Source organism: Zalophus californianus, chromosome 11 (genome assembly GCF_009762305.2).
Source record: "Zalophus californianus isolate mZalCal1 chromosome 11, mZalCal1.pri.v2, whole genome shotgun sequence".
Lineage (NCBI taxonomy): Eukaryota > Metazoa > Chordata > Mammalia > Carnivora > Otariidae > Zalophus > Zalophus californianus.
In genome coordinates this window covers 61,603,991-61,748,169 of record NC_045605.1, presented here as the reverse complement: position 1 = coordinate 61,748,169, position 144,179 = coordinate 61,603,991, and the positions used below count along the sequence as shown (strand labels likewise).

The following is a 144,179-nucleotide window of genomic DNA, read 5'->3' as shown; positions in this document are numbered from 1 at the left end:
TAGTGTCTTGTCATTTTTATAATTATCTTCTACTTTGAACCCCCCCAGCATCTCAGCACTACTCTGAGCACTCTCATGGTGTATCCTAGAACTCCCCATGTTCCATCAAGTGTGGGTTACTGCCAATAGAGTGGGGTCCATCAGTGCCAGGCTCCAGTGTATGGTCTGAAACTTTTTTGTTTTGTTGGTGGAGGTGCTGTTAGGGATATTACATATTTTTGAATAATTCCTCTTTATATAGTGTTAAGTAACTTTATTTTTCCCCATATAGAGATAAATGATTGATCCTTTCCCCACGGATTTGAGATGTCAACTTTATTATATACAAATTTTCATGCACACATTGGTTGTGTTTCTGTTCCATCATTGGCTTCTGTTCCATCATTGACTTTACTTTCAGCAATCCCACATTATTTTTATTACTAGTGCTTTGTAATATGTACTATAATATTGCAGGGTGAGTTTTCTATTGAATTTGATCCAAACATTTTTAGGGTGTTTTGTATGCAGATTTTTATTAGAAAGGGAAACCCTCTTACATTGTTGATGGGAATGCAGAGTGGTGCAGCCACTCTGGAAAATGATATGGAGGTTCCTCAAAAAGTTAAAAACAGAACTACCCTATGATACAGCCATTGCACTACTAGGTATTTCCCCAAAGGATACAAAGGTTCAATAGGTGATGGGGATTAAGGAGAGCACTTGTGATGAGCACTGAGTGTTGTTTGTAAGTGTTGAATCACTAAATTGTACACCTGAAACTAATATTACACTGTATGTTCACTAGCTGGAATTTAAATAAAAACTTGAACAAGAAAAAGGAAAATTTAAAAATCTGAGCAAAACAAACAGCCCCAGACATATTTGTTACAGGGCACTGTCTTCCAAGTTTCTTGGAGTGAAGCAAACCTGTAACAATCCGTGGCCCTACAGGAAAACTGAACCAATATGAGCACATTTAAAAAACTGGGTTTATCCAGGTTGGTTTTCCTTAACATTATACTGTGAACATTCCCCATATCATTAAAATATCTTTGAAATCTCAAAGGTATATAAATATTTTATTTTTAAAATTTTTATTATGTTCAGGTAGGCAACATATAGTACATCATTAGTTCTTGATGTAGTGTTCAATGATTCATTAGTTGCATAAAACACCCAATGCTCATCACCACATGTGCCCTCCCTACTACCCATATATTTTAAAATCAGTGTCACTTTTGCCAGATTCTACTGGTTGTGAGTGAATCACTGGAACCAGCTGAGATTCAGCAGGAGGGAACTGGCCTGGACTTCTCTCTATGACAAGTGTAAAAGAATGTGTGGCCATCATTAAATCCTCTATACATGATGTTAATTTTTCTCCATGATTTTTGTTTATTACTAAAATTCCTTTATTTCTGATTTGCTCTTGTTTCTATCTCCATCCTTTTATTTTCCACTTCAACTCCCCAAAATACCACAAACATACATCAGAATCTCAGAGTCTGTTTGGGAATCCACCTAAGGCAGTAAGTGATCTGCACATAGCCTTTAGAATGGACTCTATTCCTCCAACATCACAATATCTAGGTGTTTACATTTTTTTTTTTACTAATTTGCCCCTCTCTAATACCTTTCAAGCTGCAGTCTTGCTTATTAAAAATTAATGAGCAGTCTTCATTTCTATTTCTTCAAGTATATTCCATTTCTTTAATACCCCATGTGACTCTTATTAGACCAAATTTGCATTATTACATCCTTGCATATTATCTTTTACAATTCCTCCTCCCTCTTTCTGTATCTTCTGACCATTATCTAACAGGACTAGGAAATTTTCTTGGCCTTATCCAGCTCATTAATATGCTACTCAACTGCATTTTTTCAGCTTTCACTCATCCACTGACTGCTTTATATCAACTGTTTTATTTCATTTATTTTTTATTTTTTTATTATGTTCATTTAGCCAATTATAGTACATCATTTGTTTTTGATGTAGTGTTCAACAATTCATTAGTTACATATAATACCCAGTGCTCATCACAACACGTGCCCTCCTGAACTATTTTATTTTTGAAAACAATTAATTCTTGGGGAACCTGGGTGGCTCAGTTGGTTAAACGTCCAACTATTCATTTCAGCTCAAGTCATGATCTTGGGGTCATGAGATCAAGCCCTGCAGCAGGCTGCATGCTCACATGGGAGTCTGCTTGAGATTCTCTCTTTCCCTCTGCCCCTCCAGATTCATGCTCTCTCTTTCTCTCTAAATAAAATAAATAAATAATAATAAATAAATAAATAAATAAATAAATAAATAAAATCTTTACAAAAAGAATTAGGTCTTTATTATAAGTGAATGTAGCAACTTCATATTTCTGATATCCATTATTAAGTCTCTGAAGACATTAATGCTTTGATTTATCTAATAAATACTTACATTGTGCTTACATGCTAAGCATTATTAATTTATCCTTAATTGTTATTCTTTCTAGCCCATTAATTCTGATTGTTATGATATGGTTGTTCATTTCATTGCCTTTTTTCCATAGTATTATTATTTTCTTATTTTATATCCTGTATGCATATGTCCCTGGGACAATAAGTAGCTCCTGTAGAAAATATACATGGGAGTAAGGGAAGAGAGGAAGATTAAGTTCTAGGCTGCAAATCCTCCAGGTGGGTTTTGTGATCTTCACCTCAGAGAAAGTTTATTACTATCTGGGCTTTAAAATTTCTTGTTTCCTACACCCTAGGTAAACCAGCCCCTCAAGGTAACCCTGCATTATCCCTGCTCCAGCATTACTCCTGTCCAGAAATTATTCAGTGAAATTTGTGAAATTGCATAGACCCTAGCTGGGACAAAAAAGGGTCTTCTCAGTGCTTACAAGTACCTGGCCATGACAAATCCTCTGCAGTTTTTTTCCTACTCAATAACTTCATGGTTGCTAAAGGTATTCTCAAGGGAAAGTATGGGAGAAACAAAGGAGCAACTAAAATCTCTCTCCTTCATCCAGTTTTATATATGAGTGTATGTGTGTGTGTGTGTGTGTGTGTGTGTGTGTGTGTGTATCTGTATCCGAGTATTTTTTTTTTTATTTCTTGTTTTATTTGTTTGTTAACTCGTTGATTATTTAGTAGCATGTAAAACCTCTAGGTATTTGTGTATTTTTCCATGTTTTTACTTGTGATGGTTTTCTAAGTTCATACCATTTTCACTGGAAATTGATATCATCTCAGTCTGATTAAATTTATTCAGACGTGTTTTGTGGTCTAATGTGTGATCTATCCTGGATAAAGGTGCATGAGCACTGGAAAAGAATGTGTATTCTGTTGGGTTTTTTTGGGTGGGGGTTGGAATGTTCTGTATATATCTCCTATGTCCATCTGATCCAGTGTGTCATTCAAAGACATTGTTTCCTTATTGATTTTCTGCTTGAATGATCTATCCATTGATGTAAGTGGGGTGTTAAAATCGCATACTATAATTGTATCACAATCAGTGTCTCCCTTTATGTTCATCAATATTTGCTTTATGTATTTTAGTGCTTCAGTGTTGTGTATATAGATATTTACAATTGTTATATTTTCTTGGATTGATCCCTTTCTCATTATGTAATATTCTTCTTCGTCTCTTGTTACAGTCTTTGTTTTAAAGTCTATTTTATCTGATATAAGAATTGTAACCCTGGGTTTTTCTTGGCTTCCATTTGTATGGTAAATGGTTTTCGGTCCTTTACTTTCAGTCTGCATGTGTCTTTAGGTCTGAAGTGAGTCTCTTATAGGCAGCATATAGATGGGTCTTGTTTTTTTAATCCATTCTGCCACTTTATGTCTTTTTATTGTAGTATTTAGGCCATTCACATTTAAAGTAACTATTGATAGGTTTGTACTAATTGCCGTTTTGCTCATTTTTGTTTGTTTGCTTATGTTGTTCTTCTCTGTTTTTTTTTTTGTTTTTTTTTTTATTTTGGTTTGTTTTTGTCTCCTCATGCTCTCTGCCTTTGTAATTGATGATTTTCTGTAGGGCTATATTTGGTTTTCTTTTTATTTATTTATTTTTTGCCTATTTATTAACAGGTTTTGGGTTTGTGGTCCCCGTAAGGTTCAAATAAAACATCCTAAGTATATTGCAGTCTGTATTAAGTTGATTACATGGTCAAATAGAATATGTTTCATTGTGTTTTTTTCCTTTGAATATATCAGTACTTTGAATATATTATAACCCTGTGCTGGCCTGCAACATTTCTGCTGAGAAATCAGCTGATAGTCTCATGGGATTTCTGTTGTATATAACTTTTTGTTTCTTTTTTGCTGATTTTAAAATTCTCTCTTTATCTTTATCCTTTGATATTTTAATTATTATGTGTTGTGGTGTGAACCTCCTTGGGTTCATCTTGTTTGGAGCTCTCTGTGCTTCCTGCACCTGGATCTCTATTACCTTCCCTAGCTTAGGGAAGTTTTAGCTATTTCTCCAAATAAATTTTCTGTCCCCTTTTCTCTCTTCTTATGCTGGGACCCCTATAATGTGATTGTTTATTTGGCTATTGTTGTTCAAGAGATCCATTAACCTATCCTCATTTTTTCAAATTTCTTTTTCTTTTCCTCTTCAACTTGGGTGATTTCTGTCCATTATCCTGTCTTCCAGACTGCTGATCCTTTCTTATACATCCTTTAATGTACTGTTGATTCCCTCAGTGTATTTTTCACTTCAGTTACTGTATTCTTCAGCTTGGATTTTTTTTTAATAAGTATTTCCTGTTTCTTTGTTGAAGGTCTCACTGAGTTCTTCCACTCTTCTCTCAAGACCTGTATCCATCTTTATGATCATTACTTTATACACTTTATCAGGCATACTGCTTTACTCTCTTTCAATCAGTTATTTTTCTGAGGTTTTATCTTATTCTTTCTTCTGGATCATTTTCCTCTGTGTCCCAATTTTCTTTGACTTCAATGTTTGTTTCTATGAATTAGATGGAACAGCTACTTCTCTTAAACTTGAAGGAATAGCCCTATGTATGGTCATCTTCTGTGTGGCCCATGTGTGCTTGGTTACTAGCTGGCTGGAGCTGTGGCTGTTGTGGGCTGGGAATTGGGGAGGACTCCATGCTGGGGCTGCATGGTGGGATGGCCACAGCTGAAGTGGGCATGGTTTGGGATGGTCCTAAGGCTGTCTGTTCAGAAGGAAATCAGGCAGGACAGATGAAGCCAAGTGGGTGCAGGCTGAGAGGTTCCCAGGGCCTTATGAGGAGGGCAACATGTTAGAACAGCTGAAGTGGAAGTGGGTGTAAACCAGAGCATTGAACAACTCTATTCAGAGGGGTCCCTGGCAGAGCTGCTGGGCTGCTGAGGTCTGAAGGTGGGCTATGGGATGTCAAGTCCTGGGATGTTCTATGCAGGGGGTGCCCAGGCTGGACCACTATAGCTTACGTGGGCATGAGCTGAGGAGTTTTCTGTGCAATGGGTACCAAGGCAGGATAGCTGAAGGTGGATTGGGTGGAAGCCTGTGTGTCTTGGGGCTTTCCACACTGAAGGCACTCTGGTAAGACAGCTGTAGCTAAAGCAGATGCAGTCCAGGATGTCCTGGGGTACTCAGCACAGGGACACCCTGTTGGAGTGGCTGGATCTGAATCTGGTGTGGGTGGGAGTGTCCCAGGGAACTCTGTGCAGGGGGTGTCCTGATGGGGTGGCTGGAACCAAGGCAGGCACAAGATGAATAATGGCACATATCTATCATTATAATATCATACAGAGTATTTCCATTACCCCCCAAATCCTCTGTGCCCTGCCTACATCTCTCTCCATCACTCCCCCTCCCTCATCCAGGAACCTCTGATCTTTTTATTTTCTCCATAATGTTGCCTTCTTCAGAATGTTGTATAGATGGAATTATATAGTATGTAGCCTTTTCACACTGCCTTTTTTCACTCAATAATATGCATTTAAAGTTCCTCTATGTCTTTTCATGGTTTGATAGCTCATTTATTTTTAGGCCTAAATAGTATTCCATTGGATGTATCTCAGTTTATTTATCCATTCACCTACTGAAGGACACCTTGGATGCTTGTGCATTTTGGCAATTATGAATAAAGAATCCTTGTGTAGGTTTTGTGTGGAAATACATTTTCAACTTCTTTGTGTAAAAACCAAGGAGTGCACTTGCTGGATCAAATGGTAAAAGCATGTTTTGTTTTGTAAGAAACCACAAAATCATCTTCTAAAGTCGCTGTAGCAATTTGCAATCCCACCAGTAATGAATGAGAGTTCCTGTTGCTCTACATCCTTTCCAGCATGTGCCATTGTCAGTGCTTTTGATTTTGGCCATTCTAATAAGTGTATAATTGTATCTCATTGTGGTTTTAACTTGCATTTCCCTGATGACCTATGACATAGAGCAACTTTCCATATTTTTTTTTTCATTTATGCATCTTTTTTGGTGAAGTGTATGTTCTGTGTGTTCTTTGCAAATATTTTCTTCCAGTCTATGACTTATCTTCTCATTCTCTGGACATTGATTTTCTGAGTGAAAATTTAATTTAATTTAACTTAATTATATTTTAAATATTTATTTATTTATTTATTTATTTGAGAGTGAGGGAGAAGAAAAGATCACATGAGCAGGGGTAGGGGCAGAGGGAGAGGGAGAAGGAGGAAGCAGACTCCCTGAGCATGGAGCCCAGTAACAGGGCTCCTTCTCAGGACCCTGAGGTCATGACCTGAACTGAAATCAAGAGTTGGACCCTTAGCCGACTCAGCCATCCAGGTGCCCTGGAGGTTTTAATTTTAATGAAGTACAGTTTATCAGTTCTTTCTTTCATGGATTGTGTCTTTGGTGTTGTATCTAAAAAGGCATCACCATATCCAAGGTCATCTAGGTTTTCTCCTATGTTACTTTCTAGGACTTTCATAGTTTGGCCTTTTATACTGAGATCCATGATCCATTTTGAGTTAATTTTTTTGTGAAAGGTGCAAAGACTTTGTCTTGATTTATCTATCTATTCATTTATTTATTTGCAGATGGCTGTCCAGTTATTCCAGCATTGTTTGTTGATGACCTGCCTGTGCTTTTATATTGAAAGTGAATTTCTTATTAACAGCATATAGATGAGACTTGCTTTTTTTTTCCTCCTTCCAAATCCCATATGCCTATTTGTGCTTTTTGTTTGGATTATTTAGACCAGGGTTTCTCAGCTTGTAATGACAGTTTGTTCAGATAGGTTTTGTGTGTTTGTGTGTGAGTCTGTCCTATATATTGTGGGATATTTAACAGCATTCATGGCCCCTACTTACTAGTTGTCAGTAGCACCATACACCCTGACTTATCTCTATCTCCACAGTTGTAATGAGCAAAAATGTCTCTAGACATTGCCAAATGTGTCCTGGGGACCAAAATTGCCACCCCTTCCTGAGCCACTGATTTAACCATATACATTTGCTATGTTGATGTGATTAATGCCCACTCATGGCTTCTTTTACTCTATATGACAGAGCAGTTGCAACAGACTATATGACCTTAAAAAGCTCGGCTTTTTAAAGGAAATTTCTGCTGCTGTCAGTGGTAGTTTTTCTACCACTTGCATCTTTCTCTTAGCACAGTCAACCTTCTAATATTATTCTACTCCATGTATAAAATACAAATTCATAAAAGTTTGCTTCCATTTCACCCCTTCTTATCATTCTTCCATTTTTACCATGCATTTTATTTCTACATATTTTATAAACCCTAGTACATTTTCACTATGTTTTGCTCCTCTACTTTGTCTCTGTCTATGCCTTTAATTACCAAGTACACAAATACTAGATTAGATAACACTATTTCGTCAGTCATCAGGTCACTCTACATTGTTTTCAGCATTATTTCTTTCCATTTTTTAGTTTAAAGAGTACATTTCTATGCCTTTCATCTCCACTCACCCCCACACATACACTGTGAAATCTGCTATAAAAGCCCATGTCTAGGCAGTACCTCTTTTTTAAAAATTAAAACATTCACTAAAGTCATAGAGCATTGCCAGGAAGCTCACCTTCATATATACAAAATAAAGCTCAGAACATTCAAGCAAGACTTACAATTACATAGAAAGAAAATGTAAAGAGATGTAAAATGTAAAAGAAAATATAAACAAATATTTCATTAATAAGCAGAAAGTTTGAAAACTCTCTCTGACAAAGGACAGTGGGTCCTGAGTCCTGGAATTAGATTGCTACTCTTTTCCTAGGTTCTACCAGATGCAGCAAGATCTGAACTTATATGAATTGTTTCAGCTTTTCCTCATGTGACACCTAATTTAGGCATGCTGGAATAATAAAGTAATTATTTGATTAATATTTTGGAATGCAGGGGTCTTGAGTTATTTTAGTATTATTAGTATTGAGTTATCATTTCTATTGGACTACACTGTGATAAGTTTTCTCTGGATTGTGCCTGTTTTTAATGAAGGACCTTCTGTTTTTCAGACCCAATATCTTCAGTTAATACAATTGTGTTACTTCTTTGGCTCAAACTGAAGTTCCTATTACAATATTCTGTCTAGACCTTCAAATCCTATTCTAGATTTGGGTCCTGACTTTCTGCCAAGTGGCCACCTTCTCAGAACTCTACCTTAGCTTCTCTTTGGCTATGTCCTTCTTGGATCTCTGTCTCACCCAGGCACAGACCCTTTGCACTTATAAACATGGACCTTGCCTGTCTTGCTCACTACTGCAACCCTAGCACCTTAACAAGGATTTGTCTATATTAGGTGTGAATGCATATTTTGCAGATAATGTGATGTTACCTGTAAGCCTAAAGGGTCATGACCATTCTCTGTATGTGCTCTGCATTGTTCTCTTGGCCCAATATCCAGTGTCAGTTGGGTCTGCCCTCAGATATCTGTCTCACTTTATCAGGTCATTGAAGGAAGGGTCAAAGGGTAATGTGTGAGTAAACTGAAAAGTCTTCCCAAGAAAGTCTGAGCTTTAACATTTAACATTTCCTAGATATGGCTATTTGGTTTGAAGAGACTGATTTCCTACTCATATGTTTTACTGAATAATTATAACACTTTCACTATTAAACATTCCATGTAAAATATATTTTATTAAAATAATAGAGCACAAAATAAATATTCATATGTATATGTAAATAGTGTTAAGAATAGTTTAAAGAATTACAAAGTATGATTATTATCATCTACCTTTGGAGTAACCTTTGACACTAACCCCTAGCACTAATATTCTTGCCTTATCATGAGTAAAGTCTCTATTTACATATTTACATATTTACATATTTCCTTAGGTTCTGTGACTTCCAAGGTTTATACATGGCTCTATTTCAAATCTGTTGCTGCAGGATTTGAGGGCCATGTGTTGTAAGAAGCCAAAAAAATGAGCCTTCTCTTATTTTACTCTTCTCACATTAATGCTAGGACATAAACACTCATGTAATGTAGCATGTTAGGACAAAGACATTATTATTCATCCTCTAAAACACTGCCTTCCTTTTCTTCATGTGGAAGAACATAAAGAGAAAAATCACAGCCATGAAGAAAGAATTTGGCTTTAGCTCTTTTCCAAGAAGGATACATTTTTCCTCAATTCAATTGCTCTCCTACTCATTTTTCATTTGCCTTTGAAGCCATATATCTAGTGCTGATCTGATCCATACAGCACCTACTAGCCACATGTGGCTATTAGGCACCTGAAATGTGATCGTCCTGAGTGAAATGTATCATAAATGTAAAACACACACTGGATTTTGAAGACCGAGTACACAAAAAGAATGTAAAATATGTTATTAGTACATTTTCCTATATGTATTATGTGTTGAAATTATAATGTTTTAGATATATTGGATTCAGTAAAATACATCATTAGGATCAATTTAACTTTTTATATTTTAAGGTGGCTGTTAAAACATTTAAAATTAAGTGTGTGGCTCACATTGGACAGCACTGTTTTAGAAGAGATCCTTTTTTGTATCAGTTATTATTGGGATAAAGCTGTTGTTAATCTGTACACCTGTTTAGGAAATGAACCTGTCAATACCGCTTTTTTGTGTTAATACTGTTTTGATGGGAGCCATAAGTGTGTAAAAGTTGCATATAAACACAACAATGCAAAGCTTTCAAAAATATGTGTTTTAAATATAAAGATCTTACCAGTCTATTTTGGGAGACAAGACTTGTGTCAAATTTTCTCATTCTTGGGTGGTATATGCTTTAAATCCTGATGTAGCCCTTTCTGTGAATTCCATGTTTAAGTTTTCTAACAGCTAACTGGGGAGATCTGGGTTTGTTGTACAATGTGACCGTGGTAGAGATTAGTCCTGAAGGTTTTTAGTCTCTTGATGAGTAGATGTTAATATATGATAGTGTTAAAACTGGTAGACTTTTAATATTCCCTAAGAGATTGTAGCTTAAATTTACCTTAGCATATTATATCTTCATATTTATAAGACCTTCCTATTGCTATTACGCACACTTTAAACCAAGTCATTTTTTCTTATGTTGAAATGTGTGAGAGAATGAGATTTTGGGGAATTCTTTTTGAGGTACCAAAGAAAAAGGGCATCTATGGTATGAGCCTAATTGGATCTGGACATTCTGTTTTTACTTTTGAGAAATATATTATTCCCAGTTCAAATGCTGATTATGTGCTTTTAGCTATTGCTTCTTAATTATATGAGTATATGTTTATTACTTAAATGTAGCTCACAGTGATATCCAGGAGCAGAGAAATGAAATACCAAGTTATTGTTCTTCACTGTGAGATAGAGAAGACAAAGAAAGAGACAGAGTTTTGCTGAATGAAAGCTTAATTAGTTCAAGGATGAATCAGTGAGGGGTGTAAGACCCAGATTTTGGTGAGACTATTAGTATTGGACTGTTGAGAGATTTTCCTTCCATGGTCAAACAAGGAAACACACTTATAAGCTGTTATTGAAGCACAAAATCTTATATTTAGAAAGAATCTTCTAAAACAAGTTATTCCCTCTTCTGAGGTGTAGCAGATGAGTAATATGACACACAATGAGAACACCTCATTTGTTCCCTAGAAACAACGTTTTTTGTGGTAATTGTGCAAGGCTTACAGTTCAGACATTTAACTCTGTATCTAGTGGTTTCTTATATTATCAGGTACATTACTCCCTATAAGTACCTTGTTCCATTTCTCACTCTCATATTTGTATTCCCCCCTAATCAAACTTTGGGTTCCTAACAGCAACGATATTCTATTCTTGTGTCTTAATAGCTAACAGAATTCCTAGGACACAAAGTGTGCTTAGAAATGGTCCAATTAATATGAAAACAATGTTCAGGGGTTATGTTTTCCATATTTTAGTTATTATTACTAAATCATATATTATAATCCATAAACAATCTTTAACTCATTAGCAGAGCTATGTGTGCATACCATAAACTATGGAAGCCTGGATCCAAAGATAAATGTCCAAAGCACAAACCCATTGGTGAGAACTTAGGAGTCTCTTGAATCTAGTTAAACTCATTGCTAATTGTTGCACAAATGAGAAATCTACACAAAAACCCTCTCCTCTTCTCATGCCCATTTCCTATTGTCCACCCAATTGCAGACCCAGTTACAGACCAGTAGCAACATTCCATCATTCAGGACTGAAATTTCACTGCTATTCTTTGTCTCCAATATGTTCCCTTCCATGGAAATAAGAATAAGAATGCATCATATTATACAACTTTACCCCAAAGTACCCATACTTGTATATTCACTAATGTAAATTCATAACATATTAGCAGCTATATATTTAGGAACATAAATTTCTCACTTTATAAAGAACCTACTTGAGGGAACCCCAGTATTTTGTCAAAACAGGAGAATATGTATGGGAAAAGCAAAAGAGGTTAAAGATATTGTTAAAGGAGAAATGAAAGGGAAATTATGACACTTAAGTTTATTTAGGAAGAAACAATATCCAATTTACCCATTTTGAGATTGTAACTCATAGATATGAATTTCTGCCCACTCACCCATTGTTGATTCAAAACTCATCCTATATTAGGGATGCAGAGATCCAGTTGTCCTCACTACCACCCCCTATTCAGTAATCTCTGGATTCCTTGCTTGATCTCCTGAGTTCGCACTCCATAAACAATGGGGTTGAGGGCTGCAGGGATGACATGGTGGAGAACATTGAGCAAGACTGGCACATCAGGGGAAACCTTCTTCTTCACCACATGAGTGAGCACAAAGACCAGAAGGATGGTGCTGAAGAAGAGGATAAGGATGAAATGGGAGCCACACGTGCTCAGGGCCTTGGCCACAGCACCCTCTGCCCTGAGTCTCAGCACAGCTCGAAGGATGAGGCTGTAGGAGAGGAAGATGAGGATGAGATCAGATCCTAGCAGTGTCCAGCCTCCAGCAAACTGGTAGAGGCGATTGATGGTGACATCATCACAGGAGAGCCTGGAGACAGACATATTGGCACAGATGCAGTTCTCAATGACATTTCTCCCACAGTAATTGAGTCGGGATGATAGAATGGGGATAGGCACTGTAGAAATAATATTCCTGGCCAAAATAAAAATGGCAGCCTTGGCTACAAATTGGTCAGTGATGATGGATGGGTACCTCAGTGGGTGGCAGATGGCTACATAGCGGTCATAGGCCATGACCATGAATGTGCAGGACTCCATGGCAAGGAAGCAATTCATGATGTACATCTGAAGGAAGCAGGCATAGAAGCTGATGGACTTGAGGTCAAACCAAAAGATGGCTAGGACCTTGGGAATGACAGTGAGGCAGAGCACGATGTCCAGTAGGGAGAGGATGCTGAGCAGGTAGTACATGGGCTCATGCAGAGAGGCCTCCATCCGGATGGTGATCAGAAGAATACCATTTGCCCCCATGGCCAGAAGGAAGAGGAGGCTGAGGGGCAGGGAGAAAGAAAGCTGCCAGCTGGAGGACCTGACAAAACAATTCAGGATGAAGTCTGAAACCTCAATGGAGATGTTGCCATTTGGGTGTACTGTCATCTTTTGTCATATATTTCTATAGTTTTAATGATCTGTAAAAGTAAAGTAAAAATTAGCTACTGACTCAAGACACATGAATGTAGAAGAATTTGCTTCACTTGGGTGAAACCCGTGAGTCCTAGGAGGTCATCTAGAGCCATGTGAATTTTCGTGTTCACCCTTTGTGCCATCCTGCTCAGGTATTACTATCACTAAGCAGTATAGAGGAGTGAGGTAATATGGTTCATTTATACATTTTTGATTTGTTTAAGTTCTATTTTTAAGAGAACTGTTATGTCTTTGCAGCAACTAAAGAGAAGGAGAAAATTACTTAGAAAACTACTTTGTGACAGGTGAGTCTCTAAATTTGTACTTCAAGATTTGTACTTCTAAATTTGTTTCTTCATTTTTGTATTTTGTTCTTTCATGACTACCTAGACTCACACATTACAATTTAACTATAATAACATGCAGAAATAAGTAGCAGAGTCTGGCACAAAGTAGGAACTCAGGTACATGTTCCTAGTTCTCCATGACATCACGGTTCTGAGTTTTCAGCTATAGCTGGCTTTAAAGATTAAAAATATTATACCCTGGCTTTAACATTAGTTAATTTTCATTTTGTCTAAAAAGTCATTTTAATTTGGTGGGAAGGGATCCTGCCAAATAATTGCCAATAAATCTTCATATATGTAGGATTCTTAACTCAGGGAAGTAACAACATATAAGTAGAATGTGCAAAAGCACATAGGTATGTGGGAGCCATACATGTCATTGACAAGTTGAATATTGATTATATTCATTGCAATAGTGTGAGAATGATGAAGTCTACCTTTAAAGTTCTTTCATCCCCTTTCTCTTTCCCTTTCTGTTTTCAATATAATGATCCAGCTCTCTTGTCTAGTGATTATGCTTTGCTTTTGTGGAGTGGCTCACAGAGACTGGGAGATGCTGCACATGCTGGAAGTCATGAAGATAAAAACCCATAGAAAAATAATATCCAGTCTTGAGTTGGTGACCAAGGGACCTTCTCTTGTCTTGGGCACTATGTTCATTAAACTCTTCCTTTCTTTCAACTTTTCTTGTTGGATACATTCACTTGTATATTTGAGATATAACTAATATCATCTGCTTAGCCCAGACCTTGCCACAATGACCCTCAGCATGTACAACCTCATACCCCTAAATTTGAAATACTCCCTCTAATCACCACTTTGATCACTTACATTTTGTCTTTTGATCTTGCTCATTGCATCCTCTGATCCTGCTCTGCAAAATTCTGACATTTAATTCTTACAAGTCAGAGCCCCAAATCACACCATGTCCAAGAATCTTCTCTTCTTCCATTTCAGAGTATTCTTGGGAGGAATTAGGAATTCATTGCATGGAAGGAGGGAAAATCTTGAAATGAACTTTGGAGGGTACAGCCAAATGGAAGAAATGGCAGTCCAACAAACATTGAACAACCTACTCAGCCCTAGAAGTAGAACATCTGAGACCATATATGTCCTTTTCCCCCTCCCATTTCAATCTTGGATTGCAATCAGAGCTAGGCAATGCTTCTCTGGAACCATCCAGCAAAAGATCCTAAAAGGCAAAATGATGGCAAAAGGGAAGGCCTCAGAGCACAGATTCTCACATGTGACTCCTGACCTGAGATAGGATGCAGTCTCTACTACCCCATTTTCAGACTATTTCAGCCATACTGACAGGAATGGAAGAGAGCACATACCTGGACTGAAGAGGAACATCTACCCCATGTTCTGGCTAATCTTGGTATAGCTGACTCTCAGGCACCCTCTAACCAGACTCACCTACAGAGGATGTGAGAAGGGGGCAGGCCCCACTGATATTGGAGTTCTGGCTAGTTCCTGAAATATCTGATGTAGTTATAACTCCAGAGCCTCAGGGACTTTGCCCTCTGGGAACTTCTCCATCCCTACTCCTTGGGCCTAAGATGCCCTCCTGGGACAGACAGGCAGGCAGGTGTGAGAAGGAAATGATTTTCTTTCTCCCTAAAAGTAAGGAGATCTGTTAATCCAGTCCCACATTGACTGTGTGTTTGTAGGCAGTTAGTCTCCTGGGTGTAGGCGTGTTATATCCATCTATCCATTTTCACACTCGTGTACACATGCAACTCAGTGCCTTCCAAGGGTCCAATAAGCTCACTCAGAAGTTCTGATAGGCTTCCTGCACATAATTTTTAAATAAGCCTTCCCAAACCATACTTTCAAATGGATTGATGTTAACTTATCATGGCTTTTACCATTGCATTAATATGATAATAATGCAAGAGAACCTTAAAAAAGCATTCCTATGAAAATGCAATGTGTTTTCAGAGAGCACTCTTCAAAATCACTAAAAATAGGTCAACACCCCGACATCTAATAGACTCATGAGTCTATGGCTCATGAGTTTCAGAGACAAAGAGAAAATCCTGAAAGCGGTTCGGTAAAGAGATCTCTAACCTACCAGGGTAGAAGCATTAGATTGGCAACAGACCTATCCACAGAGACCTGGCAGGCCAGAAAGGATAGGCATGATATATTCAGAACACTAAATGAGAAAAATGTGCAGCCAAGAATACTATATCCAGCTAGGCTGTCATTGAAAATAGAAGGAGAGATAAAAAACTTCCAGGACAAACAAAAACTAAAGGAATTTGCAAACATGAAACCATCCCTACAAGAAATATTGAAAGGGGTCCTCTAAGCAAAGAGAGATCCTAAAAGTAACATAGACCAGGAAGGAACACAGACAATATACAATAACAGTCACCTTACAGGCAATACAGTGGCACTAAATTCATATCTCTCAATAGTTATCCTGAATGTAAATGGGCTAAATGCCCTAATCAAAAGACACAGGCTATCAGATTGGATTAAAAAAACAAGACCCATGGATATACTGTCTGCAAGAGACTCATTTTAGGCCCAAAGACACCCCCACATTGAAAGTGAGGGGGTGGAAAACTATTTACCATGCTAATGGACACCAAAAGAAAGCTGGGGTGGCAATCCTTATATCAGACAAATTAGATTTTAAACCAAAGACTATAATAAGAGACGAGGAAGGACACTACATCATACTTAAAGTGTCTATCCAACAAGAAGATCTAACCATTGTAAATATCTATGCCCCTAACATGGGATCAGACAATTTTATAAACCAATTAATAACAAAAGCAAAGAAACACATCAACAACAATACAATAATAGTGGGGAACTTTAACAACCCCATCACTGAAATGGACAGATCATCTAAGCAAAAGATCAACAAGGAAGTAAAGACTTTAAATGACACACTGGACCAAATGGACTACACAGATATAATCAGAACATTCCATTCCCAAAGCAACAGAATACACATTCCTGTCTAGTGCCCATGGAACGTTCTCCAGAATAGATCACATCCTAGGTCACGAATCAGGTCTCAACCAGTACCAAAAGATTGGGATCATTCCCTGCATATTTTCAGACCACAGAGCTTTGAAACTAGAACTCAATCACAAGAGGAAAGTCGGAAAGAACTCAAATACATGGAGGCTAAAGAGCATCCTACTAAAGAATGAATGGGTCAACCAGGAAACTAAAGAAGAATTAAAAAATTCATGGAAACAAATGAAAATGAAAACACAACTGTTCAAAATCTTTGGGATGCAGCAAAGGCAGTCCTGAGAGGAAAGTACATAGCAATACAAGCCTTTCTCAAGAAACAAGAAAGGTCTCAAATACACAACCTAACTCTACACCTAAAGAAGCTGGAGAAAGAACAGCAAATAAAGCCTAAACCCAGCAGGAGAAGAGAAATAATAAAGATCAGAGCAGAAATCAATGAAATAGAAACCAAAAGAATAGTAGAACAGAACAATGAAACTAGGAGCTGGTTCTTTGAAAGAATTAACAAGATTGATAAACCCCTGGCCAGACTGATCAAAAAGAAAAGAGAAAGGACCCAAATAAAAAAAATCATGAATGAAAGAGGAGAGATCACAACCAACACCAAAGAAATACAAACAATTATAAGAACATATTATGAGCAACTCTATGCCAGCAAATTCGATAATCTGGAAGAAATGGGTGCATTCCTAGAGATGTATCTACTACCAAAACTGAACCAGGAAGAAATAAAAAACTTGAACAGACCTATAACCACTAAGGAAATTGAAGCAGTCATCAAAAATCTCCCAAAAAACAAGAGCCCAGGGCCAGATGGCTTCCCAGGGCAAGTCTACCAAACATTTAAAGAAGAATTAATACCTATTCTCCTGAAATTGTTCCAAAAAATTGAAATGGAAGGAAAACTTCCAAACTCATTTTATGAGGCCACCATTACCTTGATCCCCAAACGAAAGACCCCACTGAAAAGGAGAATTACAGACCAATATCCCTGATGATCATGGATGCAAATATTCTCACCAAAATACTAGCCAATATGATCCAACAGTACTTTAAAAGGATTATTCACCACGACAAAGTGGGATTTATCCCTGGGCTGCAAGGTTGGTTCAACATCCACAAATCAATCAGTGTGATACAATCCATTAATATAAGAAAGAACAAGAACCATATGATCCTCTCAATAGATGCAGAAAAAGCATTTGACAAAGTATAGCATCCTTTCTTGATCATAACTCTTCAGAGTATAGGCATAGAAGGTACATACCTCAATATCATAAAAGCCATCTATGAAAAACCTACAGCGAATATCATTCTCAATGGGGAAAAACTGAGAGCTTTCCCCCTAAGGTCAGGAACACAGCAGGGATGTCCACTATCACCACTGCGATTCAATATAGTGCTAGAAGTCCTAGCCACAGCAATCAGACAACAAAAAGAAATAAAAGCCATCTGAATCAGCAAAGAAGAAGTCAAACTCTCAGTTTTTACAGATGATATGATACTTTATGTGGAAAACCCAAAAGACTCCACCCCAAAACTGCTAGAACTCATACAGGAATTCAGTAAAGTGGCAGGATATAAAACCAATGCACAGAAATCAGTGGCATTCCTATACACCAACAACAAGGCAGAAGAAAGAGAAATTAAGGAGTTGATCCCATTTGCAATTGCACCCAAAACCATTAGAACCTAGGAATAAATCGAAGAAAGAGGCAAAGGATCTGTACTCAGAAAACTATAAAATACTCATGAAAGAAATTGAGGAAGACACAAAGAAATAGAAAAACGTTCATGCTCATAGATTGGAAGAACAAATATTGTGAAGATGTCAATGCTATCTAGAGCAATTTACACATTTAGTGCAATCCTTATCAAAATACCATCCCTTTTTTCAAAGTAAAGGAACAAATAATCCTAAAATTTGTATTGAATCAGAAAAGACCCCGAATAGGCAGAGGAATTTTGAACAAGCAAAGCAGAGCTGGTGGCTCTCAATTCCAGACTTTAAGCTCTATTACAAAGCTGTAATCATCAAGACAGTATGGTACTGGCAGAAAAACAGATACATAGATCAATGGAACAGAATAGAGAGCCCAGAAATGAACCCTGAACTCTATGGTCAACTAGTCTTTGACAAAGCAGGAAAGAATGTCCAATGGGAAAAAGACAGTCTCTTCAACAAATGGTGTTGGGAAAATTGGACAGCCACATGCAGCAGAATGAAATTGGACCATTTCCTTACACCACACACAAAAATAGACTCAAAATGGTTTGAAAGACTTTAATGTGAGACAGGAGTCCATCAAAATTCTAAAGGAGAACATAAGCAACAACTTCTTCGACCTCAGCTATAGGAACATCTTCCTAGAAACCTCGCCAAAGACAAGGGAAACAAGAGCAAAATGAACTATTGGGACTTCATCAAGATAAAAAGCTTTTGCACAGCAAAAGAAAGAGTCAACAAAACCAAAAAACAACAGACAGAATGGGAGAAGATATTTGCAAATGACATATCAGATAAAGGGCTAGTATCCAAAATCTATAAAGAACTTATCAAACTCAACACCCAAAGAACAAATAATCCAATCAAGAAATGGGCAGAAGACATGAACAGACATTTTTGTAAAGAAGACCTCCAAATGGCCAACAGACACATGAAAAAGTGTTCAACATCGCTTGGCATCAGGGAAATGCAAATCAACACCTCAATGAGATACCACCTCACACCAGTGAGAATGGCTAAAATTAACAAGTCAGGAAATGACAGATGTTGGCGGGGATGCGGAGAAAAGGGAATCCTCCTACACTATTGGTGGGAATGCAAGCTGGTGCATCCACTCTGGAAAATAGTATGGAGATTCCTCAAAAAGTTAAAAATAGAGATACCGTATGACTTAGAAATTACACTACTGGGTATTTACCCCAAAGATACAATTGTAGTGATCCGAAGGTGTACATGCACCCCGATGTTTATAGCAGCAATGTCCACTATAGCCAAACTATGGAAAGAGCCAAGATGCCCATTGACAGATGAATGGATAAAGAAGATGGTATATATATACATATATATATATATATATATATATATGTATATATATACACAATGGAATATTATGCAGCCATCAAAAGGAATGAAATCGTGCCATTTGCACAATGTGGATGGAACTGCAGGGTATTATGCTGAACGAAATAAGTCAATCAGAGAAAGACATGTATCATATGATCTCACTGATATGAGGAATTCTTAATCTCAGGAAACAAACTGAGGGTTGTTGGAGTGGTGGGGGGTGGGAGGGATGGGGTGGCTGGGTGATAGACATTGGGGAGGGTATGTGCTATGGTGAGCACTGTGAATTGTGTAAGACTGCTGAATCACAGACCTGTACCTCTGAAACAAATAATACATTATATGTTAAAGAAAAGAAGTTGGTAGGAATTGAAAAATGAAGGGGGGATAATCAGAGGGGGAGATGAACTATGGGAGACTATGGACTCTGAGAAACAAACCGAGGATTCAGAATGGAGGAGTGTGTGGGGATAAGTTAACCTGGTGATGGGTATTAAAGAGGGCATGTATTGAATGGAGCACTGGGTGTTATACGCAAACAATGAATCATGGAACACTACATCAAAAACTAATGATGTAATGTATGGTGATTAACATAACATAAAAAAAAAAGAAATAGGGTAAAGAGGCACTGAACATAGCCTAATGTTTAAACTTGTGGATACACTATGTTTTACACCTGCAATGAATGTAACATTGTGTGTCTAATATACTCAATAAAAAATTAATTTAAAAAAAGATACTGATGAAACCATAACTCTAAGAGACATCTTTAAGAAATAGAGCTAGGTGCCTTTAAGAAAAGTATTCAAAATAGTTGAGGTTCACCAAATGTAGAATGGAAGCTAATCAATAAGTCAGTTTTAGGCATATAAACATATCTAGGAATTTTTTACCTGGTAAGCAGAATTTTCTGTGATTCCTTATGGCTCAGATTCAATTATCCTAGCATGTGGAATCTATGTTCTATAAACTCATCTGCTTTGATGAGTTTCCAGGTTTTTGTGTGCTTGTTTTTTGTTTTGTTTGTTTTGTTTTGGTACTGTCTTTTCCCCCTCACTGCTAAACGAAGGGCTGAGTGGTCAAGTACTAAGAAGGATGACAGAACTGTCACAGCCAAAGAAGCAGAAGAGAGCTGGGAAGTCATGGCAGACTAAGAGAAGGAGCCCAGGAGGCAAATAATTAATATAGTTGGGATTACTGATCCTGCTCACCTGTGCCACTGGCAAGTCTCCTCTAGGAGAGTGAAGTGTGCATGAGAAGGTATGAGCCCACTGCCAGAGAAGATAAATGAAGATATTGATTTGATCCAAGGATTTTCATTTTGAATATACCAGATTTTCCAAATATAGATTATTAACACACACACACAAACACACATACACATACACACACACACACACACACACACACACACTCATACACACACCCCTTTCTACCTTTGTAGGTTTTCAAGACAAACCAAAGATCCAGGGGTTAAAAGTGATGTAGGGACAGTTCTTTCATGCATTTTTACATATGTGATAGGAAAATGACCCTCAGTATAAAATAGAGAAATAAGAAGATAGAAAACATACCCACTTTTTTTTTTTTAAGAAAAGACCTCTCCTTTCCATAAATCTCCAGTTCTGTATCCTTTGCATGACCTGATCTACTTGAATAAGCAAGAAAATAGTCAGTGCCTTCCCTGTACCTGGTCTTAATGTTAGGCATACAAATGCATTAAGCAAAAACTGGTATCCTCATTAATAGAGGAAAATTGACTTACAAATACTTATAAGACAGTATAGTTGTGGTAATAAAGATGGTCTTACAAGCAGTGGGAAAGAGACAAATACACAGGTGAACAAAACAATGTGATATGGTTGAAAAGTTGGTTTCAGACAGAAATGAAGCCTGGCTCTTATACCCATTAAAGGACCCTGAGAGCCATTTAAACTCTATGATACATATGTTCCTCATTTATGAAATCAATAAATGACATTTGACTTCAGATGTTATTGTGGGGAGAAAAAAGGGCTATGATTTCCTGAGGTCCTGTTAGGCCAAGAGACACTATGAGCTGAGAGCATCAGAGAAGGGTACATAAATGAGGCCACATTCACCTGGGAGAGGACGACCCTCTTTGTAGGCAATGGCAAGAGAAGAAACATCTATGTGGATGTTCAGCACGATTGGTAAAAAGGTGCTAGGGGCTGGTAGATCCTAAGTTCTTTGGAAGAAGCAGGCAGGAGAGCAGAGTGTCAGGAGACATGGATAAGTTGTGAAGGCATGGCCATGTGAGGTCTACCTGAGAGTAGGCATGACCATGTACACTGTAAGGAAGCACAGAGGATTTGAGACAGGGAATTGATGTGCTGTAGATGGGACACAGAGAATCACACAGAAGGGAGGGAGGCTTCCGGAGAGTCCTGAGGAGTCCAAAGGAAAAGTGATGAAGATCTGAAGGAAGGCCACACAGGCAGAGAGAAGGATGTATCGGAGGTGTGGGGAGACCTAAAAGATTTAGTGTAAGAGAGGATGAGCAGGCAGAGAGACCAGAGTCCAAAATGTCACCAAGGACCTTTTAACTGACAGACCTCCTATAACATTGATATTTTCTCCCAGGTGGTAATATACTTTCATCTCTCTTTTAGTAAATTCCTTAAGAGCTGGGACCATTCCTCCTCTCTTTCTGTATCCTCCTCAGTGAAGCTGAGGCTTCCTAATCTGAGAAATGAGGACTTGTTGGCCATCAGGGGCATGCTCCGATATTCAATATCCAGTTCCATTCATTTGTACTGGCGGACTGACATTTACAAAGGGGTGACCCTTGTTCTAAGTACTATTGAACAAACATGGTCTCTGGCAATGATATATTGACAGTCTGGAAAGATCAGATAAGCCTTGAATAAACAAAATTACAACAGAAGACCCAAGCCCAGATGAGAAAACGGATGAATCACCTTGGCTCATAGATGAATTTAGACTAGCACAGAAAGGAAGATTCTGATCCAGCCAGGCACAGGGTCTTGGTCTCCCAGCCTTGATATGAGTGGGGTCTTTGAGTCTATGGAAGTTTGGAAACCCTGAATGGACACAAAATGACTCAGCCTCATCTCTGATGAAATAACAGCATTAGGTCAGTTCTTGCCACTCAGCCTTATGCCAGATCTAAGCATTTTGGCAGGGTCAGCATGGACACCAGGCCCTATTGAAAGAGTTCCTTTTGCTTTACAGACTAAGCTCCTGGACTCCCCTCCTCTCCTCATAATCTCCTTCCACACAATCGTCCTGCTTGGTACAGCCTGAGACTCACCAGCTTCAGAAGCCTGCACTGCTGCTGTTTCTGGCTGCTGGAGAAAACACTAAACTGGCCGCTGCAAGGGCTTTGGAGGCTGGTTTTATGAACTCTGCCTCCACAATGGCCCCTCTCCCCATTGCTCACAGGAGCTGGTGCCCTTGGTAAGCACTAGGTCCCTGAGGCCCAATGGTCTATTTCCAAGAGAATATACTGTAAAAGGCTTGACTGTCAATAAAATAAGGGCAGTAGAGGTCAAAGGCTCTTGGGAAGTCTAAATAAAGAAATCCTGGGAAAAGAAGGGTAAGGAAACTGTGTGATGAGAATCTTCTCCCAGAAAATTTATACAGATGCACCTTAGGGGAAGAACTGACTAAACTCTTCTCAGCCCTATAACTCTGTGGAAGAGGTGACAGAGGAACACCCCCAGCCATCAAAGGAGCATAGACTTCAGGGGAGCATGGACCATGGGCAACTGGGGGCCAGGGAGCACTTTCCCTGTGAGCCCCACTCCTGCAGTGGGAGCATCAGTGGTCTGAACCCAAGCAAATCCCTGGGAGGGCCCCTGTTTACACACATGTGGTCTCATGTCCAAGATTTTACCTTCATGGCTGTTCTTGGTCTAAACTGTCACCTAAGTGTGGTTGCAGAAAGTTCAACTGCTAACAATCTTCACCTTCCACACAGCAACACCTGGCATTGTTTCCTTGGGAATAAGTGGGAACTGCCACTAGTGCAGCCACCACTCTGTATTGATGCACAGAAGGACTTCGAAAATCACCACTTCTGTGGACCTTCCCAGATGTGTCTTATGTAGGGATTCTCAAGCTAAATGTAGGATCTTTTGGGCTTTGGGCACAGAAATTTTGGAGAGAGGAGAGCAAGTGTGAGTCTGGTTCTCACAGTTTCCTACCCACACCTGCTGGTGGGGAGATATCAGGGCAGGAATATGGGTGGAATATAATCTTGTTCCCTCTATACACTAATTACTCTCCTGCCCCCACCTCAGCCTTGCTACCTGGAAGTCCTGGGCAAAGTGCCAAGTTCCTTGTCAGCATCAAATAAGTTTGATAGACACACTTAATGAAGAAAATTATTTAATGAATGAATTATTGTTCAGTGAAAGAATGTTGCTAGAGCATACGGTTTATTCTAAACAAAATGTCCTTGTTCTCAGAGTTAATTAGAAATGATTAATCTATCTTCACTGTCGGGTCAAACATCCTTATATTTGAACTCTTGTTCTACCACTGCTTGGTTGCTTCTCCTTGTACAATTTTCCCAAGTCCACAGTTTTCTCATCTGAAATATGGGGATCACGAACTTTCTGAAAGAGAGTCATTGCAAGGTTAAAATTACTTTTACTTTTTCTTTTAACAAACATTTTGACCCTGCTTTGTAGAAAACACCACACATTCAAAATATGTACATCAAAGAATGGTTTCTTCTACCTTAGAGAGGGAGACCAAAACTTTACATAAAGTTACACTAAGGATAACACTAGTAATAATAATAAATCTGCAGAGTTCTTAATGTGTCATATTATTCTTATTATCTGATATTTCATTTAACTCTCATAACAACCTAATGAGCTATATATTATTACAGGCAACAACCATAGTTAACATTTCCTGGTGAGGAATAAAAAATATACATGTTATGGGTTGAAATATGTTCCCAGAGATATGTTGAAATTCTAATACCTCAGGTACCTGTGAATGTGACCTTACTTAGAAATAAGGTCTTTGCCGATCTAAGTGAGAGTTACCACTTAACATACCGATGCGTTTCGGTTCAACCACACCTTGAGAGTAGAGCCCAAGGTTCCACTTCATAATGTGTGTATGGGAGGAGGATTATCAGACTCTGTTTTTAGTGAGTCTTAGACTTTAATTTTTATATTCTCGTGTCAGGAAATTGCCAAATTTTTGCCCCATTTCATACTGATATTTTTCAGGATTAGCAAAGTCCTCAGAGCAGAATCAGCTTTAAATCCTGGGGATTTCTCTCTGTTTTTTACCTTCTCTTAGATTTTGATTTTTCCTCCTTAACTCTTTAGTGTTCTTAAATATATGTATTTATTTTATTAGTTCAAGCAGGTTTCTTAAATTCTAAGTACATTTTATTTTATTTTTTAAAATTTTAACTTTATTAACATATAATGTATTATTTGTTTCAGGGGTACAGGTTTGTGATTCGTCAGTGTTACACAATTCACAGTGCTTACCATAGCACATACCCTCCCCAATGTCTATCACCCAGCCACCCCATCCCTCCCACCCCCCCTCCACTCCAGCAACCCTCAGTTTGTTTCCTGAGATTAAGAGTCTCTTATGGTTTGTCTCCCTCTCTGGTTTTGTCTTGTTTCATTTTTCCCTCCCTTCCCCTGTGACTCTCTGTCTTGTTTCTCAAATTCCTCATATCAGTGAGATCATATGATACTTGTCTTTCTCTGATTGACTTATTTCACTTAGCATAACACCCTCTAGTTCCATCCACATCATTGCAAATGGCAAGATTTCATATTTTTGATCACTGCATAATATTCCATTGTGTATATATATATATATATATATATATATATATATATATATATATACACACCACATCTTCTTTTTCCACTCATTTGTTGATGGACATCTAGGCTCTTTCCATAGTTTGGCTATTGTGGACATTGCTGCTATAAACATTGGGGTGCATATGCCCCTTCGGATCACTACATTTGTATTTTTGGGGTAAATACCCAGTAATGCAATTGCGGGGTCATAGGGTGGCTCCATTTTCAACCTATAGAGGTCATAGGGAACCTCTATACTGTTTTCCAGAGTGGCTACAACAGCTTCCATTCCCACCCACAGTGTAGGAGGGTTCCCCTTTATCCACATCCTCTCCAACATGTGTTGTTTCCTGACTTGTTAATTTTAGCCATTCTCATTGGTGTGAGGTGGTATCTCATTGAGGTTTTGATTTGGGTTTCCCTGATGCTGCGTGATGTTGAGCACTTTTTCATGTGTCTGTTGGCCATTTGGATGTCTTCTTTGGAGAAATGTCTGTTCATGTCTTCTACCCATTTCTTGATTGGATTATTTGTTCTTTGGGTGTTGAGTTTCATAAGTTCTTTATAGATTTTGGATACTAGCCCTTTATCTGATATGTCATTTGCAAATATCTTCTCCCATTCTGTCGGTTGTCTTTTGGTTTTCTTGACTGTTTCCTTTGCTGTGCAAAAGCTTCTTATCTTGATGAAGTCCCAATAGTTCATTTTTACCCTTGCTTCCCTTGCCTTTGGCAATGTTTCTAGGAAGAAGTTGCTGCAGCTGAGGTTGAAGAGGTTGCTGCCTCTGTTCTCCTCAAAGATTTTGATATATTCCTATCTCACATTTAGGTCTTTCATCCATTTGGAGTCTATTTTTGTGTGTGGTGTAAGGAAATGGTCCAGTTTCATTCTTCTGCATGTGGCTGTCCAATTTTCCCAACACCATTTGTTGAAGAGACTGTCTTTTTTCCATTGGACATTCTTTCCTGTGTTGCCAAAGACTAGTTGACCATAGAGTTGAGGGTCCATTTCTGGGCTCTCTATTCTGTTCCACTGATCTATGTGTCTGTTTTTGTGCCAGTACCATGTTGTCTTGATGATTGCAGCTTTGTAATAGAGCTTGAAGTCCGGAATTGTGAGCCACCAGCTTTGCTTTTCTTTTTCAACATTGCTCTGGCTATTCAGGGTCTTTTCTGCACAGAAATCAGTTGCATTTCTATACACCAACAAGACAGGAAAAAAGAGAAATTAAGGAGTCGATCCCATTTACAATTGCACCCAAAACCATAAGATACCTAGGAATAAATCTAACCAAAGAGGCAAAGAATCTGTACTCAGAAAACTATAGAATACTCATGAAAGAAACTGAGGAAGACACAAAGAAATGGAAAATTGTTCAATGCTCATAAATTGGAAGAAGAAATACTGTGAAAATGTCTATGCTACCTAGAGCAATCTACACACTTAATGCAATCCCTATCAAAATACCATCCACTTTTTTCAAAGAAATGGAACAAATAATCCTAAAATTTGTATGGAATCAAACAGGGTTTTATTAGTGACAATTTAATTGGGTAAAATTTGAATATCAGCAAGTATTTTTTACATGTTTTAACTGAATAATAAATATTATATATGTTATATATAATACATATTATATATAGTATGTATTAAACTGCTAAGTACAGATACTACACTTGATCTTAGCCAAAAGGCTGAGAAACGATATATATATAGTATTCATTATATATAATATATATATTATATATATTTCCACAACTTTCTGGTATCTATTGTTGCCGTTGAGAAGTATGTGGCTATTCTTTTTGTCTTTGGGATGTTGGAGTGTTAGTAAATGTGTATAGATTTTTTTTTTGAAAAGTTATTCTGTTTATAATTAATTCAGCTTTTTGAATCTTAAGATAATCCGGACATGATCCCTTTGAATATTCCCTCCCCTCCACCATTTTCTATATTTTTATGCAAATCCAGTTTGGTGTATATTGGGCCTTTCTTATTCAATTACCTTTATTTTTCACCTGTATTTTACATTCTATTCTCTGTCGAATTGGACTGCTTTCGGATTAAGCTCTGCAACTTCAGCTTCATTTTACCAATTTTCAACTCAGCTGTGTTAATCTTTTGTAATCTGTTATTTTTTTTTAAGTCAGTCACTGTACTTTTAAAATTTTCCATAAGGCTTAGTTTTCTTTTATTCAATTAAACCTGATAGGTTAATGCTCTCTTTTCATGTATTTTTAATTCAATTTTTTTGTTTCTTTAACTTATTTATTTATTTAAATTCAATTAGCCAACAGATAGAACATCATTAGTTTCAGATGTAGAGTTCAGTAATTCTTCAACTGCATATAACACCCAGTACCCAACACATCAGTCCCCTCCTTAATGTTCATCACCCAGTTACCCCATCCCCCTACCCACCGCCACTCCAGCAACCCTCAGTTTGTTTCCCATAGTTAAGAGTCTCTCATGGTTTGTCTTCCTCTCTGATTTCTTCCCATTCCAGTTTTCCCTTCCCTCCCCTATGATCCTCTGCATATTTCTTATATTCCTCGTATGAGTGAAACTATATGATAATTGTCTTTCTCTGATTGACTTATTTTGCTCAGCATAATACCCTCCAGTTCCATCTATGTCAATGTAAATGGTAAGATTTCCTCCTTTCTGCTGGCTGGGTAATATTCCATTATACACACACGCACACACACACACACACACATCTTTATCTATTCATGTATCGAAGGATATCTATGCTCCTTCCACAGTTTGGCTATTGTGGACATTGCTGCTATAAACATTGGGGTGCAAATATTCCTTCAGATCACTACATTTGTAGCTTTGGAGTAAATACTTAGTAGTGCAATTGCTGGGTTGTAGGGTAGTTCTATTTTTAGCTTCATGAGGAAACTCCATGCCATTTTCCAGAGTGGCTGTACCAGCTTGCATTCCCACCAAGAGTGTAAGAGGGTTCCCCTTTCTCCATGATCCTCTTAATTGATGCAGAACAAGCATTTGAGAAAATACAGCATCCTTTCTTGATTAAAATTCTCCACAGTAATAGAGGGAACATACCTCAATATCATAAAAGCCATATGCAAAAAGCCCATAGCAAATATCATTCTCAATGGGGAAAAACTGAGAGCTTTTCCCTTAAGGTCAGAAACACAACAGGGATATCCACTCTCACCACTGTTGTTCAACATAATACTGGAGGTCCTAGCCTCAGCGATGAGACAACAAAAAGAAATAAAAGGCATTCAAATTGGCAAAGAAGAAGTCAAACTCTCACTCCATAGATGACATGATACTTTATGTGGAAAATCCAAAAGACTCCACCCAAAATTGTAGAACTCATTCAAGAATTCAGCCATGCAACGGGATATAAAATCAATGCACAGAAATCAGTTGCACTTGTCTGCTCCTTCACTAAATGTATGGCTCCTCAAGATCCCTGGTACTCTGGAGATCTGTGTGTCTTAATTCTGCTCCTACTCTTGTGAGCATCCAAATTTTATGTTCTTTGTTCGTATGATCATTTAAAATGCAAACCCTTTTATTGTAAAAATTGATAAATGTTCCCATTACAGCCATAGATTCAGTATCTATTTAACTGTCTTTTTGGAGTGTTGAGTTTGGTAAGTTCTTTATAGACCTTGGATACCAGCCCTTTATCTGTAGTGTCATTTGCAAATATCTTCTCCCATTCTGTGCGTTGTCTCTTTGTTTTGTTGACTGTTTCCTTTGCTGTGCAAAAGGTTTTTATCTTGATAAAGTCCCAAAAGTTCATTTTGCTTTCGTTTCCCTTGCCTATAGAGACTTGTCTTGAAAGAAGTTGCTGTCGCCATTGTCAAAGAGGTTACTGCCTATGTTCTCCTCTAGGATTTTGATGGATTCCTATCTTACATTGAGGTCTTTCACCCATTTTGTATTTATCTTTGTGTATGGTGTAAGAGAATGGTCTAGTTTCATTTTTCTGCATGTGGTTGTCCAATATCCCCAGCACCATTTATTGAAGAGACTTTTTTCCATTGGATATTCTTTCCTACTTTGTTGAAGATTAATTAACCATAGAGTTGAGGGTCCATTTTTGGGCTCTCTATTCTGTTCCATTGATCTATATGTCTGTTTTTGTGCCAATACCATTCTATCTCGATGACTACAGCTTTGTAATATAGCTTGAAGTTAGGCAACATGATGACCCCAGCTTTGGTTTCTTTTTCAACATTCCCCTGGCAATTCAGGGTCTTTTTTGGTTCCATACAAATTTTAGGATTGTTTGTTCCAGCTCTGTGAAAAATGTCAATGGTATTTTTATAGGGATTTCTTTGAAAGTGTAAATTGCATAGACATTTTAATGATGTTTATTCTTCCAATCCATAGGCATGGAATATTTTTCCATCTTTTTGTGTCTTCCTCAATTTCTTTCATAAGTGGTCTGTAGTTTCTAGAATATAGATCCTTTACCTCTTTGGTTAGGTTTATTCCTAGGTATCTTATGAGCTATCCTATGACCCAGTGATTGTACTACTAGGTATTTACCCCAAAGATGCAGATGTAGTATAAAGAAGGGGCACTTGCACCCCAATGTTCATAGCAGCAATGTCCACAATAGCCAAACTGTGGAAGGAGCTGAGATATCCTTCAACAGATGAATGGATAAAGAAGATGTGGTACATATATACAATGGAATATTACTCAGCCATCAGAAGGATGAATACCCACCATTTGCATCGACATGGATGGAACTGGAGGGGATTATGCCAAGTGAAATAAGTCGATCAGAGAAAGGCAATTGTCATATGGTTTCACTCATATGTGGAACATAAGAAATAGTGTGGAGGACCACAGGGGAAGGGAGGGAAAACTAAATGGGTGGAAATCAGAGAGGGAGACACACCATGAGAGACTCTGGGCTCTGGGAAACAAACTGAGGGTTACAGAATGGAGGGGGGTGGGGAGATGGGGTAGCCAGATAACGGGTATTAAGGAGGGCATGTGTTGGAATGAACACTGGGTCTTATACGCAACTAATGAATCGTCAAACTCTACAACAAAAAATTATGATGTACTATATGCTGACTAACTGAACATAATAAAAAAAAAGTTTTTTCATCTCCCATTGCTTTTTGTTTACTTTCAAATGTCCTTACTTTCTTTTAAACATATGCATTTGAGAGGAGGCTTATTATATTTTACTTTGTTATTTAGCAACATGAGGATTTCTTTAGGCTACATGGTCTGCCATGAAATGGAAGTCAGAAATTTTCTTTACAGGGAGAACAAGACTAACTTATTCATGCTGTGTGTGGAATAAAACTTTAGTGTAGAATATGAGAAAATTTCATAAAAAAACAAGTGTTTGCATTCTATAACTTTGTGAGTTCTATTTGTGTAATTATCTTCTCTCCTTCTGGATCCAGCTGGACAGGTAATTAAGCTGGTTACCTGTGCTCTATCTACCTGAATTCAAAACATGTACTGAGATTATTCAAAGCAATCATTGATGTTGAATTATGTTATGTTGGTGACTCGATTTGGAGGAAAACATGAAAAGACAGATTAAAGTCCTGGTGTCATAGTTTAGAGCAGAATAACTTACCTGATCTTATGAAAAGAATAGAAGGAAGGAGAGAATGGAGGAAGGCATAGATGGGACAGAGAAAAAAAGAAGCAAAGGTAAAATAAGAAGGAAGGGAGGAAGTATGGAAAAAGAGAAAAGAGGAAGGCAGAATATAAGGAAGGAAAAAGAAAAAAGATATTGAGTGACTATAGTTAATATTTTCATATATATAATTGAGTAAAAACTCACAGTGAAATAATTGTCTTATCTTTGTGGGGCAATGAGCCTGAAAATTATATACCCAGTGCAGATGGCTGAGTAGCCTAGCCAGGACATTAAACCTGACTTTCACATTTGAAATCCAAGATGCCTTATGCTAAAAGTGAGTGTCAGAATTTCTTTCTCATGAGCCTTTGGACACATGGATTATTCCCTCACTGTGTGGGGACCAGGAAGTGTGAGGCATGGTGATCATTACAACATGGTGCAAAAAGAAAGTGAAGGTGATGATATTAACCAAAGCAGTATTTGTCCCACAACAGAAAAAAGACATGCAGAGAAGTGTGATCTTACAATCTCAGAAATATGTTCTAGCAGATAGTAGTTGGCTGGATAAACATAGTGTACAGATTTCCTTAGACTCCTCCAAAGGCCGCATCATACCTAGGAAGTCAAGGAAACTGCTCTCACCCAGCTCTGAGAAAGCATAGCACATGGACCCATAAACAGACCTCTTTTGGCTCCATTTATAGACAAATCAATATTTACTTTTTCAGGAGCAAGCGTAGGTCGAAGGAAACTCACAGCCTCTTTCTCAAACAGGACACAGTTCTTAATTCTGTTATAAACATCGAAGTGAAGGCAATAAATTCAGTGACTTTGTGGAGGAAATCCAGCAAGGTCTGTCCTTCCCTGGAATATTAACTCATCAGATACCCCACCCGCTGTGTCCTAACAGTAATGTCTCTTGACAAACCACAAGAACCCTGCACAAACTAAAGGAATGAGCAGATAATGCATTGCTCATTTAAATCCCATGTCAGACTCCTGATGTCATCCTAGCAAATGTCAAGGAGGGTTCCAGGAATATGTTTGGACAGTCCTGGACTAGGGATGGGACCTGGGTTCAAATGCTTGCATCCATCCACTGAGCTTCTAGTCCTGAGATGAAGCATACCAATGTTCCTCTCTTCATCCTTACCGCTGATGGGGGGATGACTGGAAAACATGGAAGGGTCTGAAAAGGGCCCCTTTGCTTCTCTCTTATGAGTCTAAAATAAAACCTGATGATCTACTTACTAATTACCTGGAGGAGGCAAACAGGCAGCAGGTCAGGCTGGATGGCTCACTGTCTCAGAGAGACCAGGGGAGCCACAAAATCTCTGGAGGTCTCCTACCACTTCTCACCCTTCCCACTGCACAGCTTGGAGTTCAGCTGACAATTAATGTGTATAAATGACAGAGACAAGACTAAGTTTCCTAAACTGAGTTCTTCCTCCTCCTTGACACACAGATAAATTTACATTTTCCAGGCTCACCTATAGTTAGATGGGGCTATAAGACTGAGTCTGGCCAAGGAGGTGGCACACACCTCTTCTAGACACATTTATAGCCTCCTTAATGTCCTCTACCCTCTCTCCCCACCTCCGACTAGTTGCACTTAAACCACTGAAGACATGAAGCCCTAGAAATGATGGAAATAAACAGTGGAAGGAGCTAGGTTTTTAAAAGACAGCCGTGGAGGAGAGCCTCCTATTCTACATGCATTGGATGGATATTCTCAAAAAAATAAACTCGTATGTGTTAAACCCCTAACACATTGGAATTGTTCGTTTCAAAAGCCAGCAAGTTATCCTGACTAACGCTGCAGACACTGAGAAAACTGACCACAAATCTTAGAAAGATCACACAACAAGGAAAGCTGACATGTCTACTAAATGGTAAGTCTAGGGGGAATTGTTGGTTATAGTTGAAAATAATTGTGTGTGTTTGCGATTGTTGATTCCATTGACAAGTTATTATGATAAGTAGATGAGCTTAGCAGAAAGTTGGCTGGTCTTCAAGCAGAAATTAATGATAATAGAGAAAGTCCATAAATGTGGAGTCTTGAAAAACTGTCCTACTGCTTGGGAGGTCAAAGGTTAAGAGAAAGTTTTAGATTGTCTTTGTAAAACACAGACTCACAGAAACCAGCCCTGAGAAGAGTAGATTATGTGTATAGTTGTCTTACTCAAGTCCAGTGGCCTTAGACACCATTACCTAAAAAGGAGTGGCATGGTGAACTGGAAAAGACAATAAAGAAATGAAAGAAAAAATTTTAAATTATGCTTAAGAAAATATGTGTGTGTGATTACTAGTGCATGAAACTGCCCTGATACAAATAGATCAGAAACCTGTTTTTTTTTATTTTTTTATGTTATGTTAATCACCATACATTACATCATTAGTTTTTGATGTAGTGTTCCATGATTCATTGTTTGCGTATAACACCCAGTGCTCCATTCAGTACATGCCCTCTTTAATACCCATCACCAGGCTAATGCATCCCTCCCCCCCCCCCAGAACCTTCAGTTTGTTTCTCAGAGTCCATAGTCTCTCATGGTTTGTCTCCCCCTCCGATTCCCCCCCTTCATTTTTCCCTTCCTGCTATCTTCTTCTTTATTTTTTAACATATAATGTATTGTTTGTTTCAGAGGTACAGGTCTGTGATTCAGCAGTCTTACACAATTCACAGCATTCACCATAGCACATACCCTCCCCAATGTCTATCACCCAGCCACCCCATCCCTCCCACCCCCCACCACTCCAGCAACCCCCAGTTTGTTTCCTGAGATTAAGAATTCCTCATATCAGTGAGGTCATATGATACATGTCTTTCTCTGATTGACTTATTTCGCTCAGCTTAACACCATCCAGTTCCATCCATGTCATTGCAAATGGCAAGATCTCATTTCTTTTGATGGCTGCATAATATTCCATTGTGTATATATACCACATCTTCTTTATCCATTCATCTGTCGGTGGACATCTTGGCTCTTTCAATAGTTTGGTTATTATGAACATTGCTGCTATAAACATTGGGGTGCACATACCCCTTCGGATCCCTACATTTGTATCCTTGGGGTAAATACCCAGTAGTGCAATTGCTGGATCATATGGTAGCTCTATTTTCAACTTTTTGAGGAACCTCAATACTGTTTTCAGAGTGGCTGCACCAGCTTGCATTCCCACCAAAAGTGTAGGAGGGTTCCCCTTCCTCCGCATTCCCGCCAACATCTGTCCTTTCCTGACTTGTTAATTTTAGCCATTCTGACTGGTGTGAGGTGATATCTCATTGAGGTTTTGATTTGGATTTCCTGATGCCAAGCAGTGTTGAGCACTTTTCCGTGTTTCTGTTGGCCATTTGGATGTCTTCTTTGGAGAAATGTCTGTTCATGTCTTCTACCCATTTCTTGATTGGATTATTTGTTCTTTGGGTGTTGAGTTTGATAAGTTCTTTATAGATTTTGGATACTAGCCCTTTATCTGATGTGTCATTTGCACATTCTTCTCCCATTCTGTCGGTTGCTTTTTGGTTTTGTTGACTGTTTCTTTTGCTTTGCAAAAGCTTTTTATTTTGACGATGTCCCAGTAGTTCATTTTTGCCCTTGCTGCCCTTGCCTTCAGTGGTTTCTAGGAAGACGTTGCGGTGGCTGAGGTTAAAGAGGTTGCTGCCTGTGTTCTCCTTTAGGATTTTGATGGACTCCTGTCTCACATTGAGGTCTTTCAACCATTTTGAGTATTTTTTGTGTGGTGTAAGGAAATGGTCCAGTTTCATTCTTCTGCATGTGGCTGCCCAATTTTCCCAACACCATTTGTTGAAGAGACTGTCTTTTTTCCATTGGACATTCTTTCCTGCTTTGTCAAAGATGAGTTGACCATAGAGTTGAGGGTCCATTTCTGGGCTCTCTGTTCTGTTCCATTGCCCTATGTGTCTGTTCTTGTGCCAGTACCATACTGTCTTGATGATGACAGCTTTGTAGTAGAGCTTGAAGTCCGGAATTGTGATGCCACCAGCTTTGCTTTTCTTTTTCAACATTCCTCTGGCTATTCGGGGTCTTTTCTGCTTTCATACAAATTTTAGGATTATTTGTTCCATTTCTTTGAAAAAAATGGTTGGTATTTTGATGGGGATTGCATTGAATGTATAGATTGCTCTAGGTAGCATTGACATCTTCACAATATTTGTTCTTCCAATCCATGAGCATGAACGTTTTTCCATTTCTTGGTGTCTTCCTCAATTTCTTTCATGAGCATTTTATAGTTTTCTGAGTACAGATTCTTTGCCTCTTTGGTTCAATTTATTCCTAGGTATCTTATGGTTTTGGGTGCAATTGTAAATGGGACTGACTCCTTAATTTCTCTTTCTTCTCTCTTGTTGTTGGTGTATAAGAATGCCACTGATTTCTGTGCATTGCTTTTATATCCTGCCACTTTACTGAATTCCTGTATGAGTTCTAGCAGTTTTGGGGTGGAGTCTTTTGGGTTTTCAACATAAAGTATCATATCATCTGCAAAGAGTGAGAGTTTGACTTCTTCTTTGCTGATTCGGATGCCTTTTATTTCTTTTTGTTGTCTGATTGCTGTGGCTAGGACTTCTAATACTATGTTGAATAGCAGTGGGGATAGTGGACATCCCTGCCGCGTTCCTGACCTTAGGGGGAAATCTCTCAGTTTTTCCCCATTGAGAATGATATTCGCTGTGGGTTTTTCGTAGATGGCTTTTATGATATTGAGGTATGTACCCTCTATGCCTATACTCTGAAGAGTTTTGATCAAGAAAGGATGCTATACTTTGTCAAATGCTTTTCCTGCATCTATTGAGAGGATCATATGGTTCTTGTTCTTCCTATTATTAATGGATTGTATCACATTGATTGATTTGTGGATGTTGAACCAACATTGCAGCCCAGGGATAAATCGCACTTGGTCGTGGTGAATAATCCTTTTAAAGTACTGTTGGATCGTATTGGCTGGTATTTTGGTGAGAATTTTTGCATCCATGTTCATCAAGGATTTTGATCTGTAATTCTCCTTTTTTATGGGGTCTTTGGTTTGGCGATCAAGGTAATGGTGGTCTCATAAAACGAGTTTGAAGTTTTCCTTCCATTTCTATTTTTTGGAACAGTTTCAGAAGGATAGGTATTAATTCTTCTTGAAATGTTTGGTAGACTTCCCCTGGGAAGCCATCTGGCCCTGGGCTTTTCATTGTTGGGAGATTTTTGATGACTGCCTCAATTTCCTTAGTGGTTATAGGTCTGTTCAGGTTTTCTAATTCTTCCTGGTTCAGTTTTCGTAGTTGATATATCTCTAGGAATGCACCCATTTCTTCCAGGTTATCTAATTTGCTGGCATAGAGTTGCTCATAAGATGTTCTTATAATTGTTTGTATTTCTTTGGTGTTGGTTGTGATCTCTCCTCTTTCATTCATGATTTTGTTGATTTGGGTCATTTCTCTTTTCTTTTTGATCAGTCTGGCCAGGGGTTTATCAATCTTGTTAATTCTTTCAGAGAACCAGCTCCTAGTTTCGTTGATCTGTTCTACTGTTCTTTTGGTTTCTCTTTCATTGATTTCTGCTCTGATCTTTATTATTTCTCTTCTCATGCTGGGTTTAGGCTTTATTTGCTGTTCTCTCTCCAGCTCCTTTAGGTGTAGGGTTAAGTTGTGTATTTGAGACCTTTCTTATTTGCTATATACTTTCCTCTTCGGAGTGCCTTTGCTGCATCCCAAAGGTTTTGAACAGTTGTGTTTTCATTTTCTTTTGTTTCCATGAATTTTTTAATTCTTCTTTAATTTCCTGGTTGACCCATTCATTGTTTAGTAGGATGCTCTTTAGCCTCCATATATTTGAGTTCTTTCCGACTTCCTCTTGTGATTGAGTTCTAGTTTCAAAGCATTGTGGTCTGAAAATATGCAGGGAAGGATCCCAATCTTTTGGTACTGATTGAGACCTGGTTTTTGACCTAGGATTTGATTTATTTTGGAGAATGTTCCATGGACACTAGAGAAGAATGTGTATTTTGTTGCTTTGGAGTGGAGTGTTCTGGATATATCTGTGAAGTCCATTTGGTTCAGTGTGTCATTTGAAGACTGTATATCCTTGTTGATCTTTTGCTTAGATGACCTGTCCATTTCAGTGAGAGGAGGTGTTAAAGTCCCCCACTATTAATGTATTGTTGTCGATGTGTTTCTTTCTTTTGTTATTAATTGCCTTATATAATTGGCTGCTCCCATGTTTGGGGCATAGATATTTACAATTGTTAGATCTTGTTGGATAGACCCTTTAAGTAGGATATAGTGTCCTTCCTCATCTCTTATTACAGTCTTTGGTTTAAAATCTAATTTGTCTGATATAAGGATTGCCACTCCAGCTTTCTTTTGGTGTCTGTTAGCGTGGTAAATTGTATTCCACCCCTTCGTTTCAATCTGGGGGTGTCTTTGGGTCTAAAATGAGTCTCTTGCAGACAGCATATCGATGGGTCTTGTTTTTTATCCAATCTGATAGCCTGTGTCTTTTGATTGGGGCATTTAGCCCATTTACATTCAGGGTAACTATTGAAATATATGAATTTAGTGCCATTGTATTGCCTGTAAGGTGACTGGTACTGCATGTTGTCTGTGTTCCTTTTTGGTCTATGTTGCTTTTAGGTTCTCTCTTTGCTTAGAGGAACCCTTTCAATATTTCTTGGAGGGCTGGTTTTGTGTTTACAAATTCCTTTAGTTTTTGTTTTTCCTGGAAGCTTTTTATCTCTCCTTTTATTTTCAATGACAGCCTAGCTGGATATAGTATTCTTTGCTGCATATTTTTCTCATTTATTGCTCTGAATATATCTTGCCAGTCCTTTCTGGCCTGCCAGGTCTCTATGGATAGGTCTGTTGCCAATATAATGTTTCTACCATTGTAGACCTTTTTAAATATCTTATTGCATTCCTGGGCAAATCTGCTGTCCTGTTTGTGGTCCAGATGAACATAGTCTCCATGAGCCCATGTACTACTTCCTGGCCATGTTGGACTCCATCGACCTGGGCTTGTCCACAGTCACCACCCCCAAAATGCTGGGTATCTTCTGGTTCAAATTCAGGCATATATCTTTTGAAAGCTGCCTTTCCCAGATGTTCTTCATCCACTTCTTCACTGCCATGGAGAGCATAGTGTTTGTGGCCATGGCCTTTGACTGCTACATTGCCATTTGTAAACCCTTTCAGTATACCCTGATTCTCACCAGCAAAATCATTAGCATCATTGCAGGCATTGCTATTCTGCGGAGCTGGTACATGGTGGCCCCACTAGTGGTTCTTCTCCTGAGGCTACCCTTCTGTGGCCACTATATCATCCCTCATACCTACTGTGAACACATGGGCATTGCCCGTCTGGCCTGTGCCAGCATCAAAGAGAACATTCTGTTTGGCCTTGGCAACATTTCTTTCTTATTATTTGATGTGCTCCTTATAATTCTCTCTTATGTCTGGACCCTCCATGCTGTCTTCTGCCTGCCCTCCAGGGATGCTCGACCTAAAGCTCTCAACACCTGTGGCTCCCACATGGGTGTTGTCTTAGCTTTTCTCACACCAGCATTTTTCTCTTTCTTGACACACCGATTTGGCCACAATATTCCTCAATATATCCATATTTTCTTGGCCAACCTATATGTGGTTTTTCCACCAGCCCTCGATCCTATAAACTATGGGGTCAGGACCAAGCAGATTAGGGAGTGAGTCCTGAGGGTTTTCCTCAAGACAGATAGCTAACCAGTTAGAGGTCTTGGAAAGTCTGTGTTAGATTTCATGTTTCCTGCATTGTAGAAAGTAGAGTTACTTTATGTCTAACCTAGTAGGAAGGAGGATAAATTGCAAGGAATATAAGACCAATAATATTATTTATCCAAAAACTGAAACTTTTCTTTAAGAATAATAATGAGAATGTTGGTGATGATATTGAAATTTGTATACAAATCTAATTTTACAAGTACTTCCACTTATTTTGCTGGATTCTCAAGATGGTACTGTAAAATATATAGCACTTTCTCCAATTTTAAGATGAATATATTGATGTTTAGAAAAGATAAGTGATTTATTGTGGCACCTGGGTGGCTCAGTCATTAAGCGTCTTCCTTTGGCTCAGATCATGATCCCAGGTTCCTGGGATCGAGCCCTGCATCGGGCTCCCTGCTCCACGAGAAGCCTGCTTCTCCTTCTCTCACTCCTCTTACTTGTGTTCCTTCTCTTGCTGTGTCTCTCTCTGTCAAATAAATAAATAAAATCTTAAAAAACAAAAAGATAAGTGATTTATTCAAATTCCATCATTAGTAGGAAGTAGTCATATAAGCCAAAGAGGTGTCTTCAAGTTGCAATCCTCCTATATTCCAAGGGAGTTATTAATTGAACAGAATGCAGAATAACATTGATAATATCTGAGAGATTATAAACAAGTAATGTGGCAGCTAGAATTATAAAAAAATAATAATATGTTACACTAATATAACATATCAATGTAGTCTAAATGCAGTATACAGATATCAATACACTATTTTATAAACATATATGCATATAGTGTTCACCATAACCTGACTCAGTAGTTATATCATTTTCCCCTTGTGTATAGGGAAGATGGCATAGTCATGAAATTAGAAATTAAATAAAGGAAAAAGGGAATAATGGATCCTTAAACTGGCTATGCGTTCATAAATTAATATATATTTAATTTATTGGATTATTTTTATAAATGATTTTTATGTAATATAATCATTATCTATATGTATCTATCTATATTAAATTCTGGAATGTTACATTTGTCTATTTTTGAATATTAGAATAGGCAAGGACACAATCTTTTGTCTTTAAGCACTTATTTTTTTTTTAGTTTTTTTTTTTAAAGATTTTATTTGTTCATTTGAGACAGAGATACAGAGAGAGAGACAGAGAGAGCATGAGCAGGGAGAGAGGTAGAGGGAGAGGGAGAAGCAGGCTCCCCGCTGAGCCAGGAGCCCAATGTGGGGCTTGATCCCAGGACCCTGGGATCATGACCTGAGCCGAAGGCAGACGCTTAACCGTTTGAGCCACCCAGACGCCCCTGTTTTTAAGCACTTATGTTAGGAAAGTTGGTTCTGAATTAGTTCAGAGAAATAACTAAATTTCAGAGAAATAAACTTTTTGAAAGGTGTAGTCATTAGCGGTTCTATTCACAGAAGGCTCTGAAAGATTTTGGAGGAAGACTGTTTTAAGAAGATGTTGAATAAATGCTCTTTATATCTACTTCGTGTGCCATTTATGTAGTTAAGGTAGAGAAATGGGCAGTAGACTATACTGATGGAATGCTGAGGAATATATAAAGCAAGATACTTAAATCATCTGTGAGGCAGTGATCTCCTGGAGGAATCAGTCATTATGTCAATCACTAGGTGACCAGATAAAATCAGGATGCACTATGCAGAAATATCTGTGCCTTCTATCCATAGACATTGTAAAATAGTAGAGCACTCTCTGCCCTGGAAACAGGGAAGCCACAGAGTTTTTTATTTACGAATGGGAAGTTGAGCTGACAGCTTCATTTATGTCTTTTTGCTTTTGAGTTTCCTTAAGAGGAAAGTGTGCTAAACCAGACTTGGTGCAGTTATCAAAAATTCCAAATCACAAATTTGTTACCTTAGGAGGAAGTAGGATAAACACTAATGGAGTTGGCAGAGACCAATGCTGAGGCTAGTGTGATGGAACAGGGAGACTAGAAGGCATTTCTAGATTGTTTCATCCTGTCCTGTGTCCAAATATTTTCAAGTACTAGGGTCTAGGCTCCGTTTCTGTCCTTTTCCTGTGGTAGGTTTCAGGGAGTGATGACATGGATCATCTCACTCCTTTGGCTCTAGCTGCAGTTCTAATTGTTATGTGAATCTTCTCTCCTTAGGGGTGGATCAGTGACACAGATCAGGTAGTTATTGGTGGAATTTAGGCTGGGAGATTGTGGAAGTACTTGATGGTTCCATTCTTAGAGAATATTCTCAGACCATGGTAATGTGCCTGAGTCTACTCCAAAGGAACCTATGGGGACATGGCAGTTGCAGGAGAATTTGGAGAGAGACAGAGCTCAGCCTGGTAGGGGGGAGGGTATAGAAAGAAGGAATATCAAGGAATGTTGATAGAGAAAGAGAAATAATCTGATGAAAAGTAAAATGGATAAATAAAAAGGATTTCAAGAGTGAATCGGTAGATACATATTATTTCACAATCACATTCAGAGATAAGTCCCAGAGAACCCAAATATATTTCCATTACTGTTTTTGTCTCTGCATCTTCCTCTGGTTTTGTTTTGTCTTTCTGTCTCTGAATTAGTAGCTGTAACAGTTTAAAAATATGTGTTCTGTGTATGTGTATGTGAGTGCATATGTGTGTATTTAAGTGTAAGTGTGTGCATGTGTTCATAAGAGGGAAAGAGTAGGTGGTGTTTAAATTGGTGTGGATTGAATGTATATTATGTCTCAGCCACTGAACCAGCACTTCTATACAGTGATGGATAAGATTTTTGTCTGACTTTCCTCCTCCAAAATAATTTCTAAATCCATGGGACACAGAGGGACACAACATATATTAATGGGGAAGAGGCATATAATATACATTAACCAGAATGACAAATAGAACATGTGTCAGGTTGGGTGTGGTATGCAGGGTTTATTGGGGAATTGCTGAGAAGTATTCCTGGACATTGTGAGTTCTCTGATGAAATTATAAAAAAATGTTCACTAAACATTCTAATGGTGGTAATGAGGAACAGAGAAAGTTTGGCAAAAGAGGGGTGCTCCAGGCTGAGGAAATATGAAATAACACTGAAGGTTCAAGGACTTTTCTGATGGACCAATTGATGTAAAGATAAATTCTCCCAGGTGAGTTTTTAGATGCTGACATTGGCCAAAGAATAGATACCTTTACATGAAAAGCTGAGAAGCTTGAACTGTACCTTGTAGATGATATAGACCTAATGATCCCTTTAAGCAGAGAACAGAGAGAATTGGACTTAAATTTTAGAAAATTATTTTGGCATCCTAAAGAATGGACTAGAGAGGTATTGATACTCTCAGATAGTTGAGCCTGAACTGTTTCTGTCAGTTGCAGAATTCTGACAATCTTGTTCTATGATAGAATCTCCTGACCCTAAAGAAATCCCTTAACTATTCCTTTGTTTTATCCCTTTTATGTGAGAAGATCAGGTACCTTTTACTTTGCATTTTGTGCTTTCATCAAAAACAATCATCTGTCACCTCGTTAGAGTGTCTCTACAGATGAATGTAAAGTTCTTCTTCCTTAGAACCTGACAGTAAGTCCCTTGCCCTCCCCAGAACTCAGGTGAACTGTACGGTCACCTGCACTTACTGCTGGTGTCCCTTCAGCTAAGTAATCTGAGAAACATGAGAATTAACTTCTTTCTAAACAACTAATTTAGTCTTTGAAGCTCTTGAAGGATTAACTCTCTAAAATGAAGGTTAGTATAGAATGCTGTTGGCTCTAGAGCTGCAAGGAAATTTTCAGAAGAGATACTCAGCATCAGGCACAGGTCTGGGTGTCAGAAAAAGAAAATACAAGGAATAGATCTTTTAGATCTTCAAGTAAATTTTAGAGTGCAAGAAGAGATCAGTTGTATAGAAATGGGTGGAAGAAAGGAAGCAAGAAAAGAAATATTTCTGAGATCCTAATTTTTGATAATACTTTGCATATTTAATCTCAATCCACAGATTATTTTGTATTTTAGATTTCATTAAGGTGAATTTCATATTTATTATTTTTCACCTGTTTTGTTTTAAATTTGTTATTTATTTATATATTTTTAAGTTTTTATTTAAATTCCAGTTAGTTATCGTATAGTATGATACTAGTTTCAGGTGTACACTACAGTGATTCAACACTTCCATACAACACCCCGTGCTCATCGCAAATGCCCTTCTTAGTCCCCATCACCTATTCCACCTATCCCCTGCACCTACCTCCCTTCTGGGAACCACCAGTTTGTTCTTTATAGTTAAGAATCTGTTTCTTGGTTTGACTCGCTCTCTCTCTTTTTTCCCCTTTGTTTGTTTGTTTTATTTCTTAAATTACACATATGCGTGAAATCATATGGTATTTGTCTCTCTGACATTTAGTTTAACATTATGTTCTCTAGCTCCATCCTTGTTGTTGCAAATGGCAAGATTTCATTCTTTTTTTGGGTGACTAAGATTCCATTGTATGTATATACCACCTCTTCTTTATCCACTCATTGGTTGATGGACAGTTGGGCTCTTTCCATAATATGGCTATTGTTGATAGTGCTGCTACAAACATCGGGGTGTGTGCATCCCTTTGAATTAGTATTTTTGTATTCTTTGGGTAAATACCCAGTAGTGCAATTGCTGGATTGTAGGGTATTTCTTTTTTTAACTTTTTAAAAAAGGTTTATTTATTTATTTTAGAGTGAGAGAAAGAGAGAGTGCACATGCCTAGGGGGAGGGGCAGAGGGAGAGGGAAAGAGTCTTAATATCCGACCTGGGGCTGAATCTCATGACCCTGAGATCACAACCTGAGCCCAAGCCAAGAGTTGGATGCTCAATACACTCTGCCCTCCAGGTACCCCCTATTTTTAACTTTTTGAGGAAACTCATACTGTTTTCTAGAGTGGCTGCCCCAGTTTGCATTCCCACCAACAGTGTAAGAGGGTTCCCCTTTCTCTACTCCTTGCTAACACCTGTTGTTTCTTGTGTTGTTGATTTTAGCCATTCAGTCTATTACTTTTTGCTTCGAATGTTTTGAAATTATATATATATATTTTAAAGATTTTATTTATTTATTTGAGAGAGAGAGAATGAGAAAGAGAGAGAGAGCACATGAGAGGGGGGAGAGTCAGAGGGAGAAGCAGACTCACCGCTGCGCAGGGAGCCCGATGCCCGACTCGATCCTGGGACTCCAGGATCATGACCTGAGCCGAAGGCAGTCACTTAACCAACTGAGCCACCCAGGCGCCCCTTGAAATTATATTTTGAAGTGGATAAATATTCTTGATTCTCATGTATCTTATGTCTCTTCTTTTTAAGAATTGTTACCTTGAATTCTGTTGTTTCATAACAGGTCTACTGGTACACCACCATTTATCTCATTTCATTTTTTAAGTACTTCAAAAAAATTAGCAGTGCTTTGTCATTTAAAAATGTTTTATAAAAAATTTGTCATACATACACAAAATTGAAAAAATAGGGTATCAAACAACCATATATCCATATTCAAGCGTTGTTAGTATTTTCACATGTATGTTTCACATGTGCACATGCAAACACATGCACGTGTAATTTCTGAAACATGTTAAGGTAAATTACAGATATTATGATACTGCATCCATAAATGCTTCAGTATACTTGTCTATAAAATGGATTTTTGTGATATAACCACTGTTCTATATTGTGTCTCTGTGTGCGTATGTGTCTTTGTGTATCTGTGTGAAATTGTTGAAGGCATTAGGTAGTTTTCTATGTATTATATCATATTTTTATATTTTTATTATATATGGAATCAGGAACTCTTATTTAGACTACTGAATAAGTGGTGCTCTGAGTGCAACATTGAGTCACATTAGGATATACAGAAAATTTCATTATTCCCTTATTAATGATGCTAGATTTGATTAATGATAAAGTGACAGTGTGACTTCTTTGTAAAGCTCATTTTAGCTGTACCTGTTTCTGGACATGGTTATCTGCTTCCTATAAAAGCCAAGTTTGTTTCTTAATGTGACAGCAAATTTATCTAGGGATAAAATAGGGAGAGGAAGGAGGGAGGGCTGAGGACAGAGTTTCTTATAATGCCAAACATTAACTAAAAGCACAATAAATACAGAAAATGTACAAATCACAGGTGAGCAGTTCAATAAATTTCCATAAAGTGATAAAATCCATGTAACCACAACTCATTTGAAACAGAATTTACTAGCAAACAAAAAACCCAGTATGATGTTTAATTTTATATGCCAACTTGACTGGGTCACACAGTGTTCAGATATTTGGTTAAAAATGATTTTTAGGTGTGTCTGTGAGTGCATTTCTGCATGAGATTAACATTTGAATCAGTAGACTGAGTAAAGCAGATTGCCTTCCCCACTGTGGATGGGTCTCATCCAATCTGGTGAAGGCCTGAATGAAATAAAAGATTGAGTAGGAATTCTTTTTCTTATCTGACTTTGAGTTGGGACATAGTCTTTCCTGTCTTTAGTCTTGGAATCAGATTCAGGCAGGAGTTACAGGAATTGGCTTTCTTGGTTCTCAGGGCCTTAGACTCATACTGGAACATACACTATCAGCTGTCTTGGTTCTCTGGCCCATGGAGTAGGACCAGAACTATACCATTGGCTCTCCTGGATCTCCAGCTAGCTGAATGTAGATCTTAGTGAGCCCATTCCTTATGGATGAGCCCATTCCTTACAATGTTAATCACTATCTCTATGTATGTATATATGTATGTATCTATCAATCAATCAATTGATCAATTGATCTATCATCTATCACTTATTGTTTCTGTTTCTCTGGAGAACTCAGACTAATATGCCCCTTTGCAGTCCCTACCCACCAAAAAATAACCACTATCCTAATTCCTATCACTGTCTACCAGTTTTGTCTAGTTTTAACTTTATATAAATGAAACCATTACACTATGGTCACATTTATATCTGGCTTTTAAAATTTCACCTCTTGGGGTGCCTGGTGGTGCAGTCTGTTGAGTATCTGACTCTTTGTTTTGGCTCAAGTTGTGATCTCAGGGTCGAGAGATCAAGCTCCACATTGGCCTCCACACTCAGCATAGAGTCTGCTTGAAATTCTCTCTCCCTCTCCTCCTGCTCATGCTCTCTCTCTCTCAAATAAATAAATAAATCTTTTAAAAGAATTCAACTCTAATGAGATCCATCCTGGTCATTTCATGTAGCAGTGATTTGCTTATTTCCTTTGCTGTATGTTATTGTGCGGTGTGAATATACCATACTTTATTGATCTATTCTACTGTTGACATTAAAGCTCTTTCTATTTTTGGCCTGTAGTATGCAACCTCAAAAATGGCTCCCACTGATCCCTACCTCTCACTGTAATAATAAGCCCTGTGTAATCCTCTCCCCTCAGTTGTGGGTTTTAGTGACTCCCTTCTAGCAAATCAAATGGGGCAGGGTTGATGGGATGTCACTTCCAAGTTTTGGTTTCAAAAAGACTATAGCTTTTATTTTGAGCAACTTATTTTGCTCTCTCTAGCCCACTCACTCTGAGAGGAGCTAACAATGAGCTGCTTCCTAGAGACACCCACAAGGCAAGGAAAGTACATATGGACCGATAGCTCACAAGGACCTGAGGGTTTTCAATGGTCATGTGGTTTCTTGGTAGTGCATGCCCCTCAATGAACAGTGAGATAACTGTGGCTCCCACTGCTGTATACTCTTGTGTTTTAACCCCCCATTTTTTGGCAAAATGCACATAACACAAAATTTACCATTAACCATAGTTAAGTGTACAATTTAATGTTACTAAATACATTTATGATGTTTTGCAACCAAAACCACCATCTATCTCCTTAACACTTTCCATCTTATAAAACTGAAACTCTATACCCATTAAATAATAACTCCCCACTACTCACTTGCACAGCCCTTGGCAATCGCCATTTTATTTTCTGCCTCTATGATTTGGACTACTCCAAAAATGAGCTATTGGGACTTCATCAAGATAAAAAGTTTTTGCACAGTAAATAAAAGAACCAACAAAACTAAAAGGCAACCTATGGAATGGGAGAAGATATTTGCAAATGACATAATGGATAAAGGGCTGATATCCAGGATCTATAAAGAACCTCACAAACTCAACACCCCCCCCAAAAAAATTAATCCTGTCAAGAAATGGGAAGAAGACACGAACAGACACTTCTCCAAAGAAGACATACAAATGGCTAACAGACACATGAAAAAATGCTCCACATCACTTGCCATCAGGAAGTACAAATCAAAACCACAATGAGATACTACCTTACTCCATTTATAATGGCCAAAATTAACAAGACAGGGAACAACAAATGGTGGCGAGGATGTAGAGAAAGGGGAACCCTCTTTACACTGTTGTTGGGAATGCGAGCTGGTATAGCCACTCTGGAAAACAGTATGGAGGTTCCTCAAGACATTAAAAATAGAGCTACCTTATGACCCAGGAATTGTACTACTGGGTATTTACCCCAAAGGCACAGATGTAGTGAAAAGAAGGGGCACCTGCACCCCAGTGTTCATAACAGGAATGTCCACAATAGCTAAACTATGGAAGGAGCCAAGATGTCCTTTGACAGATGAATGGATAAAGAAGATGTGGTTCATATATACAATAGAATATTACTTAGCCATCAAAAAGGAGGAAAACTACCATTTGCATCGACATGGATGGAACTGGAGGGTATTATGCTAAATTAAATAAGTCAAACAGAAAAACAATTATCATATGATTTCACTAATATGTAGAATATAAGGAATAGGGCAGGGGACCACAGGGGAAGGGAGGGAAAACTGAATGGGAAGAAATGAGAGGGAGACAAACCATGAGAGACTCTGGACTCCAGGAAACAAACTGAGGGATGGGGTGATGGGCAGTAAAGAGGGCACGTGATCTGACGAGCACTGGGTGTTATATGCAACTAATGAATCACTGAACACTACACCAAAAACTAATGATGTACTATATGTTGGCTAATTGAACTTAGTAAAAACATTAAAAAAATAAAAATAAAAATCTCATGTAATTGGAATCATACAATATTTGTCTTGTTACTGGCTTATTTCACTTAGCATGATGTCCTCAAGTTTCATCCATGTTGTAGCATGTGTCAAAACTTCTTTCCTTTTTAAGGCTGAGTAATATTCCATTGGATGTGTATACCACACGTTGCTTATCCATTCATACATCAAAGGACATTTGAGTTGCTTTCATGTTTTAACTATGGTGAATAATGAATCTACGAATATGGATGTACAAATATCTCTTCAGGTCCCTTCTTTCAATTCTTTTGTCTATCTATCTGGAAATGGAACTGCTGGATCATATGGTAATTCTATTTTTAATTTTTTGAGGAACAAACATACTGTTTTCTACAGTGGCTGTACCCTTTTACTTTCCCACCAATAGTGAATAAGAGTTCAAATTTATTCACACCCTTGCTATTCCTTACTTTTTTTTGTATAGTAGCCATCCTAATGGATATGCTATCTCTTAATTTCCAATGTATTAGTTTTTGTCTTTTTTAAAAAATATTTCTATTTATTTATTTGACAGAGAGACACAGCGAGAGAGGGAACACAAGCAGGGGGAGTGGGGGAGGGAGAAGCAGGCTTCCCGCTGAGCAGGGAGCCCAATGCGGGGCTCGAGCCCAGGACCCTGGGATCATGACCTGAGTGGAAGGCAGATGTCCAACAGACTGAGCCACCCAGGCACCCCAAGTTTTTGTCTTTTTATAGGAACTAATCATCAGGTACAATTAGGAATAGAAATGGTAATAATTATTAACTATATTTTGTTCCTGATCTTTGGGGAAAATATTTCAAATATTTTCAAGCATGATGATTGGTGTGGGAGTTTTAGGAACATAGGCACTATGCAGTATGCAGATTTCTATTTGTTCTTGTCTTTTTGTTGAGGTCACTTCCCTAGTTTGATGTCAAGTAGCAAATTCATACAAATAAAGTTATATATGATAACCTTTCTATTATATTTTATAATGTATTTTGGGAATTTATTCTGTTTCTCTTTTTATGATTAATAAGTGTTTTCAAAATTTTAGTAGTTTTTCTGAAAAGTGATGTTCCTTGTTGATTTTTTTGGTTATAGTTTTTCTATTTTATTATTTGAATCATTTATGTTTGTTATTCTTTTCACCCTCTAGTAATTATTTTGCCATTTCTGATTAGTTAGAATGGATACTTAAACTACTTATTTTCAGCATGCTTTCTTTCCAAATATATGCATTTAATGCATGCTCTTTTTCCTACAGACAATTGTGGTTTTATCAGACAAGTTTTTTGGAGTAAATACTTTCCAAATAACTCAGGTGTACTTGCCCTGTCACCAATGAGATATATGAAGAAGTAAAAGAGTTTTTTTTTTTTTTCTTCTCAGAAATCTGGTGAGGACAAAATATTATGAAGGGGAAGAGTGACCAATATTGTGACATGCAAGAGAAGTCATAAAAAAGAGTGAGAAGAATAAAGGGGTCAGTTTACACTGAGCTATGAAAATAGGGGGCCCATTAAGACATTGAGAAGAGAGCAAGTAGTAAGAAATATATTCCAATGTATTTAAATTCCTCCTTTTGGAAATGCTTTATTATTTATTTCTTAAGAAACATTATTTTGTAATCACTATGTTACAGACATTCCTCTAGTAACTGAGAATACAACTATGATGATAACCATGGTCTCTACCTTCTGGGAACTAATAACCTTGTGAGAATGAGAAAAAAGAAATGAATACAATATAGCCTTAAGTAGGTACTAGCAAAATTAACAGGCAAAGTAAAGAAATAGAGTTTTTTGTTAAGATTTTATTTATTTATTTTACAGAGAGAGAGAGAGCGAGAGAGGGAACACAAGCAGGGGGAGTGGGAGAGGGAGAAGCAGGCTTCCCGTGGTGCAGGGAGCCCGATGTGGGGGTCGATCCCAGGACCCTGGGATCATGACCTGAGCTGAAGGCAGATGCTTAACGACTGAGCCACCCAGGCGCCCCAGAAATAGAGTGTTAAATACAAAGGTTAGGGAGGGCTTCTTTGAGGCAGAGGTATTTGAAGAAGGACTGAATGAAGAGAGAGAACAAGACTTCTGAAAGCATTGGAGAAGGGTGTTCCAGGTTGTATAAACACAAAGGTAAAATAACAGGGATGAAAATGATCTGATAATATTTGAGGAGAGATACCAAATATCATGTGGCTAGAGTGGAGTGAAGGAAGGAGTGAGTGGCAGGAGGTGCCTTTGAAGAGCACCTCAAAGGCAAACTGACCATCTGAAGAAGTTTAGATTGGATAATGTGAATAAAGAAGGAAGGGGATGAATAGATTAGCAGTTTCATCCCACAGGGTAACTGTATCAGGAAGATTGTGTAAATGGTAAATTTGAATATTATTACAAGGAGGAGTGAGAGAGCAAAGGAAAGGGGGGGGGATTCGTGGACAAGATAATGAATAAAAGAAAAGATCAACCAGGGTTTCCAATGGTGGCTTTGAAATGTAACTGGGAAAGAAGAAATCATACACATTCTATCATCTTGGCAAAAGAATTGATTACTTGGAAAAATGAGTAAGCAATGAAAAAAATCTTGTCCTATAGTCTCAATGTAGGGATAAAGAATTTGCAAAAGAGATGCCCTAGTGGCTATTAATTAAACAATGTCAAAGTCTCAAAGATACAATAGTACCCATCCCAGGGGAAGTAGGGCTTTAATAAAAACATAAATACCCTCTCTTGAGTATATTAAATAGTGTGCTCCACAGAGCTGCCAAGTGGTGTTACAAAGTTTCACTTAGAGATTTAGAGATCAAGGTAAGTCATATCAAGATTAAAGTGTGGAACACAGTGTGAGAGATGGGGAAAGGTCATATGCCAAATCCATATAGATAGATGGAGGGCAAGTCAAATTATGAAGAGGGAAAGCACAATCATACTCATGACTTCCAATGGCTACACATGTTTTCCTAAATATGTGTATACCTATGACCAGCTGAAGTCTCATAGGCAAAAACAACAGGATTCCAAAGCTAATGAAGAAGATGCACTGATATATCCTGTATCCATTAAGCTACTGTTTTTGAATCCATATATAGGTGTCAAATATGATAGCAAGAGGGAAAGGGTGGACTTTATTTCTTCTAAAACATATAGTAAAGATAATCAATCAATAAATATATTTTTAATGCAAAAATTTGTGAAGAAATTAGCATGGATTTAAGGGATAGAGTTTTGTAAAAATACAACCCAAAATTAAGGTTGTGAAGCAACGGATAAAGGGAATGATGACCATGAAATTGAGGGATTAAGCAGAGATAAAATGAGAGCGTGTGTATAATCTTTTCTCACCCTCGTCAGATATGTGACACATGGAATGAGGCATATATGTGGGCTGTGGTGGAGATAATTGGAATAGGGTAGAGTAAGAAGATTTAAGGTTGAGAAATGACTGCTAGAAAATTCCAGGGAGGACCTTCGAATTAAGAAATCAGAGAGGAAGGACTGGGATGTAGTCTTATTTCTGAACATGATCCAGGCTGTGGGATACATAAATAAATGTTGAAATAATAGGTCTGTACACAGTTGTAGAATGATTAAGTGACTGGGTGCTTTCAGCAATATTTATAGACTTAGAAATGATGTTTTCTCAGAGAGAGAAGAAGCTCCATTTAAAAGGAATCTTTTGGGGTGCCTGGGTGGCTCAGTCAGCTAAGTGTCAACTCTTGGTTTTGGCTCAGGTCATGATCTAAGGGTTGTGAGATTGTGCGCCACATTGGGCTCTGCACTCAGTGGGCGTCTGCTTGAGGATTCTCTTCCTCTGCCCCTCCCCTGCTATTTCTCTCTCTCTCTCTCAAATAAATAAATAAATAAATAAATAAATAAATAAATCTTTAAAAAATCTTTTGGAAAATCCACAATTATAAGTGGGATTAATTTATTTTTTTGGGACATGGCTTATTTTATTTTTTGTTTGTATTTTATGCAACTCTAAAATTTATGCAACTCTAAAAGTGACTGAGATAGAGTATTGAAGAGTCCATAGACCTTTATGGGTAGACCTATGGACTACCTTAATCCCAAAATTATAGGATTATGTTCTGGCAGTCTACTGTGCTTTCTTTCCTCACTTTATCCTTGTGCATTCCATTTTGAACAAAATTTCTTCCTCCTCCTCCCCCTCCTCCCTTGTCATCATCATATTCTCCTTCTCCTTCTTCTTCTTTTTCTTTCTTCTTCTTCAATAGTTGTGCAAGTGTTAGCATAGTCTGACTTCTCTGTGGAGTTTTTATTGCCTCATCACCACACTTAACAGCACTGTGCCCAAATTTCTATCATAGCACTAGCCATTCAGTTTTCAAATTTCTCCTTTGGAAATTTATCTTCCTCAGTACACAGGGGCCTTCTTTTTGTTTTTTTAAGATTTTATTTATTTATTTATTTATTTATTTATTTATTTATTTATTTATTTATTTATGAGAGAGCAATCAGGGGGAGGAGCAGAGGGAGAGGAGCAAGCAAACTCTGCTGAGTGCAGAGCCTGATGCCTGCATCAGGCAGTCATCGGATGACCGGATGACCCTGAGATTATGACCTGAATTGAAATCAAGAGTCAGATGCTTAACTGACTGAGCCATCCAGATCCCCATGGGTCTTCTTGAGAGTATGTGACAGGTCTTATTCAAATTCGCATTTTAATCACCTAATCATTGCTGGCACATATATGACCTGTGAGATATTTAATGGGACAAATTGTGAAGTGTACTCCTCCACCTCCATTGTGTATTCTCCAGTGAAAAACAGAAGAATTGTATCTTTAACCTTTATCTTCTCATTAACCAACTGAGAACTTCAAAAGAGATCTTCTCCAGCCTCAGTAAGCCAAATTTACATATATATTCTCTTCCCAGAAAGAATTTCCCAAATTATTTTATTTTGCTAAATGTGATTAGCTTCAAATGGCTGCAGTTGTTTTCCAGGTACTTGCTTTGTTCTGTGTTTCAAGTAGAGTGTACTAACCTTCATATGTTTTATCTCTGGTGAGTGCCATTCAGCTCTGAATTCCCCCCAATGTCCACATCTCCCCTAAATTCGAATGAAATTTTTCTGTGCATTATATACATCACACTCAGTCACTTAAGTTGTTCAGTAATAGCTGTCTCTCATGTTGATTGCTCCAAATACTTAATTCACTATAAATGGGTTTATAGCCTCCCCATAGTTAGGAAGAGGACTCAAAACAAAGTCCCTTGAAATTCTTCTGTGCAATGAAGAAGGACGCATCCATAAAGACACTAATATCCCAGGTAGAAAACAGTATTGGTAGGCGATAAATTATGTTGGTAAAGTTCTTCTGAGTTCTCCTTTTCTATGTAAGTCTGAGATAGTATTTGAAAATTGTCTAGCACAAACAATTATCCAGTCTCCAGGCGGCCCATCCCTAGAGTTTCATTAGTGGTTGTTTCACTATGTGGACTCTCCAAATGATAGGCTTATCTATATTAATGTAATTTTTTTCCTTTCTTTTTTTATTATTACTATGTTATGTTAATCACCATACATTACATCATTAGTTTTTGATGTACTGTTCCATGATTCATTGTTTGCGTGTAACACCCAGTACTCCACGCAGAATGTGCCCTCGTTAATACCCATCACCAGGCTAACCCATCCTCCCATCCCCCTCCACTCTAGAAGCCTCAGTTTGTTTTTCAGAGTCCATTGTCTCTCATGGTTCGTCTCCCCCTCCGATTTCCCCCCCTTCATTATTCCCCTCCTGCTATCTTCTTCTTCTTCTTTTTTAACATATATTGTATTATTTGTTTCAGAGGTACAAGTCTGTGACTCAACAGTCTTGCACACTTCACAGCGCTCGCCATAGCACATACCCTCCCCAATGTCTATCACCCAGCCACCCCATCCCTCCCACCCCCCACCGCTCCAGCAACCCTCAGTTTGTTTCCTGAGATTAAGAATTCCTCATATCAGTGAGGTCATATGATACATGTCTTTCTCTGATTGACTTATTTCACTTAGCATAACACCCTCCAGTTCCATCCACGTCTTTGCAAATGGCAAGATTTCATTCCTTTTGATGGCTGCATAATATTCCATTGTATATATAAACACCACATCTTCTGTATACATTCATCTGTCGATGGATATCTTGACTCTTTCCACAATTTGGTTACTGTGGACATTGCTGCTATAAACATCGGGGTGCACGTACCCCTTCAGATCCCTACATTTGTATTTTCAGGGTAAATACCCAGTAGCGCAATTGCTGGATCATATGGTAGCTCTATTTACAACTTTTTGAAGAACCTCCATACTGTTTTCCAGAGTAACTGCCCCAGCTTGCATTCCCGCCAACAGTGTAGGAGGGTTCCCCTTTCTCCACATCCCCACCAACATCTGCCATTTCTTGACTTGTTAATTTTAGCCATTCTGACTGGTGTGAGGTGATATCTCATTGAGGTTTTGATTTGGATTTCCCTGATGCCAAGCAATGTTGAACACTTTTTCATGTGTCTGTTGGCCATTTGGGTGTCTTCTTTGGAAAAATGTCTGTTCATGTCTTCTGCCCATTTCTTGACTGGATCATTTGTTCTTTGGGTGTTGAGTTTAAGAAGTTCTTTATAGATTTTGGATACTAGCCCTTTATCTGATATGTCATTTGCAAATATCTTCTCCCATTCTGTAGTTGTCTTTTGGCTTTGTGGACTGTTTCTTTTGCTGTGCAAAAGCTTTTTATCTTGACAAAGTCCCAATACTTCATTTTTGCCCTTGCTGCCCTTGCCTCTGCCAATGTTTCTAGGAAGATGTTGCTGCGGCTGAGGTCGAAGAGGTTGTTGCCTGTGTTCTCCTTTAGGATTTTGATGGACTCCTGTCTCACATTGAGGTTTTTCAACCATTTTGAGTCTATTTTTGTGTGTGGTGTAAGGAAATGGTCCAGTTTCATTCTTCTGCATGTGGCTGTCCAATTTTCCCAACACCATTTGTTGAAGAGACTGTCTTTTTCCCATTGGACATTCTTTCCTGCTTTGTCAAAGATGAGTTGACCATAGAGTTGAGGGTCCATTTCTGGGCTCTCGATTCTGTTCCATTAATCTATGTGTCTGTTTTTGTGCCAGTACCATACTATCTTGATGATGACAGCTTTGTAATAGAGCTTGAAGTCTGGAATTGTGAGGCTGCCAGCTTTGCTTTTCTTTTTCAACATTCCTCTGGCTATTTGGGGTCTTTTCTGGTTTCATACAAATTTTAGGATTATTTATTCCATTTCTTTGAAAAAAGTGGATGGTATTTTGATGGGGATTGCATTGAATGTGTAGATTGCTCTAGGTAGCATTGACATCTTCACAATATTTGTTCTTCCAATCCATGAGCATGAACGTTTTTCTATTTATTTGTGTCTTCCTCAATTTCTTTTATGAGTATTTTATAGTTTCCTGAGTACAGATTCTTTGCCTCTTTGGTTCAATTTATTCGTAGGTATTTTATGGTTTTGGGTGCAATTGTAAATGGGATCGACTCCTTAATTTCTCTTTCTTCTGTCTTGTTGTTGGTATATAGGAATGCCACTGATTTCTGTGCATTGCTTTTATAACCTGCCACTTTACTGAATTCCTGTATGAGTTCTAGCAGTTTTGGGGTGGAAGCTTTTGGGTTTTTCACATAAGGTATCATATCATCTGCAATAATGTAATTTTTGAATTTTGAATTATAAGTGAAAATACTCTGACAATTATTTCTTTCTCATTTTTCAATCATTTTTTCAAAATGATTGTTATAATTTCTTTTATTTCAAAACCTGTTATGATTGGATGGGAGTGTGTTTTCTGAGACAATGTATGGAAATTAGTTGCTGGTTTGCTTCTTATTTAATTTCATTATTTAATGAACTTTTATAATTAAGAATTTTTATGTGCCCGACCATTTATAATATATGTGAATAAACAAGCATAAGTCTTTATTTTTGTCCTCAAAATCAGACACTAGTTTCACTAGCATATGTGAAAATGCTTATACACATGTACACACACAGTTGCACACTTTACCTTTAGTGTTTGCATGTCCCTAATAAGGGCATGGTTGAGATTACAAATACCAAAAAATCACCCTGCACTTTAAGTGTGTGTAAAAGTACCGATATGCAGAGCCTAGAACTTTATTTTCTAACCTGGTTTTATCTAGATTTCTGATTATGAACTTTTATGTCAGAGAGATGTTTTTCTCTTATCTCTTCTTCTTGTTTAACATTGTCTAGTATGGAATATGGCTGCAGAGTCAGATTGATTCTGGTGCTATTTTACACTCAAGTGAGGCTAGCAGAATATGAGAAGAGTAGTTTATGTTCATTCTGAATGGAAACAAGGAAAGGTTAAAGTGTTGTTTTACATTTTACCAAGAATCTGGACAAAGGGAGAAGAGAAAAATTCACTAATGGGAAGTCAATAATTGTATCCACAACACAATTGTGCAAAAAATTGTGGCAGAAAGAAGGACTATGCCTAAGGACACCCAGTTCCATCATTCTTCGTTCCACCTCCTGGGTATCCCTGGGCTGGAAGCTGTGCACATCTGGATTGGATTTCCCTTTTTCTTTGTGTATCTTATTGCACTCCTGGGAAGTGCTGCTGTCCTGTTTGTGATCCAGACTGAGCATAGTCTCCATGAGCCCATGTACTACTTTCTGGCCATCTTGGACTCCATCGACCTGGGTTTGTCCACAGTCACCACCCCCAAAATGCTGGGTATCTTCTGGTTCAAATTCAGGCATATATCTTTTGAAAGCTGCCTTTCCCAGATGTTCTTCATCCACTTCTTCACTGCCATGGAGAGCACTGTGTTGGTGGCCATGGCCTTTGACTGCTGCATTGCCATTTGTAAACCCCTTTGGTATACCCTGATCCTCACCAGCAAAATCATCAGCATCATTGCAGGCATTGCTGTTTTGAGGAGCCGGTACATGGTGGCCTCACTAGTGGTTCTTCTCCTGAGGCTACCCTTCTGTGGCCACTATATCATCCCTCATACCTACTGTGAACACATGGGCATTGCCCGTCTGGCCTGTGCCAGCATCAAAGAGAACATTCTGTTTGGCCTTGGCAACATTTCTTTCTTATTACTTGATGTGCTCTTTATAATTCTCTCCTATGTCAGGACCCTCCATGCTGTCTTCTGCCTGCCCTCCAGGGATGCTTGACTCAAAGCTCTCAACACCTGTGGCTCCCACATGGGTGTTATCTTAGCTTTTCTCACACCAGCATTTTTCTCTTTCTTGACACACCGATTTGGCCACAATATTCCTCAATATATCCACATTTTCTTGGCCAACCTATATGTGGTTTTTCCACCAGCCCTCGATCCTATAAAACTATGGGGTCAGGACCAAGCAGATTAGGGAGTGAGTCCTGAGGGTTTTCCTCAAGACAGATAGCTAACCAGTCAGAGGTCTTGGAAAGTCTGTGTTAGATTTCATGTTTCCTTCATTGTAAAAGTAGTTACCTTATGTCTGACCCAGTAGTAAAGAGGAAGAATTGAGGGGGGATATTGAGACTGGTAACATTGTCTTTGAATGCAGGTTTTATATTTAAAGTTAATGATATGTACATTGATAATATCAGACTGGAACAATTGGATAGCCACATGCAAAAAGATTAGTTTAAATCCTTACATTACATCATAGAAAAGTTAATCTACAATGGACAAGAGACCCAAAGACAAGAGCTAAAGTATAAAAACCAACATAAAAATTATTTGTAATATTGCTCACATAAAATTTTATAGATATGACAATAGCAAGAAATATTTTTAAAATTGGACTTCACTAAAATTAAAATAATATATATTTTTCTTCAAAAGATACTAGTAATACAATGAAAAAAGAAGACATAATCTGAGAGAAAATATTTATACCTCATGTGTACGATAAAGGGCTTGTATAAACATATATAAAGAACTCTTGTAATTCCATTATAAAGTGTCAGATTACTCAATTAAAATAGAAAAAATATCATACATACATTTTTTAATAAACATAAATAACTAGTCAATAAGTACATAAAAATGCTCTTTATGATTCATCACTATAGATATGAATATTTAAAACCACAGTGTTGAATGTCAGTCCCTCTCTGTCCAATACAAATTCCCTTAAAGGTGTATTTCCTGAGAGTACTTCTCGGTGTATCTTCTATATGAAACTCTCCATCTCAGAAGCTATTTCTAGGGAACCAAGTTGACAAAAGGTATTTTTTTTTTTATGATGCATTTTCAACATTTTGGTGTCATGTTTATATTTTCACTTTGAGGGTTTTTTTTTTATCTCTTTTTGGACTTTTTTTAATGTCCACTACAGTTTTAATGAGTTAAGCATAAAGCTACTCCCACATGCTACTACACATAAGTTTACAAATCCTTATATCTTTTTTTGGTAATTTATTTTATTTTTAAGCTTTTACTTAAATTCCAATTAGTTAATATACAATGTAATATTTGTTTCAGGTGTATAATATAGTTATTTAACATTTCCATACAACACCTGGCGCCCTTCTAATCCCCATCACGTATTTAACCCATTCCCCCACCCGCCTACCTTCTGGTAACCATTAGTTTGTTCTCTATAGATAAGAGTCTGTTTTTGTGATACATGCACCTTGACGTTTATAGCAGCATTATCTACAATAGCCAAATTATGGAAACAGCTCAAGTGTCCATCAACTGATGAATGGAAAAAGATGTGATGTGTATATATATATACAATGGAATATTACTCAGCCATAAGAAAGAATAAATCTTGAGCCATTTGCAATGACATGGGTGGACCTAGAAAGTGTAATGCTAAGTGAAATAAGTCAGTCTGAGAAAGACAAATACCATATGATTTCACTCATATGTGGAATTTAAGAAACAAAACAAATGAGCAAAGGGAAAAAGAGAGAGAGAGGCAAATCACTTTGAGATTTTTCAAAGCTGATATGTTTTATTAAGCTTGAAGCTTTTAGTTATTTTTTCTTTGGTTTTCAACAATGTTACTTTTTAAATTATGTTCAGTTAGCCAGCATATAGTACATCATAAGTTTTTGATATAGTGTTCAATGATTCCTTAGTTGCATATAACACCCAGTTCTCATACTTGATGTGCTGTTCTTTTTAAAAAAAATGTCATTATGATTGAAATTTGTAGATTTTTTAAAAAACGTTTTATCTGAGTATAGTTAACACACAATGTTACATTAGTTTCAGGTGTACATCTAGTAATTCAACATCTTTATATATTATTCTATGCTCACCGCAATTGTAGCTGCCATCTGTCACCATACAACACTATTTGAATAACATTGACTATAAACTCTATGCTGTACCTTTTATTTCCAGTGAATTACTCATTCCATAACTGGAAGCCTGTATCCCCCCACTCCCCTTCCCTTTGTGCACATCCCCTCATTCTCCTCCCCTCTGGTAATCATTAGTTTGTTCTCTATATTCATAGGCTTGATTCTGATTTCTGTTTGTTTATTCATTTGTTTTTTTAAGATTCCACATATAAGTGAAATTATATGGTATTTGTCTTTCTCTGTCTGACTTGTTTCACTTAGTATAATGCTGTCTAGGTCCATCCATGTTGTCACAAATGGCAAGATCTCATCTTTTTTATGGCTAATATTCCGCCATGCATGTATGTGTGTGTGTGTGTGTGTGTGTGCACGCATGTGTACATATGCTACGTATTCTTTATCCATTCACATATCAGTGGACACTTAGGTGGCTTCCATTGGTTAATGCAGATAATGCTCAATAAACATAGGGATACACATATCTTTTCAAATTAATGTTTTGGGGTTTTTTTTTGGTAAATACCCATGGTGGAATTATTGCATCATATGGTATTTCTATTTTTAATTTTTTGAGGAGCCTTCATACTGTTTTCCATATGGCTGCACCAATTTACATTCCCACCAACAGTGCATGAGGGTTTCTTTTTCCTTACATCCTTGCCAACACTTGTTCTTTCTTGTCTTTTTGATTCTAACCATTCTGGTAGGTGTGAGGTGTTATCTCATTGTGATTTTGATTTGCATTTCTCTAATGATTAGTGATGGTGAGCACCTTTTCATGTAGTTGTTGGCCATTTATATGTCTTCTTCTTGGGAGAAATGTCTGTGTCTTCTGCCAATTTTTTACTTGGCTTTTTGTGTGTGTGTGTGTTGAGTTTTACAAGTTCTTTATATATTTTGGATATTAACCTCTTATTGGATATGTCATTTGCAAACATATTTTCCCATCCAGTAGGTTGCCTTTTTGTTTTGTTGATGGTTTCCTTTTGTTAAAAAATATTTTATTTATTTATTTGTCAGAGAGAGAGAGAGAGAGCACAAGCAGGGGAAACAGCAGGCAGAGGGAGAAGCAGGCTCCCCACTGAGCAAGGAGCCTGATGTGGGTTTCAATCCCAGGACCCCAGGATCATGACCTGAGAGTAGGCATATGCTTAACTGACCGAGCTACCCAGGCATCCCTTGTTGATGGTTTCTTTTGCTCTCTTAAATAAATGGTGCTGGGAAAACTGAACAGCTAATATAAAAGAACGAACCTGGACTACTTTCTGATACCATACACAAAAATAAACTCAGATGGATGAACACCTAAATATGAGACTTAAAACCATAAAACTCTTAGAAGAGAACATAGGTGGTAATTTCTTTGACATTGGCTATAGCAACATTTTTCTAGACATGTCACTTAAGGGAAGGAAACAAAACCAAAAATAAACCATTGAGACTGCATCAAAATAAAAAGCTTTTGCATAGTGAAGGGAATAATGTAGTTTGAATGAAATTATGTCATTTTGAATGAAATTATGTCTTTCTGTAGTTTTATAAAAATAAATATATAGCAGAAATTCTTTAAAATATTGCTTCTATGTCATTTCTATCTCTTTGTCTCATGTGATTCCAGTTAACCTAAGTTTAGTTAAACCTAAACCTAAGTGGCTTGGTTACCTATTACTGTTTAATCAACTTTCTGTTTAGAGCAATGAAACAAACTAACTCATCTCATAAATTTTATTAACTGGGAATTTAGAAAGGTTAAGCAGGGACTGTTCTCTGCTTCATACTGTTTAGGACCTCAGATGTAATCATTCAAGTTGCTGAGAGTGACCTATATGACTGGTGGCTGGAACTAGTGGGCTTTCAAGTAATTTCTACTCTCAAGTCTGGCTTTTAGGCCAGGATAGTTGAAGGGCTCATCTAGGACTCTTGTCTAGGGAACCTGCATGTGGCTTCTCCAGTATGGTGATCTCAGGATCAACCTCACAAAGGCCCAAACAAGTAGTCTTCCCAGCAGTAAAAGATGGAAGTTGCATGATCTATTTTTTTTATTATTATGTTATGTTAATCACCATACATTACATCATTAGTTTTTGATGCAGTGTTCCATGATTCATTGTTTGCATATAACACCCAGTGCTCCATTCAATATGTGCCCTCTTTAATACCCATCACCAGGCTAACCCATCCCCCCACTTCCCTCCCCTCTAGAACCCTCAGTTTGTTTCTCAGAGTCCATAGTCTCTCATGGTTCATCTCCCCCTCCGATTAGTTGCATGGTCTATTAAAACCAATTCTGAGAAAGTATATAGCACTGCCTTCATCATACTGTATTGTTTTAGACAGCCATCTGCCTCCTCAGGTTCAGAGAGAGAAGAATGAGACACTCTTTGATGAGTGAAGTGTCAATACTTTTTTAAAGAACACAGGCCACCCTTTTGTAATAAAACACTCAGCAAATTAGTAATTGAAGAGAACTTCTCACCATAAAGGACATTTATGAAAAATCCATAGCTAACATTATATTCAAAGATAAAAGACTGAACAGTTTTCCCGTAAGATCAAGAACAAGACAAGAATGCCTGTTCTCATTCTTGGTATTCAACATAGTACTGAAAGTTCTAGCCAGAGCAATTAGCAATACATACAAAAAACCTATTAAAGTGAATGGCCACATTAACATATTCATATTTATCTATAATAAAATACTCAGCAAAGTTTCAGGAAGAAAGGAAACACACAAAACCAATATATTTCCATACGCTCAATTAAAAATAAAAAAGTAAATTAAGATAATTCCCTTTATACTAACATTAAAATAATAACACTCAGAAACACATTTAAGCAGAATTTGCACAATGAAAATTACAAAAAATTGATGAAAGAAATGATAGAACTAAGTAAATGGAAACACATCCTTTGTCCATAGATTGAAGACTTAATATAGTTAAGATGGCAATATTCTCCACAGAAATCTATAGATTCAATGCAATTGCTATTAAAATTTCCCTAACAACCTTCTTTGCAGAAATAGAAACTCGGATCTTAAAATTCATATTGAATTGCAGGGAGTGGCAAGTAGTCAAAATAATCTTAAAAAAAAACAAGGTTGAAAGATTCACACTTCCTACAAAGCTATGGTAATTAATACACTATGAGGCTGGCATAAGGATAGACACACAGATGAATGGAATAGAGATTAAATTTAAGAAACAAACTCAAGTATATATAGTCAAATATCTATGCTCATGACAATTCAAAAGAGGAACAAATAGTTTCTTTAAAAGTGGTAATGGAGGGGCACCTGGGTGGCTCAGTTGGTTAAGTGTCTGCCTTTGACTATGCTTTCACCATACTGTATGAGTGAAGTGTCAGTATTTTAGAACTCTCCAGTGAATATCACAGTCAGTGCCAAGAACCCAGGGAGACTACAGCCCGACCCCACTGGAAGCAGGGCAGCCGCATCAATATAAATGCCTATTTCTTGCCTAGGAAAGTGTGGACCCAGAGAAATGTCAGATGATGTTTCCAAAGTTCATCCTCTCAGAGACATTTGGAAAGTAAGGTAAGGCTGTATTGTCCTTGGTTAGGGCTGTGGGAAATAGCATGAGAAATGGGGAATGAGTTCATGCTACCCCAGAATAGGGAGAAGAAAGGAAAGTGAGTGCATAATACAGATAAATACAGGAAATACCTAAATACAGGAAAAAGGATAAAGAGCATACACAGACAAGCTTTGGGCATTACAAATTTTATACCCATAAACTAATGACCACAGACATTCCTATGTGTACATATATCTCTTTGCATTTGTAGTCGCACACATGCCACTCCAGGTGATGTACAGAAGAAAACTCTGTATCAGCTCAGCTACCTTTTCTTACCTTATATACTAGGGACCAAATGTGAACATCAAGAGATCAAGGACCATGTTTTCTTGGTAAATGACACATTGCCAGGCCAAAATAAATTAGATAAACAGGTATGTTTTTAACAATGGAATTCATGGATGAAACATCATGAAGCGTAACTATGAATGCTGGTAGGGTTTGTTTCATTTTGTTTTGCTTTATTTTGAATAGGGCCCAAGACCAAGGTGAAAAACTAGCTAAGAAATGGGATGGCATGTGGGTAGCTCGTGTTATTTCAGAGTAACATATGCAGTGGGACTGGGAATTAGGCATAGATAAGATAAAAAGTTATTACAGCAGAGTTTCTCAACCTTGGCACTACTGACATTTTGGGTCAGATAATTCTTTGTTCTTGGGGAGGGGCTGTTCTGTGCACTGTGGGATGTTTGCAGCATCTCTGGCACCTACCCATCAGACACTGGTAACACTTCCCTCAAGTTCTGACAGTCAGAAATGTTTCCAGACATTGCCAAGTATACCCTAGGGAGAAAATAGCTGTTGGTTGCAAAACACTGGAATAAAGAATCATCCCTCCTTTCCTTATCATTTACAGGACGTGAAATGGTGTTTATGTGTGTTGGGAAAGGTGAGTTGGTAGGTGGAGGCTGTGGAATATGGTAATGTAATGAGTAACATGATACAGAACTGAGAAAATGTCTGGTATAATTCGTTTTAGTACATTAGAAATCATGGTCCCCAAGGGGGGAGAGGCTGGGGCCCAGTCTCCTCACTGTACCTGGCAAAGATTTGGGGATATATGAATATATATTGATAGAATAGGTCAGCATATACTTATGGGATGAATAAGTGACTGGTTGGTTAACTGATTTGGAAATGTGACTGTTGAAACACTCAGGAGAGTACCAACTCATAGGAGGTTAATGCTCCTGGAAAATCAGGGGTGAGAATGAGATTAGCTTCCTTCTTTGGATGTAAAACCATAATAATGCTACAACCTCATGCTCTAGTTCACTCTAGTGACCCAGATGCTTTTCATTTAAAGATAGAACTATTAATCTCCAGAATCTGGAAAAGGTTGCAAAAAGGGCCACAGAGCCCAAGTCTTTTTTTTTTTTTTTTTTAAGATTTTATTTATTTATTTGACAGAGAGAGAGACAGCCAGAGAGGGAACACAAGCAGGGGGAGTGGGAGAGGGAAAAGCAGGCTTCCTGTGGAGCAGGGAGCCCAATGCGGGGCTCGATCACAGAACACTGGGTTCATGACCTGAGCCGAAGGCAGACGCTTAACGACTGAGCCACCCAGGCGCCCCTAGCCCAACTCTTAAACGGCAAACCAGTGAACTCACCCTCTGAGGTAGGGCCGGTAATAATTTTGATTATTATGTTTGTTATTATGTTTTGATTATTATGTTCTCAAAACATACATGTGTTTCTCTCTACCTAGAATAAACCTCCTCTGCTTTTCCTATGCACAAAGTTGCCCTTGATCCATTTACCTCTTCCATGGAGTTTCTTTTGTCCTATTCATACCCATAACATTTGTTGTATTTTTCTACCATAATGCAACATTTTATTCAGATTTCATCTTTTCATTTGTATTTCCCTCACTCCACTGTGAAAGCATCAGTCAGGTCTTATTCAAATTTTCTAAATTTCTATCCCAATTTTTCCCTTCTTTCTGCCGCTTCTGACAGGCCTCACGTGGACCACTTTCTTTGCTAGAGGCTATGATGCTTTTTCTGGGCATCTATCTCTGATGAGAACTACTCAAGTGTGAACTCCCTCAATTTCCGGCCATTGATCCTGAGTCTACCATTTTCACATAGTTTTCAAAATCGTTTTATCTCAGGAAGTTACCCAATAAGGAACTCTTTTCCTGTTTTAATTTAATTTAATTTAAATATTAATTCAGGATAAATAACTGCAACATTTTGCTGCTCAAGCTAGTTATTATATAATAGATCCCTTAATAAATTCCTTTTTATTTAGTCCTTAAAAGGAAATACCCAGGAAGATATCAAGATCTGGGATAGAGGACAGTTTGTTGGACTCTAATTTCAAGGGTATCCAAAGAAATACTCTTTTCCTTGTATAAATAGGAATAGATAGGATTTGAATAAGATAGAGCTAAAAATTAGAAACTCTTAAGTATCCCTGATTAGACATCCCAAAACAGCTTCTTAAATTAATTTGAAATTTTATGGATTCAGTGTATAATGAGATCATTTCAATTTAAAATATTTTATGAATCCAAGTTTCACTCTCACATTAAAAGTTCCTGTGATATTATATTGATTTAAATAAAAATTTTTTTAAAAAGTTCCTGTGCAAATGTCTCTATTTTATTATCTTTATTCATGATCCAAAATATTTTGGATGAAAATGACTTTTGGAAGACTTCGTTAAGATGGAAATTATGTTACTAATTATCTGGGGCATGCTGGTTATTATGACTACCCTCTACCTTATTTATTTAACAAACTTTTTTCTCCCTGAGAATTTGTGTGTGTGAAGTAGTTTCAGGTTCATGAATAAAAAAAAGTAAATTTGTTGTTTCTGTTTCAGAATCAAACAGAGGTATATGCATAGTCAAATACACACACATATATATATATACAAATGCAAATATGTATATTTATATATACATATATATGTATGTATATACATATGCATAATATATATATATACATAAACACACACACACACACACCCATGAATGGTCCTCAAATTCCCCAGTAAGGGAATGGGTTGAATTACATCTGGTAAAGCATTTTTCATATAAATTAAATGCAATGTATGTAACACCATGACATACAAAGAACAAAACCCTGTATTATTCCTGATGTATACTTCTCCCCTCTCTTGTTCAATCTTTGATATATGGGAATGATCCGGGGAATAGAGAGATTGGCTCTATTCCTGGAGCCCTCTGATGTTCAGGTAAGGATGGCAGAGAAGTTTTGATAACATTGGAAGAAGTGGGAGAAAATGAATATTGCAAACTTATTTTGCATTTAACCAGGAGTCAGGAAAAAGACAGAAGTGGAGCAAGAATCACTACTGGGAAGTTGATATCTAACACTGCTATATGCAGTCACCGACAGTGGCAAAGACAATGTCCATACTTAACGACACCCAGTTTCATCCTTCTTCATTCCACCTCTTGGGTATCCCTGGGCTGGAAGCTGTGCACATCTGGATTGGATTTCCCTTTTTCTTTGTGTATCTTATTGCACTCCTGGGGAAAGCTGCTGCCCTGTTTGTGATCCAGACTGAGCATAGTCTCCATGAGCCCATGTCCTACTTTGTGGCCATGTTGGACTCCGTCGACCTGGCTTGTCCACAGCCACCATCCCCAAAATGCTGGGTATCTTTTGGTTCAGACTCAGGGATATATATTTTGAAAGCTGCCTTTCCCAGATGTTCTTCATCCATTTCTTCACTGCCCTGGAGAGCACTGTGTTGATGGCCATGGCCTTTGACCACTACATTGCCATTTGTAAACCCCTTTGGTATACCCTGATCCTCACCAGCAAAATCATCAGCATCATTGCAGGCATTGCTATTCTGCGGAGTCTATGCATGGTGATCCCACTGGTCTTTCTTCTCCTGAGGCTACCCTTCTGTGGCCACTATATCATCCCTCATACCTACTGTGAACACACGGGCATTGCCCGTCCAGCCTGGGCCAGCATCAAAGTCAACATAATATTTGGTCTTGGGGATATGTCCATATTACTATTGGATGTGCTTCTTATTACTCTTTCCTCTGTCAGGATCCTCCATGCTGTCTTCTGTCTGCCCTCCTGGGAAGCCCAGTGCAAAGCTCTCAACACCTGCGGCTCCCACATTGGTGTTATCTTAGCTTTTTTCATGTCAGCATTTTTCTCTTTCTTGACACACCATTTTGGCCACAGTATCCCCCAGTATATCCATATCCTCTTAGCCAACCTATATATGTTTGTTCCACCAGCCCTCAGTCCTGTAATCTATGGGGTCAGGACCAAGCGGATTAGGGAGCGGGTTTTGAAGATTTTTTTTTAAAGACAGTTAACCATTGCTTTTCCTAGAATTACAGTTCTTAAATACACCATTTGCTCATTAGAAGGAGGTTATTGTCTAAAAAGATAGAAGAGAAATAGCAAAGATGAATATAAACAGAAATAACGTTTTTTTCTGTAATCCTTTGAGTTTACAGATAATAATAATTTTTTGGGTGATAATATTACAATTTTTAAGGATTGCATCTTTTACAAAGTACTTATATTTATACTATTTGATGATCAAGGTAGTCCTATAAAGTCATTACTATATTCACAAGTTTTCAGGTGAGAGTTTGATGCTTAGGATTACACCAGGCTTCCCAGGAGGGCAGGCAGAAGACAGCATGGATTTTCTTTCTTGAAAAAGAAAAACAAAGCTGGAGGCATCACAATTCCAGACTTCAAGTTATCCTACAAAGCTATAGTAATCAAAACAGCATGGTACTGGCACAAAAATAGATACATAGATCAATAAAAGAGAATAGAAAACCCAGAAGTAAACCCACAATTATATGATCAAGTAATCTTCAACAAAGGAGGATTGAATCTACAATGGGAAAAAGAGTCTCTTCAGCAAAGGGTGTTGGGAAAACTGGACAGCTACATGCAAAAAAGATGAAACTAGACCACTGTCTTTCACTGGTGGAGGAGAAAAAATGGTTTCAGGTCTGCTACTAATCTTTTGCTTCCTCGTAGACAAGTGTTAGAAATCAAGATTGTGGTTATCTTTGCTTTCATTTCCCTTGCCTCAGAAGACAGATCTAGAAAAACATTGCTATGCCTATGTCAGAGAAATTAGTGCATGTGCTCTTTTCTAGGATTTTTATGGTTTCAGGTCTCACCTCACGTTTAGGTCTTTAATCCATTTTGAATTTATTTTTGTGTATGGTGAAAGACATATGGTCAGTTTCATCCTTTGTTTTCCTTTTTCAAGGTTGCTTTGGCTATTTGGGGTCTTTTGTAGTTCCATACAAATTTTAGGACTGTTTGTTCCAGTTTTGTGAAAAATGCTGTTGGTATTTTGATGGGGATTGCATTAAATCTGTAGATTACTTTAAGTAGTATGGACATTTTAACAATATTTGTTCTTCCAATCCATGAGCATGGAATGTCTTTTCATTTCTTTGTGTCATCTTCAATTTCCTTCATCAGTGTTTCATAGTTTTCAGAGTACAGGTCTTTAACCTCTTTGGATAGGTTTATTCCTATGTACTTTTATTATTTTTAGTGCAATTGTTAAGTGGGATTGTTTTCTTAATTTCACTTTCTGCTGCTTTATTATTAGTATATAGAAATGCAACAGATTTTTGTATGCTGATTTTGTATCCTGCTACCTTACTGAATTCATTTATCAGTTCTAGTAGTTTTTTTGGTGGAGTCTTTAGGGTTTTCTATGTTTAGTATTAGATCATGTGCAACTAGTGAAAATATTACTTCTTCCTTACCAATTTGGATGCCTTTTATTTCTTTTTGTTGTCTGATGGCTGTGGCAAGGACGTCTAGTACTATGTTGAATAAAAGTGGTGAGAATGGACATCCTTGTCTTGTTCCTGACCTTAGGGGAAAAGCTCTCAGTTTTTCCTCGTTGAGTGTGATGTTCACTCTGGGTTTTTCAGCTAAGGCCTTTGTCATGCTGAGGTATGTTCCCTCTAAACCTACTTGGCAGCCACAGTGGAAAATGGATGGAAGTTCCTCAAAAAGTTAAAAATAGAACTATCCTATGATCCTATCTCACTACTGAGTATTTATGCAAAGAGTACAAAAACACTGATTCAAAGGAATAAATGCAGCCTGACGTTTATAGCAGCATTATCTACAATAGCCAAATTACAGAAGCAGCCCAAGTGTCCACTGATAGATGAATGGATAAAGAAGATGTGGTAAATATATATACAATGGATTATTATTCAGCCATAAAACATAATGAAATCAGCCATTTGCAACAACAGGGATGAAGCTAGAGCGTATTATGGTAAGTGAAATAAGTCAGTCAGAGAAAAACAAATACCATATGATTTCACTCATATGTGGAATTTAAGAAATAAAACACATGAGGGGCGCCTGGGTGGCTTAGTTGTTAAACATCTGCCTTCAGCTCAGGTCATGATCCTGGGGTCCTGGGATCAAGCCCCACCTCGGGCTCCCTGCTCAGCAGGAAGCCTGCTTCTCCCTCTCCCACTCCCCCTGCTTGTGTTTCCTCTCTCGCCGTATTTCTCTCTGTCAAATAAATAAATAAAATCTTAAAAAAAAAAAAAACAACACATGAACAAAAGAAAGAGAGAGAGAGAGAGACACAAACCAAAAAACAGACTCCTGACTGTAGAGAAAAAACTGATGGTTACCAGAGGGGAGGTGGGTGGGGGAATGGGTGAAATAGGTGATGGGGATTAAGGAGTGCATTTGTGATGAGCACTGGGTGTCGTATGTAAGTGTTGAATCACTATATTGTACACCTGAAACCTATATTACACTGTATGTTAACTGTACTGAAATTAAAACAAAATCTTAATAAATAAAATTTTTTTTTGTTCTTTAAAAGTCACTGTTTAGGGAAGGAAAAATCAAGTTACAGAGCAGGAGGCAATATGTGCAAAACAATATGTCGTGAAAGACTTGTATCAAGAATATATAAAGAACTCTCAAAAATCAATAATAAGGAAACAACCCAATTTAAAACATGGACAAATGATTTGAACAGGCACTTCACCAAAGAAAATTATATAGATGACAAATAAATACATAAAAAGGTGCTCAGCATCACTGGACTTCAGGGAAATGTACACCAAAATACAATGAGGCAGCACTAGAATCTATTCAGTTGAAAAACCCTGAGAACTACAATTACTGATGAGCATGTGGACCAACTGACAATCTTATACATAGGGAATATCAATGCTCTCTAGTCAACAGCCGCCAGGAATACAATTATAGTTTTTAAAAAAGGAGGATTCATCACCTCCTGTAATAAGAGACACCACATGCAGTGGTGAAATGTTAGGGGTCTCAGTAAGAGTGTTCAAGGAAGGGCTTGATATTGGATTTGGACTTGCTTAGGGGATATTTTTCAGAAATAGATGTTTTCAGGATGCTCATACTTAGTGAAATTTTTTATATTAAGTGGACATCATCAATCAAGATGTTTGTGCGAAGACTGCTATCAACTGACAGATATTAGAGCTGCTTTTTTCTTTCTCAGAAGAAAGACAGTCTCTCACGATTTTATACTTATCCAGGCTAAACACAATACATAATCTTTCTGTGATGTCCTCAAATGATGTATGTTTCTATTTTACTTTGCAGTTTTTATTGTGCCATCTTCTAAGCCTCTTCTAAAGGAAATTGAGTTAGGAAGCCGGGAAAACTCACCGATTCCCTGAATTTCTGTAGCTCTAAAGTTGGCCCCGTGTATGTTAAAACTTAGTTCTTTGCCTCGTCATACAGGGCTAGTATTAACTATGCAACCAGAATATAAGCTTCTTGGGGAAAAGATTTACAGATGCAAAACATTACTGACCACATACTTAATTTTAAATAAGTGCTCAGTGGCTAACCTAACTTCTAGATCAAGTAAATGATATTTGCTGGAAAAGAGTGGCACAATCATTAGAGTATAGAACAGCCATGGGTAATGAGTTGGAGAAATTATAGGTTGGCTCAGATGTTATTCTTGTGGGACTGATGGCAAGAGAATAATTAGAAAGAGTGGGTTGTTAGAGAATGAGAAATTCTTTCAAATTGGGAAGCTAAGGGGAGAAACTTGAAAGTCCCAAGGGATTCTGCTGCCCCTGTGCTTTCTTTCTGCCCATAAACCTATGGTGAGAACTTGTGAATTCATTTCCTTCATGTCCTCATCCCATGTGGCCCCAGAAGAGCAGCTATTCCCCTTCAGGGAGAGGATTTTTAATCTCAGTATAAACTTTTCTCCTTGAACCCCAGTTATAGTGCTAAGACATGCTTGGAGCAGTTATTGGTCAGGATTGCAGATTCTTTCAATATTGGCTATTCCTGAAGCTGGTGAGTTGGGTATAGGCTTGGCCGCTAGATGTATTTAAACCCATAGGTTGGGAAGGTTTGAGCTTGGGTATGTTGATTTAATCCCCTCATTAAATTGACGATATACATTTATATATGATACAAATATTGATTTGGAGGACATAAACCAAAATATTTTACATTAAATATCTAATGGGTAGAATTTCAAGTAATTTTGCATATTTTAGTGTTTTATCATTTTTTTTCACAACAAGCATACCTACTTTAATGATAAGGAAAATTAAAAGAAAACTAAGCAAACAACTTATTTTGCTGATTTATTACTACATTTCTCCCTCTCTCTTCTGTTTTCTCTTTCCCACTCTGTTCTGTTTTGCCTCCTTTCCCTCTCCCTCCCCCCCTCTGTTCTGTCATTCCTCTTCTCTCTCTCTTCCTTTCCCTCCCACTTCTAACTCTCTTTTAGCCTAATTCTACTGAACTTATGTGACTGCTTATTTCAGAATCTCTTTTGTATTTAATATCCAAAAAAAGACATTCTTAAATTTTTTTCCAAATGAAATTAATACATTTTCTATTTTTATTTCTTTGTCACTAATGGTGAATAGCAGCAATTTTTTAATACCTTCATCTTCCAAACCGTGTGTAGCTTCTTAAAAGTACAATGGACTTTCTCATTCTGATTTACACATACTATATGGCTACATGTTTACATACATATTCACTCTTGCTTTAGTATTCCCTATTATCAAGCAGTTTTAGCATTACATATATAAGTTGTAGATAAAAATACAAAACAAATGATAAATTTATTTAACGACATCACTTTCCTATCAGCAGAACTCAGTCACTCATTACTTTCTGACTCTTCCAGTCTATCTATCTTCTACTACTTTCCTAATACCAGGGCCTTGTTTGGTAAAAGTAAGATGATCTTCTTTCTGTCCCCCACATCAGGAACATGTATGCATTTATTTAGCTCTCCACCTGCCTATTTGGTCTGGATTGTGAGGGTGGATCTCTTCTGGGTTGATATGAATCTAGCATATGGCAGCCTGAACTAGTCCTACTCAGTGGTGTACAAAGGAACAACTCTGCTCTCAGCGAGGGCTCTCCCTTTACCCAGCCCTGCAGAATACCTGATAGAACGTGTTTTTGGTTTTAACACAGTTCTTGAGCTTTTGTTATTCATTCTCCGCATGGATAAAGATCTGGATAGAGGGCATAAGCATGTTCTGGATAGGTGGCATGCTGAATGAGGCTGTCTTTCAGCCATTACTTTTCTACCTCCTGTCCTAGTCTATTTTTCTACATGAGGCCTCCTAAATTCCCTTCCAAGTCTAAGGTTTTGGCTACAGATTTCACAAGTCTCTGCCCTCATCCTTTTGGCCCTTGAAAAAGTCTATTTATTTAGGCACTCTACTATAAATAGTGATTATATGTGAAAACTAGTTGCCATTGTAAAGATTGAATAACTCAGATTTTGGAAAATGCACTACTATAAAACTTTTCTATTGATATTTCATTAATGCCATAGAGCAGCACAAGAGTCGAGGGTTTCCAGGAGAAAAATAAGATATACATAAATAAATCTATCAATCATATGTTACTGCCCATTTCTGATTGTCCTACCAACTGCTTTTGCTAAATCTTCCCTACAATGTCTGCCTTGTATTCCCCCTTTGCTGCATCACAGGCCCATTAATAGACCCCTTGTCAGGAAAGCCTCTGATCAAGGACTTATTTTATATATTCATAGTTTCCTTATAAGGATCATGGTGTTGATTCTCATTTCATTTCTCTATCCTTACCTGCCACATACACTGTGTGATTTCTATTGTCCTCCTAGTGAGGACTTTTGACCAGGAGTTAGAATTAACAATTACCTACTTATCCAGTCTTTCATTCACAAATGTTTTGAGTGGCAGCTCTCTGGCAGATGTTGTGCTAGAGAAATAATGATGAACAAACGTGCTCACTGGCCTCCTCTGCAACTTTGCGTGAAGCTTATCCAATGGAACTCAGACATTGATTAAGTAGACATACAGAGAGTTATGTAATAGAATAAGAAGGTCTTAGGAGAGACTATTGCCAGCCAACACACTGAGTTCAGTGAAGGCCTTCTTTAGAATGCGTCACTTAGGTAAAATGTGGAGGATTAATTGGAGGATGATGCTGGTTCCTCCTCTCTTTTCCTCATACCTGTCTTGAGGAGCTCTCCTACAGGTACATTTCCACTTTCAGAGATTTCATCTTCCTCTTTTTTTCTTTCACAGGGCATTTCTCTTTTATTCTTAAAATCTACTTTGATTGTCTACAATCTCAAGTGCATTGTATATTGTGCAACATCCTAACTTCCTTGGCTTTTAGGAAGAGATCATGTCTCATATTAATGCTATTTCATACTCTTCAAAGTGCTATTCTTTATTGATTATAATTAAGAACACACTCATCTTTGGTTCCCAGTTCTTTAGAGTTGTAAATTTAGAACAATTATATTAGAAAATATGCAAGAGGTAGTAGATAATGAAGAACAGGAAACTGGGAGGAAATTTGGGGTGCTGATTATGAGGGCAAGTAGCTCAAGAAACCAAATAAAGGACTAAATGCTTGATACTATATGAAAATTCCACAAATAGATGCATTTGGGTAGAATCCTAGGAATACCAGGAGGTCAGAGAGCTGTTGACTGCAACCAAGCAGTCATTTTGAGGATGGAGACGTGCTCCTGTGATCCAGACATAAAAGAAATCCACTGATTCAGGAGCCAGAATCTGTCCTGTTTTTCCCAATGTGGCTGATATGAGTAGCAAGTGGTATAATTTGTCTGAAATTTCTTTGTGAAGTTGAAATAAATAATATTAAATGCTTATATAACACTATTATTTCTGTAGTTGTTCTCTCCCTTCTAATAGCAATGGCAATATAATGATGACAATATCCATGAATTCCCGTTTAGGGACAAAGTTGGAAGTGGTATGGATTGTTTAGAAGTGAAGTGAAGCCATCTTGTCTGCTATGAGGATTAGGGGACATAAATGGGGAGCCTGCATGGTTCAGTCAGTGCTTTAAGCCCCAGTCAATCTATCTAAAAATGGTGGTTTTATGTCTAAGATTAATTATGTTATGTTGAATTTTGTGAACTCTGTGGCCTCATAGAGCAAGGTCTTTGTTTCAAAGAATAAAGCGAAAATGTCTTCATCCCTGATGTAAAAGTAACACAAATTTAGAAAAAGAAAAAATGTGCTTAGTTTTTGATGAAAGTTATTTATAAACAAGTTGAAGAAGAAAGATAGGCTATATTAAGTAGCAGAAATAAAAGTCTAATGATTGTAAGTGGAAATGCACAGAGGAATATATTGCACTTATATTTCTAATTAAACAAATTATCTTTAACTTATTATTATTATTTATGGAAGTAGAGTTGATACACACTGTGACATTAGTTTCAGGTGTACAACATAGTGATTTGACAAGTTAATACATTATGCCATTCCTACCATCTGTCACCATACAACACAATTATAGTACCATTGACTATATTCCCTATGCTGTACCTTTTATCTCTATGAATTATTCATTCTGTAACTAGAAGCCTGTATCTCCTACTACCCTTCATCCATTTTGTCCATTCTCCCATACCCCTGCCCTCTGGCAAGCATCAGTTTGTTCTCTGTATTATGGGTCTGTTTCTGCTTTTTGTTTGTTTTTTATTTTATTTTATTTTTTTCATTTTGGATATGTTTATGTTTTTATTACTAGTCTTAGAAACATAGTATAAATTATTATTTTTTATTATTATGTTATGTTAATCACCATACATTACATCATTAATTTTTGATCTAGTATTCCATGATTCATTGTTTGTGCATAACACCCAGTGCTCCACGCAGAACATGCCCTCTTTAATACCCATCACCAGGCTAACCTATCCCCCCACCCCCCTCCCCTCTAGAACCCTCAGTTTGTTTCTCAGAGTCCATAGTCTCTCATGGTTTGTCTCCTCCTCCGATTCGCCCCCTTCATTCTTCCCTTCCTGCTATCAAGTATAGTATCTGTTCTTATCAGCTTTTTGTTTGTTTTTAAACAAATGATCTTAAAAGATGTTTCTGAAATCTACAATATTGTCTGTACCCACAGATTATAGTCTTTGTATCAGTGAGATATCAATGTGTATATCTTCTCCCAATCTCTAATTAAATAGTTTTAAAAGTTAGAGCCTAAAATAGAATCTTATATCAACTGACTTAGTGTTCTCACTAAAATTAATTTAGATGATCTCATCCAATATCTAAATATCCATTCATTTCTTAAGGAATATTCTCCTTCATTTGTCATATGTATGTATCAATGAAAGTAAAAGACAGGAAAAGATGTATGAGGGAAAACATGATCTTTCATCTGTGTTCCTAGAAGAAATATAGTAATTACATCTTTTTTTGTTCTTATTCTGTATTAGCAGTATTGATGAGGCATTGGGAAGCATAATATAGAACTAAAGATTCCTTCAAATGCAGAGAGTGCGACCATTAGAAGTCTTTGTCAGTATGTCTCCAGCCAAGACCTCATTTATTCACCCCTCATCCTTCCTGCTGTTGGGAATCCCAGGACTGGAAAATATGCAGTTCTGGCTTGGTGTCCCTTTTGGTACAGTGTATCTGATTGCCCTCCTGGGGAATGTCATCATCCTCTTTGTGATCCAGAATGAGGACAGCCTTCACCAGCCCATGTTCTACTTATTGGCTATGTTGGCTCTCACTGACCTGGGCGTCTCCACTGCCACCGTTCCCAAAATGCTGGGCATTTTCTGGTTTGGCCTCAGTGAGATTGACTTTGGGGGATGTTTAGCTCAGATGTTCTTCATACACCTGTTTACAGGCTTTGAGACATTCATGCTTGTAGCCATGGCTTTTGATCGCTATATTGCCATTTGCCACCCTCTTCGATACAACACAATCCTCACCAACAGAACTATTTGCATTATTGCTGGAGTAGGAATGTTGAAAAATTTTGCTTTAGTGTTTCCACTTGTGTTTCTCCTTCCAAGGCTTTCATTCTGTGGCGATAATATTATACTCCATATCTACTGTGAGCACATGGGCACTGCCCTCCTGGCCTGTGTCAGCATAAAGGACGATATATTATTTGGATTAATCCTCATCTCTATGATTCTTTTGGATGTTGTTTTGATTGCTATCTCCTGTGTGAAGATTCTACACAGGGTCTTCAGACTCTCATCCTGGGAGGCCAGGTTCAAAGCTCTTAATACCTGTGGTTCCCATGGATGTGTCATCGTAGCTTTTTTCACTCCAGCATTTTTCTCCTTTATGACTCATTGGTTTGGACACAATATTCCACGTTATATCCACAGCCTCCTGGCTAATTTATATGTGGTCATCCTTCCTGCTCTTAACCCCATTATTTATGGAGTGAGAACCGAGCAGACCCAAGAGCGGGTAGTAACAATCTTCCTTTTTAAGGAAGTTTGATTCTGAACACTTGATTTGGAGTCTTCAAATCTTTTTCCTTTTCATCCATAAAAGAGGCAATTGTTAAGCTTTTATAGAGTAAATGCTTTCCAGTAAATGATGTTAAACACAATATTCCTTATTTATGTGCAGTATCAAATTAAAGATAAATTGACATAGTAGTTATTGTTCCTAGACTAACTAAACATAAATAAATGTTTGTTAAATAAACAATGTCTGTTAAATAAATATGGGTCACTTATTTCTGGAACTCATATTAAAATCAGGATCCATGGGTAAAGTTTTAGTGCAACTCAAGTACTATTTTTTTCCCCAAGTACTATTAATTAGTCTCTTTACGGTGTTTACTGATTATGGTGGAGGAGTGCTGAGCTGCCAAGAACTGTCATAGCTATAATGGCACTGACTAGACAAGCTGTAGGGTGTGGGTTCCAGGAGCAACAATTAAAGAAATCAAGCACCAATTTTATTTCTCCTGTAGTACAGTTGACTTCCTTAATCATGTAACCACAGGGGAAAAAAATAATCCATAAAACACCATAAACATCATTGTATGCTCCATTTTTATAAGTTTTGAAATAGCAACTACAGCGACTATGTAACAACTACAACTCTGTTAACAACTACTAACAGAGGTAAAAGTATTTGAAAGGATTCATGGGGCTTCACGAGGTGTACTCGTTTTAGGCTTTAAATAAGGTCAAGGTAAAATATAGCAGGAACAAGAAATAGAACAGGTAAACACAGAAAGATGCAAAAAATTCAGGCACAACTCCTAGGACCTTTTCTCAATTGTGCAGAATGAAATTTATCTTTGTAGTGAACCACTAAAAATGTGGAAAGCTACCTTTGTTTCACCTAAGCCAACACACAAAATTAATGAGAGTTTTTTTTTTAATCTTATCGGTTACATAACAAAAACTGGGACCTTCATAATATGTGTGGGCCTTACCCAATCAGTTGAAGGCTTGTATAGAACAAAAACTGACCTTCATGGACCATTCTGCCGTTTGCTGAGTATATCTATTCCAATTATGCATTCTGTAATTGGAGAAATAACCACAGGATGATTTTGGAGACCCACTGATCACCTGACCTACAAAGTCCCTACAATGACTGTAAGGACTTCATCAAAGTAAGAAATATGTATATTTATTTTCAAAAAGAGTGAACTTGGTGATGAGCATTGGATATTGTATGGAAGTGTTGCATCAATATATTGTACACTTGAAACTAATATTATGCTGCATGTTAACTAACTGGAATTTAATTTAAAAAATATGGAATAAAAAGAATATTGAAGAATACTGAAGGTAACATGAAAGAATATCTTCACATGTTACTGAGTTCAACAAAGATTTCTTCAATAGGACACAAAGAGCAATAACTTTAATGTAAAATATTAATAAATTTGATTTCATTGAGCATGAAAACTTGTATTCTTCAAAAAATACCATGTAAAGAGCGGAAAGTCAATTCATGTAGAGTGGGAGCAGATATTTGCAGGATATATATCTGAGAAAGGATTTATACACAGACTATAAAAAGAATATTTACAACTTCCTAAGGAAAAGATTATACAGTTCTAAGGAAATGGGCACAGACTTTAAATTAAATGGTGTTCCACTAAAGAGAACATCCAAATGGTCAATAGCTATAGTTTTTACAACATCATTAGTGGTAAGGTAATGTATTTAAAGCCACATCACAATAGCACTACATGATGCTAACAAATAATGGCAACAAATAAACATAAACATACATACCCACCTGTCACCAACACACATACAAAACCAATAGTGCTGATGAGGATGTACAGCAATTGGCTTCTATGTAACTGGTGAAAATGTAAAATTATACATATAATTTCAGAGAACTGTTGGAGCTTTCTAATAAAGATAAAAATGTATCCTCCCAATCACTCAGCAATCATACAAAGGAATTATTACTGATGGCAAATGTCTCCCAAACAACATGTAGAGAAATGATAATAACAACTTTATTGAAAATAGTAAAAAATGAGATAAAACTCCAATGTCATCCACAATTAATAATTAAATTTTGTACATTTATAAAGTGGAATACTATGCAACAACAAAAAGTAACAAGCTACAGTTAAATTCATTCACATGAATTAATTTCGCAGACATAATTTTGAGTGAAGTAAGCCATCACAAAAGATATATATCACATGATTTAATTAATATTAATGTCAATTAATAACAAAGTCATAGACTATGCAATCTATAGTATTAGATATAAAAAATGATGAACTCTGAAAGTTTTTCACTGGTAGGGGCACAAAGTCTTCTCCTGGGTTGTTGGTATGCCAAGTATTTTCATCTGAGCAGTAGTTACATAGGTTCTGGGCTGCTCACAAAGTGTGCAGGCACTCAGCAAATACTTTCTATGGGGCCTCTGACCACAAATACAATTTGAATCACTCTAAATCAGCATGCCAGCACTGTTATGGTAGATTGGCCTTTAGCAATCCCATGAAATAAATACTGTACCACCCAGCAGAGCAATCTGCTCTCCTGGCCGCCACCCTAGAATAGGGACCATTCAAAAGGCCTTGGGAAACTATAAGCATTACCCCTGGAGCTCTTTGGGCATCTGTACAACACTATTAATGCAGAATATTGGGTTAGGAAGCATCCCAAAAGGGAGTGTCCTAAAGTGGAGAAACAGGAAGGCACTCAAGAGGGGTACTTTGAGCTTGGGGAAGGGCAGCTAGTTCTAGCCACTGGAAAGGGACTTAGAAACTTTCAAGAATGGTATTCTTTGCATAGTTTGTGTATTCATAAAAAGCCATCAAGTGGTATGTGTAAGATTCTTTCATTTTACTATGTGTATGTTGTACTTGATAATTTTTGTTAATACCTTTTAAACTTTGTATTGAGATATAATTGACATATAAATTTTATTAGTTTCAGGTGAGCGACATAATGCTTTGATATTTGAGTATATTGTGAAATGATCCCACAATAAGTTTAGTTCATCATGTGGTTATACTTTTTTCTTGTGATAGGAACTTTTAAGATCTACTCTTTTAGTATATATATATATATATATATATATATATATATATATATATATATAAAATACAATTTTATTAACTAAAGTCCCTATGCTGTACATTACATCCCCATAATGTATTTATTTATTTATTTACTTATTTTAAATATTTTATTTTATTTATTTGAGAGAGAGAGCACAAGAAGGGGTAGAGTCAGAGGGAGAAACAGACTCCCCACTGAGCAGGGAGCCTGATGCGGCACTCGATCCCAGGACTCTGGGATCATGACCTGAGCTGAAGGCAGTTGCTTAACCAACTGAGCCACCCAGGCACCTGACATATTTATTTTATAACTGGAAATTTGTACTTTTTGGCCCCCTTCTCCCATTTAATTCACTCACCCACCTCTGGCATCCAACAGTCTGTTCTCTATATCTATGAGTTCTTTTTGTTTTGTTGTTTGTTTGTTTTTTAGATTCTACATATAAGTGAGATCATACAGTATTTCTCTTTCTCTCTTTAACTTATTTCACTCAGCATGATGCTGTCAAGGTCCATCTGTATTGCCACAAAAGACAAGATTTTCTTCTTTTTGTGGCTAAATAGTATTCCAGTGAGTGCGTGTGTGTGTGTGTGTGTGTGTGTGTGTACCACATTTTCTTTATCCACTCACTGATGGATGAACACATAGGTTGCTACATATCTTAACTATTGTCAGTAATGTTGCAATGAAAATGGGGAGGCAGATATCTTTTCCAGTTAGCATTTTCCTTTCCTTGAGATTAATATCAAGAAGTGGGATTTCTGGATCACATGGTAGTTCTGCTTTTAATTTCTCAAGGAAACTCCATACTATTCTCATAGAGGCTGCATCAAGTTACATGCTCACCAACAGAGCAAAAGGGTTCCCTTTTCTCCATATCTTCACCATCACTTGTTATTTCTTTTTTTTTTTTTGATAATAGTCATTCTAACAAGTGTGAGGTGATATCTCGCTGTAGTTTTATTTTTTTAGATTTCATTTATTTATTTGAGAGAGAGAGAGCATGAGCATGAAAGGGGTAGAAGGAGAGAATCCCCAAGCAGACTCCCTGCTGAGAATGGAGCCTGACATGTGGCTTGATCCCATGACCCATGAGATTGTGACCTGAGACCAAGAGAGTCAGAAACTCAACCAATTGAGCCACCCAGGCACCCCGACTTCACTGTAGTTTTGATGTGCATTTCCCTGATGATTAGTTATGCTAAGCAAATTTTCATGTACCTGGTGGCCATGTCTATGTCTTCTTTGAAGAAAAATTTTTTTAAGGTAAAAAATTATTAAGCACCTGCTATATGAGTAGCAAGACACCATGAAGTAAACATTGGCCAAATACATATCATTGATCAAAAACTATGAAATGTAGATAGGATATTCAGGTTCATCTGATAAGCCACAAGGAAGAAGCGCAAATTAAAAAGTGCTGGACAAGGTACTTAATAAATAAAGAATGAATGAATAACTAAAGTTTGTGAATCCAAGAGTAATTACTATCTATGGCATTAAATTTGACTTTTGAGAATGTAATTGACATGGTTAGGAATTCACCCATTTAGAGATGTTCATTCCTGAACATATTAAATTCCTTATCATACTGATGCTTCTATGAAGTCCCCCTTTACCAATAGAGATAGGGATAGAGATATAAATATATTTATATTTCTATAAGTTTTGCAGTATTGCAGATACATACATCTAAAGACCGACTGGTTAACTTTGAACAGTAAGATACTTATGGGAGATCTGCATAGATGTGATGAGCCTGGGAAGATTCCACACAGAGTCAGTCATGGGGAAAATTTCTCCAAATTCTTCTTCCTATAAAACCTTGAATTGTCATGTATATTTTTATTTTTATATTTCTATGACCATCAGTTTCTGGCATATAATAAAATATCAATAAAATTATGGATAAAAACAACTAAGCAATTAAGAAAGGAATGAAAGAATCTGTCACAAGTATTAAATACCTCTAGTCCTTGATGTGGAGATATATATAAATTTGGTAATGTGGCCAACACAAAACTATTTGCAAATAAAAAGCATTTCATTCCACATAGTCCTGTCTATAAGAACTGCTCTGTAGAGGTTATACAGGAAAGTAATAAAGTTGTCCAAAATAAGTTGTCCAAAAATAAGTTGTCCAAAACTTTTAGGTATTCCATATATTTTCACAGCGATTATTTTGACATTAATCCTATTATATGTTCTAGATGGGATATCTAGGGAAATTATGAATGAAATAATACTAAGATCCCAGTCTTTTTTCTGTTGCAAGATTCTGTGGTTGAGAAACACAATCTCTTTCCCCTAGATTAAAGTGAATTATCTCTGAGACAGCTTATGTCAGTCTTTTTTCAAAAAGATACCTGAAATCTTTTCCCAAATATGCTTAGTTCTCACTCCATAGATGACAGGTTTGAGGGCAGGTGGAACAACAACACAGAGATTGGCCAGGAGAATGTGAATGTATACGGGAACATTCCTGCCAAACCAGTGGGTCAAGAAGGAGAAAAAAGCTGGAGTGAAGAAGGCTAGAATAACACAGATATGGGAGCCACATGTATGAAGTGCTCTGAGTGTGGCATCCTGAGAAGGAAGGCAGAGGACAGCTTGGAGTAGTCTTACGAAGGAGACGACAATCAGAACAACATCAACAAACACGACTGATAGAAGAATTAATCCAAATATGTTTACCTTTATATTGGCACAGGCCAGCCAAGCAATTCCCATGTGCTCACAGTATGTGTGGGGGATTATGGGGGATTATATGGCCTCAAGACAAGAAACACCAGAGGGATAACCAAAATGAAATTGACGACAGACAGCACAACAAGGATGAGACCAATCATCCTGTTCATGAGAATCAGGCTGTATCTCAGAGATTGCTTGGCAACATGGCGATCAAAGGCCATCGCCACCAACACAACAGTCTCCATGGCAGTGAATATATGAATAAAGAACATCTGGGTGACACAGCCCCCAAGGCTAATCTCCTTTAAATTAAACCAGAATACGCCCAACATTTTGGGGACAGCGGATGTGGACAGGCCCAGATCAATGGAGGCTAACATAGCCAAGAAGTAAAACATAGGCTGATGAAGATTGTGTTCATTCTTGATCACAAACAGGATAGTGATGTTCCCCACAAGGGCAATCAAATACACACAACAAAAAGGAAACCCAATCCAGATGTGAATCTCTTCAAGGCCTGGAACTCCCAGCAGGAGGAAATAGGAGGGGTGGAATTTGGTATTATGTGAGGGGGATATCCTCTCTCTGTTTTGGAATTGCAGAGAAAACAAATTATCAAATATTTAAAAAGTCAAACCATATCCAATAAAAGAATACAATAAACTTGGAGTGGTGATCAACAGGAAATCGTGAAGGAGATTTTATGCCAAATTTTAAAATATGGATTCATTCAGATATTAAAAAATATTAACAATTCTACTAAGTGTAGTGAACAAATCTGAGAAAATCTGATTTTATAATATTATTTTTTGGGAGATGAGACAAACAATATCCAAATAAAAAATAAGTGTGTATGGGTATACATGTATATGTACAGATGTCATGTATGTGCATATTCATATATATACCAGAGAGTTTAAAGTGACTTAAAGAAAAACAAAGCATGATGATTGGATACTAATGAAGTCGGTGTCTATTTAAATTTATCAAGAGGGAAGTTCCCTCTAAGAAAGTGATATTAAGCAGATAAATGAATACAATATGGGGATGATTTAGTGTAAAGTTAATAATGAATATTAAATGTTTTTTATTTGAGTATAGTTGACACACAATGTTACGTTAGTTTTAAGTGTCCAATTTCTATATTCACCACAAGTGCAGCTACCACCTGTCCCATTTCATCACTATTATAACATCATTAACTATATTCTCTGTTCTGTGCTTTTTATTCCTGTGACTTATTCATTCCATAACTTGAAGCCCGTATCTCCCACTTCCCTTCACCTATTTTGCTCATCCCGCCCCCCCATTCCTCTCCCCTCTAGCAACTATCAACATTAAAATAAGTTTGAGACATGGGATGACACTTGGATTTGAATCTGAAAAGGAGCCCTGTAGGCCATGAACTGGAAGTGGTAATTGCTCTTCTCTGATAAGGCTGTGAAATAGGCTTTAGGAAAGCTGGTGACTCTCTCTGGGGCATCAGGTAGTCGGTGAGGAGTAAAGATTTTATTTATTCATTTGACAGAGACAGAGACAGCGAGAGCAGGAACACAAGCACGGGGAGTGAGAGAGGGAGAAACAGGCTTCCTGCCGAGCAGGGAGCCTGATGTGGGACTCGATCCCAGGACCCTGGGATCATGACCTGAGCCCAAGGCAGATGCTTAACGATTGAGCCACCCAGGCGCCCCGTGAGAAGTAAAGAAGGAAATTGAACTCCTCCTCCTCTTTTTCTATGATCTATGGTGGTGTAGTAAGTTGGAGCAAGGTGCTTCTGCTTGGGAGGTTCCGCAAACCCCTCAGCTCAGTGAGACTCGGGTAAGATGGACAGATGAAGGAAGTACTTGTTTCTGAGGGCTTTCTCAAGTTTTCTATAGAAATTTCTATCAAAATTTACTCTAAAAATTCTGGATAACAAAAACAAAAGAATGTACCTTATTTTAAAATATGCTGTTTGATCTATACTTAAATACTAAGAGACTTTACCCCTACCAAAAATATTTAAATAATACCTACCTTGTGCTCTTCTGTTCCTCACAGCTTCACCCCTATTTCAGGGGTTTCTTGTTTCAACTATTTCTCAGACCTCCTATCCCTCATTTCCAGTGCCTGGCTCCCAGAACCCGGCCTTGAGCAGCACCACCTGGCATAGGCAGGACCATGACTCTTTTAGGATCAGACTACAGCAGTATCTCCCCTTCAGACTTCACTGTATTTGTCATGCCTACAGAGGAAAGTATATACTTGTGCTGCAACAGATACCCAAACCCTAGCCCATCTCCCATAGAACCCTTAATCCCTAGGGTTTGGAAGCCTCCTCTTCCTGAAAAAAGATAGTTAATTCTCCTGTGACTCTACTTCTGAACTATGGGATCCATGGTTGCCACCTTGCATTATTAGTTTCTATTCTGGCCATCCCCACAGATTCTATCCCCCAGCTTTACCTTTGCCCTAACAACATTAAACTTTTAGGAGTTGTTGATTTTGATTTACAATAATAGAAGCAAGGTAAAATAATTGGAAATGTATAACATAGGCTGGAGAAATAACAAGTATAAAAATAATACTAATGCCATGACCTGTAAACGTGGTACTGAATAGCAGTGAGGAGGAGGGCTCTAAGGCCTTCTGAGCTATCCTTCTCTAGTTTAAATTAGGGGGAATGGCTAGACAGTGCACATGCCAAATCTTTTGGAATTGTGTAATTGTGTAATTAGTGGAATTTCACAGAGATTGGAACAGTAGCTGGTTTTCAGGTCCTCCATTACATATTGCATTCTGGATTCATACAAGAGATTCAGTATCTCCTCCCCTAGGATCCAACATCATTGTGACCTGGAAGCAGCAGCCCTATTCTACCAAGTCAGAATTCAGAGCTCAGACATTCCTTCTCATGCTGTCTAAGCTTTATGTCCTTTTTGTTCAGATCAACATATATTAGGTTTGCAGGGTCTAGGCTACACCACAAGTGAATAGGTTTACCCAAGCAGGACAGCAGAATAATTGGTGTGAAGAGGCTAGGAATCCCCCATATATGAGTGGATACAGCTTAGTGAATGCAATATGGAAATCTGAGAAATCCATGAGAAGTGGGAGAATTAGACAAGGGAAGGAATGGCAGATAACTAAATAATTTACTGCCATATGTGATGTGGTAACCTGCTAGCATGATCCACCTCTCAACATTCTTCCAATATTGACCTATCTGTAGGCAATTTTCATGGTATTCTGTGGGAGACCAACTGCCTATCCAAATGGCCACCTTGCAGGGAATCTGAAAGATTAACTCTTGTCAGTCTAACCACTTATTCCAAGGAATGGCTTCTATTTGTCTTACCCAATGCCATCAAAAACTCAGGCCATTTAAATCCATAATACTGAGGGTGTCCTCACTGACATCATTGAAGATAACACTGGTGGATATCATGAATGTATTCGTGAACACCACCAACGGATAGTTTATAAGGAATGACTTTATTCAGGGTGTTTATGTTATGGTGCAAGTGGTTCATTTAATTCTTCATGGGAAGCAGGCACTGGGCATACACAATTTGTCTTTGTATCAGCCTTTCCAGTGGTCTCTTGCTCCAAGACCTGTGGAAGATATAAGGCATGATATAACAATTAGATAAGGTTTGGATATCTTTTTTTTTTTTTAAAGATTTTGTTCATTTGACAGAGAGAGACACAGCGAGAGAGGGAACACAAGCAGGGAGAGTGGGAGGGGGAGAAGCAGGCTTCCCGCGGATCAGGGAGCCTGATGTGGGGCTTGATCCCAGGACCCTGGGATCATGACCTGAGCTGAAGTCAGATGCCTAACAACTGAGCCACTCAGGCGCCCCAAGGTTTGGATATCTTAATGGTAGTGAGTTATCTTTTCAGTGCTTAAACTGGTATTCAGTAGTCTATATTTGGAAGTCAGTATCTCTGATTTGTCATTCAAGTCATCAGATAACTCTAGGGTCCTAGGAGGATCTTTGGCACGTAATTCCCCCAGGGTCACATCTGTGGAATAACTGGTTGACAATTCTAATCTCTTAGGGATGTAGTACAGTTTTATAATTCTCATTGCCCTCATCTTTCAGATGGTTCACATTCTTCATTAATATCTTCTGTGTGCCATGAGCTAAGTGATCAGTGAGTGCATGAGCTCCAAACCCTTTGACAATCATAGAGAGAACCTCTACAATCCAGTGTATTTGCCATAAAACAGAGTTGGGAACACAATAAATCTCATCACATGTGTTCCCTGAATCAGGGAAGCTCACCTGTTAATTCAATGAACTTACTTGGTTCCCCTTGCAATTATCAACTACATGATGGGAGGAAGAAGATGGGAAATCACAGCACCATATGTGTACCATACACAGTAAGCCTCACTTCTTTTCCCATTAAATGAGGACAAAGAGCAGCCTAGCAATGGTGTGCTATCTGAGTGACCCTCTCAGTCTCAGGATGAGACTCAGGGAATTCACTTGTTTGTTTCACCTTGCTATGACATAGAGATACAAGGAAATTTCATCAGGAGACTCTTCAATGCATTTGGATTTTGAAATTGTATTTTCTTCTATACAAGGAAGCATATCTCCTTCTCCCACATCAAGATGCTAGTTTAGCCTGTCCCTCAATAAATCTATGACATTTTGGCTAGGTCCCATAAGAGCCATTAAAAAAATAATAAAACTGTTTTGGAATGCTGTCTCTGTTTATGAGAGATTCACCACCGCAAAATTGCACATATTGGAAAACAGGTCACCATAAATATTTGATGACCATCCTCCCCATTCCATTCCTTAACTTTACTGTTACTGCCACTTCAAACAAACTGTTCCTACCTCTAAAGTGGCTTTCTAATCTCCATTCACTTGGCTCATTTCCAGAAGGCCCACAGTTGACTGACCAGGTGCATAGCTCACTGAACTAATTGTGCCAGACAGCACAATGACCAGGCCTTTAGGAAAAAAAAAAATTTTTTTGTAAGACACTTATGGAGAAAGGAGTAGTAGCACAAGTGTGAATTTTTCCTTATTAATGTATTCTAGAGTGGTATGAAATGCTTTGTGGGGCCAGAAGTCAGACTCTAGGAAAAGAACCCTGACCCTTGGGCAATGGGACCTTAAATTATACTAAATCACCAGTCCCTTGCCTGTGATAGCAGAGACTGGGATCCAAGATAATAAGATGGACTAGACAAGATGTCCATCGACAGATGAATGGATAAAGAAGATGTGGTATATATATATACAATGGAATATTATACAGCCATCAAAAGGAATGAGATCTTGCCATTTGCAACGACATGGATGGAACTGGAGGGTGTTATGCTGAGTGAAATAAGTCAGTCAGAGAAAGACATGTATCATATGGCCTCAGTGATATGAGGAATTCTTAATCTCAGGAAACAAACTGAGGGTTGCTGGAGTGGGGGTGGGGTGGGAGGCATGGGGTGGCTGGGTGATAGACATTGGGGAGAGTATGTGCTATGGTGAGCGCTGTGAATTGTGCAAGACTGTTGAATCACAGATCTGTACCTCTGAAACAAATAATGCAATATATGTTAAGAAAAAAAAAAGAAGAAGATAGCAGGAGGGGAAGAATGAAGGGGGGGGTAACTGGAGGGGGAGATGAACCATGAGAAACGATGGACTCTGAAAAACAAACTGAGGGTTCTAGAGGGGAGGGGGGTGGGGGGATGGGTTAGCCTGGTGATGGGTATTAAAGAGGGCACATTCTGCATGGAGCACTGTGTATTATGCACAAACAATGAGTCATGGAACACTACATCAAAAACTAATGATGTAATGTATGGTGATTAACATAACAATAAAAAAATTTAAAGGAAAAAAAATAATAAGATGGACTAGACAATTGGCTTCTAACTTTATTCCACCAGCTCACATTCATTATTTGGGGGAATAATAACTAGAGTGATTAGGGCCTGTGGTCCAAATAATGCTGATTCAGCAGTATGTCATGTGAGAGACTTGACCAGTCACCCCTTTCTGCCACTCAGCATCAGGGGATGAGAATCAACACTTCTCTGGCATCATCCAAAGGCTTGCCTCCAAGCCTTGTTGTTGATGATAACATGGCTGACAAGTGCCCTGATCTGCCTTTTGGGATACTACCAATATCAACAAGCTTGAGCACTTAACAGTGACTGTTTTGCTTGGCAATGTGTTAGAGGCCAACTGTATTTCTGGAATGCATGCATGGAGCGAATCCTTCAATTAAACCTTACTTTAAACTCTATTTGATTATAGATCTCAAACTTCCTTAATATCCCACTTTATCTTTATTATCTATGATGCAGACAAAGTCTCCTAAAACTTCTTTTGATTTCAGTCTATCTGACTTTCCAGCTGGTGAATGAACTCCCATTTTATAGACAGGCAGTTATCCATCCATACGTCCAGGCATCCATGCATGCATACATCCATCCTTCCAACAAATATTTATTTAGCACCTGATATGTTCTAAGAATTGTTCTAGTAAACAAACAAACAAAAAATCATGCTATTAGATTGATTTTCTTTCTCTTTAATGAGTTCTGTACTTGGTGCTAAAATCTCTGTTCAAAAACTTTTTATTTTTCTGTTTATTTGACAAGCAGTTAACCTCTTTAACATTAATGACTTCATATTTTATCATTTTTACTGTAAAGATGATAAATAATGTACATGATTATCAACAGAGAACTACTTACATTTAATTATCACATATCAATATAATGTGATGCTATGTAGCTTTCAAAGGAAATGAAGAGACACACATAAATGTCTCTTGAAGGAATCACAAGAAACGTATTGGACATTACTTCTGGCAAGAGATCTGGAGAATAGAAGTCAGTGAGAGGAAATACACTTTATTAGCTCCCCTGTGAGAATTTTTTTTAATTAGTTTATGTTTTCTGTTTTTAACCTTTTAATTGAAGTATGACTGACATAAAAAAGCTATACATATTTAATGTATATGACAATGAGTTTGGGAATAAATATACACCCGTGAGACCATCACCAGAATCAATGACATAAACATATCCATCACTTCTGGGGTGCCTGGGTTGCTCAGTCATTTGAGCACCTGACTCTTGATTTTGGCTCAGGTCATGATCTCAGGGTTGTGAGATCAAGCCCTGCATCAGGCTCAACGCTGAGTGTGGAGCCTGCCTAAGATTCTCTCTCTTTCTCCCTCTGCCCCTGCCCCTGCTCATGCTCTCTCTTAAAAAAAAAACAAAAACAAAAACAAAAATCACTTCCATAAGTTTCCTCCTGCTTTCTTTACTTAGTATTTATGTTTTCCTCAATTAGAACACTTAGTGTGAGATTTACTGTACCCTCTTAGCAAATGTTTAAGTATACAATGCAGTATTGTTAACAATAGGCTCTTCAGTGGTTTTCAAAAATAATAAAAATATAGTTCAATTACCCCAGAATTTAGCAGCTTAAAACAATAAGCATTTCTTATCTCACACATTTTCTGCATATACAGATGAAAAATAAGCAAGGTAAACATGTTCCACACCTTCAGTCATTAGGTAAATTTAACTTAAAAACAATAGGATACCAATAGACTCTTGCTAAAATGACTAAAATTTAAAAGACTGACCATACTAAATGTTTGTGAAGATGTGGAACAAGTAGAACTTTTATGCACTGCTGGTGAGAATGTAAAATACAACTATTCTGGAAATCATTTTGTCAGTTTCTTAGGAAAGCTTTATGTATATCTGCTATTCCATTCCTAGGCTTTTACCCAAGAGAAATGAAAGTATATGCTTGGTCAAAGACTTGTGCATGAATGCCCATATCAGCTTCATTTGTAATATACAAAAACTGCAAACAAAGGAAATGTCCAACAACAGATAATTGGATAAATAAATTTTGGTATATCCACGAAATGGAATACTGCTCAGCAAGAAAAACGTATGTGTGATTAACACAAGAATTTGATGAAACTCAAAGTGGTCATGGAAGCAGCCAGGCTAAAAAGATTACATTTGGTAATATTTCATTTATATAAAATTCCAGAATTTTATAGAGCTAATGTATAGTGACAGAAGCATGTCAGTGCTGTTAGGTTTAGGCAATGGTTGGATCACAAAGATGTAAAAGGAAATTTTAAAGGTGATGAATATGTTAATTAACTTCATTGTAATCTAGGTAATGATGGTTTCATGTGTGTATACATATGCAGCAATGCCCATTTTTATCAGTGTTTGTACTGTAATTTTCTAAGAAGGTAGGTGCTCAAAATATGTTTGTGGTGTGTATGAATAAACAAATGAATGGGCAGCATTGAATGTTTATTCCTTGACGGAAAATACATTTTCTAGCTTAACAAAAATCTATGAAGTTCTAGGGACAGTGCTTTTACTAGAAATTATCAGTGTTTTTGAATAACTTGTATGGTCCCTTTTTTCAATTTTATCTACTAGCTGGGAAATTCTTCAGGGACAAAACTGTCTTACGTATTACTCTCAAATGGCACTGAATTCAGTACCACGCAAATAACACAAAGGCATTAGCAATAGTTTTATTGGATTTAATTAAATTGGTTTGTGGGTGCTTTTTAAAGAAAAGTTTTCAAGTTGATATACAAGGTGTTAGAAAAGTATAGGAATGATCCATTAAGAAGAAGATTGGTTGGGTGCCTGGGTGGCTCAGTCGGTTAAGTGTCTGCTTTCAGCTCAGGTCATGATCCCAGGGTTCTGGGATCGAGCCCCACATTGGGCTCCCTGCTCAGCAAGGAGCCTGCTTCTCCTTTTCCTTCTCCTCCCCCAACCCCACAGTGCTCTCTCTCTCTCTCAGTAAATAAATAAAATCTCTAAATTAGTTAAAAAAAGAAGAAGATTGGTTAGTCACTGTCAAATCACATATCCACTGTCGTATGATACAGATACCCTCTTCATCTATGAAAACATTTTCCTCTCATTATGTCGGGGTTTACTTTTATCTCTTTCTTCAGTGGTCTTTTGCTAAGGAAAAGTTTGAGCATCGCTTCTTGTATTTGTTTAGTCTTTATCCCATAGACAATAGGATTCAGGGTGGGTGGCAGAAGCAGGTATAGGTTAGCCACAAAAATGTGAAAGCTGTGGGGGATTGTATGACCCCCAAAATGGTGGGTAAAAAAAGTGAAGAAGACTGGGACATAGGTGATGACTGTAGCACAGATTTGAACAGTTTAGGTGCTGAAGGCCTTTTAATGAGCCTCTGTGGAGAGAGGCTGACCACTGCCCAAAGAATCATGGTGTAGGAAACTGTGATGCACAGGATTTCAAAGCCCGCAGTCAGAAGGGCAACCATCAGACCGCAGATGGCATTGACCTTGATATTGCCACAGGACAACTTGGCCACAGTCATATGGTCACAGTAGGTGTGGGAAATTGTATTACCCTTGCACTAGGGCAGATGTTTAGTGACTAAAAAGGAATGATAGGTATCACACCTGGAAGGAAGGTGAGAAATCCAGCCTTGGCAATGATAGAATTGGTGAGGATAGTGGCATAGTGTAGATATAACAGATGACCACATAGCAGTCCAGGGTCATTTTCATGAGCACCCTAGATTCCATCCCTGTGACAGTGTGGAGAAAGCACATCTGGACCAGGCAAGCTTTGAAGCTGATATCTTTGAGATCAAACCAGAACATACACAGCATTTGGTGTACAATACTTACACACTGAATAATGTCAGTGAAGGAGAGTAAGGCCAAGAAATATTACATGGACTGGTGTAGGACCTCCTCCAGGTGAATGAGATAGAGGAGCCCATAATTCCCCAGTATAGTAACAATGCACATGAAACAAAATGGGGGAGAGATCCAGATATGTGCACTTGCTAGTCCAGGTGCTCCATTCTATAAGAATGATGCCAGAGTCAGTCTAGTACAGTTGTAATCATGCATGATGACCAGTTAGAGGGTATGTTACATTCTTCAACTTTGATGTCAACTTTGATGTCTCTCTGAAAAGAAGTTTAGGCAAATGTATATTGATTGCTTACAATGCATTAGTTAATATTATAACAGTTTTGCCTAAATCATCTCAATTATCTTAATTACCTCATGAGAGGTTGTTTATTGTATTAAATAAGGGTAAGTATTATTACTGTATTATAGATGAGGAACTGATATTAATGTGGTATCATTGATTATAAATCTTGAAGCCAAGATTCTTGGCTCCTTACCATGAAGATATATATACATATTTATATTTTATATATAATATGTATATATATTTTATATATATTTACATTTATACAAATTTTCCATACTAAGTGCCTTAAGCCCTCAAACTCTGTTCCTAACTAAGCATTAGTACATTCTTAGACCAATGAGATAGCTTCAAATAGTGAACATTAGGATGGCTGAAAGTCTTTTTATTGTGAACTTCCAAGTGAATTATAAGGATTTCTCTATTTCTGAAAATGGATGTGGTTAAGGAGATCTGCTTATCATCATGAGTATCAACTATTCTTCAGGTTATAAGATAGGAGATTTCAAAACACTGTCAGTTATATTCTTGGTTATTCTCCCTATAATGTACATGGTTTGATCAGCAATGAATAATGAAAATGGACTCATTAATTAAGGAGACTTATTAATGTCTTTACATGGCTAATAAGTGGAACTAACAGCACAAATCTACTCCTACCGCATCAGGTGCTCTCAGACCACTATAGCCACATTGCTCCTTAAGGATGCAATGCTCCTAAAGGATCTTCCTTTCCAGCTTCATGCTGGGCTCCCAGTATTGTTAAAAAAACCTAAATGTGATTGAGCCCTTTAGGTCTGCCCAAGACTTATTATTGAGTGCTGCAATATGTCGCTCATTAAATACTCTTTGAATGAACTGAAAATTTTAACAATCTTCCTATTTTCAGTCCCCAGTCCTTCTCTGTCTACATCTATATCTTTTTTTTTTCATGGACAGTGTAACAATGCATGACAATGAAGAAAGCAAAATCACATTTTGTGACCCTGAAGAATATGAATGCACAGGACCTAGGTTCGGGAAATGCATGTGCTTTAATCATGGTATGGAAGAATTAGCATCCTCACCCATACTTACAATGGATAGTGACTGATTATCACTGGGTTAGGAAAGAATGATGAGGTATAGTACTTTTTAAATACGGTCATAATTATTCTACTATGAACAATATGCATCCTTAATATTTGAATTGAGAGATACAAAATGCTGCCTATAATCAGTAATTTACCCTCCCACATTTATTTCCTCTTCCCTTACAGAACCCCAAGCTCCTCACTATCCTCCACCTACAAGCAGAAATGAGATGAGGAACAGATAGGACTTTAAAAACAGCAGTACTTAAAAAAATCCCAATATACATAGGGGGCAGGGATTTGCTGATTTTGAGAGTAGAATAAAGCTTTTCTGAAAATGGGGCAAAGAGTTAAGACTAAAGAAATGTAACATCTGATCGTCTTTCGGAAGTGATTGATCTCTGTAGGGGAGGGAATTTTCCCTTTCCCCTCTAGGTTCTGTGGCTGGTCTAATAATTAAATTAACATGGAACAGATTAAGAGGAGGAAAACAAATTAACTTCCTATGTATGGGGGGGTCCCAAAGACACGAAACCCACTGAGAAGGCAATTGAGGCTTATATATAGTTCTGGGATAAGGAGAAGGGGGGTAGGAGTTTGGAACTTCAAAGGGAATGAAGGCAATTCACAGGAGGTGGGAAGAGTCAGTATTTGGTAAACAAAAGTTTGCCATACGATGCCAAATCTTTCCTATGTAAAAAAAAAAAAAAGTTATCTTTGGAAATAGTTCTCTTCTTGGTACTGGTCCTCTAACTTCTCTTAGGCAGTTAAAGGAAGGTTAAAAGCTCTTCTTAAGTCTGTTGGGCCTTGATTGTCTTCAGAAAAGTATCAGCATGCCAAAGAGGCATTTCTGAGGTGGCCTGCCCTGAACCCCATCATCTCCAATATAATATAATGCAAAAGGCAGGAGGAGCACCTGGGTGGCTCAGTTGGTTAAATGTCTGCGTAGGGCTCAGGTAATGATCTCAGGGTCCTGGGATCAAGCCCCACGTCAGGCTCTCTGCTCAGTGGAAGTCTGCCTCTCCCTCTCCCTGCCGCTCCCCCTGCTTGTACTCTCTCTCTGTCAAATAAGTAAAATAAAATAAAATAAAAATTTTAAAAAATGCAAAAGGCTAATATCAAGATGAAAGTCTGATAGGATTCTATAAGCACCTTCCAAGACATAAGTATGCTCAATTAAAACTGCATGCCGAAGAATTAATATCAGTATTTGAAAGTTCCTATTTATGTGAAAAAGAATTTTTTTTATGTTTTATTCAAATTCCAGTTAGTAACATGCAGTGTAATTAGTTTCTGCTGTACAATTTAGTGATTCAGCTCTTACATATTCCTTAATCCCCATCACCCGTTTAATCCATCCTTCCACCCACTTCTCTTCGGATGACCATCAGTTTCTTTTCTATAGTCATGAGGCTGTTTCTTGGTCTGCCTCTTTTCTCGCCCGTGATTGTTTTATAGATCAGCATTAACAGATGAACGTTTGCAATCAATTTTGATGATAAGGAACAGTAACTCTGAACCCCATTTATACTTAAATGAAATGTTATCACACACACACACACACACACACACACACAAAAGGATCCTCTTCTCTCACTAATATACCTGTGTTGCCAACAAAATGTATTAATTATTACTATATTTTTAATTTGGTTGGTAAAAAAATATAGAAACTGTTTTTTGTATAATTATATAATATCCTTAGTTTTGCCTCTTGGCTTGCAAAATTTAAATTAATTACTATTTTGGCACTGAGCAAAATTGTTGCCAACCCCTGGTTTGGAGAACTATGTAGAAAAAAAAATTCCTTCTAACTCTGGAAATCTTATACTTCATTTTCTTTCTCCAGATATCAATCTAGTATCAGCTTTAATTTTGTCCTTTCAAAAATGATCTATACTTCTTTCTTTTTTTTTTTTACTGATTTATAATTTTGAATTTTATATGTGACTTTTTTTTCCAATCAGCTTAAGTTAGTAGTTACCTAAGTTAATATCCAGTCTTTACTAATACAAAAATTAGGCAATATGAATAGCTTAGAATGAAAATTCATCTAAATTCAAGGAGGTAAGGTCTTGGCTATTAAAGAGAAAATGAAAACTCACTGAGCTCACAACCTTATCATGGAGAATAGTAAGCCTTTAGTAAGTAGTGTACAGTGTAAGTCTTACAGTGTAAGACTCTGTTTCATTCACAGATTTATCTTGCTGCCTGTAACAAGACATCTAGTAGGTATTCAACATATATATGTAGGGTGAGTGAACAAATGAATGAATGAATAAATGAATGAATGGGCGAATAAATCCAAGTTCACAAAATATAGATTTAATCATAAAGTGAAAGGAGCTTGAAAAGAAGAGGATAAAGAGGAAGAATGCATCATTGCATAATTGGTGAGGGAGATAAAATAGGCTACATAGGGAATCTTGAGGAATATATTCACACATGATTTGGTACTCTATTAGAAGACCTAGGAACTCTCTTACTCTTCTGTTTCCTCGGTTATAGAATTTTAGTATGAATTTATTATGAGTGTGACTTTTTAATCTAGCTCATCCTCCATTTTCAGTATAGCAAGGCTGCTATGTACACATTTCTATGAAATTCTCTTTCTTTGTGATCAGAATTCAAACCCAACGTCTTTTAAGAGCTTAATTCTGGTGAGGTATAATTGAAGCTAGCAGGCAATATCTGTGGAGAGAAAAGAAAGGAAGGTAACAATGCAGAATGATAGTTCCCTGGCCCAGAGAGGCAATGGTGGGCACAGGTGGATTGATCACCTATGCTTTCAACATTAGGAACTTTCTAGATTCTAGGAATCCAGGATCCACGTGATTATTATCCTCTGTCAACCTGATAATAAAGAGCCACAGTGAGAGGCAAATGAGCATTTATTTGGGATCAAAGAATTGCAATTTGGGGAAGCATCGAATCAGGTAGAAACCCAAATACTGTCTCACCGGTAGGGTGAAAGCAAGAGATTTTTATGAGGAAAAGAGAGGGGGCAATTACATGAACTGAAGAGAAGGGGAAAAGTTTCTATGAGTGTTTTAATAGGCTAAACTACTCTGGGTTATACATTGACAGACTGCTGGTTTTATCTTCCGAAAGTCCACAGCTATTACTCTTGTGATCAGGATGTCTATTCTATTGCTGACTTCTCAAGCAATTGCTTAAAACAATTGTCATTTTACCCAGTCCAAGGGTTTTGGCCCATTTCAAACCAAGGCAAGTAAGGTAGTTTCTGTGCAGCGTCCCCTCTGGCTTTAATTAATTAATTATATTTAAATTCAATTAGCCAACATAAAATGGCTCCAGTCATGCCAATTTTCCACACCTCTTAAAAGGAAATTTGAAGGGAAGTTGCAGCACAGGTATAAATGATCTTCTAAAGGGATTTCAAATAGACAAACAGATGCTGGCAGCAGTGTGACCCTGAGAGATGCCATGAGCCACGGCTAAAACAGGTGATATTGTTCATGGAAGACCCTGAACTCAGGTAGCCAAGAGCTAAACCTCCAACCTTTAAACTCTCACTGGAATAAGCAGGAGGTTTTTGAGGCAGAAATGGAGGGGTTGATTCAGCCTCTGTAACAAAAGTACCATAAGAGGTATCATATGAATCTCCTCCCTGGGGTAGGGGTGCCGGCTCTGATACATCTTTTTACTTTACACGAAGGGCATAATTTTTAGGAGATACTCTAGTTACATATGTAGACTTCCCCTGCCATTAACCAGGAATTAAACCCATAATGAACTTTCTTCTACTTTGTTAAATGAGGCAGATAATATTCAGACTTTAATACTCCATTTTTTAAAAACATTTCCCCAATGTTTATAACAGAAGCACTGCAAAGCAGGATATTCCATAATTCCTTCCCACTACCAACCTAACTGTAGGGTCTCATTTCACTTGTGTGGCCCAGGACAGCTTCAAAGTATACGATACACTAGCCTCACTTTATTACACCATAAACTTTGACGGCAGGACAAATTAATAGGAAGAGAAAGAGATCAAAATGATCTTGTCCATTATACCTCCTACTAAAAGCTACCTTTTCTTGGGGTCTGATGTCTGTATTTTGCCTTCTGTTTCTATTTGACTTTTCATTCAGTATGTTCTTCCTAAGAAAGTGGTAGAAAATATACTCAACATTACAAACAATTGAAACTGAAGAGTCATTGCTACAAGAGTGAATGTGTCCAAAGTTTCCTGGCAGCAAAATAGACTGGACTGGCTTACTGTATTCCATGGAATCAGAGGAAAGGTTACACAATTGTACTGAAGTTCTTCAAGCAACACAAGGAGAGGAATCTCTGTTACCTTGTTAAGTAGTGAACAAATTCATGCAAAGCAAGTACTCATTCATTTTATCCCTCAAGGCATGAAGAGCCGCTGAATTACTTCCATTTGGGTGATGGCATTTGGAATGTGGAAGGGGGCATTAAAAAATAAAGCTCTAATGCATATTACCCAGTTAAAGTCCAAGGTATGTTGAAGGTGAAAGAGTGGAATATTAAGTGAACAAAAAGGTAAGCCAAGAGGAAAGATGGGGCTGAATTTTCATTTTGGAAGAAAATATTGACAAAATTAAACATTTTCATTTTGAAAATAATAGAACTTTATTTCAGATAGGACATACTACACTTTCAAATAAGAAAAGAAATCATACTGATTTAACTTTTAAAAATGTTTCTTACAAACTTTCTCTTCTTTTTTCCATGTTTTAGGCCCCCAAAGCTCTTTCCTGGACCACAGAAATATTACACACTTCAAATTGCCTTCATTTCCTGTTTTGTTCCCTAGGTTTGTAGGGATTATTATTTTAAAAACTAGTTACAATTTCAACAATTATTCAACAAAATATTATTATTATTCAACAATTATTTGTTGAAATTGAACAAATCCAATCTATATAGCTTGCCATATGATCTCCTTAAATATTTAGCTGATTCCTAACTCTTAAAGGCTAATGTGTTTGATAATTTATCTTTGTCATTGTTCACAACCCTTTCCCCACCTCCCAAATTCCAAAAGAGAAAGCTAAGATATCTCTTTTGAATGACACTCAGGTTCACAACTCTACTTTTTACTAGTGGGAGTTCCAGGGTTGGGAGCATTGTACATCTGGATTGGTTTTCCTTTCTGTTCTTGGTAACCACCATTGACTCTGTTCACTTTTACTATCCCCAGGATGCTAGGAATATTCTAGTTCAGTTTGAGGGAGATCAGGTTTTTGTTGTTGTTGTTGTTGTTGTTGTTGTTGTTTTGATTTATTTGTTTTAGAAAGAGAGAGAGCACAAGAGGGAAGGGCAGATGGAGAAGGAGAAAGAATCTCAAGTATATTCTATGCTGAGCAGGGCCCAACACGGGGTTTGATCTCATGACCCTGGGACCATGACCTGAGCCAAAACCAAGATCTGGTCGCTTAACTGACTGAATTTGCATTTCCCTGTTAGTAATGAGGTTGAAAATCTTGTTATTTATTTCTTGGTCATTTAAATTTCTACTTTTAAGAAGTGTCTGTTAATCGGTGAAGCCTGTTGCAAACTGACCTTGGGGTCATCAGGGAAAATTCAGACTTTATTTTTTTTTAAAGATTTTATTTATTTATTTGAGAGAGAGAGAGAGAGCACATGAGAAGGGGGAGGGTCAGAGGGAGAAGCAGACGCCCCGCTGAGCAGAGAGCCCAATGCGGGACTTGATCCCAGGACTCCAGGATCGTGATCTGAGCTGAAGGCAGTTGTTTAACCAAATGAGCCACCCAGGTGCCCCAAAATTCAGATTTTAAATGACACATTATAAACCCTATTGCCCTTAGCTTGTCCTGAGAGCTAATACTCTCCTGAGAGTATTTCCAATCCAGCCATAAATTAACTTCATCTTTCAAAACCTGTGTAAAAGCAACACAATTTCTTCTTGATAATCAGGATTAACCATCCTAACTAGGAAAATACCATGACATATCCATAATGATTGTGGGGAAATTTTAGATTTTAATTAAATAGAATCATGGCTGTATTTTCTAGTAGAAGTACATCTCTCCTGGGAACTGGAACCTCCAACTTGCCAAATTCATAATTAAAGAGATAAGAAAATACACTCTGGGAGTACTCAGAATTTTTTTCCATATAAATTAATGGTAATTGCTTCTTTGCTTTATACCATTTCAGCTTACAAAAGATGTTATAGAAATACTCTACTTTGGCAAAACAGGAGAAACCTATATACATAACCCTGAGCTAAACAGAAAGGGAGAGGGAGATGAGATCTCAAAGGGGGGGGAGACAATTAACAGGAAGCTGAGAACAGACGTTTGGTAAACAAAGGTTTGTTACATCATGCAGATAAGTCTTTCCTGTATAAAGAGTTATTTTTGATCATAGCTCTCTTCCTGATATAGTCCCCCCTTCTAAATTCTTTTAGGAAGTTGAGGGGGGAGGTAAAAAGCACTTCCTGAGTCTGCTGGGTCTTGATTGCCTTTAGCTCTAAATAATCCACATGTCAAAGAGGCATATTCTGTGGTAGCCTGCCTTGAACCCCGCTCAGTTATGACATGGGATAGTGAGAAAGCTTACTCCTGCCCTCATCCCTTGGTTACTGGATTTAGAAATCTGGCTAGAGAGGATATGGCAACGTAAGTTGTCCTTATTCAAGCATATACCACATGCTGTAGGATAGCACCCCTCATTTGGAGGTTTTTTTCCCCAGTTGGCAGCTTTTCTTATCCTGCATAATCTATCCCATTATTCTCTTAGCCCATCTGCTTTGGGTGATAAAGTACATAGTAAATTCCATGAATTCCATGGGTGTGACTACAGTAAATTCCATGAATCCCATGGGTGTGATTACATGGGTGTGATCTTTATTTGAAAAATGAATTATTTGGTGTCAGAATAATGTTATATGAACCCCTAACCACAGGTAGTGGTTCTATGAGTAGTATTGCAGACAGTAAAGACATATTTGTATTTGACATTCATATCTCCTCACATAAAGAAATGCCACTCCATCTATGACTCCCATCATCGTGGAATCCACCAATTGGCTGGGCACTTCTCTCAAGGAAATGGTCTCATATCAGAAGTTCAGACACTGGTCTCTGCATGGTTGGACATTCTTCAGAAACTGTTAACAGATCAACCTGGATCAGGAGAATTACATGCATATGAGCATGGAGAAATGTGTAAAAATATTATTCATAATGGCCCAAACATGAAAGTAACTTTAGTGTCTATTAACAGTAGAATGGATTAAAAGAAGTGTAGTATATTCACATAATGGATTACAATGTAGCAATAGACACGATTGAATTACAGATGTGTGCAACAACATGGATTATTCTTATTTTGAGAAATAGAAGCCAGGCACAAAAGAATATATACCATATGATCCTTATATAAGATAGATAACACTATATCAAGCTAAATTATAACATTTAGGGATGCATGCTAAATGATGAAAGTACACAGAGAAAAGCAAGAATAGATTGGCCAAAAATAAGTTAAGATAGTGGTTATTATTTGAGGGTGTGTGGAGGAAAAGGTAGAATTTCTATGACCGTGGCTTCTGGGGGCTGACAGTGTTTTACTTCTGAATGACCTATGCTGTAGTTGCATGAATGTTGGTAATTTATTGATCTTTGTGCACTGTTTTGTACATGTGTTCTATTTCACTTATTTTTAATAGTGAGGATTAAAATAAAGGAACAATAAGGAAGAAAATATGGAAGAACACTTTTAATAATTTCAGATGAGCAAAATAAAAATACTTTTATTTTAATAATTTCAGAGGAGCAAAAAAAAAATCTTAAATTCACAAAAAAAATTCAGTGGTCATTAAAGGAAAGATCAGTATATTTGACTCTTTAAAAAATTCTTGGAGCACCTGGGTGGCTCAATCAGTTAAGTGTCTGACTCTTGATTTTGGCTCAGGTCATGGTCTCAGGGTTTTGAGATCAAGCCCTGTGTGGGGCTCTGCACTGGGTTTGGAGGCTGCTTAAGATTCTCTCTCTCTCTACTAAATAAATACATAAGTGAATAAATAAATGCATACATACATAAATTTTCTTATGACAAACAGCCATAAACAAGGTCCAGAAAGAGACTCAAGGGCACAGAGGGATGTGACTCATATCAAAGGCAAAAGAATGAACACCTAAATAAGTAAACAGCTATAACAAATCACTTTCAAATGCTTAATAAAGCAGCAGGTGATGGTATAAGTAGGTAGTGCACATAAAAATCAATCAGTTATAAGCATTTGGAGGTATGCTTAATTTCATTCAAAATTTAAAAAAGTGTAAATTACAAAGATACACTGTTTTACCTCTCCAAATGGCAAATATTTGAAAGCTTACTAAAACATTTTTTAATGGACATAGGGAAAAGGTAGATCTTGTACTTTATTCATGGGGGTACAAATTGATATCACCTCTCTGAAGAAAGGGAAGATGCTCTAAGATCCAACAATTCCTCCCAGAAATAATTTTTGTTTCCATTTAAGTTTAAATGGGAAAAAAATGAGGTTTGTAAAGTTTATGTTCCCCAACATTGTTTAGATACACTCCAAATGTAAAAGAGGGAAATTATCATACAAAGATGAAAGAAGTTGTATATAAAAATATATGGGATATAGGAATAACAACATATATTATAAAATGAAAAGGACTGTATGCTGCCATTTAGATTTTTAAAAAAGTCTATATACATGGAAGAATCTGAAAGAACACATTAAGACCTGTTGATGATGATTGCCTCCGGAGAGGAGTTTTAGGTTGTAAGAGATTTTTCATGCATATAGGACCAATATGTAGAAACTGAAGGAAACCAGAATATGTAAACTCAAAATATGCCTCTTTGGCATAAAAAAAATTATTTTGAGCTGAAGGCAATTAAGAAGTAAATGCAGAAAAAGTTTCCGCTTTTTTGCCTAGAGGCTAGAAATAAATTCTTTTAGTGGAAACAGACTCTCACCAGCCCAGTAATGGCAGAAGGCACTTACAAACAAACCTTGTTACACTATTGTCTTCCTAGTTACTTCTTTACCATTTACTTCCCCTAACCCAAACCTCTGTGTCAATTCTTCCCAAATCTATTGTTTCTTTGTCTAAAAAGTATAAAAGCTTCCTGCTCTGGTCATTTCTTCACTTCATTCTCTTGTGAAGGCTCCCATGTACATGTAAAAATATGACAAAATATTCATGCTTTTCTTCTGTTAGTCTCTCTTTGTCAGCTTAATTTTCAGACCAGCCAGGGACCCTAGGAAGAAACGTTTCATCTCCTACAAAACAAAATATATGGTCACTATCTAGAACAAAATTTATAAGTTGGGAGTATACTTATTGGGATGAAGAATTTTCATAATATGTTATGAAATAAAATGAGAGTTACAAAAAATTCACAGTATAACCACATGATAAGACATGTCAGATACAGATCTTTTTTCCCCCCTTTATCTAGTTGGCTCTTTCTCTACTTTGATGTGACAATTTAAACGTCTCTTTCCCATCATAGAGTTGCCTACTCACCTTTTCTAGATTAAGTCCCTAATGAAATGCTTTCATTGCACCCACTATGTGACAGGTAATCACTCTGGAGTATGAGACACATCAGTAAACAAATAAGGTAAAGATCTGTGTTCAAGATAGTAAAATCCTAAAGAGCAGAGCTGGGGAGGACATCCAATAACCATTAACATAATCACTAGGTAAGATTATAAAATAGAAAGGACTATGTGCTATGAAAAAAATGAGAGCAGGACAAGGAAAATTGGGAGTACTAAGACAGGACTTCCAAACATGGTGTTAAGGTGGGTGTACCTTTGATGTGATTGCACTTGAACAAGAAATTGATATTTCTATTCATGGTGGGAGAAGGTCCAGAAGTTACAATGTTAAGTATTTAACCACTAAAATTTATCCTCAGGCCCTTTGTAGTAGTCATCTACCAGGGTAAATTAGAAAAAAAGGCAATAATAGTGTTTGCTCATGAGACTGTACTATGAGGGACCTTGAAGAATCTGATGTCAAACTTCTGTACTTTAATAAGCCATGAAAAAAATCCCTTGAAGTGGTGCAGGGTCATCAGGGAGGGGACTTTTCACCACCCCAGTCATAAAGAGTGGGCCACAGACCCTTATGTTTTTAATCTCTTAGAGAAACCATGCAGTGTATTATAGACATTATAATCAAAGACTTTGGAACCAAACTGGCTGGGTCAAAATCCATGCTCTATCATTCACTAGATATGTGACTTTCATTTAGTCATTAACTTCTCTGTACCTCAGTTTGCTTGTCTGAAAACTGGGCATAAAATAGCATCATCCTCATAGTTATTTTTAGGCTCGAATAAGTATACAATTCTTGGAAAAGTACCTGGAAAATAAATGTGCTGTGTATGCTTCTTGTTGTTACTATTATTTTCTGGAAAACCATTTTCTGTGGAGGCAAGCTGTTGATCCTTTGACAGAAAGTTACTCAGGGGGAATACACAAGGAAATCTCCCCTCTGCTGTTAACGATTCAAAGGTTGAGAAGCTGAGGTGGGATGCTGGAGAAGTGAGCAGGAACTGAGAAAATTGAGTTTCTAAGGATAAGAAAAGAAAGATGGAGAAGGAAGAAGGAGAGGGAGCCAGGCTTCGGGGGCAGAGGACATGCTGGAGATCTGAAGAGTCCAGGCAGGTGACAAATGGGGCTGCAGCTACTTTTGGGTCAAGGTCAATTCTAAGAACTTTGTATCTCTCAAAGTCCAAGAGCAGAAGTTGGCGTGCCTGTGGTCATGCAGACACTCACAGACAGGGAACTTCCAGGTACGACCTCCATCTATCATTCTGAGTCTTCTGTTCTTCCCCCTTTCTATTTTATCTCCAGTCTCTCTAAAGCATTTCTAGGCTCAAACTGGCTATGCTTTGGTTAATATTTTGCATATATTGTTTCATTTTTAAAAACAATAATCCCCATCCACCCTTTCTCTCTCTTTTTCTTTAAGATTTTGTTTATTTATTTGACAGAGAAAGAGAGAGAGAGGGAACACAAGCAGGGGGAGCGGGAGAGAGAGAAGCAGGCTTCCCCGCTGAGCAGGGAGCCTGATGCGGTCTCGATCCCAGGACCCTGACATCATGACCTGAGCTGAAGGCAGATGCTTAACTGACTGAGCCACCCAGGCATCACTCCACCCTTTCTCTTAAAATACTTATACACATATCAAGATTCATCTCATCTACTACCTTCTCTGTAAAATCTTTACTTACCACCACCAATGGCCATTGATAATCATTTAGTTTTCATGAATTTTGTAATAATTTTTTGTACAATGACTCTCTTACCATTTTATAATAATGATTCCATTGTATTTTATATCTTCTACTAAACTAGAAATTCATTAGTGTGCTTGTATTCACTTCTGTTTTTCAGTGCATAACATGGAATCAGTCACATAGAAGGTATCCAGAAAACTCTGTGGGCTGATTTTGATGACATGTTTGGGAGATGAAATAAAACTGATTTTCTACTACCTATATAATTGGAAAGATTTCTCCTCAAACTATGACGTTCAGAATGAATCAAAGTTGAAACATATAGGTAATAATAATAACAATAATCTCAGCTATAATTTATTAAGTGGTTAGTATTAGAAATTATGTTTTGTGCTTCTACTTTTTTTTTTTTTTTTTTGCATTAGAGCATTTAATCAGCCAGATAAATCTTTGTGGTATGTTTTTCCCACATTTGATAAAAAGTATAGAAGCTGAAATTTGAACATTTTTTTTTAAGATTTTGTTTATTTATTTGTCAGAGAGAGAGAGCACAAGCAGGGGGAGTGGCAGGCAGAGGGAGAAGCAGGGTCCCTGCTGAGCAGAGAGCCTGATGTGGGGCTCAATCCCAGGACCCCCCAGGCACCACTGTAGGTATATTTTAAGTGGAGGTCCCAAACTGATGAAATGGGAAAAAGTAACTCCTAGACATGTCCTGAATAAAATGTAGAGTATCTTTTAAAAAAACATTTAGGCAATAATCAAAATCAGGAGATCTCAGAAAACATCTAAATCTAGCTTGTCTTTAAACATGCTGGAGGTTATTGCAACACTGGGCCCACATTATGCATGGCAGTAATGTGCTTGATTTGTGTAAATTTGTTCTTTATGGAGAGCACATCCTTGCTCCCCATCACTATAGTCTCTTCTTCTCAGACACAGTGCATACATCGACACCAGGCCTGCATCCCTCATTTTACTACCTGCCTGTTCTCACTAGACATAGAAATCTATAAACCCTATGTAAAACATGAAACCTGTATGCACTGGGTATATTACTTTTTTATTCTACTTTATTCTCTTCTTTGGCAGATCTTTACACAGAAGAAACATTTCATAATATATACCTACAAAGGCTTCTGAAAATCTATATATTAGAGGGACTTGTGTGTTTAATACTGTTTGACTCACAGCATTTACAAATGTCTTCTCCACTCTCTTGAAACCCCCCACCCCCCTTAGCAAGATGTCTATTTTATGATTTGTTTGTCTTGGATAAAGACAACCTGTCTCCGAGTAAAAATTTGATCACGCCTTCCTGGATCTGCTTGGTCTTGACTCCATAAAAAATTGGGTTCATTGTAGGAGGCAGTAGCAGGTAAATGTTGGCTACAGTGATGTGTATGTGGTGGGGGATACTGCGTCCTCCAAAACAGTGGGCAAAAAATGTGAAAAAGGCTGGAACACAGGTGATCACAATGGCACAGACATGAGATGTACAGGTGCTGAAGGCTTTGTGATGAGCATCTGCAGAGGACAGGCTCACTACTGCCCTCGATATCATAGTGTAAGACACACAAATACAGCAGACATCAAGCACACCAATGAGGAGAGCCACCATCAGACCATAGAGAGCATTGACCTTGAAGTTGCACAGGACACCTTGGCCACAGACATGTGGTCACAGTAGGTATGGGGAATGAAGTTGCCCTGGCAATAGGGCAGACGCTTCGTGAGGAAGGTAAATGGAGGATGAGCAGCACACCCCTCAGGAAGATGGCAAGACCAGCCTTGGCGATGACAGGGTTGGTGAAGATGGTGGAATAACGTAAGGGGTAACAGATGGCCACATAGTGGTCCAGGGCCATGAGCATGAGCACCCCAGACTCCATCCCAGTCAGCATGTGGACAAAAAACATCTGAGCCAGGCAGGCATTGAAGTCAACCTCCTTGAGGTTGAACCAGAATATGCACAGCATATTGGGTACAGTGGTGGTGCACAGGGTGACATCTGTGAAGGAGAGCAGGGCCAAGAAGTAGTACATGGGCCGGTGCAGGGCCTCCTCATGGCCAATGAGGTAGATAAGCCCACAGTTCCCCAGGACAGCGATGATGTACATGAAGCAGAATGGCAGGGCGATCCAGGTGTGTGCAGCTTCCAGCCCAGGGACACCATTCAAGATATAGAATCCTGGGGTCAGGCTGGAGCTGTTTTCCCCACACATAATGGCTGATAGGAGGTAGACATTTTACATCCTTTATCAGTAATTGCTTTCTACTAGAGAAAAGTGGGGTTAGAAACCAGACGAGAGAGTGGTTTGGATAAAAATACCCACAAATGCCATGAACCTTGTCATGGTAAGACAGTGTTGTTCCTCTTACTCTAGCAAGAGAGTCTTTGAACTATAGTATCTAAAAATAATTAAACAGTACTACTCGATGTCTCATTGGATAGTTTAAGTATCTAAAAATAATTAAACAGTACTACTCGGTGTCTCATTGGATAGTTTGTCCTCATTTTCTAAACCTCTCCCCAGCACACCTCGTCTATTCCACCACATTCCAGTAAAAAGCTGTGAACTGGACTATAATTATCTCTTCCTCCCAATAAGCCACTTCTATTCTCTCCTCTTGGATTCTTCCTGAGTCTTGTCACTAAAATCATGTATGTATATTTAGAGGATCACCCTAATCTGACTAGTCCTTATCAGTAGGACTTTTGTCCTGCCTTGAAGATTATGAAGAAACCTAATAATCCATGTAAAATTTGCCAGTAATGTTCCATATAACTTGCTTAAGATAATACATTGTAGATGTTCAATAAAATATATGTGATTAAGTGAATGTTTGAATTAGTAAGGACTTAGTATTTGACATCAATATCATGCTTTTTTACACTATGAAATTTTAAAAGAATATCTTGAGAAGAAAAAATGTATTTATACTTCTAAATTATTAGCAAGTTTTATGGAATTTTAGTAAAAATTTTATTAAAGGGGTGAATTCAATCAGATATAGCATCCTTTCTATTTGGCTTCTCTGCTTTTCCACTTTTTATTATTTCCCTATCCATTTTCAATACAAGATTTGCATTTAAGAAGCCCTTGAAGTTCTAAGATTACTAATTGTCTATAATGTTTCAATTTAAATAATATTACTTTTGTTGTAACTGGACAGGTTATTAGTACAAACGATAATACCATATTTTTGGATTGCAATTTCTTGTAAAGATAGTAGAAAGAACTGAATGATGACTGAAGGAATTTACAGATTCAGGGATGTTTGAGAAAGGTTGAAGTCACCAAACAGTTAAAATATTTTTTTTTCAATTGAGAAAAATAAAATTGTCCTTAAGCTCTGGATGGGCTTTCCATGCAGCAATGTCAATGCCAAACATTCCCACCATCTAGCAGAACTACATAGATACTTGCAGTGTGACGACATGTATTACATGGCTATGAAGGCACCAGCCATAGATTTCTGTCACCTAAATAATCTGGAAATCACTGTTTCTGGCCAAGGTACATAGAAGTCACCAGGAAAAGAAGATACAAAAGAATACAAGTTACACAGGCTCATGGTCTCTGGTTCCTAAGGTGATTGCCTCTCATGAAAATAAATGTCTTATGAGAGAGTTCTCCCAGACCTCTCCAGAAATGTCCCCACACGGAGGAACCATTATTTCATAGTCCTAGACCAGAGAAATGTAAAGATTATAGTCTCCGGTGTCCACCATCTTTTATGTGAATGCCACAGTGAAATGAATGGGTGACTGGAAAGTGAGACTAAGTCCATCCAGCAAGAAAGAGACCCATTACCTCTGCAGAAGTGAAAGGGAAAGAGAAATACATTGCCTCTTGCTAATATTGCCTTTTTTTCTTTTTAAAGATTTATTTATTTGAGAGAGAGAGTGTGTCAATGGGGGGGGAGGGGCAAGGAAAGAGGGAGAGAGAATCCTCAAGCAGACTCCCCACTCAGGGTAGAACCCCATGCGGGGCTTGATCCCAGGACCCTGAGATCACGACCTCAGCCAAAATCAAGAACAGGTTGCTTAACTGACTGAGCCATCCAGGTGCCCCAAAAACAATTTTGATTAAGTCATCATTTGTCCCCCATCTAAAATTTTTTATAGACCTATCTGATTAGCGACATCACACTTGGGAACATGAGGAAATGTTTAAACCAGAGAGAAGAGTTTTCTCAGAAATCCTGCTATGTAAGACATGCATTGTCATTGCTATATGCTTAACAAAAATCAAGTCAGCATGGTGACAATTATGTTAAAAAAAGAAATCTCAATCCAAAATTGCACCCCATATGGGCCCTAATTGCTAATGGCTTCATTTGCCAACACCAGAAGTGTTCTATTGCTTGTTTTGCCTTCCTTCCACCCTCCCAAGTTTAAGCACCCGAGATTGACTAGATTTCAAAAACATTTCTGTGTCTTATGTTTTTATTCATCAATAAGCATCTACTTTTCTATCCTTATTTACAATTGATCTTTTTCTTTCTTCTGATACATTGACTTTATTTCTTTATACCATATACATTTTCTAGGTACTTTAAATCCTTTTTGGAACAATGCAGAAATTATTTGGTAAACTTATTAGGGTATATATATATATATATATATTTTCCTGTCATTTGTTCTTTTCCTCTTTCTATGACTCAACATTTCCTTAGTCTTGATTTCTTGATCTGATCATCACTATAACCTATAATTTGAATAAAAAAATCTAGGTACTGGTCCCAATTTTATACTTAGCAGCTATAATACCAGTAAGTTCCTTAATTAAACTTGCTTTAAATGAAGACTATGCTTACAACAGAAACAATGTAACACATAGATAAAATCATAAATATGAAAGATCCCAACATAATACTTGATATATAGAATATACTCAGTAAATGTTAATATTGCCTTTTTCAAAAACCATCTGCATATTCTAGACCATTGGATTCTTAGCCATCAATATTCTTACTTTTCCTAAAATAGCTATTTTTTAAAATTGCCCAAACTCACCTCAGTGTTAGGCACAGTTCTATTCATGGTTGAGAATACTTAAGAGTTCTTCAAAATCTGGGATGGCATCTTCTTACATAGGATTTTAGTTTCCCTGGAGAATCTCCAGCAGGATGCCCCAGATGGATTAAGTCTCCAGAATTAGATGTCTCAGAGGGATTCTCATGGAAAGAGAATAAACTTTCAACCTGGTGGTAACAGATCTATATTTAGAAGTTTTGAGTAGAAAATGAAACAACAAAAACAAAACATATTAAACTTAGTGCCTTTTCCTAAGTGGGAAATGTGACCACCCAGCCCGGTGGAGATGAACATCATGTAAATTTTTTTTCTCTTATTACATAAGAAATACATCCTTAATGTGGAAAGTTGAGAACTGCAGAAAAGTATAAAAAAGTTGTAAATCCAATACAGAGGAATAACCACTCTCAAAAAATTTTCTGTACTTCATTTACTCATTTTATAATTATTATGTGTAATATTCTGTTTTTATATAAATTTCAGAGTATATGGGGTTTTGAATACTGTTTTTCTTCTCTACCTAATATTATTTTTTCCTTCCTAATATTATTTTGAACATTTTCTTATGTTATTCTGTGTACCTTGAAATCAAAGTCTTCAGTAGCTAAACTTCTTTCACCCAAAAGCTATACCAAATGTAATTAAGCATTTAATTACTCTTGAATATTTAAATTATTTCCTAATTTTTTCTATCAAAAATAATTCTTCTATAGATATGTAATCCATTCTGCATTACCGATTTTAGGGGGCTCCTAAGTGGCTCAGTTGGTTAGGTGTCTGACTTCAGCTCAGGGCATGATCAGGCTCCCTGCTTGGTGGGGAGTCTGCTTCGCCCTCTGCCCCTCCCCCACTCGTGTTTTTTTTCTCTCTCTCCCTGTCTCGCTCTCTTAAATAAATAAATATAATCTTTTAAAAAAGATAATAAGAAATAGGATTGTTAATTTTGTGGGATCAAAAGGCCTGGACAATTTTAATTATATTTATTAATGCTGAAAAAAATCATCTCCATAAAATTGTGTTGATTTTCATTTCCATACAGCATTAGTGGGCTGCCCCTCTATAAGTATTGGTTATTATATGTTCTCTTTTCCCCAGCTGGACTGGTGAGAATACCTTTCTTTGGTATTTTAGCTTCAATTAAAATTAACTTCATTTGTAATGATTATGAACTTTTTTTCAAGTGGTTTTGGTCAGTTGTTTTATTCATATTTTGATTATTCATTCACCTCTTTATCCATTTTTTTCTCTAAGATTTTATTATTTTATTTTGAGAGAGACAGGGAGAGACACAGAGGAGAGAATGAACAAGGGAGAGGGGCAAAGGGAGAGGGAGAAAGAGAATCCCAAGCAGACTCCATGCTGAGCATGGAGCCAGCCTGGCTTGATCTCCTGACCCTAAGATCATGCCTGGAACCAAAACCAAGAGTTTGACACTCAACAAACTGAGCCACCCAGGTGCCCCATACTCCTTATCCATTTTTAGTGGAGGTGTTAGTCTGTATTTTATTGCTTGCTGGGCACCTTCAATACTGAAATACAAACCCATTTGCTGTCATAGTTTGCAAACATTTTTCCAAGAAAGTTTTTGACCTTAAATTTTATTTTGTGGTTGACAGAGATTGAATTGTTTTCCCTTTCCTCTCTATTATTGAAGAAAAATCTTTCCATACTTCAGCCCTTCCATTGGAAATGACATACAGTAGAAAATAAAGTTGCACTACTCCACAAACTCACTCTCACCTAACCCCTCAAGTAAATGGAATTAGAGCCTAAATTCTGGTTTTATGATTTTGAGATATATTTCCAGAAGTTTTTTTATATTAAGCATTTAATAAAATTTTAATGTCTTAACTGTGGTGTTGATGTTGTTTTGTTTAGCTTTTTGCATTAGCCATATTGCTAGAAAAGAGTACCATAGTTCTCCCCCTTTTCTGCAGTTTTGCTTTCTGCTATTTCAGTTACTCGTCAGCTGTGATCCAGAGGCAGATGATCCTCAGAAGGTCAGTAGTAGCCTAACAGTGCATCATGGTGCATTTTGTCATCTCACATCATCACAAGAAGGGTGAATACAGAACAATAAGACATTTTGAGAGAGAGAGAGACCACATTCACGTAACTTTTATTACTGTATATTGTTATAATTGTTCTAGATAATTATTATTGTTTTAATCTATTACTGTGTTTAATTTATAAATTAAACTTTATCATAGGTATGCATGTATAGGAAAGAAAAACATAATATATATACGGTTTGGTACTATCCATGGTTTCAGGCATCCACTGGGGGGTCTTGGAACATATCCCCGTGTGGATAAGGGGGACCACTGTAAGAGACTTTCAAATTCACTACTTGGAAAGACAACTTTCAATTAAATGAAAAAATTTGGTTTTGTAAAAAAACGATGGAATACACATAAAATTATTTTAATACAATTTAAATAAATGCAACTATATATATTCCAAAATTACAAATGGGTCTCAGTATAAATCCTCTCCTTTTAGATTTGAAATTTAGGGAAATAAGAATTGGTATGAATGTTAGTTAACTGTATAGTAGGGGTTCTTAACTTGGAGACTATGGTCCCCAAACCAGTTATACTAAACTGCATCAAGAACTTCTAGGGGATTTTTTTAAAAAGAAAGATAATAGGGTGTCCTACAATCTATCACTTTTGCTCATAAATATTTACATTGAGTTTAGGAATTGACAGAGCTAAGCATTCTTAATAAAGTTATTTTTTATTCCCATTTTTTATGAATTTCATTTTTACATTTAATTATACACATCAGAAGTAGAAGTTATGAGGCCAAGATTTAACATATCTATTACAAATATTTTTAATATATTTCCTATATGTTTAGCCACTCTTGCCAATAGTTTATTTTGAAAAAAAAAAATTCTTCAACTTTCTGCATCGCAGAAAAAATTGTTATTGGGAAGCCTCTTTCATTCACCTGTTTAGGACTTTTGTTCTCTCTTGTTTTTGCCTTGGAGTCTAAAGATGACTCCACGAAGTCATTTGACTTCCTAGACATATGGCTTTATTTTGTATGAAACAAACAAAAGCAATAACCAAACAACAGAAAGGTAATGCATTAGATTTTTAAAAAATTTTTATATGCTATAAACTCATAAAGAACTGGCCTCTGCTTTAAGCCCACTTACTCTTGTTTCCAGTCCCTTGAGTGTGGTCTTTAGTTCCCTTCAGACCTTCATGCAGGCCATTTCCTCTTCCTGGATCAGTTGTTACCTCCTATCCTCACTCCCCCTAATTACCACCAGGTGATCCTTCAGCATCAGCTTCAATGCTAATTTCTTCTGGAAACCTGTTTGTAATTTTTGCTGGAGAAAACTTCATTGTACCTATAAAATTTAATTATGCAAATTGTATTTTTGCTTTATTTGATTTTTCCTTTATCTTATTCACATACCTTTCCATCTTGTCCTAATTTCATTTTAAAACTTGGGTTTTGCAATGACATATTTTTTTTTTTTTAAGTAGGCTCTATGCTGAGCACAGGGTCTAAGGTGGGGTTTGAACTCATGACCATGAGCTCAAGACTTTAGCTGAGATCAAGTGTCAACTGACTGAGCCACCTAGGCGCCCCATGCAATGGCCTATTCTTAACTCTTCCATTCCTTCCTCTCCAGTGCAGTGCTGAGACACATAGGAGGCAAGGAAATTGACATGAAAATGTCAACAATTTTATTATGTACATAACTGGAGGTTTTCCTTTTCAGAGGCATGAGGTTTAGAATGAAAAGTTAAGATGTTCATCAAAATGGAATCCCTATACTTGAAGTAATAATAAGAGGAGACTAACTGTCCCCCTCCTCCAAACCTCTCCTTTTCCTTTCCTTAAGATTATTGTTATCTGTTCCTTCTCATACCATGTTTTCCCGTACAATATTCAGATTATGATAACCTCTCCTCCATTTCCTTCTCTTCCTTTCTTTCTCCTTTTCTTCTTTCTTCTTGATTTTCCTCTTTTATGAACCCAAAATTCCAGCTTTCACTGCAACCAGAGTTCTTATCACTACAGCAGGTTGCAGTATTTTACCCTTGAGAATTATCTTTAGCAAAATGCCCCCCTCCACATCTGCAACTCTTCCTCTGCAACCATCCAGCATCACTTTGCACCCTCAATTCTGTGCACACTAGTCTACAAACTCTTTATGCCTTATTGTTATCCAAAGGTTTCGGCTCTGTTCGGGTGCATGAGTATGGCATTGCCTGGGTAAAGCAATCTTTGCCTTGATTATTTAACATAAATAGATAGATGTGCATACTTGTTTAGTTTCTACAGATATTTTTTGCTCCAAAAGAATCAGGGAGAAATCCCAGACCAATATCGAACCTCTTTCCGAATGACTTCGACTCCTTATCTCAAATATAGAAATGTTAAATTCAAAGGTCTCATGTATAATCATGCCACAAAATAATTAAGCTAATCTTGTGCAATCGTGTTCATTTTTCAGACTTTTCATAAAACTGCTTTGAAAATAGTTTTAAGTTATTTTGAAACACAAGCTATGTCTTTGGTATTTTTCATTTCAAGGAAAAGTAAATTTGTCGTTCATTGATACTGAGAGACAGAACTCACGGAAAGAGTGAGATAAGATTCCAGTTATGGTTTGGCTTAATTTTACCAGTTCAATAAAAGAGAAACACGACTGTTAGTGGAGTCTTATGGAGGGTCATGTGGAATGCTCACTGTACTTTGTGCCCCCCCATCTGTAGAGTTTGTTTCATCAATCCTTGTCTTTATCTCTGTACATCTGCACATATGGCCAGTCTGAAATGGTTGGCCAAATCTGAAGAATCTCCAGAACAGGATAGTTTTCACTATGTTATATAACCTTTAATTTCCTTATACTTCCTTTCCTTTGGGAATATATTTTTTTAAGATTTTATTTATTTATTTGATGGAGAGAGACAGCAAGAGAGGGAACACAAGCAAGGGGAGTGGGAGAGGGAGAAGCAGGCTTCCCGCCGAGCAGGGAGCCCGATGTGGGGCTCGATCCCAGGACCCTGGGATCATGACCTGAGCTGAAGGCAGACACTTAATGACTGAGCCACCCAGGCGCCCCTCCTTTGGGAATATTAATATCTCCTAGTTTGAAAAGGAATTTGATTTAACCAAATTGAAATCTACATGTGAGTACTTTATACCTGATACCTTGGTTCTAGAGCTAATCAAACTGTGTGAGGTTGATGTGGGAGGGCTGGGCCTTTCCACCAAGCCCATTGAGCTCTGCTCACAACTTGGTGTCTAGAGCAAGAGATGGAATTTGAAATGAAAATGTCTTCCACCATTTTCTTTTCTAGTCTTTTCCTCTCCTCTCCTCTCCTTTAGTCCTCTTCTCTCTCTCCCCGTGAATACTGAATAGAATTTCCTTCTATCAGGTCTACTTTGTAATTTAAAAAGGAAAATCTCAATTATTCTGGCCTGCTGGTTCTAACTCAGTTGTGAGTCTTAGTTTTTAGAGTCATGTTGCTGTTTCCATGAAATCCATTTTTGAGTTTGTAATGGGGAAGATGACATAAAATTAATTGGGGATTGTTACTCAAGTGCCTTAAATAAATGTTTTTATTACCTTTTCTTTCTTCAGATTTTAAAGTTTATGTTCTGGTTTTGCCTTGTTGCTATCGCTGTTGTTGCCCCCCACACCCTATTCCCCACAGCACAGGCCTATCAACATGATTGTATTTACATTTTAGTCTTAATATTCTCAGATTCATCCAGTCTGGCTGTTTGTGTAGCTCATAATCCTCTTCTATAAAATGAGGATAATTATAGCTATCCCATAGTTTTGACTTAAAAGTTCAATTTTATACTATATATGAATCTTTATTTTAATATTTGATTCTGTGATCTGTTTGCTAGTATTTTATTGCTAGTATTGCTAAAACAAAATTCTTTAATAAAATTTACAAAATCCAAAAACAGAATTCAAAGACATAGCAAATTTGTTGAGTATAAGTTCATAATTTACATTACATAGAGGTACTTTTATAATGTTAGTATTAAAAAGCCAGATTTTTATTCCAAATGTGAAATTATATTTCAAAAATATATGATGTGATTAAACATTTTACAATCATTTGACTATATATAATATTGAAATATAGTCTTCATATTAGCAGGTAATAAGAATATAATCTTAATATAATTAAGATTTTTACCTAACTATCTACTTGTATCCATTTCCTGGTCACATTCTATTATTCTTGTGTTATGCTCTTATTTTTTTTCATTTTTCATTCAGTCTTGCTGTTTCTGAATACCACATTTCTCATTCCACTTCTGTTACTTTTTTCTCTGTTATTTCCAGAAATTTAAATAAAGTACTCCTTTCTTCACTGTCTCTGGTCACTCAACTATTTCTCCCCCTGTATTAAAGTTTAAAGCAGTCAAGCCCAGGCATCTTGATTGGAAGATTATATAGATTTTCTTTAAGTCTCCTTTCCTCTACTCATAAAACCTTTACTCAAATACCAGTCAAATATGTACACAGTGTTTTTCAAAATTCTGCTTGATATCAACTCTGAGGGGTACTTCCCAGATTATGATGAACTCCAGTGATCATATCTACTCCAGCTTCATTTGTATGTACATGTACAAGTAATTACCTGGGTAGAAAAATGTCAGAAATAAATGAGCAGACAAGGAGGATTTTTTTTCTTAAGTTTCACATAAATATGGAATAAAAAAGATGACAGGACCCATGGAATTCAGTACAAACATTCTGGGGAAGTGTTTCTGGCTTCCCTGCAACACCCGAGACAGTTTACAAAGGTGCCTTCCCCAATCTTCTGGAGTCTCTCAGCTATTTGACCTGCTTTGTTCTTTTCTACATACTCCCTCAGAGTGTCCTAGACCAAAGACCATTAATCATCAAGAGTTTACTTCAAATTTTATTTCTCCCGTTCTGTGAATTCATTTCACCAGGTCTAACTAAAGTTAAACTGTGGAAAATACAATTGTTCCCTGTCTATTTTTTTTCTATCACATTAGAGGTCTCAGATTAAAATTTTTTGTGACTGTTTCATAAATATTATAATAGAATATTGACAGGTATTTTCTCCTGACCTCATGGTTATGAATTTTGCATCTATTCTTTTTCTCTATAACTTCTTTCTTTACCTTTATGCTACTTGCAGAATTACATACCATAAATTTAGCTCACACTCAAAATATCTTTCTCCCTAAAAACAATTTGATCACTCCTTCACAGATCTGCTTGGTCTTTACTTCACTCCATAGACAATTGGATTCAAGGTGGGAGGCAGCAACAGGTAGAGATTAGCTATAGAAATGTGAACATGGTGAGGTATGATGAGTCCCCCAAAACGATGAGTGAAGAAGTTGAAGAAGGCTGGGACATAGGTGATGACAATAACACATATGTGTGATGTACTGTGTTGAAGGATTTGTGGCGAGCATCTGAAGATGACAGACTCACTACAGCAGAGATAATCATGGTGTAAGACACGAAGATACAGAACATATCAAATCCTCCAATCAATATGGCAGCTATGAGACCATAGATGGCATTAATCTTGATGTTGCCACAGGACAGTTTGGCCACAGACATATGGTCACAGTAGGTGTGGTGGATGAGGTTGCCCCTGCAGTAGGGAAGACGCTTGATCAGGAAAACGAATGGGATCATGAGCAACATACTTTGACTGAAGGGGGCAAATCCAACCTTGGTAATGACAGTGTTCATAAGGATGGTAGAATAGCGTAGAGTGTAGCAAATGGCCACATAGTGATCCAGGGCCATAAGCATGAGCACGCCAGACTCCATACCTGCGAGCATGTGGATGAAAAACATGTGCACAAGGCAGGCATTAAACTCAATCTCTTTGAGATTGAACCAAAAGATACATAACATATTAGGGACAAATGAAGTGCACCCACTAACATCTGTAAGAGACAATAAAGCTAGGAAGTAATACATGGGCCGATGCAGGCCCTCCTTATGGCTGATGAGGTAGATGAGCCCACAGTTCCCCATGACAGTCATGATGTACATGAAGCAGGATGGCAGGGAGATCCAGATGTGTAAGGCTTCTAGTTCAGGAATCCCATTAAGGATGAAGTATCTTGGTGTCAGGCTGGAGCTGTAGGCTCCATGCATGATTGTCAGTTGCAAAGCGTGTTACCTCTGTACTGTAAAGATGTCCTACACAAGAAGAGAGTAGTGAGATTGATTTTAGTCAGAAACAAAAGATGAACAATAATTTTGCATGATATAAATAATAAATTTAGGAGAAACATAATCTTTTTGTACTCACACTGTGTTATTTGATCCTACTGAGTAATCCTAGGCCTCTTAATGAAGCAAGAGAATGCTAACATAGTGCAAATATTATAACAGAGACCTGATCTCCTTTGGTTTTATACTGTAAACTCTATGTGTATGTGTTCATATTCTCAGGCCATGGTTTGATGGGTCAAAATTACATAATAAGTTACAACTTACAAATCATGGCCATGTTCATTTTGCACTAAATATCTAATTCTTGCTGGTAAACATGAAAGATTTTAGTATTTACATTTAACCAATGACATTGTTAAGCTCTATGTAGTGCTCACAGTTTCTATGTAGATAAGCATATATATCAATAATTACAGTTATTTTAGTTTCTTTTGGTATATTATTTTTAGCCCCAAATAACTATGAAAATTCTATTGGATGGGGTGAAAGCTTTCTTTTTATGTATTTATTTATTTTTTATTATGTTATGTTAATCACCATACATTACATCATTAGTTTTTGATGTACTGTTCCATGATTCATTGTTTGCGTATAACACCCAGTGCTCCATGCAGTACATGCCCTCCTTAATACCCATCACCAGGCCAACCCATCCTCCCACTCCCCTCCCCTCTAGAACCCTCAGTTTGTTTCTCAGAGTCCATAGTCTCTCATGGTTCCTCTCCTCCTCCAATTTCCCCCCCTTCATTTTTCCCTTCCTGCTATCTTCTTCTTTTTTTAACATATAATGTATTATTTGTTTCAGAGGTACAGGTCTGTGACTCAACAGTCTTGCACAATTCACAGTGCTCACCATAGCACATACCCTTCCCAATGACTATCACCCAGCCACCCCATCCCTCCCACTCCCCCCACCACTACAGCAACCCTCAGTTTGTTTCCTGAGATTAAGAATTCCTCATTATCAGTGAGATCATATGATACATGTCTTTCTCTGATTGACGTATTTTGCTCAGCATAATACCCTCCAGTTCCAACCACGTCGATGCAAATGGCAAGATTTCATGCCTTTTGATGGCTGCATAATATTCCATTGTATATAAATACCACATCTTCTTTATCCATTCATCTGTCGATGGACATCTTGGCTCCTTCCATAGTTTGGCTATTGTGGATATTGCTGCTATAAACATTGGGGTTCACATACCCCTTCAGATCCCTACATTTGTATCTTTGCTGTAAATACCCAGTAGTGCAATTGCTGGGTCGTATGGTAGCTCTATTTTCAACTTTTTGAGGAACCTCCATACTGTTTTCCAGAGTGGCTGCAACCAGCTTGCATTCCCGCCAACAGTGTAGGAGGGTTTCCCTTTCTCCACATCCCTGCCAACATCTGTCCTTTCCTGAGTTGTTAATTATAGCCATTCTGACTGGTGGGAGGTGGTACCTCATTGAGGTTTTGATTTGTATTTCCCTGAAGCTGAGCGATGTTGAGCACTTTTTCATGTGTCTGTTGGCCATTTGGATGTCTTCTTTGGAAAAATGTCTGTTCATGTCTTCTGCCCATTTCTTGATTGGATCATTTGTTGTTTGGGTGTTGAGTTTAAGAAGTTCTTTATAGATTTTGGATACTAGCCCTTTATCTGATATGTCATTTGCAAATATCTTCTCCCATTCTGTCGATTGTCTTTTGGTTTTGTGGACTGTTTCTTTTGCTGTGCAAAAGCTTTTTATCTTGATGAGGTCTCAATAGTTCATTTTTGCCCTTGCTGCCCTTGCCTCTGGCGATGTTTCTAGGAAGAAGTTGCTGTGGCTGAGGTCAAAGAGGTTGCTGCCTGTGTTCTCCTTTAGGATTTTGATGGACTCCTGTCTCACACTGAGGTCTTTCAACCATTTGGAGTATATTTTTGTGTGTGGTGTAAGGAAATGGTCCAGTTTTATTCTTCTGCATGTGGGTGTTCAATTTTCCCAACACCATTTGTTGAAAAGACTGTCTTTTTTCCATTGGAAAACCAGGGGAAAAGAAAGGGAAAGAAAAAAAAAAAAAGGTAAAGATAAAAAAACCAACCAACCAACCAACAAACAAACAAAAAAACAGAATATGATTAAATACGATCAGTCTGGTGCATAGATCAGTGCCACACACTAGATTTTGGGTGTATTTTGGTCTGTTAGAAAAAAGTGCTTCCCAATATTTTAAAGAAAGAAAAACTTATATATGTACAAAAATAAGGGTAAATACGATGAAGGGATGGAATATGACTGTAAAGATGAAAATTATAAAAGATTTTATAAAAGGAATTGATAAGAAGTTGGTTAAAAAAAGAAAGAAGAGGATTTAAGAAAAAAAAAAGGGAGAGAATGTGATCAGGCAGGAGACTAGAACAAAACCATACACTAGAGATTTAGGGTATATTTTGGTCTATTAGAAGAAACTATCCCAAAATTTTAAAGAACGAATATACATATGTATATACATATATATATATATATACACACACACACACATATATATATACATATACACCAAAAATAAGGTTAACTACTATGAAGGGATAGAATATGACTCTAAAATGAAAAATAAAAAAGATAAAATAAAAAAGATTTTTTTAAAAAAGGGATTGATAAGATGTTGGTTGAAAAAGGGAAAAAGAAAAATTAAAAAAAAAGAAAATTAAAAACATTAACTTTGAAAGGCTAAAGAATCTTGGGAAAAAAGCCATGAATTCTATGTGCAGTATTCCCCTAGCGCTGGAGTTCTGCCGTTCTCCTTGATAGGTAAACTTGGTCTTGGCTGGCGGCTCTTGCTGATCTTCTGGGGGAGGGGCCTGTTGCCCTGGTTCCCAAATGTCTTTGCTGGAGGAGGAATTGCCCCGCTGATGCTGGATCGGGCTAAGTAACCTCAGGTTTGCTCTCAGGAGCTTTTCTTCCCTGCAAACTCTCCATACAGCTTTGGAGGATGAGAGTGAAAATGGCAGCCTCCCAGTCTCCACCCCAGAGGAGCCAAGAACTGGGGCCCCCACTCCTCAGTGCGCCCCCAGAGAAAAGCAGTCAATCACTCCCGTCGCCCCGGTCTCCGGCCGCACTCCATGCTCACCCGGCCTGTGACCAAGCATTTCTATCTCTGGCACCCGACCCCGTGTGGAGTCTCCAAACCCAGCAGATCCCTGCGGTGCACTCCCACGCCACTCCTCCCTGGGGAAGAAGGGGAGTCTAACCCGGATCTGCTGCTTATTGGGCCCCTGCTGGAAGAGCAGTGGCCTGACTGTGCTGCGGATCATGATTTATGGCAACCCCAAGCTGAGAGCCCACTCCTCAGTTCTGTCTCTGCAGCCACTTCTCTGCTCTGATACCTGGGAGCTCTGCTGCACTCAGGCATCCCCAGTCTTCCTGTGACCCTGAGGGTCCTGAGACCACACTGTCCCATGAGGGTTCCACTCCCCGCTTAGCCACCAGAGCGACGTCCCTCAGAGGAGCAGACTTCTAAAAGTTCCGATTTTGTGCTCCGCGGCTCTATCACTTGCCAGAAGCGGCCGCCAGAGGCCCCCTCCCCCGCCATCTATCCTCCCGATCGCCTTGGGTTCACTTCTCCGCACGTCCTACCTTCCAGTAAGTGGTCGCTTCTCTGTTCAGAGAGTTGCTGCTATTCTTTTCTTCGATCTCCTGTTGAGTTCGTAGGTGTTCAGAATGGTTTCATCTCTGTCTAGTTGAATTCCTGGGACCAGACGAAATTTAGGTCTCCTACTCCTCTGCCGTCTTGCCAAAATCTGAACTGATGGTTTGTAAAAGCAGTTTGCTCAACTGTAAATTGAGCAAACCATGGAAACATTAAGTAAACCATGGAAATTGTCACCACAACTTGGACCATAATAAGCAAAATATATAGTACTATCATAATTATTGTTAGTATTATTACATTATTTTGCTTTACAAAATAAATGAAACAGAAGAATGTCTAGCCATCGCTTAAACCTCTAGTATCCTTACATCACACTCGGAGCAAAAGCCAGCATCTCTATATTTGTTTACAACATCCCATACAATTAGAACTCTTTTGAATCTCTAAATGGTCTCCCATTGCTCGAACTCTGATCCTCTCAGTCTATCCATCCCTACTGGAGCTTTCCCAAACTCAGCAAGCATGAACACAGTCCAGGCATTTCCACTTGCCACTTTCACTGCCTGCTTCGTTGTTCCCCAGATAATACCATGGTGCATACGTTCAACAGTTTCAGGTCTGCACTCAGTGTCAGACCCAAAGCAAGGTTTTTCCTTACCTTAATTCAAAATTGCAAGCCCCAGACCTCTGCCAATCTTGGCATAACATCCTGCTTTCCAAATTTTCTTTACTCCACAGTAATTAGTATTGTCCTTAGTCCCTCCCTAGAATGTAAAATCTATATGCACAGGAATTGCTGTTTTGTTCACTGCTGTGTCTCTTGCACTTAGCGTACTAACTGGCACAAGGAAAGAGTCTTAGAATGAATGAATGAATGAATGAATGAATGAATGAATGAATTTCAAAATTTCCTTTTTGTTTAGTCTTCCTGCTTAGATATAAATACCTTGACAAATTAGAGTGCATATTGAAAAATGAGAGTATTTGGAGGATAGGTAAAATGGTTTCAAGATATCTAGAATCTTAAAGGGTTTTTTGTTTGTTCGTTAGTGATATTGGAGATAATTAAAACTGGCATGAGTACATGGAGTACAAGCAAGTAATTGCCTTTTGTATTATTTTGCACACTTTAATCGCACATATGATGAATAAGATAAGTTATAGGAAAGTAGTTTGGTATCAAGTATTATTATTCATTCATGCAGACAGAGATTTCTAGTAAGATAACAAAATTATTGTCATCAGATGTATTCAGGCAAAGGGGGAATAACATGTATCATGAATGCTGTCATCAGGAAGGTGGGGTACATGGTCACTGGAATTCCTTTCAACTTTTGCACTGATTCATTTTCATTTGTAGAGGTCTTACCACTTCCTAAGGAAGACTCTTCCATCTACAAAGAGAAGAATTTTTCTGTTATTGTGCAAACATTTGCTTGCCTATAACATTATCTCTTTGGTCCTTGGCACATCGGCACTATGGTGCTATTAACTACACTCAATTTTTTTCCCAATTCTCCCTCTTCCAGGCAGTTTGTGAATCCCTTCAGAAGTTGAAAGAATGAGATAATTTAGTCCTTCACATTCAGCCACCCTCTGACTCAAATCCCTGCTATTTAGTTGCAGATTTTCTGTGCATCTTATATATTTTCTTCATCTGAATCGCCCAAACTCACCCTGATGCCTGATGTTTTTAAATCTCCATTCATGACTGGTATTGCTCAGGAATTTGTACAGCATTGGTTAGGAACCCTCAATACTTAATGGCTTCTCTGGGGATTTTACAAGTGTCTTCTGACACTTCACAAATAGATGTCCCATAGGTCTCTGGTGGGACAGGAGGTAAATTTAGCTTTGTTGAAACTAGATCTATGCAGATTTCCCCTGTTATCTGAAAACAGAGTGTTCCTATGAAATGGCATAAAGCAAAAAGGCAATACTATTATTTATATAGAAAATTTTGTGAATATTTCCAGACCCCAAAATAACCCCTCTTGGGCTTTTCTGATACTTTAAGGTACATCTGTTAATGGATGCACAAAATAAATGGAGATAAAGCATAGATGCTCAAGACACAGTTCAAAGCCACGAGGGCTTGATGCCGAGATGCTGAGATGCTGAGTGTGGTTCCTGGGGAAGGAGCCTGGTGGCGTGCTCTGGTTGCTCAGGTGTGCACTGCCTCTGTAACACCTCATTGCACAACAAACACTGACCACTAGTTTCGCTTTTAGCCTTTTTTTTTTTTTTTTTGTACAAGGGAAAATCTTCAATTTCTTGCATTTAGCAAAAAAAAAAGTACTAATATATGTCTTTGGTAAAAGTAAAGTGATATAAGAAAAACTCTCAAAAAGTGGGGGATACCTGGTATTTAGACTATATTTGAGCCAGGAGAAAAATCCTCAATAGTTACCTTCAAATTTCAACAACTTTTCTCTGATGGAACATATGAGCTGTCTGGTATAAATCTAGAACTATTTCTAACTTCCCAGAGTGCAATTCTAGCTTCAAAACTTAAACATGCACCTATTATATGACTCAACAGTTCCACTCCTGGATATTTCCATAAGAAATCTGAAAATATATGTCTATACAAAGACTTGCCCATGAATTTCTAGAGCAGGTTTACTCAAAATAGCCCCAAACAGCAAACAAATGTCCAATAATACATGTGAGTGAATAAATGAATTGTAATAAATCCATGCAATGATATACAAGAAACAAATTAAAAAGAATAAACCACCAATACTCACAAAGCTGGAAGCATCACACTCACTGATTATGTCACAAAACATAGTACTCAAAACAGTATGGTATTGACCTAAAAACAGAATAGACCAATGGGACAGAATCAAGAACCCTAGACCGCTATCTTACACCATTTGCAAAAATGAACTCAAAATGAATTAAAGACTTAAATGGAAGACGTGAAGCCATAAAACTTCTAGAAGAAAAACTGGGGGGCAGTCTCCTTGGCTTTAGTCTTAGCAGTGATTTTTTTTTTGATATGACAACAAAGGCACTAGAACAAAAGCAAAAATCAAGTGAGATTGCATCAAACTAAAAAATTCTGCTCAGCCGAAGAAACCATCAACAAATTGAAAAGGTGACCTGAAGACTGGAAGAAGGTATTTGTAAACCATATATCTGGTAAGGGATTAATATCCAAAATAAATAAGCAATTTGTATAATTCAGTAGCAAGACAAAACAAAACAAAACAAAACCCTGATGATTTTATTAAAAATGTGCAGAGGATTTAAATAGATATTTTTAAAAAGAAGACATACAAATGGCCAATAAGAACACAAAAAGGTGCTTTACATCACCAATCATCAAGGAAATGTAAATCAAAACCACAAGGAGATCACCTTAAATCTGTTAGCATGGCTATTATAAAAACAAAAACAGTAGATAATAAATGTTGGAGAGGATGTGGAGAAAAGGGTACTCTGGTGCACTGTGGGTGAGAATGCAAACTGGTGCAGCCACTGTGGAAAACAGCACAGAGTTACCTCAAAAAATTACAAACAGAAATACCATATGATCCAGAAATCTCACTTCCAGGTATATGTCTGAAGAGATAAAATCATTATTTCAAAGCCATATCTGCACTTCCATGTTCATTGCAGCCTTATCACAACAGGCCAGGACATGGAAACAACTAAAGTTTCTATAGATGGATGACTGGATAAAGAAAATGTGGTATATATATTCAACAGAATATTATTCACCCATATGAAAGAGGGAAATCTTGCCATTTATGACAAGATGGATGAACCTTGAGGGCATTATGCTGAATGAAGTAAATCAGGCAGATAAACACATACTTTATGATCTCACTTATGTGTGGAATCTAAAAACATCAAACTCATTGAAACAGTAGAATGGTGGATGCCAGGGGGAGAAGGCTAGGGAAAATTGGGAGATGTTGATCAAAGGGTACAAACTTGCAGTTATAAAATAATGTTTTAGAGAGTCTAATATATAGTGTGGTGACTACACTTAACACTATTGTATTGTATACTTGAAAGTTGCTGTAAGAGTAGAGCTCTAATGTTCTCACCACAATAATAGAATGGTAACTATGTAAGGTGAAGAATGTTAAATAACAGTATTGTGGCAAATATTCTGTATCATATCATCACATTGTACACCTTAAACTTACACAACATTTTATGTCAATTATATCTCAATAGAGCTGGAAAAAAGGTACCTTTAAAAATCTATAGTACATATCATACATGTTGGTGAGTTATTTGATGTTAATCCAGAATTATCTTCTCAGCAATGAATTACACTTTCTTGAACATCCCAAAATATTTGTTTCAAGGTATGCGTGTGTGTGTTTGGGGGGGTGGTTATCTGAAAGTCCAAGTAAATTTTATCAACCACCAGGCACAGGCTTGTTTATATTGTAAATTACTATATGTTACTATAATAACAGCCAAATAAGATTTCTTTCAAACAAGTGACCATTTTTTATTTTATAATAACTTGTATCACTGCACTGCTGTGCTTTTTTTAAAAAAAAATTCAATTAGCCAGCGTATAGTACATCATTAGTTTCAGATGTAGAGTTCAATAGTTCATCAGTTGCACTGCTGTGGTTTTGTATTGTAGCATAAATCCATGTTTTCACATGATTCTTTAGAACCAGGTTTCTCTATCCCTAGTAGGCTTCACTCTGCCCAATCATCAGTAATGAAGCAAAGATGTCCCTGATCACTCTTCCTGTTAAACATTGCACAAGAGTGGTGTTGTAGCTAGTGAAGGAACCAAGAAAAAAATGCCAAAAAATACAGGAAAGGGAGAACAAAATGTTCTTCATTCACAAAGGGATGATATATATCTAGATAATCCAAAATAATCTATATAAAAATGTTAAAAGTAATGAGTAAATTTATCAAGAACACTAAATACAAGAACATATAAACCTCAATTTTTTAGAACAAGATTATTTAATTTTTCCTGCAAAATATTTTTTTCAGTACTAATTTTGTGCATGACATTGTTCTAAGTTTTGAAAAAGGTGGTAGGCAGATCTGTTTCCCAAAAGGATTTAATTTTGAAAGTCTAAACCATTTCAGATCTACATATGCTCTGTTGTACATATAAAAGATATGCCTTCAAAAGTCCTAGACTATGATTTGGGACAAAATAATTCCTAAGACAATTCCCAGTGGCTGAGCCCGCATCCTTAGGACCAAGATATATCTGATTCCTAAGTCTCTTTTTTCTTATAAACACACACAGGAAATCAATTCTCCTCTGAGACTATAGTAGAAAGAGATAGTAGCAATTAAGTTTTCCCAGCTCCCAACTTTAGAATCTCTCTCTCTCTCTCTCTCTCTCTCTCTCTCACACACACACACACACACACACACACACACACACACAGAATAGAAAATTGCCCTCCTCCACTTGCCTCCTCATGGCCCCAATATAGGTATTAGATCTCTCCAGCAGGACCAAAAGCATCACATAGACATGAATATGACTTAATCTGTGGATATGTCTTCAGTTTCTTGAAGAACTCCAGTAGCTTTCAGGGTGAGCACATTTCTGAATTGGGAATGCATTCTTCTTATTAAAGAAGTGGGTGCAAATTATGACAGCTGAGCTGGGAGGAGGCATAGAGAGTTGTCAGATAGTGTTGAAAAGACACAGTGTGCCCTACTATACAGCTGCTTTTACGTACTGGCTTACGTGCTGCATTTTCACTTTGGATAAAAACATTAATATTTCAGCTACTGAAATTTAATTCTTGTGAGGAGAATTCTAAAGAGAGGTAATCAGTCCCACTAGCTGTGGAAGCTAAAATGAGCATTTCCAAGATGCAGTGGAAGAAAACAGAAGAGTGAGGACAGCCTTATTCCATAGTTTTCTGTTTTTCATCCACTTTTTCTTTTAGGAAATTGCTTCCATTTCATTCATAGTTATAATAGTTGAATTATTTCTCAATTCAAAGGGCTTCTAGATTTCATATACTCAGCCTCAATCTTTTAAAAAATATATAAAATTTTATAAAAGGCATATGAGGAGAGCAGAGCCAAGTTTATACAATCTTAGATTTCCAACAGAGACACCTCTCAAGTGGCAGGGAGGTCACTTCTCATATGTCCAGGAGGTACTATTAATTTCGGCATTGATATTTTTTATTCAAAGAGACTATTTTCCTTTCAACATCCCACTATAGGACTATCACCCTTATTTTACTACTTGTACATTTTTTTCTAAATTATCATATTCCAGCCCAACATAACCCACTTCTTCAGACTTTTGCATCCTATATGCATCCATCATATGCTCATAACTTTGTTCCTATCTCCTCACATATACTATCACACCAAATAAATATTCTCCTCCTTACTATTAAATGTTTTGCCAATCCTTTTTTATGGGCTTTAAAATGTATTGAATATCTCCCTTATACTAGAAAAACTTAGTTTTGGAGTTTATGTAGGCTGGGAAATATTCAATTCTATGGCTCCCTGAAATTGTGATATAGGGAGAAAATAAAGTGCTATGTTCTAAAGGAAATGTCAGTTGTTTTAGTTTAAGATGATGAGTACCTCCATTCACATTGGATTAGACTAGGGTCCATTGGAAGAGACTCTAACCTTAGAACAACATTAAGGTCTTATAAGTTAGTACATTCCCAGTGATTCTTCACCCACTGTTTATGGTGGTAGTGACCCAAGAGCAGTAATAGGTGGCCATTTGATGATATTAAAAGGAGATTATTATGTTTTTACCTTTAAGATCATTTTATGATTCATAGTTTTCTGAATTTAAGTTTCTTCCAAACCAAAAGGGCGGAATTTGTGCTAAAATTAACCCCTTTAAGTCATTGTCAGGGTAGTCCACTAGTAAGACTGATTACCTTAGAAAGGTGAGCCCACAAGAACCATTGAAAATTGTTAAATTTTAGAATGGAATAGGTACCTCTGACTAAGATGATGAGCCCTTAGCACATGGCAAATATTTCCATCAATCCTTGATCATCCAGTTGGTCAGTTAGTGACTAACTTCAGCCTGGAGAATGGACTGCAAATTATGATAACAAAATCATGACAACCAGAAACCCCAGACACATCCAGATCCAGCACATCCATTAAACTCAGTCAGTATATCTTGTCAGTATCTAATGCTTAAGGCATGGACCCAAACTGTGTATATGGCACATAGTCAACATAAAAGACCGTATCTAGTGATTGATCTACAAGCAAGACAAATTAGCCATTATGAGGAAGAAAATCCTGCTGGTCAGTTACTCTCTGAACCTCCTCCTTCTCCTCCTCCTCCTTCTTCTTCTTCTTTTTTTTTTTCTGCTTACAGAACAATTCTGTAACTGCTGTACCATGAACTTCCAATAGATGTTATGTTGTTCCTAAATGGCACCAGCCTAACTCCAGCTTCATTCATCTTAAATGGCATCCCTGGGCTGGAAGAAGTGCATTTGTGGATCTCCTTCCCCCCGTGCACCATGTACAGCATTGCCATCACAGGGAACTTTGGCCTTATGTACCTCATTGACTCTGAAGAAGCCTTACACAGACCTATGTACATTTTTCTAGCCCTTCTTTCCTTCACAGATGTGCTCATGTGCACCAGCACTCTTCCCAATACCCTCTGCATATTGTGGTTCAACCTCAAGGAGATTGACTTTAAGGCCTGCCTGGCCCAGATGTTCTTTGTGCACACTTTCACAGGGATGGAATCTGGGGTGCTCATGCTCATGGCCCTGGACTGCTATGTGGCCATCTGCTACCCCCTGCACTATGCTACTATCCTCACTGATGCGGTCATTGCCAAGGCTGGACTCCTCACTTTTCTTAGAGGTGTAGTACTTGTTATCCCTTTCGCTTTCCTCACCAAGCGCCTGCCATACTGCAGGGGCAATGTTATACCTCACACCTACTGTGACCACATGTCTGTGGCCAAGATATCTTGTGGCAATGTTAGGATCAATGCCGTCTATGGTTTAATGGTTGCCCTCCTGATTGGGGGCTTTGATATCTTGTGCATCACAATCTCCTACACCATGATCCTACGAGCAGTTGTGAGTCTCTCATCAGCAGATGCTCAGCAGAAGGCCTTGAGCACATGCACTGCCCACATCTGTGCCATTGTCATCACCTATGTCCCAGCCTTCTTCACCTTCTTTACTCACCGGTTTGGGGGACACACTATTCCTCCACATATACACATTATTATGGCTAATCTGTATCTACTCATGCCTCCCACAATGAACCTTATTGTGTATGGGGTGAAAACCAAGCAGATACGAGAAAATGTCGTTAGATTCTTGCTTAAGGGAAAAGACAGTTCTCATAACATTTAAGTAGAGTCTTCTGAGAGGTTAGAATTCTCTTAGCCAGGTTGAAATCACCAAGTCTCTAAGGAAGTCTCCAAATGAAAGCAGATATCTGGCCACAAGAAATATTTCTATGGGACTTTAATTCTTCTACCTTTTTTTAAAGGGTACCACTATGCCCATTAGTAAAGACTTTCTCTCCTGAAATTCCATGTTCTTCAAAGATTCTTTTTTTTTTTTTTTTTTTGAGTGAGCACACAAGCAGGGGGAGCTGCAGAGGGAGAGAGAGAAGCAGGCTTTCCGTTGAGCAGGGAGCCCAATGCGGGGCTGGATCCAGGACACTGGGATAATGACCCCAGCCAAGGCAGATGCTTTACCGACTGAGCCACCCAGGCGCCCCTTTTTCAAAGACTCTTACTCATAGGGGACAGTTATTGGATCTCTAGGATTAGAGTTGAACTTTTAAAAAATTTTAAATCCCTGGGAAACATGAGCCATGTTCATCAATGTCTGTGCTAATTTATTTATCTCAGCATTCTCCTGCCAAAAATACTTGGAGTTCATTCTTCTTTCCCAAGTTCTTTTCTCCTGCTTTATTCCCCAAGTTTATCAACTGTATATCCAGCAGTGCATACCTATGTTCATCAGAAATCTTCTAAAAGATGTAAGTTGCAGCATATTCATAATACCCAGAACATATATCCTTCAACATCCAAATTGAATAAATAATTGTAGTCTATTTCAAATACAATGTTGAGTGAAAGAGACCAAATAATATATATTGTGTGATTTCATTTAGATAAAGTTCACAAGCAGGCAAAACTAATTTTTGGTTTTAGAAATGAGGATGATGTTTAACATTGAGTATGAAAGTCTGGGGATTGATTGAACAGGGTATGAGGAGTGCTTCTGAGGTGCTGGCAGTGATTTAGTTCTTGACCTGAATGGTAATTACAAAGTATGTCCACTTGGTAATATTTCATGAAGCTGTACACTTATGATGTGTGCTCCTTTTGGTGTGCATATTATAGTTCAATAAAATATTTATTTAAAATAATATGTCTTGAGCACACTCTCTGAACTCTCTAAACTGTGAAACATTTTCTTCCTTGCCTCCTGTGCTGTTTGTCTGTCCATGGCTTACAAAGTATATATACTTAATTTCTTTCCATAGTTTGCTAAATTTAGTATCAATAATATGCATATTTGTATGCTCAAACAACACAGACGAGATAATCATTAAAAAAAATGAAAACCTCCATCTTGAAAATCTCTTCCATCTAGTTCCTTTCCAGAGATAGCCTCTTAAAAATATTGTGTGTGTTTATAGCTATTTTTCTTCTTTTTGGTGATTTCTTCTTTTACTCCAAGCTATGTTTGAACTTTAATTTGACTACAAACTACCCTGTTATAGACAGTGAGGGTTGTAACTCAATTACAATATCTGTCACCTGTGTGATTTGTACATACTTATTTGTGTGTGCATATAGTGCGTACAGGTATACACACACAATGTGTGTCTCTGTAGTTTCCTTCTTTCCCTACTACTTCCAACCTCAGTGCTAATCAGATATATTTTTAATTTCCTGTTCTTTAAAAAATTATTTATTTATTTATTTGAGAGAGAGAGAGAGAGAGAGCGAGCATACAAGCAGGGGTAGCAGCAGAAAGGGAGAAGTCGGGTCCTTGCTGAGCAGGGAGCCCAAAGTGGGGCTCGATCCCAGGACCCTGGAATCATGACCTGAGCTGAAGGCAGACATTTAACCTACTGAGCCACCCAGGATCACCTTTAATTTCCTGTTCTTAAGATCAGTACCATTAGCTACAATTCTAGAAATCTTCTTAGATTTATCATTTGATTGCAATAGCTGAAAACTAATAAAACAGTATTTGAATTACTATAATTATACAAATATTGATATGATTATTGGATATAAATGTATATTACTTTACAAACAGGTCAGGATTACATTCCCTTCTGTATCTGTCCAATGTCACCATCCTTATTATTTTTGCAGGAGAATATTTCCAGCATCAATACTTTTCAGAGATATCTGATAATGTATTTCACCCATAAAACAATGAAAGGATTTCTATGGAAAAAGGGCAAGCAGACAATTAGAAAATGACTTTTATAACAGAAAAGAATGACTGATGGCAAAAATAAGTAAGGGAAGGAAAATAAAGTTGCAAAAATCTCACAGAAAGAGAAAAAAGGCAAGGCAATATAAAATGTGAAAAAAAAAATAAAGAAATATGAAAGTTCTGTCCAGGAGGGCAGAAGTCTCACTTTTAGGATTTACATTAAAAGTGAAAACTGTTCAGGCAAAGGGAGAATTTTTCCAAACAACTATAAAATAATATTCCTTATAACAAAATTAAAAATTTGTATTTTAAGGGTGCCTGGGTGGCTCAGTTGGTTAAGCGACTGCCTTCGGCTCAAGTCATGATCCTGGAGTCCGAGGATCGAGTCCCGCATCGGGCTTCCTGCTGAGCAGGGAGTCTGCTTCTCCCGCTGACCCTCCCCCCTCTCATGCTCTCTCTATCTCATTCTCTCTCTCAAATAAATAAATAAAATATTTAAAAAACAATTTGTATTTTAAGAAATAATCAAGAAATACCAAACTACCTAGAAAATTGTTCATAAAAACTCAAACCTGGACATGCTACTATGAAATTAAAGAACATAAAGATAATGTAAAAACCCTTAAAATATTCAGGTGGAAAACAAACATTAAAATGTTAAAAAAAGTAAATTCATATTTCTGTAATTGAAAAGGTTCCTTACCAATAAATATTGATGCTGGAAGATCATAGCCATTTTCTTCCTTATGAAAATAATTATTAGATACAATTCTGTTCTCAATTTAATAACCAAATATGTGAATGGTAAAGTTATTTTAGATATGCAAAAATGAAGAAAGGAGATCTGTGTAACTACTTTTCTTACAAAGTTATTTGAGGATGTACTCCAGCAAAATGACAGAATAAACCAAAACATGCTCATACATGGAATTCAGACATTAGTGGTTTCAGTCTAGGAAAGGAAAAAAGAATTCCCAGCACTCTGAATGAAGAAGATTGAAGATGAGAATAATTTCTTGTAGACCAACTTTCAACGATTATTCTTGTGTTCAATTTCTTCTGATTATATTACTAGAAACTTACACATTCATACACATTCGCTCCCTCCCTCTCTCTTTCTCTCTCTCCCTCCCTCCTTCCATAACAAGATTAAGTATCATTTATTTAGACACACTAGGAATTAATTTATCCTGGATACTTTACATGCATTATCTCCAATTTTGAATCAATTCTGCAGATAGTCATCATTCACTGCATTTTATTTTTAAGGAGACTGAAACTTGGATGAGTTCATTAATTTGTCATAGGCTACATAGATTTTAGGTAGAGATTTGGGATTTGAATGTAGAAAACTCATGTTGTTTCTTTTTTTTAAATTTTATTTTATTGAAGTAAAAATACTTCACATGAAATTATCCTCTTAAAACATTTTAAGTGTACAGTACATTTGTTGACTGTACATACAATGTAAAGCAGATCTCTAGAGCTTATTAATCTCGCCTAACTGAAACTTTATGATGGCTATTTAGTAATTTTCCCCTCTCCCCTGTCTTGGGAAACAACCATTCCACTCTTTATTTTTATGAATTTGACTGTTTCAGCTACCTCATAGATGTGGAATCATGCACTACTTGTTCTGTCACTGACATTTTTCACTCAGCATAATGTCTTCATGGTCATCCATGTTGTTGCATATTTGCAAAATGTGCTTCTCTAAGGTTGCATTGTATTCCATTATACATATATACTACATTTCTTTATCTATTTAATCACTTCCCTTTCCTACTTTTCTTTTTTTCCCCTACTTTTTTAAAATATATGTTACTTTAGTATCTCCTTGCAATTTGATAGGAGGAATGTCAGAAGGAAGACAGCAGTTTCTTCTTTACTATCACATAACCACATCTTTATTTCCATTTTCTTGAGAGGGATTATCTTGTATAAATTTTAAAAAGTGATTAGAAAAAACTCATTTAAGTTAATGTGTAAGTCACCGAGAATTGATTTGTCCTTTTTTAAAAAGTTTATTTTATGAGATATAATTAACACATAAAATTGTATAAGTTTAAGGTGTACAACATGTGTTGATTTGATACCTTTTTATATGTTACGATATGATTACCACTATAGTGTTAGCTAACACCTCCATCTCCTCACATAATTATCATTTCTTTTTGTGGTGAAAGCACTTAAGATCTATTCTCTCAGTAAGTTTGAAGTTTAGAGTACAATACTATTATCTATAATCACTATGCTGTGTCATATCTCCAGGATTTATTTATTAGTCAAACAACATATACCCATTTCCTACTCCCCCAGCATCTGGTAAACATCATACTACTCTGCTTTTATGAGTTTGGCTTTTTTAGATTCTATATATAAGTAAGATCATACAGTATTTGTGTTTCTTTGATTTGTCTCACTTAGCATGATGCCCTCAAGGCCCATCCATGTTGTCATAATTGGTGGGATTTTCCTTTTTTCTCATGGCTGAATGATATTCCATTATCTGTGTGTGTGTATATATAAATACACTATTCAATGATGAAATGGCCCATGAATTATGATCCTGATTTTTTTAAAAATTACATATACATGGAAATAAAGACCCACTAAATCTTAATAGCAGGTATTTCTTGGTGTCAGAAGTATATGTTATTTAGGGGTGCCTGGGTGGCTCAGTTGGTTAAGCAGCTGCCTTAGGCTCAGGTCATATCCTGCAGTCCTGGATAGAGCCTCTCATAGGGCTCCCAGTTCAGCTAAGGATTCTACTTCCCCTCTCCCTCTGCACCTCCCCCAACTTGTGCTCACACACTCTCTCTCTCTCTCTCTCAAATAAATAAATCTTTGAAAAAAAATGGAAGTATATGTTACTTAAAAGGTTTTAATTATTACATTTTTCTTATTTTAAGTTAGGGAGTATAATATTTTAGAAGTTTGAATAACAAACAACTAAACACATTGATTGTAAAGTCACACACACACATACAATTTGCTTCATTTTTAACCACTTTAGACAGAATTTCTAACTTGTAATCTTAATGGTGAGATATCTGTACCATGGGAATTCCCTTCTGCATTGCCCTCATTTGAGGACCAGCTATGGTTTAGTGTTTTATTTTTCCTTCAAATATATGAAGCTTTGTATCATGCTTTCCCTTAGGGCTCCATTGTCTCTCAGGTCTCTTAAGCACTGTCTCACACAGAGACTTGGAAGTCCTGAGCATGAGATTATGCCCTTCCCATGGGAAGTCAGCCAGATTAAGCACTTCTGACCTAAATTCTATGAGGTGAAACCAGGGTGCTACCTTCATATACATTCCTGGGCCCTCACCCTGGCATAAGCACCTCTCATACTCCTTATCTGGAGCTACACTGTAGGTAAGGTAATGCCTTCCAGATATTTTGATCCTAGGCTACTCCATGATAAAGCCTCGGCTTTTTCCAACCTGCCTGTGTGATCCTCAGGATCAAGGGCATTGCCCTGTAGAGGATGTTATTGGTGATTTTTTTAGGCTAGGGAAAATTAGGAAAGTAATGGTCATTCCACATTCAAAGCAACAATAGTACTAACAAGGGATGTGTGCTCTTCTGTGGGAAGAGAGAATCTAGATGATATCAAAATCTCTTTTACAGTTTAGGGAATTCTTCTGTTTATGTTTATTCATTTCACAAATATATGGTATAATGACAGAAGCAGAGGATTAGAATAATAATCCTAAAATGCCATAGTTCAGGGAAAGATAAATAGGCACACCCTTTTCCCTCAAAGTCACTAGCTCACATTTCCCCACCCTGTTTCATTTCTTCAATTCATCACACAACTTGCAGTCAGCCAATCTAACTCCAATTAATTTAATTTTAATTCGGGAATTGTCCTCATTCATGGGGTGAAATAGGTGGGAGATTGGCCCATATAATAAAGAGCTTATAGGTCAGTAAAGGGATAATAAAAATATACAAATAGTTCTAGCACAGGTCTTCAGGTTAGCATCATTATAAAAAATAGGGAAAATAATGGAGGTACCAGAGAGGAAGAAAGGCAACTTTCAAGTAGAGTATCTGGTTTTGCTTAAGAGAGAGGGGCTGTGTCACCAGTATTTAGTGTAGGGAGCACAGAATTCTGTATCTTTCAGCATGCTATAAAACCTACAGAACGCTGGTTATGTAAAATGGCCATGATAATACTGAATTAGCAGACTCATTATAGGAATGTGATTAAATTCATAAACGATTTTAAATAAGTAGGTAAATATATTTTAAATAGGCAAATATAGAAAACCAAAAGGTATTGCTGCTGTCTTTTCTGAATGCAAGTGAGAAGAGGTTTGAGTTGCTATGCAAGTTGGCTGTTTATGCACAAGGTAAACCTAAAACAACCAGAGCAGAGGCAAAGAAAGGCCTTATGCACCTTGCCAAAGCATTCATTGTCTGACACATGGTAGATGCTTAATGGAAAATTTTAAAATTTAACAAATGGAATTGCTTAAGTTAATTTAGGGTCCATAACTTGAAATATTCAGGCTTGAAATATTCAGTGATAACATCATAGGTCAATAAAAAATTGAATTTGACATTTCAGGAAAAATGTTATAAAACAATAACAAAAAAAATTTGAAACAATCTCAAAGAATCTAGAACTCCTTTCTCTGGATCTAGCTTTTCCTGACATTCTTTTCTAGGGGATCATGGAGAAGATTCTTCAGGTGTCCGATACAATTTTATTCTGTATTTCAGACCCTAAATTCCAAAAAAAAAGAAAAAAAGAAATGTTGTCATAGGCCATCTCTAGAGAAACATAGCATAGCATGGAAGGGAGAAGAAAGTGAGAAAGCAAGGCTTCTTGGCCTTCCTACATCCTAAGCAGTAGCTGATTCATCCAGATTTTTCTGGGGGTTGGGATCAAGTGATAATATAAAGGAGGCTGTTTTCTGTTTTAAACAGCCAGAGGCAACAATGGGTGCTGCACACACTTTGTGTCAAACGGCTGTCAAGCATAGGATGAGGGAACACAGAAGCAGCAGTGATGGTGTCAATCACGGTACTCTCCATCAGATCCTGGAGGCTTAGACACCTGGACCAGGTAATGGAGCCTACCATCATCAAGGAGGGAAGAGAAAATATGATTGATGTGTGGGGGTTTGGTGCAGCATTCATGGTATAGTCTGCTTTTGGTAGTACAGTGTGTTGCTTTGTCTCTTCCACTGGAAAAGGCTCAACACAAGACTGAATGAAGACCTTGTGGTGCATTTCTCTTCCTATACTTTTGTGATTATTCTACTTCCAATCCTTTCCTGTATTCTGTCTCCTTATTAATTCCCCAGAACCACAGGCAAAATAAGGAAGTGGGGGAGTTCCAGGGTAAGTCTGAATGGTACTTGCTACCAAATTACCTCCCCCTTTGGAAAAGAAAGTATGAATCATCTCACACAACCCTGCTCTTTACCTGGAAGATGGCTGGAGTACTGGGCAGGGAGAAATTATAAGCAGCAGGAGCTGTAGAGGTCCCAAGTTAGAAACATGAAGCCTCATATTCCTCCCGAGAAACAAACAAACAAATAAACACAAAAACAAAAACAAACAAACGAGAAAGCAACTGACTGATGTACTGTTTGTTAGCCTTAAAAAGGATTTGGCTTTAGTGGAACAGGTGTGAAGTCTGAGCTAGAAAAACTTGGATTTCAAAAAAAAAAAGAAAAGAAAAGAAAAGAAAAACTTGGATTTCATTCTGAAATAATCACTAATAGATTTGGGAAGCAAATTAAACAACCTGTGCCTGGATTCCAGGATACATGGGCTTCTTTAAAGGAAGAAACAAAACAGATGAACATAGGGAGGAAAAAAAAGAGAGCAAACCTGAAAACAGACTCTTTAACGATAGAGAACAAACTGAGGGTGGCTGGAGAGGAGGTGGGCAGGGGGATGGTCTAAATGGGTCTTGAGTATTAAGGAGGGCAATTGTTATTAACACTGGGTATTGTGTGTAAGTGATGAGTCACTAAATTCTACACCTGAAACTAATATTACACTGTGTGTTCACTAACTGGAATTTAAATAAAAACTTGAAAAAGAGAAATTAAATAAACCCATAAATAAATAAAGAAATAAACAAAGAAATAAATAATGGAAGTAACATTCTCCCTCAATGTTCAAAGAAAGTGACTTGTCAAGATAAGTACATGACAAGCGTCCCCTGGGTGGCTCAGATGGTAAAGCATCTGCCTTCGGCTCAGGTCATGATCCCAGGGTCCTGGGATGGGGCCCCACATCAGGCTCCTGGCTCATCAGGGAGCCTGCTTCTGCCTCTCCCCCTGCTCATGCTCTCTCTCTCTCTCTGTCTCAAATGAATAAATAAAATCTTTAAAAAAATATAAGTACATGACAAAGAGATTTCAAATAAGGGAAAAAATGGAACAAAGTCAACATAAACTTGAAGTATATGTAGGATTTGGGGATTGGCATGAAATCTATCAAAATTTAAGCAGGAAATGCTAGGATACACATCAAAGCAGGAGCACCTAAATTTGACTCTATTAAATTCAATGCCAAGAAATTTGAGCCCTACCTTCAAATTGATGGGAAAACATAGAAGATTATTAAGCCGTGGATTAAAATATCCTCAAATTATGCTATAGAACAAATTTGACTTGAAAAATACAAGAGGCCAACCCAAGAAATAGGTGGATGTAGCTAGGTGGTCTTTCAAAGACAGTAAGAGTGGTGATAGGAAGGGCAATATTAGAAAAGTTTCCGGATTAAAAAATAGAAGTCTTGTCTGAGAATAGAGGACAGGTAATAGACATGCTGAAGTGATCTGGACAGAGTGAGAACTGAAGCACCTTGCGCTGTAAAGGAATTTTACCCAAGGTGAAGGAGAAGAATACCTGAGAAGATCACAAAGATGCTGGTAGCTCACGTGGTAGAAAATGACACCATTGTCCAAAAGACAGATCTCAAGAAAATGAACCTATTCTGGCATGGGATAGAGGCTGAAGTGATGAGTTTAGTCTCCAACATGGTGAATTTGAACTGTCCGTGGAAACGTCCAGCATGCATTTAGAAGGAGGACTCGACAGTTGTTACATAGTTTCTTATAAAATTAACTACCTTAAAATTATCTTCATGTTGGCTAGATTTGAGGTAATGAGAGTGGACATATTCTAAGAAAGAGAATATGCTTTTCAAGAATTATGTAAAAACAGAAGACATGGAAAGGAGACAGATGATTTCATTTGCCTTGGCGAATTACAGGGTATTTGAGAAAGGGAGGTTCTTATTTTTCTTTCTTTTTTTTTTGGTTTTGTTTTATTTATTTGTTTGTTTGTTTGTTTATTGTTGTAGAGGTTCTTATTTTTCTCTTTCATGGGACAATCAAGTTAGCTTGACCTTCATGGCCACTATCCTGGTATCTCGTAGCCATATAGCACCTATGCTTGTATTTTGAATTAATATACCCAAATCACCATGATACTAACCTAGGAGTAAAATAAACTTCTGATTATTTTTCAGAACTCTTTGAGGAAGGTATCATTAGTCATACATTATAAATGAGTCACTGAGGTTCAAAAGTGAAGCAAACTTCACCAAGTCATAAAATTGGTATGGAAAGAGCTAAAATTTGAACAAGATCTTATTTGATATAAATAACCATAATCTTCCCATTACATATTGCCACACAAGATTAATGTGTTGAGCAAATTTCAGGCCTCCTCCATGCAATGATAACTTGCTATCATAAGCTAGGTACTCTGTCATATTAGGATGCAGAGTAAAGAGATTGCATGAATGTTAGAGTCATATATAAATATCCTTTCTATCCCAGAATCTAGTTTTATGACACATCATTTGATATCTCTGTGCCTCAGTTTCTTCTATCTGATGTCAAAAAAAAATAACCACTTTGTAATTGTGGCTTTACAATTACATTTAGACACTTAAAAAACATTCAAAATCTTACCCTAATGTAGTATTGTTCAATAAATGGTGTATTTTCATAGTCACGATTATTTAGAGTTGTTAGTACTATTATGAATGTAACTATATTCCAAATTTAAGTTTGCATTCTCAAGGATGTTCTGAATTAAATTTTTATTTCTTAATTTCTTCTTCTCAGGACAGAGACTTCTGGATAAATAGAGTTCCTCTACTGAATTAGTTATGCTGGTTTCCAATAATTCATATGTTGTCCCCAACCTTTTATTCTTAATGGAATTCCTGGTCTAGAAAGAGTACACGTATGGATCTCCCTTCCATTCTGCACAATGCATATCATCTCTCTTGTGGGAAACCTTGGCCTTGTGTACCTCATTCATCATGAGGAGTCCTTATATCCCACAGTGTATTTCTTTCTGGCCATGCTGTCCCTCACTGACCTCATTACCTGCACCACTACACTACCCAATGCACTCTGCATCTTCTGGTTCAATTTCAAGGAAATTAACGTCAACACTTGCTTAGTCCAGAGGTTCTTTGTTCATGGCCTCACAGGTGTGGAGTCTGGTGTGCTCATGCTCATTGCTCTGGACCACTGTGTGGCCATTTGCTACCCATTGCATTATGCTACCATACTCACTAACCCTATCATTGCCAAAGCTGCACTTACCACCTTCCTGAGGGGTGTGTTGCTGATGATTCCTTTCCCATTCTTGGTCAAGCATTTGCCCTTCTGCCAAAGTAATATTATCTCCCATACATATTGCGACCTCATCTCAGTGGTGAAGTTGTCCTGTGCCAGCATCAGGATCAATGTCATCTATGGTCTGATGGTTGCCCTCCTGATTGGAGTGTTTGACATCTTGCTGTATATCTGTGTCTTACACTATGATCCTTCAGACTGTGGTAAGCCTTTCATCAGCAGATGCTCGGCAGAAGGCCTTCAGCTGCTGCACTGCCCATATATCTGCCGTCATCATCACCTATGTTCCAGCATTCTTCACTTTCTTTACCCACTGTTTTGGGGGACAGACCATTCCCCCCTCTCTCCAAATCATTGTGGCTAACCTTTATCTTCTACTTCCCCCAGCTCTCAACCCCATCTTTTATGGGATAAAGACATAGCATCAGAGACAGTGTCATAAAGCTCTTCCAGGGTGAGAAATGTACACGTATGCAGGACAATTGAAATTAGTAGAAGACGAATGAAAAAACACCGAGGAAGCCACTCATGTGTTACATCATACATTCACTCGGGAGGTATCTTATATTGTCCAGGTCTATCCCAGAGTATGTTTTCTGCAGTGATAGAAGGGAAATTTGTTGCTAATTCTGGATTTATAACCCAGTGCCTTCCCTTTATTTTTCTCCATCACTAATTTTAATCAGGTAATTGATATGGGTTCCTTATAATTTTTCTCTAATGTATCCATGTAAGATATTTCTTAACTTTCTGAGAGAGGTCTTTAGTGTCTTTTCTATGTTTGTAATCTTGCTATTGGAGAAGAAACAAAATGGCTTTTCAGGACTTTTTCCAGCCTGGGCAGTTTTTGAAACTAAAATGCAGTTTATGAATTAGGTTGATAATAGGCAGATAAAACTGGCAGTCATGGCTTTTAAAAGAATGGCATTTAGTAAACATCATATTGTAAAAAGCTTTGCAGACCAATTTACTCAAGAATAAAGAATGCTTACAAGGTATAAGTTCGCCCTTCATAATAAAGGCAATATATGACTCAAAACACCTATACAGTTTCTCAATATTGATTTATTTTTCCTCACTGATATCAGGGTTTTGTTTCCTCTATTGAATAAAATTACTTACTAAGAATACTATGGACAGTCTTAATAATGCTCAAATCTACCAGAGGTATGAAAACTTCTTGGATATAGTCTCTCCACTATAATCTCTTAGTTCAGTATCTCTTTTCTGGCACGCTGATCATCAGTGATCTCTCTTCAGTTTCCTCCCCTTTATCTCGAGCATCTGATGCACCATTTGTTGAGGTGTTGTCCATGGACCCCTGAGGGCTTCAAGACCATCTTGGAAAACCTAGGAATCACAACAATTTTTAGAGTAGTATTAATCTATTATTTGCCCTTTTCAGTTTCATCCTTTTACCAATATAGAATGAGTTTTCCAGGGTCTATAAGATGTGTGATTATTATTTGTAAAATATGCCAACATTTAGAAGATCTGCATAACTCAGTGAGTCAATATTTCTAAATGACAAGTTTTGATGCTACAAAATGATGAATGTGTAAAGATTAATTCCAGTGCAAGATAGAACAGTTTTTTTGCATTTATTTCACATTTTTTAGGATAGTTGACACACGAAGTTTATACATTGTGCTATGCTCAACATAATCATAGCCATCATCTGTCATCATATAACACTATTACAATAAATGACTGTATTACTTATGCTGTTTGTTCGTTCTCTGTATCTATAGGTCTGATTCTGCTTTTGTTTGTTCATTCATTTGTTCTTTTATTAAGTTTTTAATTTTAATTCCAGTGTAGTTAACATACAGTGTTATATTAGCTTCAGGTGTACAATATAGTGATTAAACAATTCTACACATTAGTCAGTGCTCACCATGATAAGTGTACACTTTAATCTTCATCACCTATTTCCCCATCCCCCTACTCACCTCCCCTCTGTTTATTCATCTGTATTTTGTTAGATTCCACATATGAGTGCAATCATATGGTAATTGTCTTTTTTAGTCTGACTCAATTCATTTAGCATAATACCCTTTAGGTCTACCCATGTTATTGCAAATGGCACAATCTCATCCTTTTTTTATGGCTGTGTAATATGCTATTACACACACACACGCACACACACACACACACACACACACACTCTTCTTCCTTATCCATTTTTCTATCAATGGACACTTAGGTTGTTCCCATATCTTGGCTACTATAACTAATGCTGCAATAAACATAGGGGTGCATGTATGTTTTCAAAGTAGTTTTTTCATTTTCACTGGGTAAATGCCCAGTGATTAAATTAATGGATCATATGGTAATTCTATTTTTAGATTTTGAGGAACCTCCATACTGTTTTTGCACAGAGACTGCATCAATTTACATTCCCACCCACAGTGTACAAGGGTTGTTTTTTTTTCTCTATATCTTCACTGACTCTTGTTACTTCTCGTCTTTTTGATTTCAGCCATCTAACACTTATGAGGTGATATCTCATGGTTTTGATTTGTATTTCCCTAATGATTACTGATTTTGAGCATCCTTTTGTGCATCTGTTGGCCATCTGTATCTTTGGAAAAATGTCCATGTCTCCTGCCCATATTATATTGTTGTTTTGTTTTGTTTTTTGGTTTGAGTTATATAATCACTGTGGTTTTAATTTGCCTTTCCCCTTTGACTGGTGCCATAAATTTCATATGAATATTTCCCATTTAGATTTCTTTATTTTGAAGTATCTGAATCTTCTGCCAATTTTTCTATTGAATTTTCTAATTTGTTAGAATTTGTATTTGTTTGTTAAATGTAGTCATTGAAAACTCCCTCTCTCTATCTCTTTCTTTCTCTCTCTTCTTCCTGTCTCTATCTCTGTTTATTGCAATTGCCAAATTTTCAGAATCTAAAATTGGCATAACATTTTTTCTTTTTTTAAATTTTTTTTAATTTTTTATTGTTATGTTAATCACCATATATTACATCATTAGTTTTTGGTGCAGTGTTCCATGATTCATTGTTTGTTCATAACACCCAGTGCTCCATTTTTTTTTTTGGCATAACATTTTTAACTGATGTATAGTTCATATAAATTCTTTCAATTTTCTCCATCATGTTCTGTATCGTAAATTCTTGCTCCCTAATCCAAGTTATTAATTGTACTTGGCTATCATATTTAGTCTTTTTAAAACTGAAATACTTCTACTGAATTTCTTTGAATTCTATAAAATTGATATTTTAGAAGTTTTTTTAAGTAGATTTGCTCTCATCTTTGATTGAGTATTCCTCATGATTAGATACAGATTATGCAGTTTGGAATATATTTACATATTTTGGCCTTCTCAGTGCCTCACAACACTAAGGGCATATGCTGTCATTTGATTCCATTTTGGTGATATTAACACTGATATTTGGTTAAGGTTGTCAGTATCTTCCAGCCAAACACACACTTGCAGTCCAACTAAGCTGGATTTAATACTTGCTGCAAAAGTCTGAAAACCTGTGAAATTGTGAGACATCTCCGTAAAGGCGTTTTAAAAAGAGACTTTCTTTTAACACGCGTTAGAAAATGTAGCTAAGGCACTAATTCAAGCATGACATTCTATGGAGTTGTGGGATATGTGGAAGATGTCTGAAGTACATAATTACATGGTCTTCTGTCTGGTAACTAAACCACAGCATTCAGAAGCCAATGGATAGAGAAAGAAGTATTTTTTTAAATTGTTTTCATCCCTAATAACCTATGTTTTGTTTTTTTCTTTTTTCCTCTCAATTTAGTCTCTATTGGTAAGAAGTTCTAATTTCCAAGTGTAGGAGATCTCTTCTACCTGAGACACAGTGCCTAAAACTATGGCTGCTACTTGAT

At 37.4% G+C, this 144,179-nt stretch overlaps 8 protein-coding genes and 4 pseudogenes across 8 annotated transcripts; 6 read left to right on the top strand and 6 right to left on the bottom strand.

Annotated features, from left to right (window-relative positions):
- Positions 1-12,017: 12,017 nt before the first annotated feature.
- Positions 12,018-12,965, bottom strand: LOC113914920 (olfactory receptor 56A3). The gene has a single exon (XM_027580539.1). The coding sequence runs from the start codon at positions 12,963-12,965 to the stop codon at positions 12,018-12,020; it is 948 nt and encodes a 315-aa protein (XP_027436340.1).
- Positions 12,966-26,861: 13,896 nt separating this feature from the next.
- On the bottom strand, positions 26,862-26,955 carry LOC113915640 (annotated as a pseudogene).
- A 4,275-nt stretch (positions 26,956-31,230) lies between these two features.
- On the top strand, positions 31,231-38,565 carry LOC113914983 (olfactory receptor 52E8-like). The gene is given in 3 exon segments (XM_027580626.2): positions 31,231-31,312; positions 37,755-37,811; positions 37,814-38,565. Coding segments are annotated over 3 exon segments (891 nt in total).
- A 17,513-nt stretch (positions 38,566-56,078) lies between these two features.
- LOC113914912 lies at positions 56,079-57,027 on the top strand (annotated as a pseudogene).
- An 8,867-nt stretch (positions 57,028-65,894) lies between these two features.
- On the top strand, positions 65,895-66,829 carry LOC113914991 (olfactory receptor 52E8-like). Its single transcript, XM_035723022.1, is given in 2 exon segments — positions 65,895-66,114; positions 66,117-66,829. Coding segments are annotated over 2 exon segments (927 nt in total). The 5' UTR covers positions 65,895-65,900.
- An 8,536-nt stretch (positions 66,830-75,365) lies between these two features.
- LOC113914684 (olfactory receptor 52E8-like) lies at positions 75,366-76,307 on the top strand. Its single transcript, XM_027580116.1, has one exon. The coding sequence runs from the start codon at positions 75,366-75,368 to the stop codon at positions 76,305-76,307; it is 942 nt and encodes a 313-aa protein (XP_027435917.1).
- Positions 76,308-81,712: 5,405 nt separating this feature from the next.
- On the bottom strand, positions 81,713-82,305 carry LOC113913639 (annotated as a pseudogene).
- An 8,662-nt stretch (positions 82,306-90,967) lies between these two features.
- LOC113913640 lies at positions 90,968-104,393 on the bottom strand (annotated as a pseudogene).
- Positions 104,394-105,635: 1,242 nt separating this feature from the next.
- On the bottom strand, positions 105,636-106,605 carry LOC113914766 (olfactory receptor 52N2-like). The gene is given in 3 exon segments (XM_027580278.1): positions 105,636-106,033; positions 106,036-106,131; positions 106,134-106,605. Coding segments are annotated over 3 exon segments (966 nt in total).
- Positions 106,606-116,677: 10,072 nt separating this feature from the next.
- Positions 116,678-117,573, bottom strand: LOC113914799 (olfactory receptor 52N2-like). The gene is given in 2 exon segments (XM_035722971.1): positions 116,678-116,847; positions 116,850-117,573. Coding segments are annotated over 2 exon segments (894 nt in total).
- Positions 117,574-128,652: 11,079 nt separating this feature from the next.
- On the top strand, positions 128,653-129,615 carry LOC113914785 (olfactory receptor 52N1). The gene has a single exon (XM_027580317.1). It carries the CDS (start codon positions 128,653-128,655, stop codon positions 129,613-129,615), a length of 963 nt encoding a protein of 320 aa, XP_027436118.1.
- Positions 129,616-139,830: 10,215 nt separating this feature from the next.
- Positions 139,831-140,794, top strand: LOC113914773 (olfactory receptor 52N5-like). The gene is given in 4 exon segments (XM_027580285.1): positions 139,831-139,855; positions 139,858-140,468; positions 140,470-140,726; positions 140,728-140,794. Coding segments are annotated over 4 exon segments (960 nt in total).
- The last annotated feature ends 3,385 nt before the right edge of the window (positions 140,795-144,179 follow it).

Bases quoted from the DNA above. Each gene is read 5' to 3' on its own strand.
- LOC113914920 (XM_027580539.1), bottom strand. From the start codon at position 12,965: ATGACAGTACACCCAAATGGCAACATCTCCATTGAGGTTTCAGACTTC.
- LOC113914684 (XM_027580116.1), top strand. From the start codon at position 75,366: ATGTCTCCAGCCAAGACCTCATTTATTCACCCCTCATCCTTCCTGCTG.
- LOC113914785 (XM_027580317.1), top strand. From the start codon at position 128,653: ATGTTGTTCCTAAATGGCACCAGCCTAACTCCAGCTTCATTCATCTTA.